At 40.9% G+C, this 144,179-nt stretch overlaps 5 protein-coding genes and 1 long non-coding RNA gene across 13 annotated transcripts; 4 read left to right on the top strand and 2 right to left on the bottom strand.

Moving 5' to 3' along the window:
* The first annotated feature begins 3,284 nt into the window (after nucleotides 1-3,284).
* htra1b (HtrA serine peptidase 1b) lies at nucleotides 3,285-58,861 on the top strand. Its single transcript, XM_034227541.1, has 10 exons — nucleotides 3,285-3,863; nucleotides 9,024-9,123; nucleotides 11,007-11,121; nucleotides 11,240-11,329; nucleotides 33,354-33,548; nucleotides 33,883-33,915; nucleotides 34,552-34,666; nucleotides 35,666-35,723; nucleotides 40,303-40,398; nucleotides 58,145-58,861. The coding sequence occupies exons 1-10, from the start codon at nucleotides 3,404-3,406 to the stop codon at nucleotides 58,311-58,313; spliced, it is 1,431 nt and encodes a 476-aa protein (XP_034083432.1). The 5' UTR covers nucleotides 3,285-3,403; the 3' UTR covers nucleotides 58,314-58,861.
* Nucleotides 51,136-55,247, bottom strand: LOC117553548. Its single transcript, XR_004570157.1, has 3 exons — nucleotides 55,196-55,247; nucleotides 51,879-51,988; nucleotides 51,136-51,474 (listed from the first exon to the last, which is right to left on the bottom strand). It is a non-coding gene; the product is annotated as an uncharacterized LOC117553548 (long non-coding RNA).
* A 4,272-nt stretch (nucleotides 58,862-63,133) lies between the features above and the next one.
* Nucleotides 63,134-81,232, bottom strand: cunh10orf88 (chromosome unknown C10orf88 homolog). 2 transcript variants are annotated; one of them, XM_034227589.1, is made up of 9 exons: nucleotides 81,031-81,232; nucleotides 76,972-77,164; nucleotides 75,248-75,445; nucleotides 74,495-74,564; nucleotides 74,150-74,341; nucleotides 72,274-72,402; nucleotides 71,951-72,065; nucleotides 66,362-66,566; nucleotides 63,134-64,081 (listed from the first exon to the last, which is right to left on the bottom strand). In XM_034227589.1, the coding sequence occupies exons 2-9, from the start codon at nucleotides 77,118-77,120 to the stop codon at nucleotides 63,871-63,873; spliced, it is 1,269 nt and encodes a 422-aa protein (XP_034083480.1). In that variant the 5' UTR covers nucleotides 77,121-77,164; nucleotides 81,031-81,232; the 3' UTR covers nucleotides 63,134-63,870. The 2 variants fall into 2 exon arrangements, with proteins under 2 accessions (XP_034083480.1, XP_034083481.1); XM_034227590.1 differs by having other exon boundaries at nucleotides 75,248-75,434.
* A 30-nt stretch (nucleotides 81,233-81,262) lies between these two features.
* On the top strand, nucleotides 81,263-89,724 carry asb3 (ankyrin repeat and SOCS box containing 3). 6 transcript variants are annotated; one of them, XM_034227445.1, is made up of 10 exons: nucleotides 81,263-81,340; nucleotides 82,542-82,746; nucleotides 83,364-83,531; nucleotides 84,199-84,311; nucleotides 84,391-84,523; nucleotides 85,815-85,992; nucleotides 86,602-86,820; nucleotides 87,417-87,722; nucleotides 88,289-88,422; nucleotides 88,520-89,724. In XM_034227445.1, the coding sequence occupies exons 2-10, from the start codon at nucleotides 82,545-82,547 to the stop codon at nucleotides 88,753-88,755; spliced, it is 1,689 nt and encodes a 562-aa protein (XP_034083336.1). In that variant the 5' UTR covers nucleotides 81,263-81,340; nucleotides 82,542-82,544; the 3' UTR covers nucleotides 88,756-89,724. The 6 variants fall into 6 exon arrangements, with proteins under 6 accessions (XP_034083336.1, XP_034083335.1, XP_034083332.1 ...); XM_034227444.1 differs by having other exon boundaries at nucleotides 81,268-81,340; nucleotides 82,539-82,746; XM_034227441.1 differs by having other exon boundaries at nucleotides 81,274-81,302.
* Nucleotides 89,725-89,793: 69 nt separating this feature from the next.
* Nucleotides 89,794-132,184, top strand: abca5 (ATP-binding cassette, sub-family A (ABC1), member 5). Of its 2 annotated transcripts, none has more exons than XM_034227539.1 (38): nucleotides 89,794-89,924; nucleotides 97,031-97,200; nucleotides 98,551-98,737; nucleotides 98,901-99,074; nucleotides 99,524-99,621; nucleotides 100,140-100,366; nucleotides 100,475-100,616; nucleotides 101,465-101,653; nucleotides 102,138-102,285; nucleotides 102,441-102,618; nucleotides 102,990-103,048; nucleotides 103,571-103,857; nucleotides 104,371-104,490; nucleotides 105,087-105,225; nucleotides 105,649-105,739; nucleotides 105,950-106,089; nucleotides 108,962-109,081; nucleotides 109,157-109,358; nucleotides 110,116-110,282; nucleotides 110,559-110,686; nucleotides 110,849-110,986; nucleotides 111,136-111,249; nucleotides 112,519-112,689; nucleotides 114,969-115,082; nucleotides 115,377-115,514; nucleotides 115,924-115,992; nucleotides 116,083-116,159; nucleotides 116,302-116,425; nucleotides 117,618-117,735; nucleotides 117,858-117,949; nucleotides 118,305-118,480; nucleotides 119,090-119,165; nucleotides 119,326-119,420; nucleotides 120,208-120,327; nucleotides 120,409-120,561; nucleotides 121,751-121,830; nucleotides 121,974-122,029; nucleotides 129,627-132,184. In XM_034227539.1, exons 1-38 carry the CDS (start codon nucleotides 89,912-89,914, stop codon nucleotides 129,765-129,767), a joined length of 5,031 nt encoding a protein of 1,676 aa, XP_034083430.1. In that variant the 5' UTR covers nucleotides 89,794-89,911; the 3' UTR covers nucleotides 129,768-132,184. The 2 variants fall into 2 exon arrangements, with proteins under 2 accessions (XP_034083430.1, XP_034083431.1); XM_034227540.1 differs by having other exon boundaries at nucleotides 89,802-89,928.
* A 3,602-nt stretch (nucleotides 132,185-135,786) lies between these two features.
* Nucleotides 135,787-142,599, top strand: chmp6b (charged multivesicular body protein 6b). Its single transcript, XM_034227583.1, has 8 exons — nucleotides 135,787-136,036; nucleotides 137,204-137,313; nucleotides 138,610-138,697; nucleotides 138,779-138,865; nucleotides 138,986-139,051; nucleotides 140,164-140,244; nucleotides 140,326-140,398; nucleotides 141,591-142,599. The coding sequence occupies exons 1-8, from the start codon at nucleotides 135,974-135,976 to the stop codon at nucleotides 141,638-141,640; spliced, it is 618 nt and encodes a 205-aa protein (XP_034083474.1). The 5' UTR covers nucleotides 135,787-135,973; the 3' UTR covers nucleotides 141,641-142,599.
* The last annotated feature ends 1,580 nt before the right edge of the window (nucleotides 142,600-144,179 follow it).

The following is a 144,179-nucleotide window of genomic DNA, read 5'->3' as shown; positions in this document are numbered from 1 at the left end:
TTGTTTTTGCTATGTTTGTAAAATGTAATTTTCTTAAATGTTTTATGTGAGGGACTGCGGATGGAAATGAGCTTAAAGCTAAATCTGGCACTGTTACGCTTGACACATTTGAATGTTTTAAGTGTTCATTACTGTGCATTGTCCCTGCCAAATAAACGAATAAATAAATAAAATAAATATCGTTGGCCAACCGTCAGTGGAAACTTACCTAAAATATTTTATTGGCTTATTTTAACAGTGATCGTATGATTCCTTCCAATATTATTGCAGATCTGCTCCAAGCTAGCTAGCTAATGTAGCTAATTTAGTCCTTTAAAATATACTGACAAAACACTTAAAATCATCATCAAACAGACTAACTCTGCCAACTCTGGGAGGCTGTGGCGCAGTGGAATAGTGAGTTGGTGTTGGGATCAGGGGGTCACAGGTTCAAACCCCACTGCAGTCAGCATGTCGTTGTGTCCCTGAGACACTTCACCTCAAATTACTCCTGTGGAGATTGTCCAGCGATACTGTGGTATTGAGTGTGTAAGTCGCTTTGGATAAAAGCGTCTAACAAGTAACATGTCATGTAACAGTGACCATTAGAAAACTTTATAGGCCGTTGTGACGCGTTTGCACCTGTCAGCCACCGTACAATATCCTACTGACCAAACAAACAACATAGGCCTACTGATGATTTACATATTCTTAAACCAATACCCCAAGAACAACTCTCTGCTGTGAAGTGATTTTTGGTAGCAGCCACAGTTTGGATTGCAGGTCAAATTAAGCCAACAACACAAGGCCAGAGAACGTAGCTAAAGAACGGACACAGTTACTCTTCAGGATCTTTTTTTAAAATTATTTCTTCTTCAAAGTCATACAAATGTGTCTTTCTGACATAGAAATGTGCTGGAGCACCAGTCCAAGTGTGAAAAACAAGCTGAACGTTTCGATCACATTATCGAATTGTTTCTGTTTCTGGAAAAATCAATCCCTGAACCCCAGCACTCAGTGACTGGAAGTCAATGTGAATGTGCAGCAGTGCAGAGTATATGGTTACAGTTCGGCTGAAAGACAAAGACGGAGGACAGAGGGGACAGGACATTGTGGAATGTTTTAGTTTGATAGAACAGATAGATAGAAAGTGGAAGAGCAGAAACATGACCTAAGGAACGGATAACGAATAAAAATAATCTGATAAGTTTTAATTAAACTCTAAAGAGATAGCTGACTGACACGAGCAGCATAGTCGGCGCGTGAGGCTCAGGTTTGGGAAGGCTAAATAACTTTTTTTTTATCTGACGCTGCCCGCCTCCGGCGTCTATAGAAAAGAGATCAACTCAGTGAAAGCACCGCCTGCTGACCAATCAGAGCGCAGTGTGCGGAGTTTAAATCTATCAAGTCATATTACAGGATAAAGGAAATACAGTTTAAACTGCCGTATGCAGAGAAGACGCCGACGTGTCGCACTTATCATTCATATCACACTGACATCACATCATCAATCAGATCATCGATCTCACATCGATATCACAATATTTCCTTATCTGAGTCAGCTTCACGAGCCGTATCTGGCCGTGCAACACTTAGTTACATTGTCACATATACTGTATGCAGACGGATTATTTTAAGCAACACATTAAGTTGACGAAACACTCAACTCAAATGTAATTAAAGTCAGATCCCCTCGTGTTTTAGATGGGGCAGTATCATAAAACTGTTTTCAAACACTCGGTAGTTTATTTTTTAACGAGTTGTTCTGTATTCTCCTTGCAGGTGCAACTATGCAAACTAACCTTTTTACCTGTGCTGGACTATGGTGATTTGATCTATATGAATGCACCTGCCCATTGCCTGGAAAAGTTAGATGCCGCCTATCACAGTGCCCTGAGATTTGTTACTAACTATAAAGCACTTACTCATCACTGTACCCTGTATGCCAAGGCAGGTCTGCCTTCACTAACTGTACGGAGGCTCAGTCACTGGTACATGTTCATTTACAAAGCCATGTTGGGTAAACTACCTTTTTATATCTGCTCTCTGATCTCTCGACGAATTGAAAGTACATATTGCCTGAGATCTCATGATGTTGTTTTATTAAATGTGCCAAGTGCTAGGACTGTCTTAGGGAAGAAAGCTTTTAGTTGTGCAGCTCCACTAAATTGGAACAGTCTGCAAACATGTTTAAAACTGAGCACTTTGGTTCCCCTGCATCATTTTAAAACTCGGCTGGGTGACATGCTGTTTGATACTCATGGTACCTGTCTCTGTAAATAGAGTTTGTAAACTGTACCCTGTACATTATGTTGTTTGTCATCCTTATTGTTGTTCTGTTGTTTTTATGTTACATGTGTAACTAATGTCCTGCAGGTCACCCTTGAAAAAGAGATCTTTTGATCTCAAGGGGCCTTCACCTGGTTAAATAAAGGCTACAAACAAACAAACATGTGGCTCGTATCCTGGATTATATGTTTAAGTCATGGATGTTTAAAGTTCATATTTGTCTAATATTAGTTTACTTTTCATTAATGAAGTATGACGCTGCGCTGTCAGTAGGCTACACTTGTCCCTGTTTGTGATTGGTCAAATGTAGCTAACCCCGCCCCTTTCACGTGAACGCGCTCTCAGCTGGAGAGAGAAACCCTGGCTTGATTTACCGAGTTGATAACCAGCTTCGTGGACCGCTTAGCGAAATCTCGTTTGTTAGGGTTAGTTCAGATAACTCAAACATATCCAGGGTCTGTTGAACTGGCTTCGTAGTACAGGGCACAGGTGGCTGCATAGCAGCGCTAATGTCAAAGACACACACATTATACATTATATATTTATTTTACCAGGATGCAGTTACACAAATATTTGGGAAGGCTTAGCCTTCCCGAGCCTAAAGCACCCGCCGCCCCTGACGAGCAGTCTAACAAGAGGAAACACTACAGCTCTGTAAAAGTAAATCACATCTTGTTTCATATGTTTTTGTGATAAAGCATTTACAGTTTGTCTGAGGAACCATCATAAATGTTATGTATTCTTTTTTGTAACTTGAGCGAATGAAAAATTATTCTCACTGGAAATAATTGTATAATATTTCCCTCTGAAATTTGGGCAAATACAAGTATAAAGTAGCATATCATTGAACTACTCAAGTTAATTGCAAGTACTTGTAAAGTTACAATTGCACAATACTTGAGTAATGGCAGTTTCCTTGCATCATGTACAATTTGAGTCCCATAAACACATTTCCACCATCCCCTCCTCTGGCAGACGTCACACACGCCCACCAATCACCTCCTGTGTTTCTCCTGGAGCTTTCATAAACAGCACCGACACAGAAGTTTCACTCTGCATCAGTGCACCAACATTTCACCTTCATTCCAAGTCCAGTTACTTGTTTCTCTGTGAGTTTCTCCAGGACTGTCCCACCATGCGTCTCCAGTTCTTCCTCTGCGTAACAGCCCTGCTCGTCTGCCCGGGTCTCATCCTCGGGTCTCGGATAGCCAAACGCTTCGCCATCGGCTGCACGGAGAAGTGTGACAAGTCGAAGTGTGCGCCGATCCTCGCGGACTGTTTGGCCGGAGATGTGCTGGACCGCTGCGACTGCTGCCCGGTGTGTGTGTCCGGAGAGGGCGAGCAGTGCGGCGGCGCCGGAGACCGGGAGTGCGCCGAGGGGATGGAGTGTGTGGTGACCGAAGGCGTGGAGGTGTCCGCCACCGTCAGGCGCAGGGGCAAGCCCGGAGTGTGCGTGTGCACCGTGTCCGATCCGGTGTGCGGCAGTGACGGCGTCTCGTACCGGAACATCTGCGAGCTGAAGCGCGTCAGCAACCGGGCAATGAAGCTGCAGCAGCCGCCGGTCATCTTCATCCAGAGAGGAACCTGCGGGAAAGGTGATTGTGTGTGTGTGTGTGTGTGTGTGTGTGTGTGTGTGTGTGTGTGTGTGTGTGTGTGTGTGTGTGTGTGTGTGTGTGTGTGTGTGTGTGTGTGTGTGTGTGTGTGTGTGTGTGTGTGTGTGTGTGTGTGTGTGTGTGTGTGTGTGTGTGTGTGTGTGTGTGTGTGTGTGTGTGTGTGTGTGTGTGTGTGTGTGTGTGTGTGTAAATTTAACTTGATGACTTCAGCAGCAGACTCCACTTAATCTTTTAGTCAGTGTTCTCATACCTACAATCTTTATAGATTTTTGGACAAATTAAGGCAGTAAACTATGAATCTGTTTTGTGATTTGTTACCATGATAACATATGGAAATGGTAGCAAGCCAAGATTTACGTTTTGGCAATGAAAATCCTTAGTCTCATGCACCTCCAATGCAGCATAAATATAGACAAGACAATACAAACAGTGCAAGAGAATGTTTCAAGTCACCAATGGGAAGGTAAATACAGAGATAAGTAAACTAAATACATGTCAAATAGATCAAGATGAGTGAAATTCAATTCTGTACAGTAGATTAACAGCGTTTTGTAAAACCAACGAGAAGTAAATAAGTTTGCTTGAGCTACTGTGACTTTGCATTTTAGTATTCTATGACACGATTGTGGCCAGTGTTAAGTTACAATGTCGTATTATTTAACACTACTACCCATCTAAAACCTCTGTGACCTCTCTGACCTCTGTGTTCTGCAGTCCATGTGTGTCATGACAGCAGGATGTGCACTTTTTCCATAGAATGGGCTACAGCGGATGGTTTAAATCTGACACACAGCTTTAGCACATTTCTTTGCAACTTTTATACATTTGAAAAGTTCCATCTGTTCTTTAATTCATCTCCTTCCTCCCATTCTTTGAGTCACTTTTTATTTCTGTCATCTCCTCGAACACCTCTCCCTCCACTTTCTCTCCTCCCGTTCCCTCTTCTCTTCTTTCCTAATATTCTCTTCTCCCACTTCTGATCGGTTTAACAGGAGGGAAGGACTTCTCTTAGGATTTTAACTTTTTGAGCTGAGGACGGAAATCTGGATCTGGAGGGATACATTTTGTATTTGTTCTTGAATTGTTTCTGCTTCCTGTACAGACTTGCACACTCTTTGTTAGACTGACAGGCTTGGATACAGCTTCAACAAAACACGGTTGCCTGGTGACTCAACTCTTTCAGAAACTAGAGGAATTTGTTTCCGGCCGGTCAAGCCTGATATTTCATGTTTTAGGGCTGCATTCTGGAGCCATTTCTTTTCATTCAAACTAAAAACTGTTTGGCCATGTTGTAAGTGTAGAACTAGGAAAACAGTTTTTATCATACTACAAATCACATATAAGTTCCATCGCTGCTCATCATCGTAAACTATCTGTTTTTAGATTTTAGAGTGGCAGATGCAAACATTGATGCAAAAATACTGAATAAATAATCAGCTCATTTATTTTTTGTAAGAAGAATTCATACTATCTTTCTGTGTTTACAAATTGCATGAAGAGACAGTATGGCACTACATTTACCTGCTTCTGCTTTACTCTCTGACTCAGTGTAGAGTTGATCTTTGACCTCAGTAAATGTTCCGCTGTTACTGGCACTGTGTTTGAGGATTAAGTATTTCTCCATTCGTTTGATTGGCTCCATTCAGTTCTCTTCTTTTCCCTACACATAACATGACTCTGCACTATTATGTTAATTTGTTGGTTCATAATTGTATTTTGTGCCTCTACTGGGACATGTTTCCATGCTTTAATGTTCAAAAAGCTCCTCATACTGCCTGTGCTGCAGCACCTCTTTTCACCCTTTGTCTGAAACCAGAGCCCAGTCTGCTCTGATTGGTTAGCTGGCTGGCTCTGTTGTGATTTGTCAACTGCTAAGAGATGTCCCGCCCTTTAGCCTCACGTACAATGTGTCGGAGCGCCAGACAATAGGAGCACAGGTGTTACATAGTGATGTCATTATGTTACATAAGTCAACAAAGGAGTCCAATGGAGCCGTTTCAGGCTTGGGGGGAGTGGGGGAGAAACACAGGGATTTTAACCTTTGCAGACCATTTACATACACACAAACCTATATAACAAACGACAGTAAAGGGAAAACCCCAACAAGCATAATAGGGACTTTTTACACTCTGGGTAATACAATAGGCTAACAGCAATTCTTTTTTATAGATACAATGATGTTTTCACATTATGGCTTGAAAGAACACATTTTTATAATGCTATTTTTGCGCAATAACAGAATTTGATATACACTACATATTATTTTCATAAGTCAAAGAACAGGCTCTCATTGGTTTGTATCCCAGCCAGTGAACATGTTGACAGCTGACCGCCAGACATCTTTTTTTAGATTGAATGAAGAATAAGGATATAAAGTGGAAAGAGGTGATCGCTATGATAGGCGAGCTCAGTGGAAAGACTTTGATAAGATCACAGATCTGATGCCAGCTGATAATATGTTACTGAGCTCAAACACTGTGCAGTGCGTTCCTGCTGATCTGTGACTTCACTTGCACTTAGTTCTCTCTTGTTTTTTGCTGAATGTGTTAATGAATAATAATATTTGATTTGATTTGGTTTAAGTCAGTACAAATGTGTAAACTTCAATCAATGCATATCAGATTTAGACAATGATTACATATTTTCCCTCTGGCTTGTAGAGAATAAGTAAATACAGAGTTTAGATTTAAAATAATTGCGTGGGATCAGCCAGTTCATGTATGACAAACTTTTCCTGTTCCTGTTTCCTGGGTCTTGGCTTTGATGTGATTCAGATTGTAAAAACACTGATATGAAAGGTATTTGGGTGTAGCTGCATAAGAGGCACGAACAGTACACTGAAAAAACTGAACAGTTTACTTTAATTCAATGTCTTGTATGTATATTATATCAACAAATTAGGTTAGTTGAAAGCAATAATATTAAGTTGAACCTATTACTTCAACTGAATATTATTGCTTTCAACTAACCTAATACAGTTATGAGAGATCTGTTGACATAATACTCTAAATTAGAGTCAACGTTTGAGTTTTTACAGTGTAAGTTACTGATGGAAGAGGAATCAATTACTAACTTTACCTGTTAACCTAGACACAATGGGACCAGTTGCAGGACTCATGACATAACATTGAAATGCTTGTGTAGGGCTTAGTGATGAGCAATGGGACAATACACATCATTATTGTCAGTTATTCTTAATGAAAATGCTTCAAATTAGAGCCTTTCTGCGTTAACATTCTTGTATTGATAATCATATTTACAGAACCACTGTTGTATCATTCATGTTTGTCAATAAAGTTATAGATAGATAGATAGATAGATAGATAGATAGATAGATAGATAGATAGATAGATAGATAGATAGATAGATAGATAGATAGATAGATAGATAGATAGATAGATAGATAGATAGATAGATAGATAGATAGATAGATAGACAACATGCACACAGAAGCGGGAGAAGTATACACAGATCTTGTACTTGAGTAAAAGGAGAAGTACCAGAGTGTAGGAATATTCTGATGCAAGTAAAAGTCCTGCATTCAAAATGTTCCTCAAGTAAAAGTACAAAAGTATTATCATCAAAATATAGTGAAAGTAGCGAGAGTAAATGTAGTCGTTGTGCAGATTGGTCCATTTCAGAATAATATATATGATATGTTTTATAATGATTGATCATGAAAGTGTTCTCAAAGCTGGTGAAGGTGCAGCTAGTTTGAATGACTTTGTATACTGCAGGGTAGCTTGTGGATTTACTCCAGGTGGAACTAAAGTCTGATTTAACACTTGGTTAGATTTCACATCATTCATCCACATCTGTGAAGTAACTGAAGGTATTAAATAAATGTAGTGGAGTAAAAGTACATGATTTACCTCTGAATTGTAGAGTAGAAGTAAAAAGTAGAACAATTGAAATACTCAAGTAAAGTACAAGTATCTCAAAATTGTATTTAAGTACAGTACTCGAGTAAATTAACTTTTTTCTACCATTGTTGATGTGCTTTTATTTGCTGTAGTTAGTTAAGTGGCATCGTTTTTTCCTAATTGCTTACGATTGGTCCGAGTTTTCATTGTAAACACTTATTGAATGTGTGTAATAGTGTCTTAAAATCTGGTACCATGTGCTGCTTTGGCAAACAAACAGTATAAAGTCTCCTGAATGGTCCCAGCAGGTCTTTCCGATGAACAGTAGAATGACAAAGGAAAGACATTGCTGGAGTGAATTGGGGTTATCTTAGGGGACACATTGACTGTTAGGGTTTTCTCAGTAAACATCCTTACAGTATATCACCACCCGCACCCCTCCTGCTATCTCTCTGTTTCTGGTATCTGACGGCTCTGAGTCACTTCCTTTGTTTTATAAGTATCAGTGGGCGCAGCAGACAGGCTGCAGCTGCTCTCAGACCTGTAGTTCAAACACTGAGCTCCACATCTGGAGGTGGTTTCTCACCAAGCTGCACCAAAAACTTCAGATTAAACTAAGGAGTCTCATAGACACCAATGAATAACATTTAGCACAACTTTTAAAAAGAGATGTTTTATCTAGATTGGCAACAGAATTTGACGCTTACTGTGCAGCCTCTGAACATTATAAATGTAACCATGTGCTGATGAAGTGGAGAGCCAGGAATGGGAATGCTTTGTTTGGGTGTGTGTGTCACGCCCTGGCTCAAGCGCAGACAAAACAAGGAGACCACACGTGATTATTTTCCAATTCCAAAAAAAACAGTTAATCAGTAATGTGTGGGTGTGTGAAGACGAATCGGTATATCAAGCAAACAAACCAAGATCCAGTATTGTATGTGATCAAGGTTATTTACTGTGCTGGAAGAGGACTCTCTGCTCCATAGCTTCTCTTGGATAACTTTATATTTCATTGAATATTCCATTCCTTACACACTTAATTCATATATAATATCCTGCTTGATATTTAGTTTACTGTACATTTATATTTCAACATGTATATTTTCTACTTTTTTAATGCTATTTTATTTCTAGGTTTACATTTTGAATTGTTTATTTCTAATCTTTTCATTCTCTAATGTACAATGCCTTGTCTTTTTATACTGCTGCAACGCAAAACTTTCCCAAATTGGGATCAATAAAGTAAACCTATCTTATCTTATCTTTCCCTCCCCTACAGGTCAGCAGAATCCTGACAGTCTTCGTTTCAAGTATAACTTCATCGCTGACGTGGTGGAGAAGATCGCCCCCGCTGTCGTTCACATTGAACTGTACCGCAAGTAAGAAAAACCACCTGACCCAACTTCCTGACAATCCTAACATTGACCTCCCTTTCTACTGTTAAGGGTTCAAATAGAGCGAAAGACTCAAATTAAATATGGCCAATGATATAGTCTTTATTATTGTGTTACTTGCATCTAACATTACCTGGTGGTCAAATATTGCCATTAATACAAATGATGGTCTGCTGGCATTTCACATTCTTTTTGACTTTAGTGATTTATTCCCGTTTCTTCTTGCCACCATGAGGTTCTACTATTATCATTATTACGTTGGGACAGCAGTTTTAAATACAAAAGCAGTTTTAATTAATTAGTTCTTAGGTTTTTTTAAACCTAAGAACTTTTTAGGAGAGGCACAGTGTGCACACATTATATTACATTGCATTTAGCTTACGCTTTTATCCAAAGCGACTTACAATAAGTGCATTCGACCAACAAGATACAAACTTGAAGAAAACAGAATCATATAAGTACATCAGGTTTCATAGAGCAAAAACATTTCAAGTGCTACTCAACTGGCTTTAGATAAGCCAGCCCTTTATTAGTATATAAGTGCTTTGTTAGTAATTCTATCACTCGAAGTGGAGTCGAAAGAGATGAGTTTTCAGTCTGCGCCGGAAGGTGTGTAAGCTATCTGCTGTCCTGATGTCAATGGGGAGCTCATTCCACCATCTTGGAGCCAGGACAGCAAACCCACGTGTTTTTGCTGATGGGAACTTGGGTCCCCCTCGCAGTGAGGGTGCAGTGAGCTGTTTGGCTGATGCAGAGCGGAGTGCACGTGCTGGGGTGTACGGTTTAACCATGTCCTGGATGTAGGAAGGGCCAGATCCATTCGCAGCATGGTAAGCAAGTACCATTGTCTTGAAGTGGATTCTAGCAGGAAGCCAGTGAAGGGAGCGGCGTGGTGTGGGAACATTTAGGAACGTTGAAGACCAGATTCTGGATGAGCTGCAGAGGTCGGATGGCACATGCAGGTAGACCAGCCAGGAGGGAGTTGCAGTAGTCTAGGCGTGAGATGGCGAGAGCCTGGACCAGAACCTGCGTCTCTTTCTGTGTCAGCTGGGGACGTATCTTCCTGATGTTGTAAAGAGTGTATCTGCAGCAGCGGGTTGTAGCAGCGATGTTTGCAGTGAAGGACAGGTTGTTATCTAGGATCACACCCAGATTCCTTGCAGTCTGAGTCGGGGAAATAACTCAACACATGAAGGAACTGATACAGTTGAACATGTCATAATATGTAAAATGGTAATGTTGGGAAGTAGAATATCAATCAATGATGTTTGCTTGAAAAAACAACATTACAGTGTCATGTATCTGGGCGTGACATACAGCTCTGTAAAAAAATGAAGAAAGCAGTCAACATTTTTCTCAAATCTCAATCTCTACATGTATGGCAGCCATTTAATTCCAGTGTCTGAGAAATGTTGTTAGTAGTTTATAGAATAAAATAATAAAACATTTCATTTTACTCAAATACATGCCTGTAAATAGTAAAACCAGAGAGACTGATAATGCTGCAGTCTCTTCATTTTTTTCCAGAGCTTTATTTGACAAATTGTGAAATATTGGATGTCTTGTCTACAGATGTTTACAGATTCATATCCTCCTCCTTTATTGTAATAACTTTGTGGAGGACTTTCCATCCTGTTTTAACATTTGAACATGATTAACACTTCGGTTTATGACCGAAGTCTTGCAAAACTACAATTTTCATCCATTAAATGTGTCATCCCTGGGTTCCTCCGAACACACATGCAGTTTACTGAAGCAAGTGTAGAAGTTTAGTTCACATTTATCTATGTTATTGAGTTGGATTGATGACCTCACTTTGTTGTTTGTGCCTATAAGTCAGGAGAGTGATCGTACCTCTTTCTACTCAGGATGATGTTCTCTAAGCGGGAGGTGGCGGTCGCCAGCGGCTCCGGGTTTATAGTATCAGAAGACGGACTGATCGTCACCAACGCCCACGTGGTGGCCAACAAGCACAGAATCAAGGTATTTTTAGCAGCCGTACTGGACTTAAGACATTGCAAGAGAATCATACTCGTAGTGTTTTTGTGATGAATAGTGTTTTTATGTTTATTCATGTATTTATGGTTGTTTTTTCCTCCAGGTGGAGCTGAAGAGCGGAGCCAAGTACGACGCTAAGATCAAAGATGTGGACGAGAAGGCTGACATCGCTCTGATCCAGATTGATGTACCGGTGAGTAAAGAGAGATAGAGATAGATGGATGGAAAGACGACTGGGTGGTTCTATTTCGTATATGGCTTCGCCCTCTAAGGCTATCGCTATTGGTTAATCCCTCTGCGCACCTGTGCAGCACTGAAACACTGGTAGTCCACGCCCACCCGCAAGGTGGGCCCCACCCTCGGGCTCCCTTCCGGTATAAATAGGAAGGAGACCTGACAATCTGCTCCCTATTTTCTTCAGCACCCCGTTACTGAAGCACAAGAGACACTTCAATTGCAGAGTAAACATGAGTAACAATTGTGTGAGAGATTGTCCCTCATGTGGCTCTGGGTTCATGAGTTATGACCAGCACAGATAAAAGCAGTATGCGAATCCACGCGTACGCGGCTCTAAACCAGCAGGTAGCATGCACACACTGCGCCCGTCTCCCCTCGGGCGACAGGAAGCGGAGAGCGGACGCTCTTGCTGCTGCGGCCGAGGAGGACGATTGGCCCGTCCAGGCTTACGAGCCCGCGGACGGGGGCCGAGTGTCCCTGGGGCCGAGTGCCAGGCAGGAGTCCGACAACTGCTGCCCCGCCTCTCTCCACGGTTCACCGTTCGGTTCTCTCCTCCCTCCTCTCCCCCGGACGGGGGAGACAGAGTCGGAGCAGGGAGCAAGCTTGGCGGCCGAACATGCTTTCCCCCTCTCCGTCACCACAGCGCTACCGGCGATAGGTGGCATCCTAGGGGAACTGCCGGAGATCATATGCAAGGCGGCCGCCTGCAGAGATCTCCCCGTTCCCCTAGCTCAGGAGTGGTGTGCTCCGGACGACATGACCAGAGTTTTTTCGCGACGCTGCTCTCCAACTCGGTGGTGACACTGGTAGAGTGGTCCACCACCGAGGCAGAGGAAATCAGCAAGGCGGCCAGCATGGCGCTCACTCTGTGCGCGTCTGTCGCTGTCTCCCAGGCGAGGATTTCCGTGTGGGTGACACAGATCCAGCGCCACCTCTGGCTGCAGCAGGCGTCTGTTACGGAGACGGCCAAAAAAGTGCTACTGGACGCTCCAATCAGCCGGGACGGGCTGTTCGGACCCCAGTTCCACGCCAGGGTGGAGTCCATGAAGACGGCCGCGGAACAGGCGGCCATGTCAGCTGGCTCCAGCCTGCTGAGCGCCCACAGCGGCACCAACGCCCGCAGCAGCCGCCGCGTCCACGCCGGCCACAGGAGGCTGCAAGCGGAGAGACGCCCACAGCAACCGCCTCGGCGTCAGACTCGCCCTTCGGCGGCTGCAGGGGCTCTGTCCCACGTCTCCGCTCCCCCGTCACCCCAGAGACAGGGTCTCCCGGCGGCGAGTCAAAGGGGAGTGAGGCTCCCCACTACTGGTCTGCTCCACGAGAGCCTCCGAGGAAGCAGAGCCGGTAATTAAGCCGGTCAGCTGGTCACGTGATGATCCCCCTGGGTCTCTTCCAACAGGGGGACACTCCAGAGGTGGTTCATTCGCTGCTTTTAACCTATTGGTTTATAAACTGCAGAGTTCGCGGCATTCCTCTGTCCCAGATATGCCTCCACGGTCATAATAAACCCACGAGCACCGTTATAACCAGGGGTGCACATAACTTGTTTGCCCTGGTTCTCAAAGGAGCACCTGAAGATGTTGCTTGGTGCTCATCCTTAAAATGAAATAAACCGTAACTTTGGAGGGGGTCTTGACTTTATTTGCCAGACACACGGCACATAACACGCAGAGGTGAACACAGAACACACATGCAGTGGTGAACACAAGACAACATTAGCACGACCAATAATCCTACAAGCTGTCATCACTACCCTCCTGACTGTTCTCCTCACTGTCTTCCTCTCTGTCAGACATGGTAGCTGATGATGTAGGCCTACTACTTTCTCTCTGGTTGAGTCTGCAATTAGCTGCTTGCATCCACAAGTCAACAGCTGGGTTTGGGTCGAAAGTCTCTGTTGTCATCTTAGACAAGTGGATGTAATCAAATAAGTATGTGAACATAACCAATAACCTACCATAGCCAATAACAAATGAAACTTATTTTATTTTTGTTGTTCATTCATATCTTATTTTACCTTAACATTTATTTATTTATGGATCTTTTTTTTATCTCTCCAGTTTTAAAGGATATTTTTGGTTACTGTCCTATAGTATACATTGGAATGATTTCAAACCTGTGTATCCCAATAATTATAAAGGAGTGCCTTGGAAATGTGTGTTTACATAAATTGTGACCAAACCGTTTGAACTTAGACTAAAGTGAACTATCTAAACACTCACTGAACTGTAGTATCAGCCTCTCAGTCTGACTGGAGAGGACTCTCCCTCCACATCATTGTAGAAACATCTTCTTCTTATATCCGTTAGAGCAGCTAGCACCAGATTCTAATAACAACAGCCCTAACAATCCTCCCTCTCTCCCACGCTCACTCGCATTTTGGCTGTGAGCTGCGGGCGCCAGATAAGCCAACATCCCCCATTTTCATCACTTACAGCGCCCATCGTACAGGGCAAATGAAACGTGTAACCGGGGTGAAAAGGGTGTTACATTTACTTAATTATGAATGTTGTTACATCAAGGCCGAACATTAGGATGAGCGCCAACGGGTAAAACAATTTGTTTCCCTCCCAGAGCTGTCAGCGCAGCGCCTCCACAGATCTGGCGCCCTAGGCGAACATCTATAACGCCAGTGCTACGGGCCGGCCCTCAGTTAATATGCAACTCGCAAATATCTTTCTCTCTCTCTCTCTTCTCTCCTCTCTTCTATCTCCTTTCTCCTCTCGTCTCCCTTCTCTCTCTCCCTCTCTCTCAATGTTGGTGCGCAAATGCGCCTTTTTTCAAATGACCCGGTGCTCTTTTTTTGGCGGAGGTGCGCATATGCACCTGCGCACCAGTTATGTGCAGCCCTGGTTATAACGCCTCGTGTGGACAGCATACACACACCTCTCATCCTCTGGGCGTGTACGCGCCTCATGATGAGAGACGGAGTGAAATGCAGCGTGTGGAAACTCCCTCGCAGCCCTTTTGCCTCACGGGCAGCGGCGGCGATGGCGTGACTCGTCACCATGACGACCATTACGGAACATCACAGAGAAGCCTCTCCACCCAGCAGTTCCATGGGATACAAGAAACACTCCTGTCATCACAGGAACAGTGTCTTGCGCGGTTTTTACTCCCGCTATTTTCTAAATCTCGGAAAAGAACGGGGGAGTCGCCCCGTTGCTGTACAATCAAACATGTGTTGATTTGCACAGACAACAGGCCACGGCTATGGAAGCAGCCTACCTCAATCGCCAGGGAGGAGTACGATCTGCGCAGCTTCTGAACGCAGCCAGGCGGCTGCTGTTCTGGGCGCGCACACACGTTGCTCTCATCAGAGCAATGTATATTCCCGGCGAATTGAACAGAGGGGCTCGCAGCCGTTATGCGAGGAGTACGGAGACTCAGACCTGTGTCACGCGCACTGGCGCCTCAGTGGGATTTGGCTTTGGTGTTACGCGTACTAAGCAAAGCCCCATTTGAACCTTTAGACCAGGTTCCCCTTAAACTGTTGTCAGCCAAAGTAGTATTACTTTTGACTCTATCAGCGAAAAGGGTGAGTGATTTGTCTGCTCTCTCTGTGGCTCTGTCATGCCTCCGGATCCAAGGAGATGGCAGCTCAGCTGTTGTACGCCCTAACCCGGCTTTTATGCCAAAGGTCATATCAAGCTCTTTTAGGTCGAGAGTGATCACCCTGGCTGGCTTATTCCCCCCTCCTTACAGGTCAGAGGAAGAAGCCACGTCTCATCTCTTCTGTCCGGTGCGCGTGCTGTCCTGCTATGTGGCGCGCACGGCTGTCTTGTGCCATTCTCAGCGCCTGTTTGTGCACTATAGAGAGCGCTCGATCGGGCAACCTCTGTCTGCACAACGGCTGTCACACTGGCTGTGATCCCCCGGAGAACATCAATGTGCACTCCACCAGAGGAATGTCCTCCTCCACGGCTTTGCACGGAGGAATGTCGGTGGAAGACATTTGCACTGCTGCGTCTTGGTCTTCCCCCTGTTCATTTATTCAATTTTATTTGAGGGATGTCTCCCATTCCTCTCTGACACACCATGTACGGAGTGTCTCTCCTGCCTGTCTGCACGCAGAGAACTGCTGTTCCCCCTCTTTTTGTCACTGGGCAAAGTATGACCTTCGTCTCTACTTTCTTACAGCGGCAGGGTTGTATTGTTCCCAGCCTTCGTCCCCTCATGGAAAATATTCATGTTATGCTATATTCCAGGGACGGTGATGCGCCATTATGCATGGCGCAATAGGCATGGGTTATTATCATAGACAGTCTCAGTGCTTGAATTGGAATGAAAAAGGTGCCAGTACTCTAAAATCAGCAACTTTTTCAAGTCAATTTTATATATACAGCCCACAAACAAGAATTTGGCTACTATAATGCTGGTGGGTTTGTCTCTTTACTACTGTATATTTTAGAAAGGTTCACTGTACTTAACATTTTTTATGATAGGCAGCGGATATGGCTAAAGCTCAGTAAGGTCAATATTAACTGAAAATATAGCAATCAAAGTCTAGATCTTCTGCTGAAGACACATGAAGCAGAGACCTTTCAGGTGAGAGCCCCTCTGGTGGTGTTCAACATTAATGACAAGGAAACAAAGCTCTGGTCAGAAGCATTTTTTATAAAAAGCTTTAACAAAATTAAGTATTTCTGTACATTTTGAATGCAATCTAACTTTCCAACTCAGAAAACGAAAAACGAAAAAGTGCCAAAAGTCTTCTCACATGGCTGAGCTGCTTTGCAATATACTTCACCACTGAAGAATACAAATATGTATAAAGTAAACTATGATGCAATCTAACTTTCCAACTCAGAAAAATGATAAAGAGCATGAACAAAGAACATGTAAAAACAAATGCAAAATTTGCACAATCTAAAATGAGAAACTGTAACTGCAAGTAACAAAGTCTGAGCCATGGTAAAGAGTTACATTGAACACCAAGCTGATCAGATAACTCCCTGGTTGGTCTGAAGTCCTTCTATCTCCAGGATCTGTACAAATCGGCACATTATGCCAAAAGTCTTCTCACTGGGTGAGCTGCTTTGCAATATACTTCACATTGTTAGAAAAGGCTCCAGAAGGCCTTGGGGACATCAGTATCAGGGGCTGGAGCTAGACAGGCTCTTTCATCAGCACTTCTCCTTCCCTTTGCCAGCCAGGACCTCACATACTGTTCCGGATCGAACTGTCCTAGTGATGGTCCATTACATTTAATGAAAACCAGGCTGGACAGTCGGCTGACAGAGAGAGCATTCCTTTTTGCAGTAAGGATATGGTTCATGCAGCTGAATGCCCGCTCACACTCACTAGTGGAGACAGCGATGGTTCGGACTGCTTTCAGTAGAGGCTCCATGGCAGCAGGTGTACGGGATGCCCTGGTTTCCTTGTATTCGCGAAAGCCCTGAACAGTCTCTCTTCTGTCCACTTTCAGCACTTCGCACAAACGTAGCACCTCTACGTCCCCATACTGTACGTCTAACTCCTCTTCAGGCCAACTTCCAGGATGGATAACTTTCATGTCCTGGATTAGCTGATTGTCCCGGGCCTCCCGGCCATGTAATGGGATTTCTCTTGTGCTGACATGAGAGGAGGTTGTGGAAGTCATTCTGTGTCTCAGATTCTCTACCATACTGCGGAAAAACTGACCTGCATGAATCTGTACAAGCCTGCCATTCTCACGCAGGGCAACACCCTTGAAGGACTTCTCAGCTAGAGCTGTATGAACTGTAGTCATGTGTGGGCCAGGCATGGTGACCATGGATTCAAAAACTCGTATTTCTCGAGTTAAGAGCCTATCTGCTGTAGGCAGTGTCATCTCTCTTTTTTGGAGTTGCCGAGAGAGGTCGCTGAGCTCTGTGAGCGCATCGTACATCAGTCCCAGATTGCTGACAAACGTTGCAGATGTGAGCACATCATCCAGGCCCTTGTACTTTGCTCTGTCTCTGGAATCCCTGCTCGTGTCGTTTGCAGCATTTGTGAAGTGATCATGAAGCACTCGGTAGTTTTCCCAGACTGCTCTGACGCTCCTTTCACTTGAAGCCACCCAGCGGATGGACAAAACACTCCCTATCACCAGGAGACGCTGTCCGACTGCTTGCGCACACTGCGCTAACTGCCTCTGATTTTTGGGGGAGGCATGGAACAAGGAATAGAGTTTGTCAAAAAAGATCTGGAAATGATTGAGCCCTGAGACCTCCTTGACCACATCCCCAACTGCCAGCTCTAGACGATGATTGGAGCAGTGCCACACAAACAGGCTTGGGAATTTACTACACAACTGGGTAGCAACGCCTGTTCTCTTCCCTAGCATGACTGAAGCCCCATCACATGCAAAAGAAACGAAACACTGACCTAAAAAGTCCTCGTTAAAATCTCTTCCAAGACACTCCATTAACGCCTTTGTGATGTCATCAGCCGTTGTTCCATCCAACTCGATCAGCTCCCAAAAAAACGTTTCGGGCTCAGCATCAGCTAATGCTGAGCGTAGACACACAACAAGCACCGTTTTACCACTAATAGTGGTAGATTCATCGACCAAAACACAGAGTTTTCTTTGGTTTTCTGTAATGTCTTTTGCCATTTTTTTCTTCAGCTCATGAGCTATGTGGTCGATGATTTCGCCACAGGTTTTATTGGAGTGCAAAACCCTGCCCACGTTCAGCCCATTCAGTTTCTGTACATTCAAATCAATTGGCATGTCTGTGAATGGCCGGCTATGTTTGCCAATTTTATATGCCGTTCGAAAAACTCTGATAGTGGTGTCTAATTCAGATTTATGCATAGACTGCACTTGATGTTGAATAGTTTCACGTGAAGCAGATGTAAGGATGTCAGCAGCTTTTACATGGGCTTGTGATTCTTTATGTTCTTTGATTTTTTTTTATCAGGCTAGCTTGTTGTTTGCCCTTGTGAACACCGAAATGAGACACTGCACACTCACCCCATTCAGTTGACAGTTTCAGTCCTTGTCCAGTGTGTATTCCCAAAGATTTGACATCTCTGCATATCCGACATCCTAGCTTCTTATCTTTAAGAAGGAGCCATGCATTGGTCTTGCAAACATATTGCACCTGGTCCGTTGTCCAGCAGTCAGGTGCATGCTTTGCCCGGTGTTGGTGGTGGCAGTTGCGCCAGCAGCAGCTAACTTTAGAGGCTCTGGAGGAGGCGGCGGAGCTAGTGCTAATGCTAATGCACTAGAACTTGGAGCAGGAGGATCAACCAAAGAAAGCTCCCCATCAGACACAATTTCCAACACAGGCACAGCATTCTCTGTATTTGAAGTTTCTTCCGGCGACAACCGCTGTCTTTTTGCACTTTTATTAATCCAAGCTAACATTTTAGAAATGCTAATTTGTGACGTGACTTGCTTTCCTTCTCTCGGGGGCGTGCCTGCTCTGTTCTATCACTCTACATAGCCACCCACTGGGTGGGAGTTGCACTGCATAAACACAACACACGTGCATCTAGGTATGTAAATTGTAAAGCATTAAAACATGGTTTTACTAACAGTTTTCAGTATGTTGTTACTTCGGCATTATTATTATTATTTTGAAACGTGTATTACTATTAAATCACGGTCAAATAGGTTAATTTTGACAGTCGTTTCCACCACAGTATTTACATGGAGAAGATAAGCCCCGCCCCCTCTCCAACACGTTCTGTTTGAATGACAGGAGTAAACAGCTGACAGCCGCTGTGAAACTCCAGCGGTTAGAGCGATGAGAATGTCCGTTCGGCACCTCATGACGCATCTACTGAGTACCGGGCGGCTGTATATATATATATGGATGTATAATAAGAACGGCGGGAGAGTGTTGAGTACTGGCACGGTGCATGAGTACCGGAGTACCGCCAGCATGCCGGTACTGAGCAAGAAGTGCCGGTACTCCATGGGTCAGAACCAGAAGTGCCGGTACTGCGTACCGGTGAGTACCGGCCCAATTCCAGCCCTGCATAGACTGTATATATAAATGGACGTAGGGTCCGTGACGTCACCCATAGGATTCTGCAGAGTTGCCGTGAAGCCCTTAGTAGGCGGAGTCGGCCACTAACGGCTCGACGGTGTCGTCATAGTCTAACTCCCGCCTTCTCCAAATAAGGGCAAAGAGGCGGGACCTGCTGCCAACGAGCGTGACGTTCGAGTCCTAGCTCAGGCTAAGAAGCTAAGCTAACATGCTCTCAGTATCAATCGAATGTAAAACATGATTGATGAAAGTAGTAAATCGGTCAGATTTGACCCGAAGACAACAGGAGGGTTAATGCCATATTCACTTAGTAACGCATGAACAACTTTTACAAATATTTCTATATAGTCTGTGTTGGTAAATGTCATCTAGGTTGCACATTTCCTGCTGAAATACATGCATACCAAGTCACTGCGTGGCACTTTGGTTTTGATAAAACAGTGTAGTTCCACTATATAAACGTTACATTCATAATCAAACGAGACAATCTGCAAGATAATTAGCTATTTGGTATTATTCTTAATGCTTGTCATTCACACGTTAATAAAATAAAATAAGTACCGATACATAGCAGAATAATTGTGGTGGTGTTCAGCCTTGCTCAACATCATTTATTTAGCTAATACTACAGCGGGCTGCAGGCGAACCAAGTCCGCGTTACGATGCATTCCTTGATCTCCAGTTATAACGCCGGACTCCGCCGCTGGCCGAAGCTAACGGAGCCCCAGGGTGCTAGCTACGGCCGCCGGGACGCGCTAGCGAGCTAGCACCCTGCAGCCCCGTTAGCTTTGGCGGCGTGGACTCCGGCGGCCCACCCCTTTTAACATTTGCTCCCGTTTAGCATTATGGGCGTCATAGCCATATAGTATAAAAGTCTTACCCAAGGCTGAATCATAAACTAAACTGTATATATGTATAAAGGGTTACGTCCTTAGCTGGCTAATAAGCTACATAACAGGCTAAGCTAACAAGCACACAAACACCTGCTAACGGGGTTAACATGTATAATATTATCATTTTACTCACCGAAAAAAGCTGAAAGTAGACTTCTTGGAAGATCTGTTAGTACATTCAAGCGCACAGCACGACATTTTAATTATCTGGTATTTGTAACAATATTCCCTAACAGGCACGATCACCACGAACACAGCTAAAGGATCAAGTACAGTAACTACAACTAACTAACGTTGTAGCCTCTATGGTTGTAGCCTAGCAGATTGGACAAGTTGCTGTTAGCTGACAGTGAGGCACGTATCTGTCAATCAAAGCGACCACGCCCTAATGTATGCACAAACTTTAAGACCTAATATAAATATAAAGGGTCGCGTTAGAAAACAATTCACTCACAGATCCATAATCATGAAGGTGGAATCTAACTATATCGATAATAAAATGTATGGAGCCAGGGGTAGAAACATGTTTTTTTCTGCTGTAAAGTTGGGCATTTTAACATGGGGGTCTATGGAAATTGCTCCTTTCTGCAGCCATCGCCTATCGGCCAATATATGAACTGCAGTGTGTGGCACTTCCGTATTGGCTTCCCGGCTCTACCCCACAGTTTGCCGCTTGGTTATTATCTGAGCAGGTGTGTCTGTGCTTCTAGTACCTGGTGGACCCAGTGGGACGCAGACTACATCATGCTTCGCCCTTAACCCAATAGCGATAGCCTTAGAGGGCGAAGCCATATACGAAATAGAACTGAAGTTACCGACTGTAACTCCAGCTTCTATGAGTAAATGGCGTAGCCCTCTAAGTGCTAGGCCCCACTGGCTCCACGAATAGCTGAAGAAAAGTTGTTTTGTGTGGGAGCAGATTGTCAGGCCTCCTTCCTATTTATACCGGAAGGGAACCCGAGGGTGGGGCCCACCTTGCGGGTGGGCGTGGACTACAAGTGTTTCAGTGCTGCGCGGGTGCGCAGGGGGATTACCCAATAGCGATAGAGGGCTTCGCCAATACTCATAGAAGCTAGAGTTACAGTAGGTAACTTCAGTTTTTATCCCTGTTTTCCTTTTTCCCGCCCTTTCGGTTTGACCTCCAAATTGCGTTATTGTGAAATGTTGAAATCCGTATTGCGTTTCTCTTGTGTCTTCAAAGTCTGCACAAGTGTTTGAAGTTGTTAAGTGGAGCATGTTCAGAGGAAGAATCATGTGTTGTAAGACTTCTGGGAGTGATTACCATCGACCCAGAGCTGGTAGACTTCTCATTTATGTGTGGGATTATGTTATTTTTTGTACATTTGGGGCAATAAATATGCTTTTTCATGTGCAGTCCAAAAATCTAAACAAAAAACCAAACTTGAAGAAGTGATTCATCTTAAATGGATAACGGGTTGAAGTTAGTTGTGTAAGTACCCATACAAATGAACAGCTTGGATGTCCCCAGTTTGGGGGAACAGCAGCACAGAAGGGGTGAAAGAGGACAAAAAATACCCACCTGTCAACAACTATGGTGAGAAATGTTTGTTGGAACATTTTTATTAAATAAGATAAGATAAGACTTTATTCATCCTGAAGGAAATTGATGTGCCAGGGTTACAAAGATACAATAAACACAGCAGAATAATAATACAACTGTATACTAACAGTGCAGTAAAAAGAGTAAATTAAACCACTACAAGAAACATAGGTGGTCAAATAATTAATGTAAAAAACTGTACAGTGATGAGCAGTATTGTAATAGTGCAAAAAAGCGTAGTGGCTGATAGATGATAGATAGGTACTTTATTGATCCCAATTTGGGACATTTTTGTACGGTACGATACAGTATTGCAAGTTAATATTGCACATGATATAAGTAGAAAGTGTTTGTAATGATGACAATGCTATATTTACATTGGTTAAAAATAAGAAGAAAGACATTATGTGGCAGGACTGTAATGCTGAGTCTTCTACAAACGGCTGAGTACTAACAATGATCTTTTCTTACGTTCATTATGATATGTTAAAGTTCATAGTGATTTAGGAGTTATGCCTAAAGGGAGAGGCTCTTATTGTTGTAATTCTTTCAGTGTCGGGAAAGATTTAGCAACATTGCGCTCTGTGTTTTTGGTTGGACTATTTAAAAAAAATCCACATTACTCGCGCTTGCTTCTCCAATGTACCCCTTATTCAAGTATATGCTATATTCTTTAAGTATACGCTATATTTAAATATTCACTCTGCTTTACATTGCCATCAAAAAGCCGTATAATTTGCCCCTACATGTACTCCACTGTACTTTGGGTATGGAGGAGCTGTTTTAAGATCAGGCTGAAATCTAATAGAGTATAAATATACCGTACACTACAGATGGTATACATTTTATTTAGGTGGGTCTATGTTTTAGGTGGTTGTAAAAACCTATGTTTTGCTGCTGCTATTACTTAGCTACTGTACTTCTGACTTCGCTGAATTTGTATAAGTACCTCATACGAGACACTACCAGAACAATCCCTTTAATCAAAAGGAGTTATCAAGAAACGGCCTCAATTTCCTATTATATTTGATCTTTCTCTCTGTCTGGTTCTGTTTGATGATACATTCCTCTGGATCGTTTCTTGCTGTCTGTCCTCTAGTGAACCCCTCTCCTTTTATAACCTCCTCTCCAACAGACTATTGTTTTGTTATCCAAATAAAACTTAGGTCCTTTTTGGAAAATGTGCTATCCGTGAGCATTCCCTAATTAGAAAGCCTGTTTTTTATTTTAGCTCAGTGTGCTTTGGACGCCTCAGGAAAATGATACCATGACTCATGTAAATGGATATCTGTGGATTGGGTTAAGAAGCGTTTCATGTGGGCTCATTTGTGGACAGTTAGGAAGGGAGGTTTTGGACATTATTTATGCAATGGAAAAATGAAAAGGTCACTGTGTCTTTGTTTTTTCCAGACATTTGGTTGTCAGAACTGCCAAATCATGCACAAGGTCAGACATTTTCAGGGAAAGTTGGTCCAGATCCTGGGTAAAAGTCCAATTGTGGTGCCAAAATAGGTTTTTTATTTATTGCAGCACTTTGTCTTGTTCCAGGGATGACTGGACGTTTTATTTCCACGAAATATATGCAATGGAAAAATAAGAAATGTCTCACTTATAACGAGATGCTGGGCAGTGAGAACTGCAAAATCATGCACAAGGTCAGACACTTTCAGGGGAATGTGGTCCAGTTACAGGGTAAAAATAGAAAGTGTGATGTGAGATTCAAGAATTAGAATAAAGGGCTCGATAAATCCTCCCTCCATGTTGTATTTAAAGCTTCCCTTGTGTTAAGCTAGATAATTGAAGTTGTGGATCCATATAAGAGAAAACAGGCAATGGGATTAAGGGAATGAGATAAATGAAGTCCAGCTGTGCTTACGAAGGCAAACAGGATGCATTACGCAACCCTGACCTGGATTCAGATCCACAACATATACAAATATTTGAGAAAACTTAGTGTCTTTCAAAGTCATATAATGTAGCTATTAAATGGCCGTATTTGAAGATCCACAAATACCCTGCACAGGTTATTCAAAGTTATACTGTAATTGGATTGGACCTTAGAAGTTAAAGCTAATACAGATTCCATCCTCATCAATCACTAAAATGTAGGGTCAATTTAAAATAAGACTGACCCAGGTAGGTCTGATTTAAGAAACACTGAACTGTCTTTATACCTCCTCCTGTCTCTGGGGGGCTGGTTCAGACCTGCTAATGCAATCTATACTCACATCCTTCCTGCCATCTTGAAATGCCATCAGTAGTTCTGCTTCGACAGGGTAAAAGACACAGAATAGAAACATCACCATATACATGATAGCCAGACACTCTGAACGTCACATTTGCACATAAAATATTCCTCGGAGATGTCTTACTGTCAGGTAGAAAAGGTATTTGAATCTCTTCACAGTTTGACACTGAAAATCCTTACAAATGATTTGACAGAAGCTTTAACAACCACAAAAACAAAAATGTTATTGAGGATTCATGTTAAAGCCTCTACACACCGAGCCGATTATCGGCGACGATAGACGTCGGGCCGCCGATGAGCGTCGTGTCACCCTACTCAGATTGGTGTGTACTGCACCGTCGTGTTTTTTCGGCCGTGCCGACACCTTCCGCCGCCGCTTCGACTTGTTGAATCGGTAGGCTGTCGGCCAAATAAATCACTCTGATTGGCTGTTCAGCTTAGCGAATCAGTGCATGAGAAGCGAAACGGAAGTGAGGGACCCAAACAAACTATTAAGAAGGCAAATCTGAGATTTCATTTAACTCCAGCTCTCGACACAGGTTCGGGAAAGTCCCATGAGCTTCTCGCTGTCGAGTGAAAATGGAACGCGCACGCTATTGGTTGTTTGTTTATATCACGCAGTCTGTTCTTCTTCTCTCGGTGTATCACGCAGTCTGTCTTCCGGTTGTTGCCTCTATTGAATGACGAATATACACTACCGCCGCCTGCTGGTAAGGAGAGTTATTGCCACTCACGCATGCGCAGTTCGTACGTGCAACTTGGCCGTCGGCTGAAGTCTTTGCGGTGTATTCCAGTGCGACACATGGCCAAGACGCAGGAGACGTGAGGCGACGTTCCGTCGGGACGTGTTCTTTGGTGTTCTTTGGTGTTCTTTGGTGTTCTTTGGTTTGTAAGAGGCTTTAGATTCTTGCAGTAGAGTAGATAAAAGTTTCATAATTCTGTTGTCAAGTTGGTGAAGATGTTTCTTCATTTGCATGCGTTCTGGCACATTTGTGTTTGCTTGATATTGCAGCACGTGTCTTCTAATATAAATGTTTTGCGCCATTGTACGCGTTTGCACCTGTCGACCACCGTATAATTGCCTTCACTTTAATCACAATGTTCTGGTTGTTTCTTTATCATTCTCAGTTCTTCTCATTTTCATGTATGGCATGAAAAATAATTGAGAAATTGAGTTCCCCTTACTAATACAGTCTCCAATATTTTTTGACGGATTGTATTTATTTTGTCTTGAAAAAGTCTGCTGTTGTTATTAGCAATGTAAAACATGCTGAAAAGTTTAATTGAACTCAGATAGGTGTGTCTTGGTTATAACTTTAGATTTGATGTCTAATGGGTAGAATGAGCTTACACACACATGGGACCTGACGCTGCAGGATGTGAGTTCACAGTTCATGCCTGTCAGACGGAGACATCATGGTTTTCCTCTGCGTGTTTTGGCGGAGCAGCGGGGTGTAACTGGAGCTTCAGGGGCTGATATTCTGTAGAAAACCTCAAATTGCTCAGCATTTGTGGTTGTGGTTTACATGCACACTAAAACCATGAGAAAACTGTACTACAGAAATGACTTACAGCCCTCCACCCATATATTCATCTCAATACACACACTTTCAGCAGCTTATAATCCCTAACATGAACGTTTTTCTTAACTGTCTCAAGTTCAGGTTCTATCTCATCTATTTTAAGTTTCCTACCTGAAGTCTTGAAGCGACCAAACAAGAAAACAGGAAACTGCAGATTAAAGGAACATGTTGTTTTTTTTACAATATGGTCCCTTTTCCTATTGATGGGGATTATCATCATATAACATGTTATACCTGTTTAGCAGAAACAGATTTTCACAATCACGTACAAAATCTAAACCACTAATGAAAAGAATATATAAAAAAAATATTCAAAAGTGAAAAAATGTGCTTATGCAAAAAGTATGGTAAGGGTGAAAGGGCCGAATTAAACCAGGAAGCATGTTGGAATTGTTTTATAATTATTTATTTATAGATGTATATTTTAAGTTTTTCTTTGTTTCATATTCCAAATGATTTCGTTGAAATGTGAAAAATATGATTATGTGTGATAGTAATTTAAATCATGATAGAAAAAGAAAGTTTATTAATTCACAGAATTGTGATTTTGATGCCGGTGACAGTCCTAATCAGGAATAATGTTAATATAGGAATATATGAATGTACATAGTCAGAGAAGCACCCATCACTCTGTGTGTTCAGTACATACCACAGGTCAGTTTTAAACAGCTTTCAGATGTAATTATTGCAGTAAAGTGTTTGCAGAAGAAGCAGTCAGACAAGCAGATAAGCAGAAGTTTTGTTTACATTGTTGCACATATCTACTCATTTTGTATCTTGTCCCTGCAAGTTCTACTGTATGGACTTCTCTGTTTTAGATTTGGAATAATGATTGTAACCTAGGCATTAGCTTAACTGTCGTCTTAGGATGTTTTATAAACAGACTGTCAGCAGGTCAGCAACAAACGGGGGAATGCTTGTTGCAATGAAGATTGTGAAGATGTTTCACATGTTGAATCGTTTTTGAAGCTACAGCGTATTTTTCATAATGGAAATGTATTTGGCCTTTGAAGCGCGTTTACACTTGTCGGCCACCATAGAATGTCATGAATAAAGTTGAAATGTAAAAAAAGAAGTCCAAATGTTGGACATAAAGTCTGATGAGCCGTGTGTGTGTGTGTGTGTGTGTGTGTGTGTGTGTGTGTGTGTGTGTGTGTGTGTGTGTACAAACTGAGCTTTATTGACATGACATTCTATTTGGGGTCACTTGTTAGGGTGGAACAATTTACATAATTTATTATTGTTATTATTATTCACTGTTAGCCCAACTGAACAGAATTTATTTTTGTATTGGAGAGTGACAGTATTGAAAGGGGGAGAGAGAGGGGATGACACGCGTAAATGGTTCCAGGCTGGATTTAAATCTGGGTCCTCCACACAGGAACTGAACCCCAATGCATGGGCCGCCAGCTCTACCAAGTGAGCTATACGGCAGCCCAGAATGTCAGTCCTAGTGTTGGCCTGTACTGCTGCCACTGATGCAGGTGTCCTCTAAACATGTGCAGACAGGATCTCTTTCTGTTTTGAGTCTTGACTCATCCGGTGCGACCTCGCGGCGTTATTCCACATTAAAACTGTATTAATCACATTCCACGGGCAGCTTTAAACTCAGAATCAATCTTTCATATCTTTAACATTCAATTTATCCGGGTGCATCCCATTGCCTTATATCTTGCTTCCTTTCCCTCATTTGAAAGTAGGGCCTTTTCAAAATGAAAATCTTGTCCTTGTGACTTAGAATTGACACAAGTGAGGATGAATGGGACCCTTGTTAACAAAACTTCAACACCAATAGCATTTGTCTGCCCTTAATAAAGCCGACCTGCTCACCTCATTCCCTCATCAGACAGGAGCGACTAGTCACATAGTTCAGTGATGCCTTGTGGCGTTTTGTGTAAGCTATAAAGCTGCCTTTACTAGTACATGCCTGTTAGCCTTTCCATTTGGACAACCTACTTATATCATCCTGCTTGCTCTGCTGACTGCATTTGGCTCTTTCCCTTGTTGCCACTCTCACACAATATGATAAAATAGCCATATGAATTGTGACAAATCCCATTGAAACAAAATTCCCGTGGTCCACAATTCATGGTTAAATACACACATGGTCTGCACATACAAATAGGAGCTATATAAAAGTCTTGTTGATGTTTTAGCAGAAGAGGAAGATCCTTTCTAAAACGACCTTTGTTAATAAAACCAATACTGGTGGGCAATGTTGTGTGTGTGTGTGTGTGTGTGTGTGTGTGTGTGTGTGTGTGTGTGTGTGTGTTGTGTGTGTGTGTGTGTGTGTGTGTGTGTGTGTGTGTGTGTGTGTGTGTGTGTGTGTGTGTGTGTGTGTGTGTGTGTGTGTGTGTGTGTGTCAGGGTTTCCGCTAGGATTTTTTCTCGCCGGTCAAATGTCCGGGCAGAATCTATTTTACCGGACACATTTGAAAATTACCGGTCATATTTCAATAATAATAATAAGAGTTGTGTAGCAGAGTTTCCGTTAGCAGGAAATTACCGGACTATGAGCAGATATGCTTCAGTTTAAAACTCAGTTCACGGGGCTCATTTTTATATTGCTTCAGTTTATAATCGTAACAGATCGAAAAATTCAGATTCATTTTTCAATAAATTATTCCACAAACAACAAACATAATTATTACATTCAAACAAACTACTTGTAGTAGATGAAGTACATTATTCAAAAGTTTACATTAACTTTGAATAATAACACGGGAGAAACGGATCCTCTCTTTTCCTCTCTCCCTCCCTCTCTCTCTGACAGCCCGTCAGTTTCTCATGCAGCTCCTGCAGCTCGCTAAACAGAGGCGGGGCTTCAGGTGATCATGCAGAGCTGCGTGTCTCGGTCTGACTCAGCAGCTGATCTGATCTCTCTCGCGTGTCCGGTTACACTTCACTCGCGTTTATGTCCATATCGATCAGATCCAGCTCTGATCGGCCTTTATAGAGAGCACCGATCAAAACTATTAAGAGTGAATATCGGCCGATAATGACCGGCGGCCGATCTATCGGAGACTCCCTAATTATTACCAGACATTTTGACCGGCAGGTTTTGAATTTACCGGTTTTTAATAAATTTTACCAGCTAAAAACCGGTAATTACCGGCTAACGGAAACCCTGGTGTGTGTGTGTGTGTGTGTGTGTGTGTGTGTGTGTGTGTGTGTGTGTGTGTGTGTGTGTGTGTGTGTGTGTGTGTGTGTGTGTGTGTGTGTGATGTGGCTTAACTGTAACTGTAACATTCTTACTGTACTTGAGATGTAATGTACGACAGATGAAAGGACAGCGAGAGATAATGAGAAGGAGAGAGAGATGAGAGAAGAAGACAGAAACTACTGAATTGTTCCTTGTCGTGGTATTTTGTTTGTTGTTTTTTGTTGGCGTCTCTAAAATTACAACTGAACGGCATTTTAATCTCACCCTGGACAAAGCGCTGTCATCCTGAAGACCACAGAGGGAGAAACACGGTCATTTTACTTGTGGGCGAAGCGCAGTAGTCTTCAGATGATTTGAGATCTGGATGTGGTTCAGTGCAGGCAAACAGAGGAGCTTTATGTTAATCTGATGGAGTAAAGCGCTGGTTAGAGGAGCTGAATGACTCCATTCATAAGCACATTGTTTATGTCTTTATAGTTTTGATGATGATTTAAAAGAGAGTTAGTTTGTGTGCATGTATGTGACAGTGGTGTGGAGACTGACCTCATTAGAACAACTTAGATTGATACATTTAGTCTGGTGGAGAGGCGATATTGGCCAGATTTATAGGGGCCCCTTTATGCTAATTTTGAGGTTCATATTTGTATTCAGTGTCTCTACTGTGACATGTTTAGATGCCCAGTCTGCTCTGATTGGTTAGCTGTGACAGCTCTCTTGTGATTGGTCAACCAATTACTGTAGAGATGTCCCTAACCCATAGCATTTTCAGGAACAATGTGTTGGAGCACTAGCCAATAGAAATGTGACTGTTACATAGTGATGTCACTATGTTGCGGAAGTAAACTAAGGAGTCCAATCGAGGAGTTTCAGGCGTGGGGGTTGGGGGGGGGTGTTGAATTACTTTCACAAACCCAATATTACACACTGCGGGAAAGGGAAAAGGGCAAAAAGGATAATAGGGCCTCATTAAAAAACAATGTGACGGCAAAACAATGATTGGATACATTGAAAATAATGCAGGAACGTGTAACTCCATATTCCATTAGTCTTCTGTAAATATTATTTGACACAGTTGAGAAGCAGATTAATATAACATGTTGGCTTCTATTTCAGACTTAACTTTTCTTTCAATCATAACATTGATACATTTAATTTTTAAAGTGTGAAGCTTTTCTAGAGCCAAAGTACATCAAACGCATGACCACTCAGAACGCCACACACACACACACACACACACACACACACACACCACACACACACACACACACACACACACACACACACACACACACACACACACAGCACACACACACACACACACACACACACACACACACACACACCACACACACACACACACACACACACACACCAAGGTGCTGGTCATGGACAGATGTGTTGAGCATACCTTCTGGTTTTAGACACAAACTTTTATAACTGTAAATCAAACTCCAGCACAGAGAGTAAAAGCTCAGTCTGTGTAATCTGGAAAAGTCTTCATCACTCCACGACTGCCTTTTTTCAATCAGTGAAAAAAGCACATATTAAATACTAATGTCTCTTCAATGCCTATATTGAGATGTTGTGTAAACAATGTATTTGAAAATCAGTTTGACACTGTCTGCAAAAAGAGATGACTTTGGTGAGTAAAATCAAGATTAGTGAATGTTTGACTGAGTTTGCACCAAACTTCTAGGAACTTGTACCACTATTTAAGTATTACAAATGTCAAAAGTAAAAACACTATTAAATGTTATTTTGATAGTTCTGGCACATGCTTTGGAATTTGTGTGTGTGTGCTGAACTGTGACCGAGCAAACAGCAAATGTGTTTTCTGGCTTTTGAGAGAAAGAGAGACACAGAGTTAGTTGTAACACTAATCTTCCTACATTTAATAAACCAGATAATGACTTATTAAAGTCTGGCCTTTTCCCATTCAGTGGCAACATACAGTACAGTACACTGTTTGTGTGCAGTTAGCGGTCAGACACACTCAGTGAGCATATGTGAGCACTGGAAACTGCTGTAACAGGGATGGAAAAGTTGCAGAAATCTAAATCAGTTTTTTATGATGACAAATGGCTGTGATTCCGATGAGAGTATGTCTGTTCCCCTTCTGCCCACAAATTTGACCCACAGCGCCGATCACACTTGTGCACAATATTTATTAAAACCGTATTCAATATTTATAAAAACTTTACGTAACTTATATATGCAACTTAATGAATGCCTTAAGCCTTGGACCTTATTTTAAAAGATATACTTCATTTTCATGCAACCATATATCAAATATGCAACAACCTGCATATACTGCAACCTACTGTATTTATGTGAATAAACTGGAACCTTATCTGCACTTAATCTACTCGATCCGTGCACGTTCTGGTTGGATGGAAACTGCATTTCGTGGTGCTATGACAATACATTTAAATCTAATCTAACCTACAGCCATGGTGGAAGGCATAATGTTTTTTGGATTATCCATCCATCCGTCTACCCCATTCTTGTGAGCGTGGTTTTTCAAGAAATCAGCCATATAATTTCAGTAGGTGAATAAACAATAAATAATTATATGTGTAAGATTCTATTAAATTAGGCTTTTGTGAGAAGAAAAGGTGGCAATAGTAGTAGTTTTTATGGAATCAACCAGGTGGACCACACAGAGGCTTTGAATGAGGGGCAGGTTGGACCTTTGTTCTTACTGTAAGGGAAACTTCTGCAGCAATGGAGAGTCAGGACTCAGAGAGACACGAGGAGAGTTGGAGCTTTGATGTCAAACACTGATAGTTTATTGCAAGTATCGGCCGGAGAAATTCACATCACAAGTCACAGAGCAGCCAGAGGTTCTGACTGCACGGGTGGGTTGCCACATCAATTCTGACCAGCCTCTCTCTCAAATAGACCTTTTAACTAGTTTACAGAGAGTTAATCCACATATTGGGGGATGGTGCGTAAACACCTGGGAACACTGGAGATATCCCCAACATTCTGGAGATACTCAATCACTTGCCTGACTCTTAGGCTCTGTGACCGAGAGTTGACCGGTCATAAAACTATGAGTGCATTATGACTGCATTCCTTACGGGAGATAACAGACTCAGGGTTGGTGATAAACGTCAACAGGCAGGAAGGTTAAATATCTAAAAGTAAAGACAGAAATATTCTTTGACACTTACAGAATTAAAACCTGATGCTATAAACAAAATTAGATGAACTGTAAGGATGAAAACGAGTAATAGTTAGAAGTCTAACAAACACAGATCACTGACATGTTAGTCCTGGTCAAATCAGGGCTGAATGAGCCCCTTTTATTTACAGTGTGGAGTTTAGTAAAGGTTAGAGTTGTGAATGAAGAGAAGCCTCTTCCTGACTAGGAGCTGACTCAGCTCTCCACAGGAAGTCAGCGTCTGCCTCCAACAGCTGTGAGAGAATAAACTGCTGTTTACTTGCATGTGTGTGTGTGTGTGTGTCTTGCCAACTGGTGGTTCTTCCAACTTAAATGTCTTCCTTTGACTCTGTTTTCTCAACCAAATATTGGTGATTTGAAGAGATGTTTTCAAGCCTCTCTAAACCAAAAACAAAGATACCAAATGTAATGATTTAATCCAGTCCTTACACTTTTCTCCAAGGAGTGGATTAAAGGTCCCATGTCATGGCCATTTCTACTGATCATATTTCCATTGTTGAGGTCTACTAGAATAGATTTAAATTGTGCAATTTTCCAAACTCACATTGGTTTCTCATACAGCATCTCTGTAAAGTATGTGTATTCACCAGGTATTCACTCTCTGTCCTAAACGGCTTGTTGGAGCTCCTGCCCCCCCCCCCCCTCCCTGTGAGCACAGTGTGCTCTGATTGGTCGGGACATTGCGAGGCTCCTTGCGAGGCTCCTTGCTGCTCGCCGCTGCGAGGAGCGGACAGGTTTCCGGGTCGGCGATACAGCGAGAACAAGCGAAACTCATCCTGAGCACACAAACACTCACAGCCGAAGTAAAAACAATAAGTGTGGCTTGATATTGAGTAAGAAAAAGGTTTATAACGCTGTGAGAATGGGTCTGCGGAGAGCATTCCTCCGCGATCCCAACTCGTCTATTACCAGCGTTCAGGGAGCTCTATGCAAGTCAATGGGACTCCCTGTTAGTTAGCCAAGGGATCCTGGTGTGTGAGGTGCTCCGCGGATTGGTCCATTTGGGCCAATCCGGTCATTTGTTGTTGATGTGGGTGTTCACACGTCACAGAACCCAGGAAGCAAACAATGGAAAAAGAGAAATGTCGAGGCGTTCTGGGGGCAGCATAGACAGGTATTTTCTGTGTTAGAGTTTTACTCACTACAGGGTGTACTTTGAGGGTTTGTGACTCTGCAGACCGTTCACATGCAGAAAAACCTCCATAACACACAAGGGGACGAGTAATAACTGGAAAAGCATGACATGGGACCTTTCAAATTACACTTTTAGCCTGAGTCTGCTTCAACCAGCAGTGCAAGCAGATAAAAAAGTCAGTCAACAAAAAACTTTGGATTCTGTCTCTAACCAGTTTTCTCTCTGTTCCCTCCCCTCTCTGCTGGATCAGATGAAGCTGCCGGTGCTGCAGCTCGGCCGCTCGGCCAGTCTGCGTCCTGGAGAGTTTGTGGTTGCCATCGGCAGCCCGTTCTCCCTGCAGAACACCGTCACCACCGGCATCGTCAGCACCACCCAGAGGGGGGGCAAGGAGCTGGGCCTCCTCAACTCCGACATGGAATACATCCAGACCGACGCCATCATCAACGTGAGTGAAGAGAATGAGAGAGAAACATGAAACAACCCAAATGTTTATTTGTTTATTATAATTTATGACAACCCACAATTGAATTAGTATAAAAATATATTTGATCCAGTCCAAGTGTGTTTTATGTTGATTCCACTTGTGTCTGATTAGTCTAAATCCTCTGCATTCATCTTGTTATTGATAAACAATACAAATGTGCAATGTGTAATGAAATGTTTGCATTGATGCCTTTGAATGACAATCTATTCAAATATTTTATTCACATTTCTTTGATTTCAAAAACAATTTGGTTCGACCAATTTTACATTCTTTATGTGCTTTTTGTTTCTTGCAGTACGGCAACTCAGGAGGACCACTGGTCAATCTGGTGAGTAAAGGAGAAAGAATACACAGTAGAAGCTAGATTTCAAAATAAGACGTTACCTGTTCAAAATGTAGCATTTTATATGTATCCAGTGGTCTCACAAACAATTTGTCCTCATGCCCAAAGTAAATCACTTTAAACTGCATTAGTTCCCTTTTTCACATCTTAGCTTTCGGCAATTTATGAATATGACAATAGAATAGACAGAGTATTGATAATAAATCATGCATACCTTTAATTGGGCTTCATCTGTTGTTCAGCTGACACTGAATGTGTCATCATTTTCGCCACATGAGATTCATGTTAAATGAATTTGTTAGAGACAGAAATAAAGTTTCTGCTCACGGGGGCCACATCCACATGTTGTGAAACAGAGATATATGTAATGTCATATAAACAAACATAAAGGCTCATAAAATCCTTGTTAGGAAAGTAAACAGAGTTTAGGTAATGCCTGGCAAACAGCCACATTCCACAGCTGACTCTGATTATAAGTCTGTTTAAAACTGGTAATGTTACTAAACACAGAGCAATGTGGAGTGAGAAGTGCTGTTTAAAGAGAGGAAATTAGACTTTTCCTGCGGGGAGTCCAATCAATAATGGAGAAATAATGTGCCTAATTGTGTGTGTGTCCTGCAGGATGGAGAGGTGATTGGCGTCAACACTCTGAAGGTCACAGCAGGAATCTCCTTCGCCATCCCATCAGACAAGATCAGGCAGTTCCTGGCAGAGGCGCACGACAGACAGGCCAAAGGTTCGCTACTTGCTATCAATGTGAACCCGGAAATGTTGAGTACCCCAAAGTTTTATGTTAGAAATATATAGTACGGGTCACCAGCGCCAGAAACTGGCGGATGCTAACTTGCATACATGTATGTTGGACAAGGTATATTGAGGATATTACATTTTTAGAATCAAAATATGCCATTTTGAGTCCCCTCAAACTGTGCTGCTAGGGTACTCACACACACAAAGCCGTGGCAGCACATCACTCCCACCCTCATCCACCTACACTGGTTGCCAGTCAAGTCCCGCATATCCTACAAAGTCCTCCTCCTTACCTACAAGTCCCTCCATGCCCATGCCCCCCAGTACCTATCGGACATCCTTCACCCACATGCCCCACCCCGGAACCTGCGGTCCTCAGACTCTGGCCTGCTTACCACCCCCCGCACCAAACTGCGAACCTTCGGGGACAGAGCCTTCAGTGTGGCAGCCCCCACCCTCTGGAACGCTCTCCCTGCGGAGATTCGCAACATCCCCACACTCTACACCTTCAAAAGTTTGCCAAGGCTTTCGGCCCCTAATCGATCTGTTGTTTTGTCTGTCTGACTTTTTGTTTTGTTATGTTTGTTTTTGCCCTATTACTTGTAAAGCGACCTTGGGTCCCTTGAAAGGCGCTATATAAATCCAAGCTATTATTATTATTATTATTAAATGTAATCAAAACTATCCAACCAAGAGTACAAACATGGCCACTTTCTGGTTAAAACTGCATTTTTTCCCCCTGAAACTGTCAGAAAATGATTCAACATCCTAATGCCTTCCAAAATCACTCCAAAAGTTTCCAAATTGGCCAAGCCATTTGTTTTAATATTTTGTTTTACTTTACGCAACTTATGCTAATTGACTAATTGCTCAACATATGCAAGTTAGCATCTATTGATCTATATATAAATGAATAGGGTGAATGAAGAAGATAATAACTTCTACATTTTCTAAGTCAATCAGCACGTGTCTTTTATTTCTCCAGGTAAAACGTACCGGAAGAAGAGGTACATCGGTGTCAGGATGATGAGTCTCACCCCATCGTAAGTTCCTGCTGCTGATTACAACTGAATTTATTTTTACATTCACATTATATTATTTTGGTCAGGTTATAAGTTTGTTTTTGTAAACAAACCCTGACATTATCGATACAGTCCTCTTTTGTTTTATACATGTGATACAATTAATTGTTTTTTTTTCTTTCTGTGAGATTGATCTGTTCTGTTGCAGCAAAAATGCAACTAGAATGTGAGAATTGATGCAGTCTGATTAATCTTCAGAGAACCCTGAAACAGATCCTAGTACTGACTGTTCTACATAACATGGGCGGTGTTGTTGTTGTTGTGACCTCAGCTTTAAGTACCTGAGGCCAGAGGCCTGTACTACGAAGCTGGTTCAACATAACCTGGATATGTTTGAGTTAGCCGGTTGGCCTAATCCAAAACATACGCGCTCTCGCTAAACGGTAATACGACCCGGGTTATCAAGTTGATCGCTCAAGCCAGCCGTGTCCTATCTAGTTAGGTGCGCGTTCACATGAAAGGGGTGGTATTTGGAGCATACGACCAATCACAAACATGGAGAAGCGCACTGACAGCGCAGCATCATACTTCCTGAATGAAAAGTGAACTTTAATACTAGTCAAATATGAAGAAGTTAAACTTTAAACATCCATGACTTAAACACTTTATCCAGGATCAAAACCACATAGCTGCACCTGCAAGGTGAATACAGCTGGTAAAAGAAAAAGTGTTTGAATGCGTACATTAACAGGTTTATGATATCACTGCCCCGTCTAAAACACCATCTGACTTTCATTACATTTGTCTCGAGTGTTTCGTCAACTTAATGTGCTGCTTAAAATAATACTTCTGCATACAGTATGTGACACTGTGAGTGTTGCACGGCCAGATACAGCTCAAGAAGCTGACTCAGATAAGGAGATATATGATACATTATGATGTGATATGATGTGATATGAATGATAATGGGACACATCGACGTCTGCACTCAGTGTACTTAAGTTGTGGCAGATATTTAAGTAAGCTTTCGTAACGCTAATGTTATAATAGTCAGATTGCTCTGAAGATGGGAGGTGATATTCTATTCACGTTCACACAGTCGGTGATTTTTGCCGGCCGTCTTTCCTGCAACGGCAGTTTTTCTGTATTTCCTTTCTCCTGTAATATGACTTGATCGCTTTAAACTCCGCACACTGAGCTCTGATTGGTCAGCAGGCGCACGTGCTTTCACTGAGTTGATCTCTTAGCCTGCAACCTAACCTGCTCCGGAGCAGGTTAGCCGCACAGCATAAGTTACCATGGAGATCTAGCCCGCTAAAAAGAGAACCAGTGTCGTAGGACCGGAAAGCCGGAGTTTTCTCTGAAGTTAGCCGGCTAAGCGAAAATCCTGCTTCGTAGTTCAGGCCTCTGTACTACGAATCCAGTTCAACATACCCTGGATATGTTTGAGTTACCGTATATGACTTAACTAACCCAAAACAAACGCGATCTCGCTAAGCGGTCCTACGATGCTGGTTACCAACTCGGTAACTCAAGCCAGGGTTTCTCTGTCCGGCTGAGTGCGCGTTCACATGAAAGGGGCGGGGTTAGCAACATTTGACCAATCACAAACATGGACAAGCGTACTGACAGCGCAGCGTCATACTTCCTGAATGAAAAGTGAACTATAATATTAGACAAATATGAAGAAGTTAAACTTTAAACATCCATGACTTAAACACTTTATCCAGGATAAAAGCTTGAATGCGTACATTAACAGGTTTATGACTTTAATTACATTTGACTCAAGTGTTTCGTCAACTTAATGTGTTGTTTAAAATAATACTTCTGCATACAGTCTGTGACAATGTAAGTTACATGGCCAGATACGGCTCAAGAAGCTGACTCAGATAAGGTAATATGATACATTATGATGTGATATGAATGTTAATGGGATACACATCGACGTCTGCACTCACAGTGCCACGGACTGTACGTAATGTTACTCTGATCCGGTTACTTATGTTGTGGCAGATATTTAAGTAAGCTTTCTTAACGCTAATGTTATATTAGTCAGATTGCTCTGAAGACGGGAGGTGATATTCTATTAATTTTCACTTTATAATAATAATTATAGTTTGGATTTATATAGCGTCTTTCATGAGACCCAAGGTCGCTTTACAACGAAGAACAGGGCAGAACAAACATAACAAAACAAAAAGGCAGTCAGACAACCAGTCAGACAGACAAAACAACAAATAGATTAGGGGCCAAAGGCCTTAGGATGTTGCGGATCTCGGCAGGGAGAGCGTTCCAGAGGGTGGGGGCTGCCACACTGAAGGCTCTGTCCCCGAAAGTTCGCAGTTTGGTGCGGGGGGGTGGTAAGCAGGCCAGAGTCTGAAGACCGCAGGTTCCGGGGTGGGGCATGGAGGGACTTGTATGTAAGGAGGAGGATTTTGTATGATATGTGGGACTTGACCGGCAACCAGTGGAGGTGGATGAGGGTGGGAGTGATGTGCTGCCACGGCTTTGTATTTGTGAGTACCCTAGCAGCACCGTTTTGGACATACTGGAGCCTGTCCGGGGTTTTGTTGGGAACCCCAAACAGGACACCATTGCAGTAGTCCAAGCGGGAGGTGACAAACGCATGGACTAGGGTTTCGGCAACCAACTCCGAGAGTGACAGTTGGAGTCTTGCAATGTTCATTAGATGGAAAAAGGCCGATTTGGTCACAGACTTGACGTGGGAGTAGAGGGGAAGGGTGGAGTCGAGGATGACACCCAGGTTGCGGGCTTCAGGAGATGGGGAGATGGAGCAGCCGTCAACCTCGAGGATGAAGTCACCAACCTTCTGGAGCAGCGCCTTGGGTGCCACAACCATGAGCTCTGTTTTCCTGCTGTTTAGTTTGAGATAGTTGGAGGACATCCATGCTTTGATGTCATGCAGGCAGTTGATGAGAGACTGAGGGGGGAGCTGGGAGGATGGAGTGGTGCTGAGATACAGTTGGGTATCATCAGCGTAACAGTGGAAATTGAGTCCATGATGTCGGATGATCTGGCCGAGGGGGAGCATGTAAATGGTGAACAGGAGGGGGCCAAGCACAGAGCCCTGGGGTACACCGTGGTGGACTGGGGCCGGGGGTGAATTTGAGCCATTGATGGAGAAAAACTGTTTCCTGTTATGGAGGTAGAATACGAACCAAGACAGCGCTGTGCCAGTGACACCTAGGATGTCTGAGAGGCGGGTGAACAGTCAGTAGATTTTTGCCGGCCGTCTTTCCTGCAACGGCAGTTTTTCTGTATCCTCCTGTAAGATGACTTGATAGCTTTAAACTCTGCACACTGAGCTCTGATTGGTCAGCATGCGGTGCTTTCACTGAGTTGATCTCTTTTATCCTGGAACCTAAACTTCTCCGGAGCAGGTTTGCCATTCTGCATAAGTTACCATGGAGATCTACCCCGGTAAGAAGAGAACCAACGTCGTAGGACCGGAAACCCAGAGTTTACCCTGAAGTTACCTCGCTAAGCGAAAATCCGGCTTCATAGTACAGGCCTCTGCTGTCTAATGACATGATAAATAGGAATGCAATTCAACATGCCACCTACGCCTCTGGAGTTACAGTAGGAAACGCCTCAGAAGTCCAAAAACAAGCTTTACTTTATGACAGCATATACATTTCAAAGAGGGATAAAAGTATATTATAAAAGCAATGTATAAAAAGCAATATTTGTTACCATACTAATTAATTTCATAAAGCATTTTATAACTTTAAAGATTGATTTATTTTTATTTTTGTAGCCATCTCTTTCACTATTACTACATTTTTTTGCCAAATGTATCATTAAATCATAGGGCCGTTGCAAGCAATGACCATTTGAGGACATTGCCATGACATTACATGTTTCTGATCTTGATTTCTATTATTGCTAAAAAGATAATAATTGTAGTAGATTTCGCCTGATGAATTGTCATTTTTTAGATGTTGAAGAGTGCTTTCAACACCCAAGAAAGTTTTCTTATGATATTAAGTACACATAAGCAATGTACTTATACATACAACTGTTATAAGTTCATTTTAAAAGCTTTTTGGTTATTGCTTTTTAAATGTTTACTGTGACAGAGATTGTGTGTCTCTGGAAATGTGCGTTGTAAACTGAAATTAACTGACAGAATTGGCTGCCTGGGTAGTACAAAATAAATTCCAAAATCTGTAAACTGTTATATTACACAATTTGATTTTGTTGTCTGTTTTATAGTTTATATTATTATTCGGCCTGGTTCTTCAAGAATATTAAAATAGTGGTAGTCAGGGATTAAAAAAAATTGCCTGATGCTGTATAATTTGGGCTTTCTGTGTAGACATGGATCTAGTTAGCTAGTGGAATCTGTCAAACCTGAAGAACACGATAAAATATGTGTACCAGTTAACGGCAATATGCTTCATTAAAATCAGACCAGTTGTAGTTGCAGCTTTTAAAAGCTTGACATTTGCCAGAGTGTCATAATTAATCAGAGCGATGATTTATATGTTGGAATTTAAAATGAGTCACAGTGCATCATCCCTTCAGGTTTCATTAAGAGCTTGTGTTTCGGCTGTTTGTCTCTTCTCTCCTCCACCAGGCTGGCTAAGGAGCTGAAGGAGAGGCAGTCAGACTTCCCAGATGTCACCTCCGGGGCGTACGTCATCGAGGTCATCAGCCGGACTCCAGCCGAGACGTGAGTGCTTCGAACATTTCATTACCAAATTATCTGCTGTTCACTTCCCAATATGCAGAAGTAACTAAGTACATTTAGTAAGTTCTGTACTTAACCTCTTCTACACCGCACCCCCGATACCGGGGGGAAAAACGCGTCATCTGCAGGAAACAGCGTCTGAGGGCATCTTAATATTTAATAAACTATAAATGTTTTATATCCATGTAACGGGAAGAAACTCAGCTAACTGATCTTTTTTCATTTTTTTTTTCATAATCCACAAAACTAGCACTGAGCCTATGAATTAGCCACGAGCGAAAAATGCTAACGCCGTGTTGCACAGAAACTCACTCATAACACCATGATTACTTATCGTAGCTGCACGTCCAACCCATCGATCTGATCGTGAGATGACACAGAATCGATGGGTACATACATCAACTCGCGAAGATATTAACAAGAACAGACATCAAAACATGTGGCGCTAGGTAGCTAAAAACGACAACATGGCTCACCTTGGTCGTTGTCTGGTCAAAAGTGGTCTTCAATGGCATTAAAACGATAAAGACACTGCTGAAGTTAATCCATAGGTTAATCCAATGTGTCTGTGATGATTTGATTTCTGATAATCCAATAGCAATAAAAAAGCAATAAACCTGCTTTTCCGTTTCCAGATGTCAGAGCGAGAGATAGGTTCACTCTGATGCAAAGCCCCCACCTTCTTTTTTTTACCATGTGTGTGTATGGGTAAATTCCCCTTCGATTCTATTGGCTCTAACGGTCAAAAAGAGATGTCAATCACCAAAATCGACCAATGGGTTCCAGAGAAACGGTAAAAACGCCCATTTCCACCCAAATCACCTCAGAGGTGGAGTTTCTTTTGCTAAACCTCTCTAAAAAGGTCAAATGTCACTTGTTTTGCATCAATCTTGATACAAGGTACTTATTATATGTTGTACTTTGGATTCCTAAAGCTTTTAGTCTACCTTACCATCATCCAAGGGTAGTTTTCACTATAAGTAAAACATTATTTTTGGACGGACACTATCATTTACAGTTTTTTACTATGTTCAATCTGAATTTTCTTAAAAAAAACATCTATATTGATTCTGACTCTTCTACATCCAACTCACAGGTTTATCATTACTTTGAGAAAAAAGATTATTAATTTAACCCTTTTAGAAGGGAAGATATGGTCATTTGTTCTGGGAATGTCATTTTCGAGCCTGAGACCTGAAAAAACAGGCTCAGGGCTTAACAGGTTAAGTACAATTTTGAGGTACGTATTTCCATTTGATGCTTCTTTATACTTCTATTCCGATACATTTAAAAGGGAAAAAAGGAAAGTTTACTCAAGTACATTTACTAAACTGTTTTAGCTACTTCTAACCAGTGTTGTAGTCAATTTTCGAGTCAGAGTCACTCGAGTCCCCACTCTTCGATTCGAAGTCTAAGTCTGAGTTACCTAGGAAGAGTCCGATTAGAGCCCGAGTCCGAGTCATCATTGCCTGTGCTTGATGCGGAGTCCAAGTCCGAGTCACCTAGGAAGAATCAGAGTCCAGTCCGAGACCGAGTCATCATTACCTGTGCTGCTCAAGTCCGAGTCCAAGTGTCTCTGCACATCTTCAGACTGAGAAAAGCCTGGGCGCGGTACGGGAACTCGACTTACACACGCCCGGCAGAGTACATCCGGACTCGAGACAGAACTTGCTCTAGTCCGAGTCCAAGTCCGATCATCAATGTTCGAGTCAGAGTTCGGGTCCGATTTCGTGTCCAATTTTGAGTCAGAGTCGATCACTACACAAATTTGAGTCAAGTCACGAGTCCTGAAAATTGGCACTGGAGTCCCCAAAGTCTGCTTCTGAAACAATGCATTTTTCAAAAGTGAACTAGTGGACCAACTCTTTAAGTCACAAAATAATCAAACTATTTATATATTTTACAAAAAGTCCACTAGAACTGTTTGTCAGCAACAGTAAAATGCTAATTGATGCAGCAAAAGTGTTTCTTATAATTATATACACACATAAAGGCAATCCTTCTGTACTATGATTGTTTTTACTTTTTACACTTTAGGTACTGATAATACTTCAATACTTTTACTTAAGTAAGATTTTGAATGCAGGACTTTTAATTGTAATGAAGTATTTTGACAATAATGCATTGGTACTTTTACTCAAGGAAAGCATCTGAATACTTTGTCCACCCCTGCAAATATGTCACATCAACAAACTGTATTTCCAAAATCCAGTAGAAGACATCTAATTCTGCATTCATCATCTGGAGTGAGTTCAATTTATGCCAGTAAAAGCACCATTTTGGATTCACTCTCAGTTATGAAGCTTGCAACATGTAACAAATAGAAAGGAGGGTGCATGCTCACTTCTGCTGAATTTACAGTATTTTGTTCCTGGAAAGATGTTTGGTATCCACATGAAAAGCTTGTTGACAACAAACCGCAGAGTTCCACTTGAGAAAGCAGCTGGCGGAGTTTGTTTTCTCATTGTGTGGTTAGTTATGGCACGCCGACAGGAGTCAGGATAATCCGATCTTACTGAAAGGGCATTTATTAGATGTGAACTCTCTTCGTGTGGAGACTGCAGGATGTGGAAAGTTCACTCCTGGTTTCAAAGCTGCTGTTTTGCCGGGATGAAGGCTGGCAGTGGAAGAAGAGTTCTCCCACCCAGACTGTCCAACTCTCTCTGGCACAGAGGAGAAACAACCTTATAGTTCTTAGTCGTGCAAACTCTGATTCCTCTTTGGGTTCAACTCATTGAATTTCAATCATGAGAAACGTATTTAGCTTAAAGAAACATTTATTGACATGTGCACAAGGACATGGAAATGTGAATAGTCTTTGGCAAATATAATTTTAATTAATATTGCAGCCATACAAAACCGCATGTGTTTTCTAATTATCTTTTTGCTATTTTTGAAAACATTTTTTAATGGAGCCTGTTATGTATGTGTCACATCAGGTGTGACTGTGCCTTTAAGATGGCACCGGGAGTTTGGGGATGTGTGAACCGGACACAGTTAGTTGTCGTTCTGTTGTCATGGCAGCGTGTGGAATAACGTGTACAATAAACGGTCAACCTAAATGTTGTAGTCCATAGTCCAATATATACGACAGAGCCCATTGTATTGCTTTCCTTGAAGAAATGTACAAGCCCCTCACCTATGTCATTTTACAATCTGTTATTTTCAATACTTACCAGTTAAATCAGTACATGTTGAGTGTTTTTAAGTTCTCCAATATTTCCTTTTAATACCTTTAAATGCAGCATTATCCATTCTTGCATCTTAAGCCCCGGCCACACGAGGACGATAACGCAAACGGACCGCAATCGTTATCAAAAAAGTCTTCCGTCCACACGCAACAGGCACCAGAAACGTGTCCGTTCACACGAGACCGCTCGAAAGCGCTGTAGTACATATGCCAGGCCTGTAAGTGGCGCTGTAGTCCTGCCACAAAAGCAGCGAAGAAGACTTCCCGCGCATGGTTGCCCTTCTGTTTATTCTCCGCTGTGGACGCTCTGGCTCTTTTTCTCCCTCCTCGAGGCAAGCGTTTGCTCCTGTTGTAAATCTCTCAGGTAGTCCACCAGCAGATGAAAAACACCCACCTCTCCGCCTCTTCCAAGGGACGAGGGGACCATGCAGCAGAGTTTCAGTTAGATTTTTTTTCGGCGGTCAACATGTCCGTTAAAGTTTAAATCCTCCGGACAAAATTAGAAAAGTGCCGGTCAAAGGTCTTCTTTGTTATTTATTGAGCCCGTGTCATGGCCATTTCTGCTGATCATAATTCCATTGTTGAGGTATACTAAAATAGATTTATACTGTGCAATTTTCCAAACTCACATTGGTTTCTCATACAGCATCTCTGTATAGTATGTGTATTCACTCTTGTTACGCCCCTCTCTACGGGTAGAGAGAAACAACATACACCAGTGTGGAATTGGTAATTATTATATGTATTTATTATAATAATAGAGGTAACAAAATAATAAAGGCGTGCAGCCTGGCATAAACAAAGTGCCAAATACCGATTACTAACAATCAACAGAAAGAGGACTCCAAAAGGGAGTTTTACAAGTTATACACAGTATAGAATAATACACAAAAGGGAAACAAAAACCTCACTTCTAACGTGGTATACGTAACTGAAAAGGGCTGTACAAAAACACAACTGCTAGTAATCGACAGGCGCTAACCGCTAAGCTACCCTGGATCCTACTTAGACAATTACACGGCAATATCTTACTAAACACAGAAGCAATGGTTTTAACACGCTGCTAAACAGTAGAGGTTTAACACATAACACAAAAGGCACTAATCGTCAAACAAACGGGTAAATGCACCAAGAGGCTAGAGGCGTCTGTCCCACATCACAGAGCCTCCCGAATGATCTCAGTTCACGGCCTTTGCACTCCTCCCCCGGAAGATGTGCTGGATGTATGCAGGGATTGGAGGACGTTGATCCAATCACCTCTTCGGAAACGATGGCGGGACAGCCAATGACATCACAGGAACCGCACAGCTCATTTACATACACACACAAACAGAGTTTGTCACACACCAGGAAGCCAGCGGCTGTAACACCCCCTCCCTTAAGACAAAACCCCACAGGGTTTTTGTGAAACCATACCTTGTACCATAACACACAACAACCGTAGAACACAACAAACACAGAACACATCACTACAGTCTGGACAAGGCATCTGCGAACACGTGCTCTGAACCCTTTTTGTGTCGGATTTGCAAGTTGTAGTCTTGGACGATCAGAACCCACCGCATGAGACGCTGGTTGTGGTTGTACATGCGTGACAGAAAAACGATGGAGTTGTGATCGGTAAACACTGCAACTGGCAAAGAACTGGATCCGACACAAACTTCAAAGTGCTGGAGAGCTAACAAGAAAGCAAGGGTCTCCTTTTCAATAGTAGAGTACCGGACCTGGTGTTTGTTAAACTTACGGGAGAAATAGCAGACAGGATGATCAACTCCATCAGCATCCTCCTGCAGTAGAACAGCACCGGCCCCCACTGCACTGGCATCCATCTCGAGTGTAAAGGGCTTAGAAAGGTTGGGAGCGGCGAGCACAGGGGCGTGACTTAAGAGAGTTTTTACACACTCAAATGCATGTTGGCACTCAGAGGTCCAAACGTAGTCCACCTTGGGACTTATCAAATTAGTTAGTGGTTGGGCTACAGTGGAAAAATTGCGGCAAAAACTGAGATAATAGCCTGCCATACCGAGGAAACGGCGGAGGTCACTCCGGGTGACGGGCACAGCACATTCAGCCACCGCAGCAACCTTAGCTTCCACGGGTCGGACTTGGCCTTGCCCAACCTGCTTCCCTAAATAAGTGACAGTGACTTTACCAAACTCACATTTGGCCAGATTTAGGGTAAGTGACGCCTGTGCGAGGCGGGTGAATACTTGCCAAAGAATCTGCATGTGCATCTCTCAGGTGGGTGTGTACATGATGAGGTCATCCATCTACACGTTACAGTTACTTATACCTGACAAGACGGTATTCACCAACCTCTGGAAAGTGGCAGGAGCGTTACACATGCCAAAAGCCATGACTGTGTATTGTAGGAAACAAGCAGGCGTAGCGAAGGCGGAGATTTTTGAGGCACGGTCTGTTAAAGGTACCTGCCAGTAACCTTTAAGCAGATCCAGCTTGCTAACATATTTAGCGGAACCTAAGTTATCGATGTCATGTTTTATCACAGTGGTTTGTGTCGGGACAAGGCATGAGAAACAAGCCACTAACTGAGTTATGTCATGCTGTTGCCCCTCCTGCAGATTATTTAACGTCTTTATCATCTCAGAGTTACATAATCGGGCACCCGGCTGATGATGTGAACGCATCACCAAACCGTCGTCAGATGGACCGGAACTATCTGTAACTATCAACGCGGAAACAGCGACTCTTTCATTATCCAAGCCTGCAGGCTGGCTATCAGCGGCGGTGCGAGAATGGTAAAGCTTTAGCATATTGACATGACAGACACGCGTTTTACATGGGATAGGCAATAGTGCAAGGACCTTATCACCTATTTCGAAGTGCCTATGGACAGCGGCACGGTCATAATTACACTTCATAACGGCTTGAGAAGCGGAGAACGACTCTCTGGCGAGTGAGTTTGCCCGGTGCAAACGCTCACGAAACTGACTAACGTAATCTAATACGTTCTTATCTGGAGGAGAACTAACCGAGAGAAACTCATCGTGTAGGATTTTAAGTGGACCGCGGGGCGTGTGGCCGAAAACAAGCTCTGCGGGACTGAATCCTAACGATTCCTGAATAGCTTAACGGGCTGCGAACAAAACGAAGGGGATTCCCTCATCCCAGTTTTTGTTTGTTTCCATGCAATATTTTCGCAGCATACTTTTTAGTGTCTGATGCCACCGTTCTAACGCACCCTGTGACTCTGGGTGGTATGCACTGGATATAACGTGTTTCACCTGCAGTGTTTGAAGGACCTGTTTGAACAGCTTGGACTTAAAGTTTGTCTCTTGGTCGCTCTGGATTACACGCGGGATTCCAAACATGGAAAACAACTTTGTCAAAGCCTTGACTACGGCGGCGGAAGTAATGCTGCGTAGCGGAATAGCTTCAGGGAAATGAGTGGACGTACACATTATGGTGAGTAAATACTGTTGACCCTTTTTTGTACGTGGTAGAGGGCCAACACAATCTATTAACACCCTGTCAAATGACTCACCTATGGCAGGTATAGGATGTAACGGAGCCTGAGGAATGTTCTGATTAGGCTTACCGACAACCTGACACACATGACAGCAGTGGCAAAAGTTAGAGACATCCTTCTTTAAACCTGGCCAAAAGAAATGATTGTGGATGATCTGATATGTTTTAGTCACGCCCAAGTGTCCTGACCATTGGCTTTCATGGGCTACGGATAGTACATGTTGACGGTAGGGTGCTGGCACAACTACCTGATGCACTACACTCCAGTCGGCTTCAGCAGTAGCAGTGAGGGACCATTTACGCACAAATATCTCTTTATCCAGTACATAAGCTACCTTCTCACCCCTTGCTTTGTCATTACTCACCACCTGCTCGAAACACTTTACAAGCGTCAGATCCGCCCTCTGCGCAGCGAGTAAACGCTCTCAGGTTACCTATGGCGTTATATTTGTGCCTCTATCCTGAGCACGCAATGAATATGGGCTCAGAACAGTCTCATAATACACACATGCACACAGAAGGATTCACACTTGTATTTCCAGATCCACACTTGTGTTTTTCAAAGCACACACAAATGTGTTCCGTTTCATATACATGTAAATAAAATCCAATTACAGAAAAAAGTTTTACATATGTATTTTTGATCCTCACATATTAGTTTTCCATTTAAAACCTCTGAACCTGCAAACACAAACAGCTTTCTGTGCACGGATCGCTGTGCATTCGTGTGTGGGTTTTTTTAGACTCCCCTGACGGTCACCCGATTCGTACTTGTAATTTTTTCTATCTATAGCCAATCAGATGTCTCCTTCATTCTAAGCCAATCACATGAGCGCGCCCCCACGAGGGTATGATTTCTTGCGTTCATGACGTAGCGCTTCATATACGCATTTTGCGCTGTCCGGTCAGCTCGCTAAACAGAGGGCGGAGCATCAGGTGATTATGCAGAGCTGCGTGTCTCCATCAGACTCAGCAGCTGATCTGATCTCTCTCTCGCGTCCGGTTACACTTCACTCGCGTTTATGTCCATATCGATCAGATCCAGCTCTCCTGATCGGCCTTTATAGAGAGCACCGATCAAACTATTAAGAGCCGATAATGACCCGCGGGGCTCCCCCCGTTGACAGTTCACTGTCTAGCACTGGCTTCGTAGTGCACTGATCGATTAGGCTAAGCTAACCTGTAGCTGCTCCCTCCACACTCACAACAACTTCATACAGACATAAATAAAGCAGCTGTATTCGCCATACAGGAAACACACATTTAAAACGGTTTTGCCTGCCGTTTTTGTGTACACAAGCATTCATCAAGTTTGGAAAGTGGCGCTGTACCTTAATAATATAAAGGCTTGTATTTGCGTGCATTTCCTATTCGGAAAGTGGCGCTGTACTGAGAGTGGAGGTGTCCTGAGATTAGCGCCTGCAGGTAGGCTCCATGGACCTGTCAGCTCCGGACTGCGCAAAATGTGTACATGAAGCGCTACGTCATGAATGCAAGAAATCTATCCTCGTGGGGGCGCACTCATGTGATTGGCTTAGAATTGAGGAGACATCTGATTGGCTATAGATAGAAAAAATTAGTACGAATCGGCTGACCGTCAGGGGAGTCTCAAAAAACCCACACACGAATGCACAGCGATCCATGCACAGAAAGCGGTTTGTGTTTGCAGGTGCAGGGGATTTAAACGGAAAACAAATATGTGTGGATCAAAAATACATATGTAAGACTTTTTTCTGTATTTGGATTTTATTTACATGTATATGAAACGGAACACATTTGTGTGTGCATTGAAAAACACAAGTGTGGATCCGGAAATACAAGTGTGAATCCTTTTGCGGATCATGAAATACAAGTGTGAATCCTTCTGTGTGCATGTGTGTATTATGAGACTGTTCTGAGCCCATAAATGAAACATGTTGAGCATAGAAAATGCTATTGAGCGCGCACTTGAACATTTTTGAGCACAGAGAAATATATTTTCTCTCATAAAACTCCTGCTCCGCGCGCAAGCAGACCGCTGCACGCGCTCTCTCTTCCCCGCTCGCTCGACCTCTCCAGCCTGTGCGCGCTCAGCTTTGCCTGCGCTCGCTCAAGTTGTCACAGCGTTACAAATGTGCCACAAAACCAACCAATCGGAGAACTCGAGAAGGTCAATTCTGATTGGCTGGTCCAGCGCCATGTAGAGAGAAGAGTTGCGACAGCGGAAGTCCAAAATGCTTGATCATCACGTGGTTCAGAGAGACTCAGAAAGTTCCAGGAAGTTCGTGGCGGGCCATTTGAATCACGATTTGAATGCATTGATAACAGGATAGAAATGACATTTTTGGTAATTAGTGGTCAATAAAGGTTTTGATTTGCAATATGTATACAACATATCGATATGTGTATGTAGTTACATACATTTACATTACATGCATTTTTTTTAAGTAAAATTTACTAATATTTGAGGATTAAGATAAAATAAGAAGTACTTTATTAGGGAAATGTTTACGCTGCAGCAGCAAAAGACAAGGAGGCATTGTACATTAGACAGTTAAAAGACTAGAATTAAACAATCGAAAATGTAAACATCTTAAATAGAAATAACATAGCATTACAACGTAGAAAGTAGAAAATATACATAGTGTGAACAGCTATCTTACCTGTTAACATATACATGTTAGGCTAACGTTGCCTTGGTTAGAGCCTGTTGCTGTTGTTTATTGCTTTGAATTCTTTAAAACAAATAGTATCTTCTTAAACCTGTATGGTAGTCAGGAGCATCACATCCTAATGTTTATTGATATATTTAGAGGGAGGGAAGGAAGGTTTCAAAATTCTGATTACATTTCTACCATTTCTTTAATTCATGGTGGTTTCAGTAATCCCCTGGTCATTGAGGACACAAGTAATCTAAAGTACTAATGTAATCTTTATGACTTTCAGAAAGGACAGGAGACCCACAGGTGCCTATCAATGATTGTCAACTGACAGCACAATGAGTCAAAGCACTAGCAGCAGCAGCATGATGATGATGTTAAATGTGTTGTTTTAGGAACATCCATTGTAAATAAATGGAATTCAATACACATTGAATAGCATGTCATGCCGTTTGTCTGTGCCTTTTCCTCTGTGTTGTCCTGGCATATAGTCTCCCCCATGGTTTACTGTGCTGCCTGGGGATGCTCCAAGCGCTCAGAGAAAGGAGTACACATGTACAGTAAAGTTTCCCCACTGACACAGAGAGGAGGAAAGAATGGCTGGCTCAAGTCAGCAGGAGCAATTTAACCATCACAAAAGACAACAACAGCAACAACAACATATGTGAGGTAATCATATTTTTCACAAAATGAAGACTTAATGTCTGTTTAATCAAAATAAAGAACAGGGAGAGGCTTGCTAAACTCTGGGAGTTGAGACTCGGGTGCAGGGTGAGGGTCTCATTGCAGGTCTTCAGGCTCCATTGAATCCCCCTGGGGTTCTTGTGCTGAAAGAGGGAGACAGGAGAAAGGGTTAGATACATCTAGCAACCTATAGGATGGGAAATTGCTGACCTATTTTAAACTTACCTTGTGTTTTCACTCTCACTTAAGTCCCTCTTTGCCATCAATCCAAAACCAGCTGAGCTGCAACATAATACAGACAGGTAATAATCAACAGAATCACAAGGACATTATATGGCTCTGCTAAAAACACTCACCCAGAAGTTACGTTTTTGTTTACTGTTTGGAAGTCTCAAATATGCACTCTAAATCCATATCAATAGCGATGTATCACAAAAATAGCTCTCTTCCTTATTATTGTGTAACGTTCGTTAACTATATTATACTAGCTTGAACTCCAAAATGGATATCCTCATTTCACCACCTCCACCCACTACAATCACACGCCCTAATGTTATATTTAACTAATATGTAACTCCCTCCACCCCGGATAAAAGCACGTTAAGAAGCCCCTTTTCTCTAATTCCACAACGTTGGAAGAAATAACATTAAGAGAACGGATTAATAGGCTGTTCATGGTTAACGTGTGTTGCTAACTTTATCCGGTATCCTAGCCTCATCTGTCCGGTTGAAAATTAACGCAAGGTCTATGCCCATTGTAGAACAGGAAACAGAAGTTGGTCCAGGTTCTGGTCAACCCAAAATTGTGATAGAGAGAGAAACATGTTTTGTCATTCTGCCACCTCTAATGCTTACAGCAAGTAATCAATATCTCCGAAGGGTTCATGTATATGTAGGCTACGGTTTGTTAGCGGTTTGCTTAAACTACCCTTATAGCTATGTTGTCGGCTAGCAAACTCAGGCATTGCAAACAATAACGTGATATCAGAAAACTAGAAATGTATAACTCACCTGACACTGTGGCGTACTATTCTCTTCATTTGAGTCAGTCATGTCCTGTAAATGTCAACGATAGATGTGTAATAAGAACGTCAACAGCCTGATGGCAACCGAAAATCCCTCTCTCATCTCAGATAGAAGATATGATTGGAGACGACCAGCCAATCAGAATTGACCTTCTCGAGTTCTCCGATTGGTTGGTTTTGTGGCACATTTGTAACGCTGTGACAACTTGAGCGAGCGCAGGCAAAGCTGAGCGCGCACAGGCTGGAGAGGTCGAGCGAGCGGGGGATAGAGAGCGCGTGCAGCGGTCTGCTTGCGCACGGAGCAGGAGTTTTATGAGAGAAAATATATTTCTCTGTGCTCAAAAATGTTCAAGTGCGCGCTCAATAGTATTTTCTATGTTCAACATGTTTCATTGCGTGCTCAGGATAGAGGCACAAATATAATGCCATAGTTACCGGGAGTGTCGAACCGTCAACAGCTAGGCCGGCAGGTTGCGCTGGCTCAGCGGCCACGTCAGGGGCAGGGGAAACCACAATTTCTGGCTTTTCCTCCGGCATCTTTTCATCTGAAAGCAATGTCCCAAACATAGTATCAGTTAGCGACACATCAGAGTCACTCTTACGCACCTGCGCGCGGGTGACCGCACAAATAGGGAAAATGTGAGCATTTGTTACCTCAGGCAATACAGACTGAGAAGAATCCAATATTTCAAGTGCAGGAGTTACTTTACCTCCTGCAATGTCATTTCCCATTAGGAAAACTATACCCTGTATAGGTAATGCGATAATTCCCACAGCGACAGGGAAAAATCCAGTGATTAACTTTGATTGTACATGTACATTGTGTACGGGCCGGGGCACATCTCAATGCCACATAATATCGAGCCATACCCACATGCTGATTGTTCGGAAAATGGCAGGGCAGATGCAACAATCACTGACTGTGAGCCTCCAGTGTCTCGTAGAATGCGTACGGTTCTCTGATCGTCCGACTCACCTGTTAACGATATCAATCCATCGAACACAAAGTGCTTAAAACAGGGATCTATCTCCTCATCATTGTCAGATGCGGAGATACTGGGTGACTCTGTATTAATTAAGCCGATGCCTTTCGGCCGGGTCATGTTTTGTGGCTGCTCCTTACGTTTTAGAACTGCACAATTAGCAATGATGTGTCCAGGCTGGTGACAATAGTAACACTCTCTCTCCTCTTTGTTCATTGTATACACTTTCACTGGCTGACCAACAGGTGCACCTGGCATACGGCGAGATTTCTCAGCAACAGCCGGGGAAAACACCGACTTATGGGTTAACACGTATTCGTCAGCCAGTACAGCAGCAGCAGAGAGAATTTACTTTTTGTTCGTTTATGTATCCCACGATGCGATCAGGCAAACCCCTCTTAAATTCCTCCATAAGGATTAATTCTTTCAAAGCAGAATACTCCGCAGCTTTACATGAATCAATCCACTTGGTGAACAACATTCCCTTTTCCCTGGCAAACTCGACATGTGTCTGATTAGGACCCTTCCTGTGGTTTCTAAATTTCTGCCGATAAGCTTCAGGGACTAACTCGTACACCCTAAGTATGGCACCCTTCACCAAGTCGTAATTTAGACTGTCCTCCAACGTAAGAGCAGCAACCGCTTCCTGCACTCTCCCGTGAAGTTTACGCTGAACTAACAGAGCCCAGGCCTCAGCTAAGAGATAGCTAAGATCAGCGCCATATAGATAGAATCTATCTATATGTCGCTGGCTAAGATAAGATAACTTTAACAAGATGCCTGTGTGCTTAGTACCAGGTTGTTATCATACCAGCAATGGGTCTTGCTCGTTCTTTCGCTTCCCGTCTGATGAAAGGACCAGGAGTGGCTGGATCAAGTTAGCTACCTAGCTAGTAGCTAGCACGTTAGTTAGCATTACAGCCTTGTCATTTATTAGCCTTAATTATGAATTAATATTAAGTAACCCAAAATGTTAAACAGTAAGAGTAGTAGTCATATTTCGTGAACCCTTTGAAGAGTACTGTCACCGGTGTGATCATTCTATAATAACCAAATTTAAGCCCGGGGGAGAAATGCTAACGCTAACGCTAGCATCGGCGATCACCGATCTTTTCTACTTCACGCTATCTGTACAAATGGTTGACATTCAACATTAAAAAGACCAGGCAGTTCAGAGAGGATCAAAGAAAGGAAGGCAGGCAGCTTTGCATGACATTCTTCTGGACGTGTTTCATTGTGGTGATAGTGAGGGTAGTCAATCGTTTTGTTGACAAGACAGTAGTGACGGCCATCTTGGTGACGTGTGTTATGCGAGACCAGAGATGTAGTTCATTGAGCGTTTCACACAAACAAATGTGTTACTTCACAGTTTTAAGACACTTTTTTTTTTTTTTTTACTTGCAAAATTATCTTTTAAATTGACAAACATCATATGTGTAATTCGTGGCACAATCTTTCTCTCTCCATTGGCTTCAATACATACTTTTTCCGAAATAAGGAGGTCCACTGGAAGGGGAGGGACTTCACCACTATAGCACCAGGAAGCCAACGGCTGTAACAACTCTCTTTTCTAAACGGCTTGTTGGAGCTCCTGCCCCCCTCTCCCTGTGAGCCCAATGTGCTCTGATTGGTCAGCTCGGCCACTCTGTTCTGATTAGTCAGCCACCAGAGAGGCTCCGCCCATGTCTAACACAGTGCTTTTTGCGGCTCTGAGCGGAACATCAGTTTTACGATGGCGTCGGTACAGCCGTATATGTTATACGCTAACTAACAGAACTGTACCTACAACTGTTGTTATTTAGGTGCACTTGTGGAAACGGCGCCATGATGCCTACCGAAGTGGAAAACGTCTGTTGCAAAGAAATTAGAAAGGTAGCCTAGCTGACAGTTACAACATTATGTAGCCAGCTAGCTGAAAACACCAACAGTAGCACACATTATATGCCAAGATATACACCATACATACCCCACACCCTGCAGAACCTCCATAACATGTACAGATTCGATTATAGACCTTTGAGGCGTAGAACAGAAGAAGAGTAAGTTATTTTTACCTGTAATAAACTACTAGGGGTGTAACAGTATACGTAACCGTACCGAAATTATTCCGGACCTCACCTCCTCTAGGGGGGTCCGGGGGGATGATTGGTCTGGTGTCTTGCCTCTGTTGCATTCACTGAACACGGGAAATTACAGTCCTGTCGTCCTCTCTAGTGTCTTGATTAGGTTCACGTAAAGCACGGTTAATGTATTATATTATGGAGGTAGAATAGTCCAGGGCTACAGAAAAAAATTAATACTTTTTTTTTGTATCTTGTCACTGAGGGCCCTCTTTGCTCAAGGGCCCCTGGGCACTTGCCCAGGTTACCCATATGGTTAATCCGGCCTTGCACACAGGCCATGGTGGCCGTAGGACGTACAATTATGTTCTGCGCTTCACGGCCAGACCGAGGGGCAATGGCCGTCATGGCCGCCGGTGAAAATCCTACCCTGGTCGCGACTGACCGTACGGTAAATCACCCGGAGTATACTGTCTATGAGTATTTTGTGTGTGAATGCAGACATTCTCCTGCTATGAGATACATGTAAGGCCATCTGCTGACATTGGAGTTGATATATGGAAACGCTAGCAACTTAGTTAGCCCAGTTAGCACTGTGTCAATGGCTTAGCAGCCCGAAAAACGTTTACCCATTTAATCAGTCGTGGTAGATACCTTGTTTGTTTTAAACATCAAAAATACACAAACATTAACAACAATGCATACTTACAGGTTGTGTACCCTTCTTCTTCTACTACTACTACTACTTCTTCTTCTTCTTCTTCTTCTTCTTCTTCTTCTTCTTCTTCTTCATCTTCTATTTTCTTTAATGGCGAATCGCTTCCACTTGGAGCATATATCGCCACCTACTGTTGATTTATTAAACGTTTATATTAAAACCTTGTCCTCAGACCAGTGTTTTTGAGGAACTTGAAGATCAGCTTGTTTACTTAATTTCTTGATTTACTTTCGTATATTGACTTGAAATCCATGTCCTTGATGTTATGTTGTTCCAGTGCAGTTTTCAGAATGAGTCTTTGTCTGTTATAATCCGGGCAGCTAAAAAATACATGATGTAATACACGTTGTACATCTAGTGACGGATTTTGGAACATTGATTCGATTTTTCTCATGGCAGTTAGACTCGAGAGACAAACCAGTGGACTTTATTTTTATTTTTAATCTGTGTCTGTCCATTTGGTGTAGTATTTGATCTAATATTACATTCGGATTATATATTAGTCACTTTCTTATGAAATGTCAGGTTTTAGGCCTTGATTTGAACATTCAATCCTGAAAATAAAAAATCAACCAGATTAATGTTTCTTTAATCCTAACCTGACTAGAGGTAAGTACATCTGTATAGGAAGACGAGTTAAGGGATAGAGGAGGAAAGGTTATGGTATAATTACAGAGCCTGTCCATTTATAAATTGAGGAAATCAATGTTAGTCTGTTAACCAAAATGCAGCCATCTGATAATGTACTATCTGTTATTAAAGATCAGAGGAAAACAACAGAACGAGAGGGGTAAATCCGGAAATAAAAATAAAGAAGCAAAGAGATTGTAGAGCAGTGAGAAGGAAAAAAGCTTGGTGTGTCAAATCATTACATTGCCAGTATTTTTCGTTGTTGTGAAAAAAAATCGCCCCCTCGGATTTTTTAACAGCCCCCTCAGTCATTTAATCCTGGAGCCGGGCCTGGTCCAAACAAAGTAGGAACAGCATCGTCCTTCAGTGTCCTACGCTGTGCATATCCGGCATGAATCGCTGCAATATTTACGAAGCTTTGGTCCGTGAAATGCCGCGCACACAGTACAATACCGGCTCGGACATCTGAAGGAACGGTGTTGACAAGAAATGTCAACCACTGACTTCGTCGTGGTTCTGCCCTCGGTAAGGCATACATTGAAGATTTCCCCTCACAAGACAGGAAACAGACCCTCGTTGGCATGACTGGAGTGGATACAGTTTTGAACTGAACCTGAGCTTCCAACAGTATGTATGTTCGGCTGGCAGAGGGTGCGGCCATAGCTCTGGGCGTGGTTACTGGGTATCCCTACGTCACGATACCCAGGAAGAAAACATTGGAAAATGAGAAATCTCCAACAAGGCGTTTTGGGGAGGTCTTTTCTACTCCCTAATCCCTACAGGGTCTACTTTGAGGGTTTTTGACTCTGCAGACCGTTTCCATGCATAAAAACCTTCATAACACACAAGGGGACGGGTAATAACCAGAAAAGCATGACATGGGACCTTTAAAACAAATGAATAACGATATTATAATAATAATAAAAAACTGAGCCTCTTTTCCTTCCCCTCTTCTGACAGCCCAGCAGCTGATCTCTGAGCAGGAGGGGTGGGGAAAGGCGGGGCTATTGCTTCAATGTTATCAGGAAATGATCATATCGGCGTAAACACAGAGCCGTTTGCCCCCCCCAGAGCTTTTAGTTTGCAGATCTACCCGCCTTGGGACCCGTTATCATTATCGTTTTCTGCGTTTACATGTCGGCTTCATGTGGCCGAACCGTCTATCTGATAGTGAACTGTAGCAGATACGACCGTTATCGTCCTCGTGTGGCCGGGGCTTTATCCTTCACATGAGGGACAGAAAGAACGAAACAGATATATACCTGTAATCAGCTGATTAGATGCAGCTGAGGAGTGAATACATGTAAAGCTATTGTTCCTGACTAAAGATACTCTTTGAGTTTGATAGAAATATGAATCACTCAGAGAGCAAATGCCTCTGCCATGGCTGCACTATACTCTAAATCTGGTACTTTTATTAATGAAAGGAAATGATTCATCTGTGTCTGGAAAAGATCTATATCAAACACACAAAACCACATGTGTCCCTTGATCCTCAGTTGTGGTCCACACGTGGCAGGTTTGATTCATTTAAGCATTGGAAATAGTTCATAAGACGATTGCAAAAATGGCCAAACCAAAATGCAACATCTGTTCAGGTTAATCGAAGGAAGAAATTATTTTGATTCTGATTAATCAATAACCATATCAAGTCCTAATGCAGATATGTTGTGGTCACTATTACATTTATTGGCCCTTTATCCATTTAAAAAAAGTCGCTTTGATGTAGCCTACAGACAGTAGAGGACAAAAATAGCTGCATTAAAAAAACACGGAGAAAATGTACATATATTAATATTAAGTAAACATTTTAGAAAAAATCCCTACTATTATGTAATTAATATAATGTGTTAATGTTAAATTGTATGAAAGATCACAATACGTAATTACTTTTCTGTACACTAAATGCCATATTGTTGTGTTTTTCTCTTCATTTATGTCAATTATGAACAACAACATGAATTATTTAATTAATAGATTTGGGTGTTATTTTGTGAAAAAAACATGTATTTATTTATTGGAAAATAGTTAAAGGTTGCTTTAGATTGCAAGCCTGATATAATACAATGCATGCTTTAATGTTGTTATGACCAAGGTATATAATGTGTTTTTTTCTTTTTAAAGAAGTTGAGGTTGAACTAAAACAAAAACTCATCTATTAACCAAAATGATAAAAAATGAAGAATGTAAATGTCCCTCATGATGCACTAGGCTTAATGCAATGCTGTGGAAATCAACCACACACTACAAATACCTAATATGTATGTGTTTTTGACATTATTTAACCTTTGCTCTCCTTCTTTGTGACAGTGCTGGCCTGCAGGAGAAAGACGTCATCATCAGCATCAACGGCGAGCCAATCGCCTCGGCCAGTGATGTCAGCGCTGTCATAAAGCGGGACGAAACGCTGAAAATGGTGGTGAGGCGAGGCAACGAGGACGTGATCCTCAGCATTGTCCCCGAGGATATCGAGCCCTGACCCCTCAGCTGTATGAGTGCAATCAACCCAACCAATCCCGAGCTGGCTCCGTGTTTTTCAACCAATCATGAACACTTTGGAAAACCAAGCAACCAATAGGAGTGTGCATCTGGGGCCACACCTACTGCATTTAAAAACGTTTTATTATTAGCCCAATTGCTACTCTTCTTCTTCTGTTAAACTCGCACATACCTTCCAAGTTCCGACTTTATGACCCTGGAACTGATGCTTCGACCCTTACGAAATACTTCTTATATTAGTTTATTTTCTGATCCCCATTTACTTTCACAGACCTTTTATGTCCAACTAACCCACATAGCTGCAAAAGGGATACTGCAGGTTACCGTAGTTCTGATCCGTTGTGTATGTCCTTGATGGAATATTTTTTTAATAATATTTTTTGTCTGTTTGTGTTTGATGACAATTTTTCCAAAAAACGAAATAAATGTTAGTTTTAAAAGTGTTGTCAGTCGACTTGATCTCGAAAAGGTTCTTTATGGAATTAACGATGTCCACGAAAACTTGATAAATTGTAAAGTTAGCAACCATTGGAAGTTAGTGTCGAATTTTGTAAAACTGATATTTTTACTCAGATTTTGTTAAAAGCAAAAGGAGAGAGAATATGCGTCTTAAATTCATCAAGTGGCCCGAAACATGACATGAATACATGTTTAAATAGCCCTATTATGCATTTGGGGTTTTCCTTCTCCTGTAGTGTGATAAATAGCTTTCAGTGCATGTAAATGGTCTGCAGAGGCTAAAATCCCTGTGTTCCCTCCAGAGGGAGTTTCTCTCCCACACCCTGAAACACGCCTGAAACGCCTACATTGGTCTCCTTTGTTCTTCCATAACATAGTGACATCCCTGCAGGGTCGGCGTCATGGGGGGTCATTCGCGGGCCATGCCCCCCCAAATGAGTCACTGTGCCCCCCCAACGCAGGGTTGGCAAGCCTTGCCACTTTGCCATTTTTTTCTTTTTTTAATCATATAAGTGAAAACGTTTCCACTAAAGGTTTTTTTGTGTGAAATACATCAGAAATAAAGAATACAAATATAAAACACAGCCTGAGGTGTGCTCACTGCTGCTCTCTGATTGGTGTGTTGCTTGACCAATGACCCCCGACCTTTTTTTTGTTATCATTACGTGGCTGTGTGTTTAGATGAAAGCCCAGTGGCGATCTGTTCATCTGTTATACTGATTATACAGAGTAAAGCCATCGAAAATAATATGATATACAGTACAGTACAAGTACATGGGTCTCTGTGTTTCATTCAAGCTCGGCTCTGTGTGTGTGTGGCACGAGCGCATTTTGTGAGTTCGCGAGCGGTAACGTGGAATGTTGTTAGCATCTGGTTAGCTAGCTATGCTAACGGATATAAAGGGCTGTTTCTACACCAAGGTGGAGGAGAGTCCTCTCCTGTCAGACTGAGAGGATCTTATAACGTCAGCTCAGTGAGGTAAGGACTCTCTCAGTGTTTAGATAGTTCACTTTAGTGTAAGTTATCTCAGTGGGTCTCGAACGGTTTGGTCACCATTTATGTAAGTATTTTCGAGGAATACCTTTATATGATCATTATAGTTATTAAAGAGAGAATAAATGAAAAACGGGTATGAAATACTATAGGACAGTAACACAAGAATACGGTTTAAAAGGGGAATGATTAGTAAAATATCCATAAAGAAAAAGTAAATCTGTGTACAGTTCTGTTTCATATGGATGCTGAGTGTAGGCTATCCATAGATCTCTTCATTTTGCTCTCAAAGTGCACCAGATTGATGCATTTAACTACAATATTTTAAAAATAATCTTCCCGGGGCAGCATGCCCCCAGACCCTCCTAGAGGAGGTTAGGTCCACCCCCACCTAAAACATGTTCACATGGATAGGATACTAAATACATTTGCACACTTTTTATATGGTGGCCTATGTCCATATCAAATCAAATCAAGTTTTATTTATATAGCACATTTTTCAACGATTTTTGGTCGAGCCAAAGTGCTGTACATATAATAAAAAAATAACCTACAGTAAAGACACTTTACAGCAAATACAACAGCACAGTTTGTGCAGAATATCAGTATGAGAAAACGACACCCTCTGTCCTTATATGTTTCTGTTTTGGTGGTCGTGCCAGCCACAACCGTGCATGTCTGCACAAGTCATAGGTGCGCTATACAATAGCACTACACCCCTGCAATGTGTGTGAAAGACAATAGACTTTACAGCATGTTTTTTGAAATTGAAGTTGCGTTGGTGTTTGTGTGTTGGTTGTTGACGGCAGTGTGTGCCCCCCCTTGGTAAATGATTGCCCCCCCCATTCGATTTGTTCGAGAGCCGACCCTGCATCCCTGTATCATCCAGGCTTCTATTAGCTAGTTCTCCAACACATTGTACGTGATAGGCTAAGCGGTTGACCAATCACAAATCACTGTGCTGGCCAGCTAACCAATCAGAGCATTCTGGGCTCTGGTTTCAGACAGAGGGTGAAAAGAGGTGCTGCAGCACAGGCAGTATGAGAAAAATAAAGAGCTTTTTGTAAACATGTACATAAGTTACAATAAGTAGAGAACTTGAGTTAATACCTCGTTACTGTCCGCGACCGCCACTGAAAGGAGTAAAGCATTAATGAACTCTGACACGACCCCAGCTCTGTTCACAAGGAGACAGAGAAAACAAGTTGGGAAAGAACTGCATCATCTGTCAAACATCTCCTCCCTGTACGCCTTGATACATACTGAAATACTGAGTTCAACAAAGCATAATGTTGGCCCCAGTGTGTGTATGTAGGCCCAGTGGAGCGAGGGTGTTATGGTGAGGTCAGTAACATGTTCTCTGTGCACGATCATGGCAGTCAGCTAATGCCTTAGGTTTTCTAGCAGAGTTTATAAGCTAAATTGTCAGGCCTTCTTCTTCTTCTTCCATCTCTGTCCCCCCCCCCCCCTCCCCTCCCTCTGTGTGTTTGTGTGTCTGCTGGATTACAGGAGTGGGATCTGGTGTGCAGGTGCCAGGCTGCTGTCAATCTCAATCTGCTGGGCTTTAAATACTGGGCTCCAACTGTACCAAGCCGTCAGATCGTAGATTCTGCCACACAGCTAGCTGGGCACGGTCTTGCCTGTTGTTTGGTTCTCCAGTTGTTCATCCAAATGTCTCATTCCTGTTCCTGCACTCATCCTGCCTGACTCCTGCCTCTTTCCCCTCCTGGCAAACTCTCTCGATTTCTGCACACCTACTTCACCTACCTGGACCACACTCCGGACCATTACATTTGAAACATTAGATAGATGAAGCGCCTGTTTTCAAACACTTTGTTATAGTTGTAAAAGTTGTTTTACATTTGGTAATCATTGACATAATAAAATAGAATATAATTCAGAGAATATGTGCACAAATGATGACAACAAATCTTATTAGTTATAATAGGATATGTAATTTAAACATGACTCTTTTGACTCATGATGAATTACAATTGTTCAACAAGTGAAGTATAAAGTTTGTTTAACTATTACCTTTCTTTTAATGGAATGTATTAGAAAGACTTACTGAGGTGGGTTGAAAGTGTGTGACCATAAATATCAGTGACCTCTTTCATCACTGAATCCCTCCTGTATTGCAGATGAATGATATCCAGCAGAAGGAGACGATGATTGGGGAGTTTTTCTTTCATTTTGACCCAGTTGTCAAAATGAAATACAGCCTAGTTGATATGTGTCATGCTGATGGACCGAGCAGACTTTCTCCCAGAGCTCAACTCTGCTGACTCAGTGTCTGTCCTCCACATGTCTGACAAAACATCCTTTTATCATTTAATGTCCTCCAACCCTTTTCCTTTCTGTCGACTAATTTCTTTTTAGATTTCAGAACAATATTTCAGATGTGTTCTGTATGAAAGTAATTTTTGCAGTTTACCACAGAAGACTTCCATTGACCTTTATGGTTAAATTCGGACCAATATATGAGTCAGCGTTACTGGAAGGCCTGTCGGGAAACATTGGCTTTAACCTTCTGGAAACTGTTGAGCTACCTTTCCCTCTTATTACCACTGTCAACACAAAATATCAATTTTTTAGCATTGTCAACTCTTGTGTTGGCAAAAAAAGGTACTTTTTGAGTCATATATTTGGGCATAAGGAAACCAAACTGTATGCTAAAATGTTCTGCTTTTGTGTGCCCTAGATTTCCGTTTTTTGTGTTTTTCTTTTGTAGCATATATTCGGCATTCATTCAGTTCCTGATCTTATCACCTAGAGCTTTCTAATTGACATCTTCCAAAAAATGATCTTACTTAATTGTATTTTATCTCTCTATTCCCCTTTAAAACCCTCTGTGACCACCCTCCAAAAGAAGAACCTAAGATGTATTTGTGATAGTGTTACAGCAAACACTGTGCTGTAACGTGGACCAAAGTCACTCAAAATAAGTAACTAAACAAAAATTGTAACTAAGTCAAAGACAGAAATTATGTTACTAAGAGGTGCTTTGTTTTTTGTGCGCTATAACCTCATACTACACTAAGTGTTGAATTCTTGAACACTGTCTTTGTCCTGCATTAAAAGTGCCCCTTGTAAAATAACCCTCCCCAGCATAGCCCCCCCCAGTCAAATTGGTCTAGAACCGCCACTGATTGACAGTGATATCAATCCATCCATCCATCGTCTCCCGCTTATCCGTGGTCGGGTCGCGGGGGTAACAGTTCTAGCAGAGAGCCCCAAACTTTCTTTTCCCTGGCGACATCAACCAGCTCTGACTGGGGGATTCCATCCCAAGGCGCTCCCAGGCCAGCGAAGAGATATAAATGAACCCAGTAAATAATTAATGAATCTGTATAAATATATTTGTATTGCTACTTATGTCAGCACAGTAATTAAAACCTTTAACATCACAGCTCAAACAGTACTTTTAGTTTACATTGGCATCAACATGTTACAGACATTATCTCAGACATTGCAGTGTCATATTAAAACATGTTATATCAGTTCCACACACTCCTTTCACAGGAGTATATATTCTTTCTGAGATTTTTAGCAAGTGTCAAACCAAACAGTACTAAACCTGACATTTAAGGCCTGACCCAGTGGATCATGGCTGTTACAGTACTGTTGTGAAGAGGATAACGGTTTTATAGTCGATGATCGTGTAGATCACGAAACCTGGGAGGACAAATCGGAGTGTTTACATGCATATCTTTGAATAAATAAATGTTCTGCTGTTTTGATGGCCTTCTTTTGGTGATGTACTGCAATCTTTCCCATAGTGCATTGCAGCAGTAGGACATGATTTCTGCAGTTACAGATTTTTGTTTCTCTTTCGACGGTCCGACATCCAGGTCATTCACCTTGGCTTTCCACGAGTGTCACATTCTGTTTTTAGTTTCCCAGAGATGAAAGATAAACAAACCGTTACTGAGGCTGCGTGTTTGACAGCTGGACACACCATCTTAAATTTGAGCAGATTATTGTGTTATTTGATTTCTCATTTCAGCCCTTTTTTAAAACTGTTGTGTCTGTTAGTGTCCGCTTCCAGGTTAGAAGTCTTATTAGTCTTTTAGAAGTCTGGGGGTCATTGCGAGGCCGGTGTCGGGGCGGTCTGCTCCGATGGTCCTGTGGACCCCCCCTCTGAGCTGCCTGCTGAGCTGCCTGCTCCCTGGCCGAGGGCCAGCAGCAGGACCTTCTCCAGCTTCTGCTCCAGAGCGTCCAGGCGCCGGTCCACATGCTCCGTCAGCCTCCTCTCCATGTCCTCCAGACGGCGCTCCATGGCTGAGTCCAACTCCCTTCAGAGTGGAGGGACAGAGAGGGAACACTAGGTTAAAGAGGCCCTTTTATGCTTTTTGGCAGAGGTGGGAGTAAGTCCTACATGTGCAAGTCATGAGCAAGTCTCAAGTCTTAACCTACAAGTCTCAAGCAAGTCCCAAGTCACTGTGGTGAGAGTCAAGCAAGTCAAGTCAAGTCATTGCTCAGGTCAAGCAAGTCACAAGTCAAGTCCTACGAAATGCTGATGAATAACCCCAGTTTCCGCATTTAAATCAGTTAAAATATTGTGGTTATGAAAAGTTTAGTTTTATTTTCAACATAAACAGCAATGGAGAGTGGGGCACTGAAATGATAACCCTATAAGTTCTAAAAGGGCTCTAAAGTGATAACAGGCTCCCCTTCAGCAGGGTCCCAGCATTTCTCCTGTCTAAGGTGCTCCCATATGACACTGTCTCATTGTTTTCCTAACTGTGTCTGTGCACAAAGAAATATTGCATCAAAGCCAATACAATGGAATAGTGTATGTACCAGGGTGCATGATATGTGTGTGTGTGTGTGTGTGTGTGTGTGTGTGTGTGTGTGTGTGTGTGTGTGTGTGAGTGTGTGTGTGTGTGTGTGTGTGTGTGTGTGTGCAGACAGTGCGACATTAAGATTAAAAGAATGTCTTTCATTTGGGAACACCCACATATGGAGTTGGCCAGATGTGTGTAAATGACTGTTCATGGTAATTTGAAAACAAATGCCGTTGTCGGACGAATGAAATGAAATGAAACGGCTGTCTCCTGTGTGCTCCACAGCCTACTTGGTGCTCCGGTAACTTTCAACGAGATACAGTATCTTTTTTTTTTTTTCATTGCCCTTTAGGGGCTCCGTACAATACGAAAACAAATGCAAATATTTAATTTTAAAAAGTAAAGTCCTTTCGAGTCATCTGTCTCAAGTCAAGTCTCAAGTCATGAATACCAAGTCAAAGTCAAGTCAAGTCTTTTATCAAGGTTAGTCAAGCAAGTCTCAAGTCCAAAAATATGCGACTCGAATCTGACTCGAGTCAAGTCATGTAGGAACATGAAAATAAGTATGATAGGGCCCCTTTAAAGCAGAGTAACACAACTGTAGTCTAAAAACCATTGGGAGGCGTCACAGTACCTACATCAATGGTTTTGGGTTCTTCTAAGCAACATCAATCACATTTTCTACAATACAATTTAAACATGTTTCTTTTGTTGTTATTATCGTTACAACAACTGAAGGAAACAATTCACAAAAAGCATTTTGGTAATCACAAGCCTGACAAGAAGCTAAAATATAGGAGGTAAAAGGAAAAACAATATCAGAAACAGTCATTTAACATTTCATAAGAGCTAACTGTTATCATATTAGAACAATAATCGTTTCTAGTTTAAACTATTAAACTACCAAATTATTTTTGCCTGCGGTAACTACACTGATGTTTATTGAAACGTACCTCCGAGCTGCTGTCCTCTTCTCGATGTGGGGTCACAGTCAGCTGACGTTCTGAACCCACGTGCTGCTCTGCTCAGACAAACGCTGCTGATAAATGAACTCTATTGTCTCTGTGTCAGCCTCCTCTCTGCACTGACAACAACTCACCCTCTCTTCCTCAACAATGTGAACAAGATGGCTTCAAAAATGTACACACTGATCAAAAATGAAAACTGTTTCTTCTTTCTAGTCACCGATATGCAGTCACATGAAAGTCTAAAGTCCCTGGGTCCACGTCTGTGGAATCAGCTTCCAGAGAAAATACGGACCTCTGCATCACTCTCAGTTTTTAAGAAAAGCCTCAAGACCCACCTGTTCCGCACCACATCTTACTGACTGTCCTTTCTTTTTTATTTGTTTTAACCTTTTAACCTTTTTTATATTACCATATTTGACTCAACATGCTCCTTAGATAACTTTGTATTTTATCGTATTTTCTCCTCATAGCATTGTGAAGCACCTTGAGATGACATTGTTTTTAAAGTGTGCTATATAAATGAAATATATTATTATTATTATTAAAGTAGTTATTTATTTTATGAAAAGCATAAGGCCTATACTCTTGGTGTTCATCAGAAGAGTTTGTTGCACGTACGTCCATCAATCACATTTTCTCAGACACCTGCCAGATGCGACACTTGGTGCCTTTAGAAACCATAGGCATTCTCATTTTGTGCTGCAAGTATTGTATGCGTTCAGATGATATGCATATATTAAAGCATTAACAGTGACTTCATTGACTATTTAGACCAGAATATTCTTGTAATGGTCTGACAGGATAAACCCACTGAACTCACCATGAGCTATTTCTCATCATCTTCTCCTTCTCTGCCAGCGCTGCAGCGTCATCCAGCCTCAGCTTGGTCACCTGACCACACAGACCCTGGAGCAATGGCCGAAGCTCGGGGCCGGGGCCCTCACCGCGCTCCTGCCCTTTCATCAAGTGAGACATTATCTCCGCCAGCTGGCTGTGGCTCATCGGGCCTCGGCCCCCGCTGCTCACTACAAATGGAAGAACACACACTGGTTAGCGGGTAAGAATTAAGAAATTCACGCTAAGGAAAAATGTGTTCCCCAATATATTTTCAAATCCATCCCTTGTTTGACCATGTATATAGGTCAGGATATAGAATCCACAAAATAGAATGTTAGCACAAATAAACAAGTTAATTGAGGTTAATATATCCGCTCCCTTAGATGAGTGATTATCTTCACATGACTGAATTGAAAAAAGTTGTAGAGCTTGCTAACATTCTGTTATGTTTATATGTATTCATGTGGAACCTACTTGCAGCAGGTCACCCTTGAAAAAGAGATCAATGATCTCAATGGGATTCACCTGCATAAATAAAGGTTTGAAATGAAATGAACATGGTACAGAACCATATCTAAAACACAGGAATAATCATTTAAGAAAGAACAAAATCACACATTGTTGCTTTATTATATTTCATATATGAAAGGAGTACCTTAATAATCATTACTACCCTATAAGTTAGACATTCTGTTCAGATTTATTTCTCTGTCCCCTCTGCAAAGAAATTGATTGGCAGAAGAGCGTTCATGTTCAAAGCCCCAACAGACTGGAATACTTTACCTGCTGCCATTAGATCTCTTGCATCATTGGGTATGTTTAAACATGCATTACCATCTCACTTTCAACTGGTCTGCACTTGTTATTGATGAAACTGATATTGATGAAACTGATTTGCTTGACAGTCTCAAATTGTAATGATTGTATGCATTGCTTGAATTTCACTTATGTGGTTTGTCTTGTGTGTCATGTTTTGCATTTTGTCTTTTTGTTTATGTATGTCTGTAAGTTGTTGCTATTGTCGGGACCCCCTTGAAAACGAGATGGTGCATCTCAAGGGGTTTATCCCAATGAATAAAAATGTCTATATATTAAGAAGAGTTGGATTTTTTTGTATAAAAAGATGTGACCTGTTTGTGATGCATAACATTTTTTATAAACAAAATATTTGTTCATTTTATTTGAGTGTTTTTCAGTGCCTTTGTAAAAGTGTGTTCCTGTCCAGACCTTAACCGTACAGTAAAGTGGATAATGTCAGTCTATTGAGGCAGACGCAGATTTTGTATGCCTCAAAACTCTTTTCAGGCCTGTGCTGTGTTTGTACAGCATTTTCATTCAAATTCAGTTAATTATTGGTCTTTTTGATTCAAGCAAGACCGTTTGTAACTCAAACCAGAAACCATCAGGTTCTTGAGACTAAGAATTGCATTTCATGTCAGAAAACACACACACTACCCAGGGGGCAAAGTCATTTTACAGACATGGAATGTTGTAAAAGGTTGTCCACCAGAAATGATATCTAGGACCTTCAAGGATCACAACCTGGGTGGACAACCCGGTCAGCTACTGGAAAGCTACAGTGAGGGTCCAAACAATGCAACCCCTATATGAAAACAAGTCAAAGATTCTGTCTGAATCAGATGCCATCATTCTCTTTCTAATTGAATATCTCTGTGACAGTTCATGGTAAAGACAAACTGAGCCAACATATTGAAAGAGCAGAAAATAAGCTTTCAGGTGATGCCTTGGTTAAGCCTGTTCTCAATAAGGCCACTAGATGGCGGTGTGCCTTTTTTTGTCTCTCCAAAGCGAAATCCATTTCAAGCAATGCACTTGCTGTGTTCAAAATGGGTAAATATACTTAAAAGATTATTTCTATATAACATATTGAAGGGTTTACATTAATATACACAAGGTTCGCTGCCGATGCTAAGTTGAATTGATTCAATGTTTACAGATTTTTCAGTGTACGGGCTGGAAAGCTAAAGGCAGCGAAATTCAAAATGGCCGCCACTTTCTTTGTAAAACCCTTTAATTGAAGGTTTTCTGTGTTTTATAGGACAGGGAAAACTGAGTTAAACTTATCTGGAATTTGACATTAAGTTCAACTTAATATCAGATCAATACCCTTTTATTATTTGTTCAAATCAATGTCTTTGTTTTTGTGAAAAATATCCTATTTTGATCATGAAATAAACAAAATTCCTGGTGGCAAAACATTTATTTCACATACTCTCTTCTTAGTTATTAACTACAAATCAACAGATATGATCAGAAGTTGAACACAAAATAATCATTCACATGGCCCAGAACTAGAAAAATGTTAATTTTGTAAGAAGAAAAGGGAGAAAAGTAACCTACACTGAATATACAGTACAAATGTTTTCAACATGGTGGTATTCATGGTAGTGTCCCAGAAAGCTTTTTGCTTTCTATTCATTTTCTGAGTCACAGCTGCTGTCACTGCTCTCAAGTGTGGCAGTGTGTATCCTTCTGCATTTGGTTGCCAGTCCTTGGCAACGGCACCCTATGTAGCATGGAACTGCCTTATTCTGACAGCCACATGAGATTGTCTTGTTCATCGACACAGGCCAAGCTGGCTTTGTAGATGGTACCGGAACTATCCATTGTCCAGAGACCATCCAAATTCTGTGCATGGGGGGATTTATGGCTTGGCGATGTGTGCGTTCTATTCAGGTGCAGCAAAAATGCATTCTCTGTTGGGGGTAGTAGCTTTAGGAGCGTCAATTTGTTGTTCAGGAACTTGAATGCTCTCAGTTTACTCTCATTCTGCCATCTTCCTGGAAGAGGGATGGGGGAAGTCAACAATGCTGAGTTCTCCTGTTTTGTGTATGGAAGGTGTTTAGCTTTACAACACTTGTCTTCTTCTGGTCACTGGACAGTGACTCTGACAATGCCTTCAAACCAACTGCTTTCACACTCAGGTTGTCCTTGACTGTGGGATCTGCACACTCACCAGTAGATATATTGATCAGGGATGGTTGTCGTGGCAGGTGTGGCTGTCGTGAATGGGTTGGTCTCTACTGCTGCCATTACCTTGACTACCATCTCTGCATCCCTGTGGACACGACTCCAACCAGATTCATGGTGGGGGCTGGAGGAATGGAGGTGCAGCGTAGACTTGAGCTCTGCAGAGATAGCTGCATTGAGTGGTTTTGTGTAGACCCACTTCATCCTGGCAGCACGATTGAGTGTAATGCCATCCAGACCACTTGCCTCCTTGGCATCTGCATTATATGTCTGCTCCAGAAGCATATCAGGAGAGACACCATTGTGGTTGCCATCTGCTCTCCTTCCAACAAATGCACCTGCCATCAGTGCTTCATGTGCCTCAGGGGCTGTCTCTGGCAGTTTCTTCATCTCAGACAAATACAGACGCAAAGACTGCTGCCCATATTTGTAGTGTCCTGCTGCAGTGAGGTAAGGTAGCATCCATGCTGATTCACAGAGATCTCCTGCCCAGTAAGATTCCCGCTGGTAGTAGATGATAAACTGCAGAGATTCCTGGAAAAGTAACATCTGTTCTTGTAGGATTTATATCTGTGGACGTGACATCTGGATGATCACCAACTTCTCAGTAGCAGTGGTGTCTTTCTCAAACAACATCTTCACAACATGTTCCACTTGTGACTGCCAGTGTTGGGTTTCTCTGTCTGCTGCACATCCCTCAAATGCTTGCCAGTACAAGCGCCACATGGCCTCACTGAGGATCCTGAGAGCTTGCATGGTTTGGTAGTGGTCAGCCTTCTCACCAAACATCTTCTTGGCAGTCCCTTCCTGAAACAGACCAGCTGCAACAAGAATATCCTCTGCACCTGCATCCCTGATGATCTTGCAAACAGCCTTCATGTAGTTAAGAGCTTGGTGAAATCCCCCCAGCAGCAGGACTACATTGCAGAACTCATCTCTGTGCTTGTCTCTGATGGCAACTGTTCATATGTAGCCTGATCTCCAATGATAATGGTATACTTGTCTCCCAGTGCATGCAATGTCTTGATCAGCCGTTTCATTTCTTCTTTCAGGACAGCAGGATCAGTTAGAGATGCTTGGATGAGAGGAAGATAGCCAATGATACTGGCCGGTCTGTGTGGGTGGAGGTCTGCACAGAAGGCAGAAAAGCCAGGCAGTCCTGCTTCTGCATCTGGAGGAGCATCCAGCAATTCTGAAGTTGTAACCATTCTTGCCAGATGCCACATAAGTAACAGGTCTTCAGCTGTGCCATCTGAGGAAGTATGAAGACTCTCTAGCTTCTCAATATGCTGAAGTGACCTGGACCTCTGCCTGTCTTTAGCTGAGACGTGACACATGGGAGCAGGTAGGTCAGTAATATCTGAGAGAGTCTTCTTTCTATCCGAGGTAGAAGTGGGGAGTCTGGCACCCTCCTGGACCCGCACAATCTTTTGGTTTTCAATTATGATTGCAGTGGTGGCATTAAAACTCCCACCCTCCAGTGTCTTCTTCTTCCAGTCCAGATTGTCCATGGCAAACACATGGGGGATCTCTGTGTTTTTCATCATGGTCTCTGGGATGTAAACACCATCAGGTTCAACCTGCTGCATGACCTTCTAACTGTGTGCTGTTAGCTGACGCTGCATACGTTCATAACTGATCCCAAGCCCCAATCTGTTGTTCATCATAATGAGTGATTTACTACGTGTCTGGTTGAATAAGTGGTAGGTAGTGACTATGCCCAAAGGTGTTGATACGCCAGATGCTAATGTGACGCTAATGTAGCGTGCTGATTTGGACGCTTGGTGTTGGAATTGTTTTCCATTAGGTAAAATGGTTATTATCCTCTGTTAGCTGAGTTTCTTCCCGTTAAGTGGGTATGCCACATTAATAGGTTGTTAAATATTAACAAGCCCTGGGATGGTGTTTCTTACAAGATGCTGCGTCTGCCCGAGGTACCAGGGGCAATCGGGCTCAAGAGGTTTTAAAGTGTGCATGTCAAGGTGGCATGGTATTGATCCATACAGCACTGCACACACAAAAAGATCACATACATGAAACACTTAATCAAATGATAATAAATATATATATATATTGATTAAATGAATAATACTGTAAAACTGATTTCAAATTTTTAAAGAATTTTAGCTTACAGTAACAGTGCATTGCTTGAAATGGATTTCGCTTTGGAGAGACAAAAAAGCCACAGCGCCATCTAGTGGCCTTATTGAGAACAGGCTTAACCAAGGCATCACCTGAAAGCTTATTTTCTGCTCTTTCAATACTGTAGGTTGGCTGAGTTTGTCTTTACCATGAACTGTCACAGAGATATTCATTCAAAAAGAGAATGATGGCATCTGATCCAGACAGAATTGTTCACTTTTGTTCATATAGGGGTTGCATTGTTTGGATCCTCACTGTAGCTTTCCAGTAGCTAGTTGACCGGGTTGTCCACCCAGGTTGTGATCCTTGAAGGTCCTAGATATCATTTCTGGTCGACAACCTTTTACAACATTCCATGTCTGATTTCCTAAAAAATTGGGGTTTGCCCCCTGGGTACACCACTAATTAGTTAGACCTGAAAGAAACAATGTCCCCTTACTTATATTCTGGGTGATGACCTGCAGGTCTGGGGAGAGGGTGGAGGATCCGTCTGACATGGCTCCGTTCTGAGCCGGTGGAGCTTCACCTGCAGGCCCGATGGAGCCGACTGGAGGCTAGTGACACAGAAACAAGACTCTGAAACCATCTGACATACAGTGTCTGCAAATAGCGTCAAGAAGTGAGTGGTCATGCTAAAAAAAAGGATTTGTGTTAACAGGACATACAAAATGTATATTATGGAGCGATATGTTGGTGTTGAGCTATAATACAAATAATAAAGAGTGGGTTGAGGGCAAACAGCTGCCCAGATAATACTGATACCCTGGAGTCCTCAGGGTGGGGCTGGTTTATAGGCGGTGTTGGGGGGATGTTGGCTCTCTGAGACAGGGCAGAGAAAAGTCCACCGCCCATCAGGAGAGGCAGGAAGCCGCCCAGAGAGCTGGTCTGGTTCTAGAGAGAGGAACACAAACCTGGTGATTGACTTCATCATTATAGTATGGTACACACAAAACAAGCATCAGTACAAGCTAGAGTTTTTTATTTACCGATTGTAGGTTTTTCAAAGGAAGCTTTAAATGTCTGTTGTCATTTTGCATGACTTTGTCACCCTTTATAAAAAAGAAAAATCCTAAATTGAAATAAAGCATTTAATCAGAATATAAGTTATTTTTATTAAATCGAACTGTAACTACATACTAAGCCCCCCAGCGCTCCTAAAGATATCTGCAAGATTCCAGCACGCCTGAACAATTTGCTTTACAGCTTCACAATGTTTTGGAGTTATAGACATTTTTGGATCACACATGTATGAAACCATCCAATACAGACACCACTGGTATATCATTATAAAAAAGTGAAATACTCATAATAGCTGTACAGCCTAATCTTTATCTGCAACTGTGCAGAAATACCCTGTTTAAACACAATGAATAGACATTCAAAACATGTGTGCATAATACTCTCCAGAATGTGTATATCAATGTTACAGATAAAGCTTAAAATCTTAGATTGATTTGGTAAGGTCAGCACAGACCTTGGCCCTTTCTCATTTCTCTAACTCCCCTCCTCGACTCCCCTCCTCGACTCCTATCCTCGAGACTTAGTCCCGCCCACAGGAGATGCGAGCGGAGGAGCCGAGGAGGGGAACCGAGGAGAGAGGAGGGGAAGCAGCAGGCGGTTAGAGAAATGAGAACTCCTCTCCTCTGAGCGGTCATATTAAAGAGACGTCCATTAATGATGACAGGAGGCACAGCAGCCCTCTGTCTGATGGACAGATGTGTTCATGACCACTTATATATTTACTTTGAATATATTTATATAAATATATACCATTTCAGAATGAAACAGAGCACTCTCATAATAACGTAACACTATCAGAGACTGGATATATCCCCCCCCTCCTCTCTGGTCGCTACAATGAGGGAAATAAATTACGGGCCAAAAGTTTTATTTACAAATATTAAAAGTAAGCAGAGGACACCAAACCAACTGAGACCCGTCTGTCCGCTGCATCTACGCACTGTACAACACACACACCTACACACTGTACCACACACACCTAGCTCCTAAAGCATATTATCAGGCTACAGCCGTTGTGTATTTTATTATGTGAAGCACTAAATGGTCTTAGAAAAAGATCGACTCTTTGTTTGTAGATATCTACTAAACTAAAGCAAATAAAGAGAGTAGGCCTGTTATACTGAGTGATATATATTATACACACTGCTCTGCTTTCTGCATGGACCTCACAGCTGTTCTCTCTGTAAACATCGTGTTGCGATGAGAGCAGTTAATAAAATAATATCCAGGGGATGCATGCAGAGCTGTCATTGGCTGAGATAAGTCCGGCCGTGCGTCACAACTCTTTGAAACATCTCTGTTCCCGGAAATGCATCCACGAAGGAGCCGTGGAGGACCCATCAGTGTATCCTCGGTTATAGCTCCTCCAGAGAGCCTCCTCGATCCTCGACGCTCGATCCTCGGTCCTCGAAGTGCATTTAGAGAAATGAGATGTCCTTCAACATGGCGCACTGAAATTCATTTCCGGGTCACTACCGGAGGACCGAGGAGTCGAGGAGGGGGATTTGATTAAATGAGAAAGGGTCCTTGCCTTTAGCTCAGTGTTGTTGTAATTCCCCCTCCTTGCCTGAAGAGGTCGTTGGAGGTATTAGGTAACTCACTGCTTCTTTACACTCACCTTCTGCTGGAAGTGCACCATCTCCATGAGGTTCTGTGCTCCTGGAGAGAGGCTCGTTCCCATCTCCTCCACCAGACACTGCACCTGCTGCATGTCGATGCCGGGGCCCTGGGACGCGCAGGGCTCCAGGGTCTGAAGGGCCACGATGACCCGACACACCAGAACACTGCTTCTACCGCCCAGGGAGAGCAGCTGGGACACAAACCAGAGGAGGACACAACCAGATGATTACATTTATTTAAATCTATGTGCATGAAAAAAAGAGGCACCTTATAGATGTTTTAACAGTTTCTACTAAGCAAGAGTCTCTAAAAGGCATAAAACATCTCTCAAATCATGGCTCACCTTCACTTCACAGGATGAGGACGGATGCTCGAGGATCAGCTGTTTCTTGTAGAAAGGCCCTCTGTCTGAACTGTGGGCAAAAGACGGAGCAGATCTTTAAAATCCTATCAGACATTCATTTAACTCAGACTTTATTAGCACCTAAACATAAATCAGTCCATGGAAAGCATAAAATAGAGAGAGGAGATGATGTGAAAATACAGGTCACTGATTAAAAGTACATAGATGTTTCCCGACAGCATCCCTAGTATCTTGATTCATCTAAATGCTGTTATGTATGGGCTTCATATGCATTTTTGTCATTTAAAAAAAATATATTTTCCAAAAAGCTGTCTGATCAGCTCCAACCTAAAGGCACACTTAGTAGGATTGTTGGCTGCAGTTTGTAAACACAACATTCAGAGTCTAGCCCTCCTCCCCAGCTAAACAAGGCTTATGTTGTTGGCCAGCAAGTGAAAGCCAAGCCTAGATTCACCTTTGTTATTTCAACAGGCTTTGTCTACTTTGCGCTCCACCTTGACATCTTTGCATTTTTTCCTGTGCTGTGCCATTTTCTGAACTTCCTCTCTGATGAGTGCATACGATCTGTCAAATGTGGTGGAGGTTGAAGCATGGAAATATCCCTAAAACAACTCAATTAGAAAATGCATGCAGTGAACTTCCGGGTTCTGGGGGTCACATGTGAAGATTGATATGGATTACTTTGTATAAGGTTAAAACCCACAGCCCAAGTGATGATAACAGTGTGTATACCTGTCTGGCTGGATGCTGTCCTCCCGCTCCCCGCGTACTGTACCGCAGTATTCTCCCGTCTGGTCGTATACCTCCATGGTTCGAGCCTCGCTGATAACCAGTACGCGGCTGATGGCAGTGGGGGAGCAGGGGCTGCCGTTGAGCATCAGGACACAAGGAGACCCTTCCTCTGTCTGCTCCAACAACACTGGGGGCCCCCTGTGAGAGGAGGATACTTGTTAAAGTTCTCCTATTATGCTATTTGTAGGCATATGTTATGGGTCTCGTGTCTATGATGTGTTTTGCTCAAAATACCAAACAGATCACCCATTCTAGCCATGCCTCATACCCCTCTATTTCAGTCCTGTTAGAGAAGTGCTGATTCTGGGTCCTTAGCTTTACCGAGATACTCAGCTAAATGCTGCCGTGATTAAACGCTAGGGATGCTCCGATCGATCGGTCACCGATCGAGATCGGCCGATACTCACTCTCTACCGATCGATCGGTGCTCTCTAAACATGCCGATCGCGAGAGCCGATCGCATGACGTAAAATACATGACACTTTTCTCTGTGTGCGGCAAAACAAGCTCGCCAACATGGCTTCACCGGTCTGGCATTATTTTAAGGTGTCCGAAAAAGACAGTAAAATAGCGGTATGCAACGTGTGAAGCAGAAATCCTGCAGCTCCGCCCGCCGGACCGGTAAGCGGGACGAAACACACAAGAGTTAGACCTAACACACTTAGCTATTTTATCTACCTCTAAATATATTTATTCTTCACTGTCGGGTCACTCATTACTAGATCAGTGAGCTGCATGAGATACTGACAGGCTGTCAGGAGAGAGAGAGGGGGAGAGAGAGAGGGAGAGAGGAAAAGAGAGCGCTTCCGCTCATTTCTCCCGTGTTATTATCCAAAGTGAATGTAAACTTGAATAATGTACATCATTTGAATGTAATAATTAAGTTGATTGTTGTTTGTGGAAGCTCCAGTGAATGAGCCCCATTAACTAAGTTTAAACATCACTTTAAATGGAAGATTTAAAGTGATGTTTAAATCTTCCATTTAGGCCCCGCCCACTCGATCAGATCGGCGATCGGTATCGGCCGATACTGATTCCGGCGATCGGCCCCGAAATTGGCAATCGGAGCATCCCTAATAAACGCCATATCATGTTCAAAACCACATCAAGGATTGTTTCTGAAACAGTATGGAGCTCAAATGCTTTTTCTCTTGCAGGTTTCCCACAAGGTGAGTTCCTTTTATTATTTCCGGCTTTTTTACACATACTCTCTCCGGTAAATGTTAGCTCTAAGTGTTAGTGATGCTTGCTAATTTAAACAAAGACCATATTACGTCAAAAACACGTTGCGCATTGTTTCTGATAGCAACGTTTCTGATAGGGCCGTGGGCGTAAAGCCAGCCCACATTTCCAATATTACGTCATATCGACAGCAAATCTGGATCAGCTCCGTTGTTCCCCCGTTTTTAGAGATTTGGGTACGGAGGAAAAGAGAGAGGGTTTTGTTTTCTGACACTTTGTGAGTTCCCTGACACACCGGGGACACATTCATGTATAAAAGACATATAAAAGTGCATTTTGCATGATAGGAGGTGCTGATAATTATGCACTTGTTACTCATCTATGCCCTTTTTATCAGAAAAAACAGTAGAGAGATTTGTTTTTCCATGTTACACACACATTTCCACATATAATTAAATTCATAGACTGTAGAAGCTTCTTACCAGTTTGTCTTGTCACCCTCTGACTGGCTGAGCTCCTCTTCATGATCGTCGTTGTTACTCAGGTGAACAGGAAGCAGGATATCAGCCAAGTGATGTCCCTGAGCATGACAGACCCAGGCAGCTCCGCTCTTCACAGAAATGTCCACCATGATACTGCCGAGGCCTCAGGGACTGTTACCTTTTAGGAGATAGGCTGGGACACAAAGTAGGAAGTTAAGAGACAGGTTAGGGGATGAGTTTGGGGGAAAAGTAGCTTGTTAGGAGTCCTAGGAGGTCCGTCCTCTTAAATTCTCCTTATATTTGTATATATATATGTTTTTTGTATGCCACTAAACTGTGGAACTTACTGATTCTGAAAATCAGAAGGACAGGCTCTCTCTTCTTAGACTATAACATGTTTAGCACATGATTGTGATACACACTTTTCCACTTACACTGAAAAACTAAACAAAACCCTATTCATGTGCAATCACAAATATGAAAACATATTATAAAAGACACACATTTTTCTTTAGAACAGTATCAAAAATAAGTAAGCTAAATTGAGTAATGTTAAAGCATTTGTTTTAAAGCTTTAATCTTTGTTTTCCTTAAATCCCTAACATTATAACAGTATCATAAGTACAGTTTTCCTATGTATGTTGCTCTCCCCTGATATGTATGTAAAGGATAAAGCTATACTCTGTCTAGCATCTTGTTTATAATAAATGACCATACAGTCTATGATTCATACATGATATTGAGGTGTTATTATGTTATGTGATGTCTTGTCTTTATTAGGATCCCCAATTAGCACTAGCATGAGCATTGGCTATTCTTCCTGGGGTCCTCACACACTCAAAACATACATAAACATACATACAACAAAATTAAAACAAAACAAAACAGCTCATAATTTTATGCAATTTACAGCGAAATGAAGTGAAAACTAAAATGGCCATCCAATTATCGCCATCCTAAGGCCAAACAAAAGTAAATACAAATAAATGTACATAATAATATATGCATACATAGCCACAGGCGTAGTTCAAATTTACTTTGTAATACTTAAATAATTTTTTAGCAACCTTTTGAAATGTACTTGAGAATTTTCCTGAATGATGTGAACCGGTAAAGAGTTCCAGCTGATCATGGCTCTGTACTGTTTTCTATCCCATATTTGATTTAGATTTGGGTAATACAAACCTTCCTTCTATTGTATGTCGTGTGATAGTTATGTTGAGCATATTGCGCTATAAACCTTTGTGATAATATATCTGGTGAGTTAGTCACTGTAATATTTCTGCCAACATGTAATAAAATATAAGTTGACCTCTGTCTGACAGTTAACCATTTCAGTGTCTCCAGCATTTCAGTGACTCTGGTTCTGTAGGAGCTCTGCAGTGCACATCGTGCTGCCTTATTTTGTGCTACTTGTAGTTTGTTTAAATATTTTTCAGCAGCACTAGACCATATAACCAAACAATAATCAAGCTACGACAGAACCAAAGCATCCAAAACTTGTCTACTGATATCCATAGGCAAATATTTTACAATTCTTTTTACAAGTGACACACCCCTTCCCATTTTACATACAACATTATCAATTTGTTTAGACCAAGATAATTTATGATCCAGGGTTATACCTAGCCATGTTGTCTCCTTGACCTGTTCAATTTCAATATGGTTTAAATGTAGTTACAATTTTGGTTCACCTTTTAACTGATGATTTGATCCTATTAATAAACGATTTTGTTTTTCCCGCATTTAGTACCAACTTATTATTTATGACCCACTCTGATATCAGTAGTAGATCTTTATTCATAACATGTGTCAACTCTCTTGTAGTTGATGCTGCATAATATATTGTTGAGTCATCTGCATACATTACAATTTTAGCTTTTTCTAACACTAATGGTAGGTCATTTGTAAAAATAGAAAATAAAAGTGGTCCCAAACAACTACCCTGAGGTACTCCACAAGTGACTGTTTTCATCTTTGAGAGACTTCCATTAAAAAAAACAGTTTGACTTCGATTTGTCAGGTAACTTTCTAACCACTTCAGCGTTTCAAAATGAAAACCATATTGTTCCAGCTTGTGTAACAACAAAGAATGGTCAATGACATCAAAAGCAGAACTAAAATCGAGTAGTACTGCACCCACTAACTTCCTATTATCTAGTTCGCCCTTCCAGTCTGTCATTTGTGTTAAAGCGGTGCATGTGGAATGGCCAGGTCTGTAAGCATGTTGATACACAGTATTAAGTTTGTTACCTTCAAAGTATTTTTGTATTTGATTGAAAATGATTCTCTCCATTATCTTTGCTAATGCTGGTAATAAACTTATTGGACGGCTATTTGTACCAGAAAATGGTCCAGCTGGATTTTTTGCAAGTGGAATAATTTTTGCTATTTTCCATGCCTGTGGGCAAATACATTTATCAATACTCAAATGTATAATATGACAGATAGGCTCTGCAACAAAATTAGCTACATATCTAAGAAATGTACCAACTAAATGATCCACTCCTGGTGGTTTATCATTACATTTACCTAGTAGACATTCAACATCTGTAATTGTCACTTTTTCTATTTTAAATGTACACTTCTTATTTTTCATAATTAAATCCTTTATTAGAAATGTGGAGTTACTATTTATAGTTTGAATTATATTTCTCCTCAAATGTTTTACTTTATCAAGAAAATAATCATTCAGATGATTAGCAATTTGTACTGGTTTTGTCAAAAATGTCCCATCCACCTCAAGATATGTTGAGGTGGATTTCGGCTTACGGCCCATCATGCCATTCACTAAACTCCACAGTTTTTTCTTGTCATCCTTTATCTCTTTAATTTTATTTCCATAATACAACTGTTTTTTCTTTTAATTTAATGCTGTAACATAATTCCTTAACCTTCTATACATTTGCCCATCTGACTCATAACTTGATGAGAGATCTACATGTTTTGCATCATCTCTTTGTTTCATTAGATCCCTTAATTCCTCATCTAACCAGGGTGCTCTAAAGTTCCTTACAGTCTGTTTTCTAAGTGGAGCATGTTTATCAATCACCTGCATAAATAACAAATTAAAGACATCAAGAGCATCATCTGGATCGACTTTCTCAAAAACATGTTTCCAACATATCTTTTGAACATCCTGTATAAATGACTCTTCACTCAAATATTTCATTGATCTCCTCACAATTACTTTTGGTCCAGCTTTTGGCACCTTTGTCCTTCTCACGATAATTATTAAATTATGATCAGAACACCCTACTGGAATTGATATTGCCGGAGAACATACATGGCTAAAATTAGTAAATATATGATCAATCCAAGTTGCACTTTTTGACCCATCTTTCTTTATGCATATCCTGTAGGTTTAGTCACCATTTGTACCAAGTTACATGTATTAATTATTGTCTGCAACTTGTTTTTAAGGGCACAGTGCAACATATTCCAGTCAATATTTAAATCTCCGATAAAATAAATCTCTCTGTCAAGATCACAAACTTTGTCTAACATTTCACATAATTTGTCTAAATAAATGAAGTTTGCATTTGGAGGTCTGTAACAACATCCTACCAACAAAGGTTTCAAGTGAGGTAAATTAATTTGCAACCAAAGTACTTCAATATCAGCAGACATCAACTCATATCTCACTTTAGCTGGTATTTGCTTTTGAATGTATACTGCCACCCCACCTCCATATGCATTCCTGTCCTTTCTACATATTCTATATCCATCAATATCCACAGCAGCGTCATTAAATGTGTCATCTAAGTGAGTTTCAGATATCTCTAACAAATGAATACCACATGATAATATTTCCTCTATCTCAGACACTTTATTTCTTAGACTACATATATTTATGTGAGCTAATTTAAACCCTTTACTTGGTAACTTATTCAACATTAAGATGGCAATTTAAATGTTATCTCTTTTTCACTTCCTATCAAAATGAGAGCTGAACTAAAACATACATGTAACACAATTTACAAGGTGTAAATCAAGTATTTGCTACAACACAGTAACTGATCATAAACAGTATAGCTTGCCTATACCAAGCTACCTTACCTTTATTGCTGACTTTAAGCTCCAGCTGAAACCGTTGTTTAGCTTGTTTTCCTGAATTCTAGCCTCCACATTTCTTAAGAAGTATTACAAATAACTACGGTTGCAGTGGGTAGGGCAAAAGTGTTGATAAAGCAGCCAATTTCTGATTTCTAGCTAACACAGAATCCAAGGCATCGATGGATCGAACTACAGGCAGAAAGCGACTGGATGTTTTGACGTGACGTCATTAAACAGCGACTCGTGAGATGTCAAGCATCCCGGATACTATTTTGGTAAATAAGGACGTTTTTTCAGTACAACAAATGAGTTTGTGAGTTCTTTAAAATTGTATTTAGAGTTGTGTTTAAGCTTGTGTTTTTTGTATGTACATGCAGTGAATGGAGACCAGCAGGCTTTACTGTTATCAGTCTATAATTGTTATGTGTTAAAGCTTGCTAATTTAAACCCAGTTGTTATGGTCAGCGATGCTAGCTTGGAGGCTAAAGTGGTGTTTTGGTGTTTTAAAGCTCATTATAATGTATCCTCTATTGGTTATAGAACCCTATGCTAACTGGTAAACATGTCATTTTGTGGTATCAGAAGTATACAGATTACTGAATAAAAAGTACCAGACTAATCCTAACCAACTACAAGAAACGTTACCATGCAATACCATCATTTAAGTAGAAAAATGTAAGTTTTATCAGCAACATTTACTTAAAGTACTTAATGTTAAAGCAGTCATTGTGCAGTAACATGTTCCCTGGCAGTGTTCTTCACTTGTATATGATGTATTGGATACATTACTGCTGTGGATATTTAGGGACCGGGTTGTGCTTATTTTAACTCCTTTAAATACTATTGTATATTTGAATCTACAGCAATGCATCATATTTTATAAGATCGCCATATTTGTTCCACAAATCTATAAAAAGTCAACTTTTAATGAGCTCAGAAAAACCTCAGCTTTGAGCTTCGTGATGATCTGTTTTATAAGCTGACCCAAAGGCTTACTTAGCTTAAAAGTATTATCATTTCTCAAGAAAATGTCACGCTTCATTTTATCGCAAACATTTCAAATCAACTTGCTGCATTTTTTCCACTGGATAGAAGTGGAAGAATAACTGCTATCAGGAAATTCACTAAAGATGATCGACAAATGTTATGCATTAACAAGTACAAATCTTACCCCTGAGAACTAGTGGAGTGTAAGTAAAGAGTTGCAAAAGATGGAAAGACTGAAGTAAAGTACAAGTACCTTACATTTGTACTTAACTACTGTACTTTAGGGCTGCTCAATTAATCGTATTTTAATCGCAATTACGATTTTGGCCTGCAACGATTATGAAAACAACATAATCGAAATAAAACGATTTTTTTTTTGGTTTTTCAGTTGAATTATACTTAAAGTTCAGGGTAATCAACTGTTAAAAACATACTGTTCAATTTTCTTTTCTCCAATAAATGCTGCAACAAAAATAATTGTAGACAAACTATGGCATGATTAAAAGACCTATCTCTTTTTGAAGCAGGGGATGGACTTCACAGAGGGTTATGGAGACACAGTGTCCAGAGTTGCTGCTGCAGCTCGCTCAGGGTGTAGGAAGCGGGTGAGGAGGCTGATAAAGAGAGGTTTCAGTGTGGACTGCAGAGACAACCGCGGCTGGAATGCTCTACACGAGGCGGCAGCTGCTGGCAGCAAGGAGTGTGTGCAGGACATTCTGTCTGCTGGGGGCGGTAAGAAGGGTTATTGTTCAATTCAGGGTTATAGTTATCACATTTTAGAACTGGAAGCAGAGAGTGTTTTTGGGGCCAGAAAGGACTTTATCTGAGATCATAGAGTTGAATGGGGGAGACAGAGGGGTGGACATTGCGAACCAGCTTTCTAGGCAGCGGTTTATGCATATGGGACCAGCAGAGAATTTATTTTAATTGATTAATGACTCAAACTTAATACGTGTTCTTCTAATGAAATAATCAGTCAATGGACAAATCAATTTGGCATGAAAATTGGACCCAAAGCTATACCATTTAAAATGATAAATGAAAAAGAATGCCCACACCTGAGATAATGTGGATGGATACTTAAATGTCACTTAAATGTATACAGTACAGTGCATGATATAGAGGAGGGAAATTGTTTTTCCATGGTACCAGTTACAATACTAAAGATATAAATAATACAAAATAATATTTGAATAAAAAGACAGCAAGAAATAGGAACAGGTTCACAACAAATGTTCATTAATATAAATGTAGTGCAATAAGTTTAATAAATGAACTCAATAGCTAAACTTGAATTTTAGCAACACATAATGTAATTGTAATGTTTTCCTTCTCTCTGTGATTTGCAGGCTCGTCTGGTGGTGCCAGTGACTACGTGAACTCTTTGACCCATGAGGGTGAGTCTGCTTGTTACCTGGCAGCACAGCGTGGACACCTGGCAGCGGTCCAACTCCTCCTGAAGGCACACTCCAACATCAACCAGCTAACAAACAACCTGTCCTGTCCTTTGTATGCAGGTACTTGGACACTGAGCACATTTAAACCTTTATACATATCTGTATTTATGTACATGAACCTGTTCAGATTTGAACTCATCAAATCATTTTTGTTATCTCTATTCATACTATTACTACATGTTTATTCTTATTTTATTTGATTTTGTATTCTCATTATCATTCTGTTGCTGCTACAACAAGAATCTTATATACATTTCCTTTTCGTGTTACATTTGATATGATTAAATTACATTTTAAGCATCAGTTTTCACGTACTACTTTAAAGCAGATGTGTGTCTCTGTAGTTGGCGTAAAGAAGTGGAATTCTTTGCCGAATGATTTAAAGGGCTGTAAGAACATTTTTGTGTTTGAGAAAATGTATAAAGAAAACGTAATTAGACAGTATGAAGTTGACTTTTGATTGTGTTCTGGTTTTATGCTTCAGTATTTGTAAGCAACTGTGACTGAAAGAATATTGCTTTTATTTTACTTTTTTTGAAGAAGGGCAGGTAAAAATAGTTTTTCCTCTCCCTGCTCCTTTCCACCATGCGCTATAGAAAGAAAAAAAACTAGTATAAGTGTACATGTTTTTTAAAGTGTAGATGTTTTGTTTTAAAATAACTGCCATGTGTGGAATAAACAAATAAATCAATTCTATCTGCAAACTTAACGATCTGTTTTCCACCAGCTGTAGACGGCGGGCACACGGCGGTTGTAGAGCTGCTGGTCAGCAGAGGTGCAGAGGTCAACAGAACACACACCTCGTCCTGCTGGACCTGCCTGCATCAGGCTGTTTATAAGGTAATACTGGAAGTCACAGACACACACACAACTCTCTGAGGCCAATCCTTTCATAGAAACTTGTTTCCCTTCTCCTAAGGGTCACAGTGATATTGTGCGCGTTCTGGCCAATAGGAGCAACCTGGAGGCACCAGATGACCACAAGATCTCCCCGCTCTTTGTGGCGGCACAGTATGGACAGCAGGAATGTCTGGAAATTCTTGTAAATGCTGGTAAATAGCTGTTTTCTGTCTTTGTGCATGTACTTTTTTTTCGTAGCTCCAAGTAGACCTTTAGTTGTTGTAATTTAATTTAAGTCAGAGAAAGGGCTGTAACTTCTGCTTTTTGCCAATTTGGTTTTCTTTTTTAAAATGTATTTATTCGTTGATTGGCCTATTATCTTTTGATTATGATCAAAATGTCTATCGGCGCCCAAAGCCCAAGACGACTTCTCAACATGTCATGTTTTTTTCAATTCACTGTCACAGAGGACAATATTGACATTCGAGAAGTTCAAATGATTGTTTTTAAAAGAATACTAGAATAATAGAATGGTCAATTCACTGAATTTATGAAGCTCTTTTATAGTCAGCTTCACCCATTCACACACTCGCACTATGCAATGGCGAGCAATTCAAGGTTTCATTATTTTGTCCAAGGACACTTTGACTTGTTGACAGCATGGGCCGTGGTAACCTTCCACTTGATGGATGACAGCTCTATCTCCGTCACTCCACCTCCAGAGCCACAGCCGCCCATAGTCTATTGTCAGAGACCTGACCAATTCCAACAATCGACCTCTTTACAATACATTACAATACAGGTGCTTTATTGGCATGACCACATCTTAAACATAGTATTGCCAACAAGGCGTTACAACAAATACAAAAAACACTTAACATACATGTCGTGGCTTCCTTCCTTGTTTATCTATCAAGCCACTAGACGCCTTAAACAGAAATGTTTCACTCGTTTCCTTTCCTTTATATTACTTACAGTTGAAGAGTTGCTTGGCCTCTGATGGTTTGGATGATGTTATGCGATGTGTTGCTCAAAATAAAACAACAAACTTTTACACATGCAACAAAGAAAAGAGGCCTTTACAATATTCAAAACAAATAGGCACAACTCAAATAAAATAACAAACAACTTAGGTATTCTTTCTTTCTTGATAAGGCTTATATAACTTAATAACTTAAAGGGTAATTGGACGGTTAAAAACTGTTCCTCGACGGCGTCTTTCTAGCAGGTTGCCCATCACTGTCACTTTAGCACAGGCACCCTGGGAATTGTAGTCTTTTATAGTGTGTTGACTACAGACGTCACAATTAGGTGGCCTTTCTTATAAAAACAAAATACTGGCTCTAACAATACATTTGGTACAACAGCAAAACACTAAACATACTGTACATGCCAACATGATCTCTTCTGGAGTCCCAGCTACTCTAACTAACTAACTACTCTAACCCTAACCCCGTAAGTAATATTCATAATCAATTGTGTTTGATTTGGTTCTCACTTTAGGTGCCAATGTGAACACCCAGGCAGCTGATCTGGCCACGCCGCTGCTGATCGCCTCTCAGGAGGGCCACCAGGGGTGTGTGGATCTCCTGTTGGACCACGGGGCCGATCCCAACATATCCTGCAGTCGTTTATGGCCCCAGCTTCCCATTCATGCCGCTGTTGAGTTTGGACACATCGGGTACTGACGCCTAACTAGACATATGGTTGGCCATTGGCTCCTTACCTTCTTAGAGTGTGACTTTGTATACAGAAGCTATATCTAGTTGTGATGGCTAAAAAAAATTGCATTAAGAGAGAAATGCCCTGTTGGTGCTTTATAATATGGACTTTTTAATGGTTGAGAAGCCAGATTATTGATCACTTTGTACTCCAAGCTATCATCAATATGATAAACAATGCTGTCACAGGTCAGGAGATTATAATTCTGGAGGAGGTTGAATCAATTATCAAAAGTTATCAGAGAAACAAACTGAATAAATGTTTGCTGTAGCTAACACTGAGATGCAGATATTTTACGTGAAATTGTTTTATTCAGTGTTCTGGAAACTCCTAGGACCCAATACCATTTTACAACGCCACCAATACTCTGTTTTTTTGGTCATTGTTTTTGATGGAAAGACCCCTATATATAAAATATATTATTTTTATAATATTTATTGAGTGTTTAACAAATCACTTCTCAGCACTAATTATAATTTAAAAACACATGTTACCCTTCTTCCGTGTTGCTGAATGCAAATGTACCCATCCTGTTTTTCCTTAACCCTCTCCAATGTTGTCCATCCAGTGTCCTCAAGAGGCTGATAGCTGCCACAGATCGTGTGTGTGACCAAGGGGAAGGCATGGTGAGTCCACTGTATGTGGCCCTGCAGTACGATCAGAGCGACAGTGTGGAGATGCTCCTGAGGGAAGGTTACAGCCCAGATGCCCAGGACTGCACTGACATCCTGGACATCCGTTCCCCACTCTTCATGACCTTGTGTCGCACATCCAACGAGCCAAAGAGGTTTGTTAAAAAGCACATCTGACTTCCTCACGCACTCCAGTAACAAAATAAAATACATAATTTGCAGAGGTGGGAGAAGTACCCAGATCTTGTACTTGAGTACAAGTATAAGTACCAGAGTGTAGGAATACTCTGTTACAAGTCCTGCATTCAAAATTTCACTCAAGTAAAAGTACAGAAGTAATACTATCAAAATATACTTCAAGTACCAGAAATGACTGCAGATACCCATTTCAGAATAATATCTATGATATGTTTTCTAATGATTGATCATGAAAGTGTTCTCAAAGCTGGTAAAGGTGCAGCTAGTTTGAATGACTTTGTATACTGCAGGGTAGCTGGTGGATTTACTCCAGGTGGAACTAAAGTCTGATTTAACACTTGATTAGATTTCACATTATAAATCTAAATCTGTAAAGTAACTAAAGGTACAAAATACATGTAAGTACACGATTAACCTCTGAATTGTAGTGGAGTAGAAGTACAAAGTCACATTAAATTGAAATACTCAAGTAAAGTATAAGTATCTCAAAATTGTACTTAAGTACAGTACTTGATTAAATGTACTTTGTTACTCCCCACCTGGTTTTGATTAGAATCTCTTTTAGTGAATTGCTGATAGCTGCAGGAGCAAGATGGAGTGAGAAGGACTGGATTTATGCCTTGGCCACGGACAAAACAGACCTGCTGCAACTGATACTGAAGCACAGATGGATCCCTCGGCAGGATACTGCGACCAGGAAGTGCTCTGCACCGCATCATCCTGGGAAAACTGTGTTAAAGCTGCCGGAAGTGAGGGACCTGCTCTGTGTGGCTCTAAACCAAGTACACTTTGCCGCCTGCTGGCTTCCTCTGCTACTGAAGGCAGGACTGGAACCTTCCTTGCTGCTTCAGCCCCACATGTAAGACTCTTCTCTCACAAGGGCTCTGCAATATATGATTTTATAGTCATTGCAATGTCCGCACAAGGATTTTTTATTTGTCCGTTACACGGGAGTATCAAAGCAAATCTGCACTTTTGGGGCCTTTTGTGTTCAGTTGGAAATAAATAAGATAAGATATACTTTATTGATCCCAAATTAGGAGATGTTTTCGTTACAGCAACATGTTCAAACAAGGCATTTTACATCTTTTGAAAAATAAAAAGAGTAGAAAATAAACAAATATAAACATCTAAATAAAGAAAAAAAACGGAACAAAAAAGTAAAATATATTCAAGTTGACTGTGAAGGATACAAATATCTGAACACAAATAAACACTATGAAAGGCAACATTGCAGCTAACACAATTAATAAATAGGGTATTATTTTTGGAAATAATGTCCTTTAATTGTATTCATTAAACAAGCATTTTGTTGTTTTTTTAGTAGAAGAATGAAATCATAAATTGTGCAGGTCTACTTTTTACTTTTTCATTCCATAGTAAAGTATCAGATGGTTGATCAATTTATTTTGTTTTGCTTTCTAGGTTGGAGCAGGCAGACAGTGAGGTGCTGAATTACCTGCTAGAGTTTGTGAACTGGTCGACTCTATCTCCCCCTTTGAAACATATTCTGGATCGAAGACGAGCAGAGAAGACCTGGGAACCATGTCCTCATCTTGGTAGAACAAATACACTTCAGATTTGCTTTGACTAAACTGTAGTCAACTTCAGGTTATCACAATTTCCCTTTTTTCTTTTCTCCTCCCTTCCTTCCAGACTCCATCCCCTGCCTCTCCCACATGTGTCGGCTGCAGGTCAGGGTGGTGCTGGGGTCAGATTCACTGATGGGAACGGATGTAGTAGAACGGCTCCCTGTGCCCTCCCTGCTTAATGGCTTCCTCCAATTCAGAGACATCTCGGAACCTTTTTACACACACTCGCCACAATCATCTCCTCTTTCAGAACGCATACATGAGTATGAGAGTACACACCAACACCGACATGTTCTGTAACCCCATCCTGACTCCCCCTTTATAATGATTCAAGGTTGCTGAAACCATCTTTTTTATACCGATTGACAGTTTCATTTAAGCTTGTTACAGCTCATCGTGGCGAACATATGATGTAATGTAAAATTCAAATTATATATACTGACCTTTGCTTTATGGCTGAATCAAATTGATACATTTCAGTCTTTTTGTGCATCATTGTATACATATCTCATGACAAATTCACCATGCATCTTAGGAGAGGTTAAAGGTCAAACACTATAAAAAAGAAGTTATGTAGGTTTTATATGTTTGTCTACAAAGTGAGGCAATGAGTTTTCAAAAGACCGGCACTTGTTTCTGCCAATTTCATGAATGTATATGTATATTCTGTATGTATTTTGTTCATTATAATGTAACACTTTGTCAAAATAATTACTTATTATCTCTTGAGAATGACTTACAGTAGTACAGGGATACTTAACATATGGCCAGCGGACCACATTTGGGCCAGTAAGGTTTCTGGCGGCCGCAATCATTTTCAAATGAACAAATAAAATAAATCTATTCACAATCGGAATTAATACTTGTAATCTTAATGTACATAAGGCATAGGTTTGCATTAACAAAGCACCAGAGTGACTAAGTGAGCTTCTTTATTATATTCAAAGTTCAAGGGTACTTTTTTGGCCCCTGGCCTGTTGTTATTTTGGACAAGTGACCCAAGGGTAGAGCAAGTTGGCTATCCATGACCTAGTACATCAAAAGATAATGACTTAGTGTGTTAAAAGAATGAATGAGTGCCTCAAAATAATGACTAATCTAACTCATTATATTCAGATTCTAAATCAGTATATATATGCTTGCTTCCATATGTTTATGCGGGCCAGTAGCATTTGTGGTTTATGGTATAAAACCACAAAGTATATTAAGTATTAAGTATTTTTGCTATTGTTCTGTTTTTGATATGAAAATAAAAGCCATTTGTTTTAATTCTGATTGGCGCAAACCTTTGTCATTAGCACCTAGACAGATCTGATTGGTCAGCGTCACTGTTCTGTATTTTGACAGTAGGAAGTAGCTAGGTAAAAAAACAGCTCATTCAGGGGGTCTTCTTGACATAAAACATTATCTGTAATGTAAGGCCGTTAAACCGCACGTCGAGGAAAGATATGCCTTAATGTATTTTATACGTGAGTATGTGAAATGTTTTCTTTTTATCAGTGCTTATATATGTTTCCTCGTTATCGGCTGTGTTGCTGTAGCTTGCTAGCTTGATTATTTTGCTTCACCGCATTCAGCGCGAGCTCAGATGATGCAGAACAAACGTGTCATTTCTAGCTGTTCATTTTGCTCACAGAATCGCATACACGTTTTCTAATTTCCATTCATCATTGGAACAAAGGGGTGAATACGGTGCTCCCCTAATGCTGACATTTCAGCCTTCCCAAAATACCCCACAGCAGGGTAGCGTTGGTTCAGAGGCTAACGTCAGCTAACTAAATGCTCATCTGACAGTACGCTAGGTGTCATTCTCCCGTACGCTTTGCAAAAAAAAGCCACTTTACAGAGTGATATTGCAGTTATCATTGTCCACACGTCTACCCCTGGTCCCTGCCAGTGGTCGTCATCACCCCAGTGTTAGCTGCTATAAAGCAGCTGTGTATGGCTCACTGAGATGAAGGAAAAGACTGCGGTCAAGCCAGCCGTCTTTCACTTTTGCGTGGTCAAACCAGCCGCCCCTGTATTTCGAGTGCGCGATTAGTTACAGGTTTACGGTAATGCAATAAAACAACCCTGGGAAGCTGGACGTTTCGTATGTGCAGTATTATATATTCGACCACTTTAAAGCTACAGAAAATCCCACCGAGGAACACTTCCGGTGAGGATTTCAAAGTAAAGGATGGCATGTGGTTCATTTCTATTATTTGCGATTGAGGAACAGGGTAATTTATGAGAATAATGTTAGGACTTATTGCTTCATAAACTTGTTGCACAAATACTATGAACTACTTTGACTGTGTACTTTTTGAGAATGGCAAAATTCCCTCCAGAGAACAAGAAGGAGCATTTTCGTCAACTTTAATGTGGTCTAAAAAACATTTCTTCCATAAGTAGTTTATGAAACTGCCATGTTTGTACTTAATACTTCTACTACTTGCACAAATAATATGAACTACTTTTACTGTGCACTTTTTGAGTAATTTGAGTTTCAAAGTCCTCTCCAGATAACAAGAATGAGCATTTGTGTCAACTTTAATGTGGTCTAAAAACATTTCTTCCATAAGTAGTTTATGAAACTGCCATGTTTGTACTTAGTACTTCTTAGACTACTTGCACAAATAATATGAACTACTTTTACTGTGTACTTTTTCAATAATCCAATGGCAAAGTCACTCCTAGAGAATGTAATATTTCCACCACCATGTTTGACTGCTGGTTTGATTCACTTTTATCATTCTTTCCTTTTCATCTCCTTACCAACCCTGCATTCTCAATTACGTTTAGCTAGAAACTTATTTTCTCCCACGTTACGTTCGTTTTTGAACGTATCTCAAATACGTTTATTTCTACATATCTTCTAGAAACATATTTTCTCCCACGTTACGTTTGTTATGAACGTATCTTAAATACGTTTATTTTCTACATATCTTTGCCATTTATTGTCTTGCTTATAATAATGATAATAGTCATTTATAAATATCAGTTTAGAGCACACATTTGAAATCAGTAGGCGAGGCTGTAATTTCGCCAGCTGTTACTCTCATGAGCGAGGCAGAAAATAATAGTTTTAACATGCCAAAAAGCTGCTGTGTCGTTTATTGCACCTCAAACATTAAAACAAATCCAGAGTTACGTGGTTCTGTACTTCCTCTAAGAAGAAAGGACAGTAACAGAAGATCTCTGTGATGCCAGATGTGGTGTTGTTAATGCGATATGATATCCGGGAAAAAAATCAGTTTAGGATGGCCGAAGACACTACACTACCCATAATCCCCAGCTATCGTTTGGGACTACAGTCCCGTTGACAAACCCCGTGATTAATCTTCAAGCTCTGGGATTGGATGTTGGAGTGGCAGTGCGCCAAGGTTACGCCGAGCGTCCAGTGGCGTTTCTATATGTACAAAAGTGGTGGGGCACAAAAAACTCAGATGTCTATATATAATCTTCTGCAGTGAGGTTCATGGCTGGTGAGGCACTGGCACTGACCCTTCAGGTTTACAAATATTATATTTTGACCTAAATCAAAATATAATATTATTTTCAAAAGCTTTTTTGGTCTGATGCTTCAATTAATTTTAAACAGACAGTTCAACAGAAGGATACCCAACAAATTTAATTTTATCATTTAAATATTGAATTGTTCTCTCTCTCTCTTAGTAAGATCCCATTTTCAATAAAATTGCGGTCTTACCTTGACTTGAAGATGAAGTCCATTTGCCTATCCTTCTGGACAAAAATCTCTATTACTTTTTTGTAAAAGTCCTCCTTATCTTCTTGTAGTTTCAAAAGTCTATCATAAATCTAAATGATGGATTTATGATTCGAAAATTATAAAAGTAGGGTAGACATGTGGATATTATCCGGCCGTACATTTATCTAACAGCTACGTTTCCCACAGATCTTATTTTGAGCTATTTTCTAAAATCCTATGGAGAAATCGAATTGCTTTTTTGTGGAGGGAAGCCATGCGCAGCTTACTTCCTGGTTTTAGGACGCGTCTGTCATCTCCTCTTCACACACCACACTTTTCGCGGCACACGTACTTACAGCCAATCAGCTCTGAATGATGTGAGATGACGTATGGTGGGGATGGCAGCTCTATGCCCCTATGGTCATTATTTTTTGCCACACACATTAAATAGGAAAATACTCTGAGCATGCGCAGTGTAGTTTTTACAGTCACCATTCACTTAGACAGTGAGAGGGAGGGGCAGGATCGGGTTTTGTCCCACATGGCTCTAAACAGCTCAATAGGCACACACTGTAGACACTAATTAGAAGAACACAGACTAAAACAGCAATGTACAGACGAATCAGATGATCAACCATGATCTTAAAATATATTTTATATATTTTTTTAATTTATTTTTTGCATTTTGTTGTAATCATTATTTTAATACTTTCTGCTGACACTAGGTGGGGCTGTGACTCGAACGCCCCCCGAGAACTACACATGCTGGCTATTGTGTTTCGCAACATGTTCTCTATGGCACGTCTCTACTGGGAATTGTAGTTTTAAAAGATGTTTTCGTTTTTCCCAAAATTAGAAGTTGACGGTATTAAACTGTAGGCCTACAGCCCTGGAGGTTTAGGCGATAGGAAACAAATTGGTGTGTACACATTTAAAACATGTAATTACTAAATGGGGGAAAATCGCTTGTATCCATAATGGGCAGCATTAATATATACCCACATGACAGCTCATTGTTACTTTGTAATTCTCCACTACAAATCAGAGGTTAACCTGGTATTTTTACTCCACTACATTTATTTTAGTTACTTTGCAGATTCTGATTAATGATGTGAAATATAAACAACCCTTAAATCAGACTTTAGTTACACCTGAGTAAAATTCAGGGAAAGGTGATTGTCAAGTGCCAACAATCAGGAGAGATATTTGATAGTTGGTGCTTGAGAAGACTAAACATTTATTTAATTAGTTTGCCTGTTTTGCACATCCTCATATTAATATCTTTGTACATCCTGCACTAAACTGTTTTATTGTATCACTTACAGTATTTTCTTGATTTTTTATATTCTATATTTCTATCATTGACCTTCTACTTTCCCCCTATGAAAGTATGTACTCTTAATATTTTTTTCATCAAATAACATTATTCAACAAAAATAACATTATTCAACAAAAATAATTCAATAACGTGCTTTAACCACTAGGCGGTGCACACAAGGTACACACAGCATACTAATAATGACTTTGTATTATTAGTGTAGGACACTTATGTATGTATAACATCTGAAGATGTGTAGTTTTATTCATGTTTTTACATAATTGTACAGGATATTGCTATATTATTTCTCATGTTTTACTTCTACACATTAATATCTGATTTGTAAAACATCACAGACAGAAAGGCATATCCGTCATTTAATGGTAAGCTATTGAAATTGTGATTCCATGGATGTGTCTCCCATCACCCAAATCCCCTGACTATTCATCCAATCAGCGAGTTGAGGATCTTTCCTACGTCTGTTTCCGGTATTGTTCCTGTAATGAGAGTTCACATTTATGCTACATTGAAGGGTGGAATTGACTACACATCTTCAGAAACATAATTTGCTTCAGATATAACTCATAGCAAATAAAGTATACAAATATAAGTAATAAAAAGATAAAACACTGGCATGTAATTTACGTTAGAATAAATAGAATGTTTTTGAATAATAGATGAGAGTAAAATCTACGTCACTTTACAGCCCCGCCCACTTTTGGGGACACCAACGCTGTCATTTGAATGGCGATCAAGCATGAAGGCACAGAGATCTTCCTTTCTTCTTAGAGGAAGTACAGAAACACGTAACTCTGGATTTGTTTTAATGTTTGAGGTGCAATAAACGACACAGCAGCTTTTTGGCATGTTAAAACTATTATTTTCTGCCTCGCTCATGAGAGTAACAGCTGGCGAAATTACAGCCTCGCCTACTGATTTCAAATGTGTGCTCTAAAATGATATTTATAAATGACTATTATCATTATTATAAGCAAGACAATAAATGATAAAGATATGTAGAAAATAAACGTATTTGAGATACGTTCATATAGGCAAGGCAAGTTTATTTATATAGCACTTTTCAACACAAGGCAATTCAAAGTGCTTTACAAAAATGAAAGACATTAAGAAAATAGCATTTAAAATCAGTCATTAAAAAGAAAAGATAATAAAATAAACATTAAAAGAAAAAATACATGGATAAAAGTTACAGTGCAGTCTAAGATATGAATAGTTCAATTAAAAGCAGCGACAAAAAGAAAAGTCTTCAGCCTGGATTTAAAAGTAGTCAGAGTTGCAGCGGACCTGCAGGTTTCTGGGAGTTTGTTCCAGATATTTGGAGCATAATAACTGAACGCTGCTTCTCCATGTTTAGTTCTGACTCGGGACAGAAAGCTGAAGATATTCATAAGAAACGTAACGTGGGAGAAAATGTGTTTCTAGAAGATATGTAGAAAATAAACGTATTTGAGATACGTTCATAACGAACATAACGTGGGAGAAAATACGTTTCTAGCTAAACGTAATTGAGAATGCAGTTTAGTTCTGTGGGAACGTACTTTTTATGAGACAGGGTTGCTCCTTACACATACACTGTTAATGCCACAAATTAAGAGGTGGAATGTAACTAAGAAAGTTAACTGAAGTTCTGTAATTAAATAAAGTTTTGAGGTACTTGTACTTCACTGTAATTTTTTATGCTACTTTATTAATAAATAAATTCTACTCCACTATATGTTCCAGGCAAATATGGTACTTTTTACTCCACTAAATGTATTTGTTAACTTTAACTTCTATGTAGTTTGACGATTAATATTATTAATATACAATAAAAATAAATGAATAATATGATATATGGTTATAGATTAAGCGACCCAACAGTATATACTACTGTAATTATAATGATTCCCACCTTTACCCGCTGCAACATTAAAGATGAACACATTAAGGCATCAATAATTATAATCCAGTAATATATATTATTCTTAAATGGGGCATTCTGCACTACTGTTTGTCTAAGTACATTTTGATGGTCATGGTTATCTGCTGTTGTCCTCTTTCACACACCAACATCCTGTAAGTCACTATCAAAATATGGGAAGCAGGGAGAAGCAGCTCGTATGCAATACATAACTGACCAATTAAGAATACCAAAAGGTAACTACATTATAGTGATGCAACATGGGGTTTTCCCAGAACTATTCATCTTCTACCGATAACTACCTAAAAAACATTTTTATTTGAAAAACTGAAAATGTATTTAAAAGTTATTTTCAGATATTAAACTGGTGTTTGAGGCGAGTATGCTACTATCTAATTTTGCCACAATGATTCTCTATTGCACTTCATTACTTCATCATTTCCGATGACAAGATGTATCAGATTTGATGGTTACTCATTTCATTTTACAGATACAGTGTGACACCTGTGAAATATGGTTCCATGAGCAGTGCCTGGGGATGAATCAGGACCAACTCCAAGAAGCCAGGGCAAGCAATTGGAATAGCTTTCTCTGCAACTAGGGCAGAAGAACATGGCAGTTTCATAAACTACTTATGGAAGAAATGTTTTTTAGACCACATTAAAGTTGACGAAAATGCTCCTTCTTGTTCTCTGGAGGGAATTTTGCCATTCTCAAAAAGTACACAGTCAAAGTAGTTCATAGTATTTGTGCAACAAGTTTATGAAGCAATAAGTTCTAACATTATTCTCATAAATTACCCGTTCCTCAATCGCAAATAATAGAAATGAACCACATGCCATCCTTTACTTTGAAATCCTCACCGGAAGTGTTCCTCGGTGGGATTTTCTGTAGCTTTAAAGTGGTCGAATATATAATACTGCACATACGAAACGTCCAGCTTCCCAGGGTTGTTTTATTGCATTACCGTAAACCTGTAACTAATCGCGCACTCGAAATACAGCGGCGGCTGGTTTGACCACGCAAAAGTGAAAGACGGCTGGCTTGACCGCAGTAGGAAAAGCAACATAGTTCATTTTAAAGCTCATTCTTTCAGATCATCTATGTTTTGTATGCATGCAAATGAAGGACCTACATTAATTTGCAGAAGTAAAGGCATAATGCACACATTAGTGCTCTAAAGGATGTATTGAATGTGTGTTTATCTTTGTGTCTTCCTTGCATCTCATCATATCATAGTTATTAATGAATTGTGTGTAATGTATAAGTGCCACCATAAAGGTACAGTATGTTAAGGCCGCAACAATATTTGTTCATCAACAAATAATGTTTAGTCTATCAAATGTCATGAACATGTATTTTTCAGAGCCCTAAATGCATTTCACTGGAATTGTCCTTAATACAATTTCAAGTGACGCATAACATTGATGATTGATTGATAAAGGCTATTTAAATGGTTATCTGAATAAAAATAATAATGCAAGAAATGAAGCTTAGTATGCGTTGAAAGTAAGTCAAAGTGGCGTTACTGCTTTCATTATTGTTATGTGTTATAGCAATGAAGCTTGTTTTATAAATCCAGCTCAAGTGACAGAAAGGGTTTTTTATCATTTTATTTTGAATTTAAACATTTGTTTACTTGCAGCTGAGGCTAGCATTACGGAGACGACTTCTCGTCCATACGTCATCCAGATGAGGCATGCTGGAAGTATGCAGCCCGTATATAGAAGAGATGCTGGAGTCTGGCACCAAACAAGAAGTCTTCTCTACAAAAATCTGCTCATCAAATGGAGGACCAAGCAACAGAGTCTCCAGGTGCTTAGTTTTCATATGAATCGGTTCAGGGAGGAAGATAGTTCTGCTGTGTTGTTGTTGTGTTTGACATAAGTCTTCATATCCAATAATGTGTCATGCAGCCAAGTCAATATTTAGTTTGAGCCATGGCACAATAACATCATGTGTGAAATAATAGAACAAAAGCAACCAAGCTTATTCTGTCTGGAGAACAGCTTGTGCAGTAATAACAAGGAAAACCTAATGGAAGAAATGTAGAAGTGACAGATAGAGTTTAATATATTCACAATAACAATACCCCCCTTTAGTGTTAATATCTTACATGTACTGTATATGGCCAGGTTTTGAATTGAACAAAGTATTTGGTTACGTCAATTATACTTATTTTACCCCTCACAGTAATGTGGGGAAGAAAAACATGTTTAGGCCTGTATTGTAGCAATATCTTACATTCCACACACCTTTGTGTTATGGCTAGCACACTGTCAGTGTCCATAGGTCTGTATCTCTCTCTGGGGTTGTTCCAGGGAGCCCTTAGTTACAGTTGATAAGCCTTTGAATGTGATCATTGTGTCACACTTGTGGCTCCTCCAGTCAGTACAACCAAAATAAAACCACATCCAAACCAAGTCCTTTGGTTAAGATCTTCTTAAATTAAACACAATGTATATATTTAAATCAAATAAAATAGATGACCTGTCCCTTTTTTACCTTCCAATGTCTCGCTTGTTACAGCATGCATTTTTCAGTTGCCCTGATGCATTTTTAATGTCTGTGTATCACATTTTCTTTGGAAAGGTAGCACTCGGGGACCCCTAGGAGCTTCATTTACAGCAGTTTGTAAAGTCCAGTTTTTTGCAGCTGCACTGCAATTAATAGAGCTTGTTTACTTAAAAGACCATTTGAGGGTAAAAAGTGTTATTATGCACACATAAAATCCAATGTGAACCAAATCTCCTTATTGATGCCTTCCCAGTGGACATTTGTTAACCCTAAGCCCTATAATATGTCTCTGGGTAAAGCTCTATAAAGGCCTGACAAGCTATGCAATCAGCTCTTGACGTGCCAGTGGCTCTCAATTCATTTTTTTCATTTACTGTGTTTCTCAAGGTGGAACGATAGCATGTATTTTATGGATGGAAGAGAAACAATTTCTAATGTTATTTATCAAGAAGTTGTATATCCCCATTGAAGCAATATTAAAAGTGCAACACTATTGCATAGATGGGAGGTATTTTGACACCCAATGTGTTCTATTTACTTGTTGATACATGTTCTAACCGTCACCAATGTTCAAAAGCTAGACCATATCCAAATCCAGACTTCCGGGTTTTCTAATCAGCTGCTCCTTTTATGTATCTTTCTCTGCAGGAACTGATCCTACCTCTGCTTCTGTTGGGTCTTCTGATACTCATCAGCACCCTGAATCCTCACGTTTATTATGGAGGCATCAGCACCATGGACCTGGAGCGCGAAGACCACTTCTTCAAGGGCTTGGGCTACACACCAATTACTAACATCACCAACCACATCATGGAAGAGGTGGCCCAGGAGATGCGTAAGAACCAGCTCATCCTTTAAAAAAGAAATACAGCCTTGTGATGTTCTTGACAACTGTACATCTGTATCAAATGGAATAGGGACTGGAGATGAAAACTAGAAAGTGTTGAGGCAAATCTACTTGTTGTATGACACTTTCATCCTCCTTCTTGTGTCTTCAGACATGCAGGATCATCTGGAGATGTTTGCCAGTGAGGAGGACCTGGAGAACGCCAGCCTTTATGAGCCTTCCAGCTACGTCGGTGTGGTGTTCCTGGACAGCTCCGCCACATCTTACAGGCTACGCTTTCCGTACAACCACCTGCCCTTTCCCAGCGATTACACAGAATCTATTGGTATAGTCTAATTGAGCATTCTTTATTTTGCCTCCTGTATTTATATATATATATATACAATCTTTTCATCGTTTTCAGACCCCCTCTTCAGTTATTGTGACTACTAAAAGTTTAAAATGACATAGACCTCATATATAATACACTCTGCCGACAACAAGAATTGTTGTATAAAGACACCATGCTAAAGATTTGAATTTAAATTATATCTTAAAATAATCAGTTGTCAATCAGTTGATATCTAAGAAATGACATCCAAATCAGATGTAGGTAGGTGTACGTCAAACGATATGCCTATGATATGACACACCACACACTATAGAGAAACTATATTATATTAGCTTACTGTATATGTAATGTAAAGACCATCCAACAAATGATTTCCTTCCAGAGCTGAAATATAACGTCCATATGTGGCCTGACCTTATGTCTTTGTGCTTGTGTTCCTCTAGCAAACTGTTTTACCAGCTCAGTGAACTGCAGAGCGGCTAACTACTGGTACTCTGGCTTCATCCGCCTGCAGTCTCTGATCGATGCAGCCATCATCCAGGTGAGTCAGGCCAGAGAGGAGCACAGTGTTCTCCAGTGCACCCCCCCTAAAGAGGGAAGATATGGTGCGTGTGTTGCACAGGCTAACATGTAATGCAACAAAGAAAGTGTCTACGGTTCCAGGTCGGTTTGTGCAGTCATAAAGCTAATGCCACAGACAATTCAGAAGACATTTTGTGTTTTTAGAAAATACATGAAGGGTTTATTGTTATTCCAAGATGTCAAAGGTACAGTTGTTCAAGAAGGCTCTGTTATAGTGCTGAAACTATAAGTCAATTAAATACAATGGCATTGTTGGAAAAAATTGGGCATATTTATTTGAGAAAGTTATACATCTAAAAAGAGAAACTATAATATTCCTTTGAGGCTCATTAGTCATAAATTACCTAAACAATTATTTCAACATTATGTTTTTATTATTAATATAGAAAGAAATGTTGATGAATGAATCTGTAATGATTAGGATCATAACTTAATGTTTAATGGTGTGCTTGTGAATGGTCCATCTTTATTGTACAGATGCAGACCAAGCGTTCTGTTAGGAGTGAGATGGACCTGAGTGTAGTGATGATGGGTCAGCCAGGCTCTGTGGAGGTGCAGAAATTCCCCCACGCCCTCATCTCCATCTACCTGGTCCTGGCCTTTACGCCGTTCGTCACCTTCCTCATCGTCAACGTGGCAGCTGAGAAGGAACATCGCCTCAAAGACACCATGACCATGATGGGGCTCTACGACACCGCTTTCTGGTGAGGAGCAAGAGGCCCTCAGTCACTGCAGTTTCAAATCATTTGTAGAAGCTGCTTTCTTTGAGATTGTGTACGCCTGTATGCTTATGTGTTCATGTTGTCCAACAGGTTGTCATGGGGTCTCCTGTACGCTGCCCTGGTAACCACCATGTCCTTCCTAATGTCCATCATCGCTACGTACACGGCCCTGTTCCCTAACAGTGACTTCTTGGTTATATTCCTTCTCATCTTCCTCTACGGAATATCATCGGTGAGTAGAGCTTTCATAGAGGGAAACTAGTACAGATGTTAGACACATTAATATCCTCTTATTTACGTTGAGCCATGCAAATAGTTTTGGTTTCATTATTATGCCTTTCATTAGTTTTTCTTTTGTGTCAATACATTGATCATTAAAACATTCCATTGCCCAATTCCTTCACCAAATGACACAGCTTTGAATTCAGCATATTGTCATAGCTTTAGTTCACATACAAAATATATGTTTTCTAAAGAGATGGCTGCCCCTATATTTTTTGATATTGCCAAAAAGTTTGTAAAGGGAATGATAAGTAAATAATGCAGTCATCAAAAAAGTTGAATCAGTGTGAAAGACAATGTTTACATTTGGCATTTTTGCATGAGAGCTCAGTGTGCACATAAGTTTGCATTAACCTATTTTTCTACTAAAGTTGTCACCATGGAAACGTTTGACTGTGAGCATACAACTGTAAGGACTTTTCAAATGTAGGTAGAGCTACTGTAGGAGACCTCAGTGTGTTGGTTGGTTTGATTTATGCAAGATTTGTAACTCCAATGGTTTAATATCTACAGTAGGTTGAGATACGTTAGGTCTTAAGTGATTGCACTCCAACTAGAAAGATATTAGGGCAGCATTTCAAGCAAGACGTTTTGAAGTTGGTCATCTTGGAGAGTGACCAACTTGTTTTGATTTTGAAATTGGTGCACCGTCTCTAAGGCAATATCTTTTACATGAGTTTTTATTACAGCCCTGTTTGGTTTCATCTGTTGGTGGATGATGGGAGTCATGGAAGAAATGAATTATTTTCCTTCCTCCTATCTCCCTCTGCTTTCTTTGACTCTTTTCTTGTTTCACAGATCTTTTTCTCCTTCATGATGACCCCGCTATTTAAGAAGCCCAAGTTTGCCAGCACAGTGGGCTCCATGCTGACGGTGGTGTTCGGCTGCCTGTCCCTGTTCACCGTGCTGATGAAGGACTTCCCTCAGCCTCTGGTCTGGCTCCTCTGCCTGCTCTCCCCCAGCGCCTTCTCCATCGGGATTGCACAGGTAACAAACACTTACCCACAAGATGCTCCACTGGTCATCTTCCAGTATATGCCTTTTTATGAAATACCTGATTGGCCAAGACATTCCATCTATTTAATGCAAACAAATGTTGCACATTAAAAAAGAGTGGTAATGCAGCAAGGACAATTCAAAGTTTAGCAAAAATATTTGTTATGGTATAAGGATAAAATCATGTGGCAAAGTGCAAATTGTTATATATTTGGATATAAACTTGGCTAATTAATACTGGCTAGTTGCTATTATTCCCCTCCCATGATGCTTTGCCTTCACCAGGTTCCATACATTCAACATCCTATAACAATCAGTAACTAGCTATGAGACATTAGCAGCCCATCTATTGGCCACAGATGGTCATTTTGCTAATCCATATGTACATTTAATGTAAATAATCCACTAAGAACCATGCAATTATTAAGACCTTTAGTACATGATTTGTAAGTGTGTGTGTTTCTACATATGCCAGGTGGTTTACCTGGAGGCCCAGGGAGATGGTGCTGTGTTCTCCTCCCTGGCTAACGGCCCTCATCCTCTGTACGTGCCCCTGTTCATGCTCGTTGTGGACTGCATCCTCTACCTGCTGTTAGCTGTCTACCTGGACCAGGTTCTGCCTGGTGAGTCAATTCAGATAGTTAATCACTAATTAATTTACAACTAATTAAGCAAGACGAAACAGCCACATTTCTCTGTAGGATCAGTAGGTTTAATCATAAACTGTCATTGTTATATTACAATTACCTTGTGTAATGAAGTATTGTCTGAAATGCAGGGGACTTTGGAATGAAGCGGTCCCTGGTGTACTTCCTGAAGCCTTCCTATTGGTCGAAACGCAGAAAGCGTTACGTTGAAGTGAGCTCGGTATACGACGCAGAGGTGAAAGGCACTTCAGGTGGCGACGAGCATGTGGAACCCATTTCACCTGAGTTCAGAGGGAAAGAGGCTATCCGGTAACAATCTGCACTAGCAGTTAAATGTGTTGGAATTCCATCGCTAAGTTACTACAGTTTGATCAAATGCTTTGTATGGAGGATGCTTTGTCGCACCATCATTTTGCCCTTGGCAGGTCAATTAAAATGTTGATGCTGTTTTATCACAAACTATGAATCTTTGAGGAGGAGCCTTTTAATACTAAAGATGAATGGAGACTTTGAGAGTTTCATGCTCAGTTAAAAATGCTCTGGCTCTGTTCTTGGTTATTGTCAAACACCATTGTTCTGGCTGAGAAAGGCCGGTGGCAGCAGTCTGCTCTTCACTCTGCTTCTGTGTTTACACTTCTTGAAAAATGTTTTTCATTTCCTGTATGCTTCTTCTCTGGCAGCATCAATAACATCCATAAAGTGTACAAAGAGAAGGACAGCGTGGTGGAGGCTCTGAGAGGTGAGTCCCAAACACTTCCTTTTGAAGTTGAAAGGCTTTTCAATTAGCATGTGATTGTGATTAAAGATGCATTGCTAGCATTTTTCCTGGCAACATTGTAGTTTTAGTTTTTTCTTTAGTAGATTACATTTAATTACGTTCATAACAAAGTTTAAATGAAAAGATATTAAATAACTCACCTGCACCACAGACCTTTCGAACCCTCTCAAATAATTAGTACAGAAATCCAGGCACAAAATTGGTTGTTTGACCTGTGGTTTATCCGTAGTTGCATTTCTAACTGTATTGTTCCCAAGTTGTTACAGTATAAAATACATTACAAAATTACCTTTTTTATTTCCAGTTTTTTCATTATGATTGAAATATAAATATTTTGCCTGGAAGTTTATACATTTTTATTAAACAGAAAAAAGGTTTCCTTAGTTTCCCAACAACAATGCTGAACCAATGTATTGGTCTGCCCTACAATGCCTCTGTTGGTATCTTAATATGCATTTTTCTGGTTGATTTTCATGATGTCAGGTTTGACGTTTGACATCTATGAGGGCCAGATCACCGCTCTGCTGGGACACAGCGGGGCTGGAAAGTCCACTCTCATGAACATCCTGTGTGGCATCTGCACGCCCACCAGCGGCTCGGCCACCATCTATGGCTCCCCCGTAGCAGAGATCGCAGATGGCTCCGAAATGAAGCAGCTGGTGGGAATTTGCCCCCAGTTTAACATCATCTTTGATGTGCTCACTGTGGAGGAGCACCTCCGGATGTTTGCTGCCATCAAAGGGATCCTACCCTCGGACATCGACGCTGAGGTGATTATCTAAACACTGGTTTAAAAGCCTCTGTCTTATATTCGTCTTGAGTGGTCAATATAATCACCAAATCATTCTTGATTGATTTAGTGAATTGATTTAAAGGTGGGGTAGGTAAGTTTGAGAAACCGGCTCGAGATACACTTTTTGTTATATTCCATGGAATGTTCTTAACATCCCGATAGCAATGAATATCTGAAGTGCTTTGACTTCCATCTGTGGAAGCCGTAGTACTGTAAAAAGCACGACCAATCATTTTAATCGGCCCGGCTAAAATAACTGGATGGCCTACCTGCCTGTCAGCCTCCCATCGGGGCACAAACTTATCTCGTGCCCTCATTGGTCATGTGCGCGTTCGTGTGTGTTGGAGGAGGGGCTCTGAAAGGAAGTGGCAGATTTTCTCCGGTTGTGTATTTTCAAATTCTAGCGATCTCGAGCCGGTTTCTCAAACTTACCTACCCCACCTTTAAGGGAATCTTTTCCAATTTGGCTAATGACTCTTCTCTTTGATAGGTTACCAAAGTGCTGAAGGATCTAGACTTGGAAAAAATTGCGACTGCTCAGGCCAAAAATCTGAGTGGAGGCCAAAAGAGGAAACTCTCTGTGGGCATCGCCATTCTGGGAGATCCTAAGGTACCTGGAGCTTTAAATGGATACATTTTTTATTTTTTATTTATGGTTTACTTGTTTATTTATAGGGGCCCTATCATGCTCTTTTTCAGGTTTCATATTTGTATGTTGTGTCTCTACATGTCTCCATGCTTTAATGTTCAAAAAGCTCTTTATTGTTCTCATACTGCCTGTGCTGCAGCACCTCTTTTCACCCTCTGTCTGAAACCAGAGCCCAGTCTGCTCTGATTGGTTAGCTGGCCGGCTCTGTTGTGATTGGTCAACTTCTAAGAGATATCCTGCCCCTTAAACTATCAAGTATAATGTTTTGGAGCACTAGTAGCCAATAGAAGCACGACAGGATGCCCCCCCCCCCCCATTTTGATATCAGTTTGCAGTATATTCCATTTAAAACGTACTTGAAATCAGCGGTTTACATAAAGGATATCTAAAGTTGAAGTGTTTTTGAACCAACATGACAACAGAAAATGTCTCCATGTTTGAGTTTTACTGCACAATAGTTTTACGGTTTGAAGAAGAAGCTTACCTGGAATTCTCAGTCAGTGTTACTTCAGCTTGGGTGAACCCTGAGCAGTTTGCATGGTGTCTGCTCCTCTCAGATCTTGCTCTTGGACGAGCCCACGGCCGGCATGGACCCCTGCTCCAGACACCAGGTGTGGACGCTGCTGAAGAACCGCAGAGCCGGCAGAGTCACTGTCCTCAGCACACACTACATGGACGAGGCTGACATTCTGGCTGGTATGAACCCTCCCTGTCACATAACATGCACTCACCCACATGCACAAAAGCAGAAGGCAGATGACCTACTTGGAAACTAAAGGCAAAAATTCAGGCTTAACTTTTGAGATTTTAAGTTTAGAATGTTTGAGCATTGCAGCTGTTTAACATTGTTTGAGTGTAATGAACAAAATCTGATGGATTTACCCATCATATTTGTATTCGGCTCCTGGCAGTTTAAAAAAAGCATTGTTCATTTTTATGAAAGCGCCAACTTCCTCAAATGCTGTGTTTATAATGAAGCTGCTTTGGATTTCTGAGCACTTATAAATGCACTTGCAGACATGTAATGACTGTGTTTCTTCCCAACTATAATTCAAAAGTATCACATTTATCAATTTGCTGTTATTGTTATTCATCACGGATCGTATTTTCTTTCACCAGATCGCAAAGCTGTGATTTCTCAAGGACAGCTCAAATGTGTTGGCTCTTCTCTCTATCTCAAAGTCAAGTGTGGTGTTGGATATCATCTCAGGCAAGTATAAAAACACTACAATACTTCCCATCTTTGCATAATAATAACAAGTGGCCCTTTAGTAACCCTTTGAAAAATGGCCCGATGAATGAATTAAATGATGTTGAAATCTCAGGTCAATATATTTGTTATGTTGCAACAACTTATGGAATGGTGGCAATGCCTACATTTGTCTTATTATTTAACTAGTGTGTTTTTCCTCTTACGCAGAATGTCTATCAACGAGGGATGCGAAGCTGAAAAGATCACGTCATTGGTCAAGCAGCATGTTACCAAGGCGAAGTTATCTCGACAACATGACGCAGAGTTGACCTTCACTCTGCCTCTGGAGGGCATGGACATGTTTTCAGGTCAGTTCACATCTAGTTAAAGTGTCGATCCTTAAATATTAGTCCTTAGTCAGCAAATAGTAAAGGTATAAAACAATGACTTGGTTAACAAGTTGGAGGTATACAGCCTGTCACCTTTAACTCTTTATCTGACAGCTGACTGAGTCTTTCAATACTCGCTGCAATATTTCAAACTAATTCAAGGTCAAATAAATGACCAAAATTACAGTCTTTTTTTGTGGTTTTTATTAACTTGGTTTTATTTGATTTTCAGTTTCACTATACAAACATCACACTTTAGTCAACAGTTTTTAGATTTCATTTTAGAATCAGCTGTATCTACAAAGCCAATACATTGAAAGAAACATGAGATAAAACAATACAAATGGAACTAAATAAATAAGTGGAAAAATATTCTAAAACATTAGATATATGAAATAAAAGATAATGATAATCTAGATCACATATATTTGGCCAGTGCCACTAAATACACCTTGATCAGAAGGTTGAGACACTGGAATGGCCCAGGAGATGTGGGGGAACCAAAATCAACTCACTAGAAGAGCACAGTAATGGCGGGACTCCAACTTAAAAAAAAACGTCTGTCTGGATCCTCAGAGGATATGTTATTATCTATCAGATAGATTTCCCTTATCAGTCCATCAATTGTAGGTTGGGGAGTCAGGTTTTAACTACTTACAGTGGGGCAAAAAAGTATTTAGTCAGCCACCAATTGTGCAAGTTCTCCCACTTAAAAAGATGAGAGGCCTGTAATTTTCATCCTAGGTACACTTCAACTATGAGAGACAGAATGGGGGGAAAGAATCCAGGAAATCACATTGTAGGATGTTTAATGAATTAATTGGTAAATTCCTCGGTAACATAAGTATTTGGTCACCTACAAACAAACAAGATTTCTGGCTCTCACAGACCTGTAACTTCTTCTTTAAGAGCCTCCTCTGTCCTCCACTTGTTAACTGTATTAATGGCACCTGTTTGAACTCGTTATCAGTATAAAAGACACCTGTCCACAACCTCAAACAGTCACACTCCAAACTCCACTATGGCCAAGACCAAAGAGCTGTCAAAGGACACCAGAAACAAAATTGTAGACCTGCACCAGGCTGGGAAGACTGAATCTGCAATAGGTAAGCAGCTTGGTGTGAAGAAATCAACTGTGGGAGCAATTATTAGAAAAAGGAAGACATACAAGACCACTGATAATCTCCCTCGATCTGGGGCTCCACGCAAGATCTCACCCCGTGGGGTCAAAATGATCACAAGAACGGTGAGCAAAAATCCCAGAACCACACGGGGGGACCTAGTCAATGACCTGCAGAGAGCTGGGACCAAAGTAACAAAGGCTACCATCAGTAACACACTACGCCGCCAGGGACTAAAATCCTGCAGTGCCAGACGTGTCCCCCTGCTTAAGCCAGTACATGTCCAGGCCCGTCTGAAGTTTGCTAGAGAGCATTTAGATGATCCAGAAGAGGATTGGGAGAATGTCATATGGTCAGATGAAACCAAAATAGAACTTTTTGGTAAAAACTCAACTAGACGTGTTTGGAGGAGAAAGAATGCTGAGTTGCATCCAAAGAACACCATACCTACTGTGAAACATGGGGGTGGAAACATCATGCTTTGGGGCTGTTTTTCTGCAAAGGGACCAGGACGACTGATCCGTGTAAAGGAAAGAATGAATGGGGCCATGTATCGTGAGATTTTGAGTGACAACCTCCTTCCATCAGCAAGGGCATTGAAGATGAAACGTGGCTGGGTCTTTCAGCATGACAATGATCCCAAACACACCGCCCGGGCAACGAAGGAGTGGCTTCGTAAGAAGCATTTCAAGGTCCTGGAGTGGCCTAGCCAGTCTCCAGATCTCAACCCCATAGAAAATCTTTGGAGGGAGTTGAAAGTCTGTGTTGCCCAGCGACAGCCCCAACACATCACTGCTCTAGAGGAGATCTGCATGGAGGAATGGGCCAAAATACCAGCAACAGTGTGTGAAAACCTTGTGAAGACTTACAGAAAACGTTTGACCTCTGTCATTGCCAACAAAGGGTATATAACAAAGTATTGAGATGAACTTTTGTTATTGACCAAATACTTATTTTCCACCATCATTTGCAAATAAATTCTTTAAAAATCAGACAATGTGATTTTCTGGATTTTGTTTTCTCATTCTGTCTCTCATAGTTGAGGTATACCTAGGATGAAAATTACAGGCCCCTCTCATCTTTTTAAGTGGGAGAACTTGCACAATTGATGGCTGACTAAATACTTTTTTGCCCCTGTAATTGTGATACATTAAATTGCTCCTGTAAGCAATATTTGTCAAATATATTTTTAGCTATAACACTTAATAGTGCCACCTTTAGATCCTTTATGACATTTAGCTGGAACACTTCATTCTAGAACGTTCTTAGTTTAGGGGACATCTAAAACACATGGGGATGGTTGCACACTTGTCTTGTTTTATAGACCCATTTATAATAATTACAGTTTGTTCAGTGTCAATCTCACTGAAACACTTTGTTTGTCCTCCTGTGACTACTTCATTCAAAACGTCAACCTGTGTTTTGCCAGCTAGATGCTTTTGAATGTAAGGCTGCAGCAGCATGAAATGTTAGGTTTGCGAGAATCTCCACACACATTTTTTTATTCTAACTTTTGAATCAGTTGTTCACAAGCCTGCTCACAATTGTGTTTCCTTTTTCCGCACTAGATAGTGAATCAACAGACACTTAAAACAATTAAAATCCTCTTTCTTACTGTCTAAATGACGTCCCACCCAGGTAAATGTTGAAATAATGACTCATTTGTGACTAAGCTTTCAATGTAACAGCATTGGACCAGCACCCAGTACTAATTCATTTCTGTTTCTCAGGCTTGTTTTCGGAGATCGATTGCCAACCCAATCTGGGAATTATCAACTATGGGGTTTCTATGACAACCCTGGAGGATGTTTTTCTTCGTTTAGAGGCAGAGACCGAAGTAGACCAAGCTGGTGAGTGTGTCACCTAAGCAGATCTCAATAAATCCCGTAGGAGTGTTTTTCAGTTTGTTTGTTTCCTGTCTTCAGACTACAGTGTGTTTAATCGGGAGCAGACGGAGGAGGAAGGTGACAACGCCTCTGTGGACGATACGGACCAGCGGCTGCTGACCTTCTCTGACAACAAGTCTGACGTCGTGTCGGGTCACGCTCTGTGGCGGCAGCAGTTCAGCACCGTGGCCTGGCTGCACATGCTCAACATGCGTAGGGAGAGGAAAGCCTTCATTTACACGTGAGTGTTCAGAGACAAATCATGTTTGAAAACAAGTACCACTATTCTTAAGCGTCACTTATCAGTAACCGCTTCCAAAACGTATATCCAGCATTCAGCTATGCTAAAACAAGCCGTACCTAGTATTTTGCAGGCTTTATTAGAAGTTAGTCTAATTTGGAAGTCATCTGCAGATTAGTTCCATACCCAATATGTCATGATCCACTTAAGTTAGGCCTAATGCAAGATGAACACATTCCTGTTTTTTGTTTTGTTTGCCTCCATCTTAAGTGAAAGGGAGCCTGGGAGAAAATGAAGATCTGACTCCGTTTGATGCTAACTGCACTTTACTAGTTTAAACATGTTTAATTATCAATATATATCTAATTTATAAAAGGCACAAACTGCACTATTTGGACAACTTCTCAACAACACTCTCAATAAATAGAAATACACTTTGAGGAAATAAAAGGTAGATTCTATATCATTGTAAAACATAGATTTGCACTTTATCAAAGAGCAAATTGTGATAAAGGCAGTGATTTAATGTACATATTTAATGTACTATAACCTGTGTTTGATAATATTTATTTTTGCTAACTATTTTTCCCTACTAAACTTACCTTAAACTATATTTCTCTTATAGCAGACTTAGGTAACTGATCAAATATGTAATTTAAACACATGGTTAAAAGGTTTATATTATGCTCTACAATGTGCCCTTTTGTGTTTTTGAAACATTGTGGGTTCCACTGATTGGTCCTGTCTTTCCTTGCAGTCTGGCCCTGTTCCTGGTGTTTGTGGCTGCAGTGCTCGTCCTTTCTCTGGCCACAGGAAACATCCAGATTCACTCCTCAGAACGCCAGTTTCTACCCATTTACCTCCTCAACAAAAACGAGATGCCGCACAGATACTCTACCGGCCTCCTGGTTCAGAACTCCTCAGGTGAGTTCGGGAGATGTTCTAAAGGATAAGTATGTATTCACAGCCATTATGCAAAGAAAGATTTGCATACTGTAAATATTGTGACCGACTTCTAACTGCTGTACAACTGTTCAATTACACCTGAGAAGAGAGTCAATGGGAACTGTCCCATGGGTGTAATTCTAACGAGGATGACCCTTTCAGTATTCCTTTACTCTCTCTGCATTTGGAGCTCCTTACATCAGCTGTTTTCTAGCACATTGGTTTGAAGTGTTGTTTTTGTTGTTGTGCCAACAGGCTCTGATATTTCTGACTTCATCCACAACCTGGAGTCTCAGGACCTCAAAGTAGATCTGATGAAACACAGTGACTACATGGCTGCAGCCCCCCACAGCGCCGCCATCAACGTGACAGGATCCAGCAAGGTTATTATCGTACAGATTCAATTAAAACAAAAAATTAGCAGTTATGTTAGTAATGTTCCAGATGAAGGGCTCTTTGTTTAAGTGCTGCTAAGTACTCCAACTGAGAGCCTTATATTTAGATTGAGTGGACTGTGTTAACACTTTGTTTCTGTATGTCGACAGGGGTTCAGGTACAGTGTTGCGTTCAACAGCACCACCGTTCACTCCTTGCCAATGGCTGTCAATGTATTAAGCAACGCTCTTCTAAGAGGTCTGAATGGCACTGGACAGATAAGAACCTGGACCAAACCATTTGATTATGTGAGTATTTAAAGACATACTTCAGCCCCTAAATGATCCTTGTATATCAATGACTCAGCCCATGTTACTTTCATATGAGCAGATCATATATATCCTTTTACCCTGTGCCATTTGAAGATTCTAAATATTTTCATTGTGCCATCTCTCAGCAAATGCCCGATGCCACGTCCTATGCTCTGGTATACATAGAGGCCATCATTCTGGGGATGCTGGCTGCTGGGATGCCTGCGTATTTCGCCATGGACCACACTCGAGACAGAGAGGTAATCACTAACTCCCACTGATAATGATTCTAACGATATTTTTGATCTGTACAACAAGGGAATTATTTAGCAAAGATAAAAGTTTTAAGAAAGTTAAGGTTTTTTATTTCTTGATTTTGAATTGTAACCATAGCTTTGTACCTAAAAGAAAGATAGGAGTGATTTTACTGCAAAGGGGCTCATATAGGGAAATATTCTGCAGAGCTGCTGCAATTAAAGTGATTATTGACATTTAAAAAAATCACCAACTTTTAATAATATTTAGTCAGTTATTTTGTATGCATAATTGGCAGAAATGCTTGTTTTCTGTATTTTGTATGATATATTATTCACATCTTTAGGTTTTGGACTGACAAACTAAGACTTTAAAGACTTCACCTTGGACTTTTAGAATCTGGGAACAAAAAATGTCAGTACTTTCTGACATATTGAAAACCAAAGGATAAACTATGAATCCAGGAAATAATTAGAAGATTAAATTACAATGCAAATAATTGTTAGTTGTAACCCAACTACTGTGCACTCATAAACCTCTCCTTTGCTACATGTGAATTTTAAACAATGTTTTTGTGGCACTTCATTGGACAGTTTGAGAAATGGAAAGCAGCAGGTAACATGAAAGAAGGGGATCACATGTGACAAAGGTTCGGGTATGTCGTGGTTACGTGTTTTTTTGTGTTAGATGCAGTTGGCCTATCACAGGTCCCAAGTCCTGAAAGATACAGTTGCTCCATTAGTGCCCCTTACTCTCCTGTAGAGCAGAGACCACCATCGCAACAACCTTCCTTTACTCTTCTGCAGATGTTTAATACTGTTGGCTATAATCAGGGCTGGATCTTTCATCACATTTACATTTAAATACACAAAATGCGCAGCTTTCTTAGTTAAAGATAATGATTAGCCTTTTCCAAAAATGTTTTTATATAACAATACAATCTGCTTCAATATTGCACTATATTTGTTGCTATTTATAAAGCCTTTAAAAAACATGTATTTGCTTCTTGTCGCGCTGACAAGTTCCATTTATTTAAAAAGCGTTGATATATAAAAAAAAAATTTATTTAATTGGATCAATGGCTTTATTCAATAGCATTTCATTTGTATGTCTAATGGTGTCCTAAAACATGACAACAAACATTCACCCCAATAGAAGCTTTGAATGTAAACAAAAACTTGCTACAGCCCTAATTATAGTAAAATGATCAAATAGATCTCAGTCATATATAAGGCCGTATCTGTGTGAATATTTGGATGTTTTTTCTCCTTCAGATCAAGTGTCGCTCCACACTGCGTATCTCTGGCCTGGTCCCGTCAGCGTACTGGTGCGGCCAAGCAGCGGTGGACATCCCCTTCTACTACCTCATCCTCTCCTGCATGACCATGATCCTCTTCTCCTTCAACACCGGAAACCTGCTCACCTCCAGCAACCTCACCTCTGTGGTCTGTACTTTAAACATGATGCTTCACTTCACAGAAAACAAGCTTGTTAGGTGAACACCTTCTTGGACAACAATACCTTTAGGCTGGAGCCACACAAGGACGATAACGCAAACGGACCGCAATCGTTATCAAAAAAGTCTACGTCCACGTATATCCACGTGTCCGTTCACACGAGACCGCTCGAAACCGCTGGAGACGCTGTAGTACATATGCCGGGCCTGTAAGTGGCGCTGTACTCCTGCCACAAAAGCAGCGAAGAAGACTTCCCGCGCATGGTTGCCATGGTTGCCCTTCTGTTTATTCTCCGCTGTGGACGCTCTGGCTATTTTCCTGCCTCCCCGAGGCAAGCGTTTGCTCCTGTTGTAAATCTCTCCAGTAGTCCACCAGCAGATGAAAAACACCCACCTCTCCGCCTCTTCCAAGGGACGAGGGAACCGTTTGGCAGAGTTTCCGTTAACATTTTTTTTCCGCCGGTCAACATGTCCGTTAAAGTTTAAATCTTCTGGACAAAATTAGAAAAGTGCCGGTCAGAGGTCTTCTTTGTTATTTATTGAGCTTTAAAACAAATTGATTGATTGATTGATTGACTCTATATAATAATTAGGGCTGTCAAGTTAACGCGTTAATAACGCGTTAACGCAAAAAAAAAAAAAATGCCACTAATTATTTTAACGCGATTAACGCATGTGTATTTTTTTTCCTCGGCCGCCCCGTAGTTTCAGAGCGCATCGAGTTTAAAATACCATCTACAAGCTGATGCTGACAGCCCCGCTCCTGCCGCCCGCTTGTGGCAGACCACACTTCCACGCTCACCGGCAGGCACCGACTGGCTGTTGGGAGGACCGGGAGGGTGTGTGTATGTGTGGCCCGAGCGAGCGAGAGAGAGACCTTACGTGCATTGTTGTTGTTAGCATCTGGTGCTAGCTAGCTGCGCTAACGGATATAAGGAGCTGTTTAAATGAAAACAGAGGAGCGACATTTCGCCACAACTGCGCCGAGCACTTGACTTTATGCAGGAAGCCAGACAGTGGGACATTGTACGAGAAGTCAGCACACTCAGCACGGATAGTGCGCAACATGATTGCAGCGTCCAGGCAGCTCCGGTTCGAGCATATGCCTTGAGTTGCACATAGCTCCAACGATCCATCACACACACACACACACACACACACACACACACACACACACACACACACACACAACACACACACACACACACACACACACACACACACACACCCACACACACACAGTATTAGGTTCCAGGTTGAATTGAGGCGAATATTTGTAATGTTCAGAGGTTGTTGTGTTTAATATTCATGAGGATATTTGTCATTGTTCAAATGATAATAAACATTAGCATAAAGCATATTTGTCCACTCATATGTTGATAAAAGTATTAAAAACTTGAAACATATTCCTCTAAGGTACATTTAGAACAGATCAAAAATGTGCGATTAATCGCGATTAAATATTCTAATCGACTGACAGCCCTAATAATAATATAAGAATAAAAAACGGAGCCTCTCTTTTCCTCCCCCTCTTCTGACAGCCCAGCAGCTGATCTCTGAGCAGGAGGGGTGGGGAGAGGCGGGGCTATTGCTTCAACATTATCAGGAAATTATCATATAGGCGTAAACACAGAGCCGTTTGCCCCCCCCAGAGCGTTTAGTTTACAGATCTACTTACCGTTATCGTTTTCTGCGTTTCCATGTCGGCCTTGTGTGGCCAAACCATCTATCTGATAGAGAACTGTAGCAGATACGACCGTTATCGTCCTCGTGTGGCCGGGGCCTTAGTTTATGTGAAAAGGCGTGTCCTTTGGTTCCACATTGTTGGCAGATTTAACCATCAGATAACACATTACACACACAATGCTAGTATAATATTTAACTTTTCTTCTTCAACATTTCTGAAAAAACTATACCCGTTTTATACATTTGTTCAGTACTGTACTCTCATTATCCCAAATGTTTCCTACATTTTTCAAACCTAGAGAATTCTATACATGAAATCAAGGTTAAGGTCCATGGTCAATGAGCATGCATCAGCCTTCTAGTTATCGGCCAGATGCTGTTACAAATGGACTTGTATTACATTTGAAACCTGGTTGTATTGAACTAAACATTTTATCCTGATTATTGATTTTAGTCCTCAGACTTCAGGATCTTAAATGATCCGATAAACAAGCTGAGCATACGTCAGCAGTAGCATTTATAAATCAAATCTATAACCAATGATACAATAAATATTTTGTTATGATTTCTCTGTTCTCTTAGGTGCTGTGTACTGTTGGCTTTGGTCCAGCCATGATCCTCTTCTCCTATGTGTGTTCTTTTGGCTTCGCTCGAGTCCAGAGCAACAGAGATTTCTTCTCTGTAATCTCCATGATGGTGAGGCGGGACGCATTGTGGCTTCACATTGAATAAACTATTTGTAGGGTGGTTACAGCTCTATTTTCATTAAGAACTGTGATCACTAGTGCCTAAAGGAATGTTACAATAACTCAAATAAAAAGTGTATATATTGGCTGTAGTTCAGCAGCTCTAATGTCACACTGCACATGCTGTGAACGAGTTTTAGATTCATATTGGTTTTATTGTGTCTATCTTACCATTACCTTACTGTATGATGGTCATATTTTGGAGTCACGTGAAAGGTTACTAACTGAGTGACTTATGTTTCAGGTGTGTGTGGTGTCGGCCTCGCTGGTTCAGTTGTCATTTGTAAACGACAACCCTGAACTGACCAGAAACCTGCACAACGCCCTGTGTTTCTTCAACCCTCTGTACCCTCTCATGGGCTGCCTCAACTGCATCACCAAGGTACGGGCTCAACTCTGGGTTTCTCTGTTGCTCTTTGTTTAAAACCTGCATTAAAGGGATTGTTCTACTTGTTTAAAGGAGGTTGTTGGATTTAAACCCTTCCGTATATTTGGATGCACATACAGTATTGTACTACGTATTCTTCCTGCTCTCATCAACCCTCCCATTATAAAAGCAAAGGCAACTTTTTCCAATTGAAATAACAGTTCAATTAAAGCTATTTTTGTAGATTTTTGTTAACAAGACGCATTTACTCTCTATTGTATACATTTCACTTGTTTATATAAAATGATACAGCTTGCTTTTCTTGAACTTGTGAAGATGTGAAGATCAAGCTGTTAATTCCTTTTAGAGGCTCGCTGATGTATGATCAGGACCCCCTCTTACTGATCTTTGCTCTTGTTTCCAGTCGACATTCCTCCCCTCGCTGTATGAGGCGAACTTCTTGTGGAAAAACCTGCTCATTGCAGTTGTAGCTGTACGTATATACAAACACAAACATTTCTTTGCTCAGTAAACAGACACTATGTGTTCAGATATGATACTCTATGTCTGTGTCTGTGCTCAGCCCTATCTGCAGTGCATCCTGCTGCTCTTCCTGCTGCGTTGGCTGGAGATCCGTTACGGAGGGAGGACCATCAGCAGGTAGGGATCAGATTTGAAGTCATAATTAAGACATTTAGAGGGTTTTTTCCTGTATTTTACACAAACAGTGCACGCTTCTTAGTTTGACACCAGTGTGTGATACCCATGTCATGTTTTAATGATCATTATTTTTCATGTCCAGTATCTCATCCAAGTCAAAGCCCAGACTGGACAAAAACATAGAGGAAGGGCTGAACGAGGATGAGGATGTTCGGATGGAGAAGGCCAGAGTGAAGGAGGCCCTCACCTGCCAGTCATGTGAAGAGGTGAGCTTCAGGGAAATAGGGAGCGGTTTCCTTTCTGTCTCGACGGCACACTTTCTTTCAAATCTCTATCAGTCATATCACTCGGTCTGCCTATTTCCATCTACGCAACATCAACCGCCTCCGCCCGTCCCTAAGAGCACCGCCATTCTTGTTCACACCCTGGTCACTTCCTGCATTGACTACTGCAACTCCCTTCTCTTTGGTCTCCCTCTCAAATCCATCCACAGACTTCAACTGGTCCAGAACTCTGCCACCCGCATCATCACCAGAACTCCCTCCATTAACCACATCACTCCTGTTCTTCAGCAGCTTCACTGGCTCCCCGTATCGTTTTTAAGATTCTGCTCCTCGCCTTTAAGGCCATCCATACCCTCACTCCTCTGTACCTCTCCGACCTCCTGCACATCAACACACCCATCCGCACACTCAGATCTTCTGCTTCCCTCAGCCTCACTGCACCCCCCTTCCGTTTAACCACCATGGGGTCTAGAGCCTTCAGCCGCTCTGCACCCCGCCTCTGGAACTCCCTCCCACCTGACATCCGCAACACTGACTCTCTCCCCATTTTCAAATCACGCCTCAAAACATATATCTGCACACTCGCATATCCACCCTGATCCTTATCCATCACACATCCTCTGTTTAATTTATTTGATTGATTGATATACTGCATTGTCTTGTTTATGTCTCTTATGCTGGTGTTATGTATTGTGTATCTTGTTTTTTATGTGTTTGTACGGTGACCTAGAGAGCCTTGAAAGTACATAAAATAAATGCATTATCATTATTATGTAAATTGGCCCACATGTAGAGCAACCTTTTTTTTAACGAAGTTACAAATGGCTGCCGTCACATTTTATGATAACATCAACCGTAAAAACATGAATTTATGGTGCTTTTTATTTAATTAGATAAAGACATGCATTGAATTTGGTAAATGATTATGAAGTTACAATGCTTTACTATGCAGCCTATGGAAAATAATTCTACAATTAGTATAATACTGATTATATAAGTGTGGCCTAATCTTGAGCTGTGACATTAAACACAATGAATATCTATGCTCGGCATTCAAAGGTTGAGTTCCTTTGTAAACATTCTAACTGAGGAATCGTCCTGATCAGTGCACCCCCTAGCCATCGTGAGGTATTCGCTGAAGTTAATTCCTCTTCCCTGTGTCGTGTTCATTTAGAAACCAGCGGTGGTTGTGAGTAACCTGAGCAAGCAGTACAAAGGCAGGAGAGAAAGCTTTTCTCTGAACAAGGGGAGGAAAGAGGCAACGAAGAACATCTCTTTCTGCGTTCGCAAAGGTGTGTTTACTCTTTCTGTGAAGCCAGATAATGCTTTGATTGCATGGTGATCAAATGTTTGGATTGTTCCCATCCATGAAGAAACCGTGCAGCCATAGTCTTCATTTCTGCTGTTTTTACAGGGGAAGTTCTTGGACTGTTAGGCCCCAACGGATCAGGAAAAAGCACCATCATGCACATGCTGTCGGGGGACACTGACCCCACCTCAGGCCAGGTACAGATATGACTGAAGCTGCTCTCCTTGTCTCTATTAGCTCCAGATTCCTATATAAAGATTTAGTGTGGATTTTTGTAATTTGAAGTAATTTCACAAATGTTGACCCGGTTTATGATGTGCAACTTCAGATGACTCCAAACATCTTCCCTCATCATCGTCAAATACTTCCTTTTTTAATTTGAATCCTTAATCTGAAGTCTTTTTTCAGATATGCTGTTAAATGCAAAGCTTCCCCTTGCTGCGATAGTGTGATATTATGAGTGATTACATGTGTGGCCCTCTCATCTGGAAATAGCTTCAATTTAAAGACAAAATAAATGTTTGTATTTTCCTTTTCATGGCCTTTGTCCAGGTGCTGATGGGGGACTACAGCACAGAGTTCCGTCCGGTGGAGAATCCTCTGGAGCATGTGGGCTACTGTCCTCAGGTGAACCCTCTGTGGCCCAGGATCACACTGCAGGAACATCTGGAGATCTACGCTGCCATCAAGGGCCTGAAAGGACACGATGTTCCTGACATCATCAAACGGTAAGCCTCAGGTTACTTTGCTTCACACTTTTATCCTCCCCACTGCATCTGTTGCCTCCCTCTTCCAATATGCAATCACACTTTTTTCAATATGAATGTTTTTTGTAACTGTAATCTATTGGTATTCATTTTGCATTTCACCTTGAATGTAGTTTTTGAAGTTCAGTACATGTTCAATTTAGTCCTGAGCCAAATGTCTTTGTAAGTTTAACTTACAAAGACATAACTAAAGACGTAACTAACCTCATATTATTCCTGAGGGGCCGACAGCCAAGACTGGAGGAGGTTATTTTTCCGGGTCACGTTGTTGTGAATGTGAATACTCATGAACACCTTGAGAGAAATTCAAACAGCATTTGTCTATTATCTTTCTTTCTGTCAACTATATTTCATGTTAATTTAGTCAAAGGTGGTGCTGGCATTTTACAAAATGAACACTGGTCATGGTCACTCCACTCACAGTATTTGATTATTTATCCCTTGAATTGATCTGCGTATACTGATCAACCAGGAGTATCCCACCTTTAGAAAGTGTCCTAATGATGTATAGGATTTAGGGATGATTGGCGTGTAAAAGCTCACAAGTTGTTTTGTTGTTATTGATTTCAGTGTGGCGAACGCTCTGGAGCTCAAGGACCATTTGAATAAACAAACCAAGACCCTGTCAGCAGGACTCAAGAGGAAGGTCAGAACACGTCCAACATTTCTTTACAAAGCCACTGGAGTTAAAATTGTTGAGTTGTACACATTCAACCCGCTCAACTTCCTGCCAAAATGATGTGTTGTAGGGACCCATTTGCATCAACAACTTGTCCAAACTGACCACCCTGCTGTGTTGTTTCCAGCTGTGCTTTGCTCTGAGTATGATCGGGAATCCTCAGATCGTCTTACTGGATGAGCCGTCCTCAGGGATGGACCCCAAGTCCAAACAGCGCATGTGGTGAGGCTCTTCTGCATTACCATTCTCCTACTTTACCAGGTTTGAATGTTAACCTGTGTTACATTTGATGTCAAAGGAAAAGGTTTGATTCATTTTTTTCTTGTTTTATTTTTTCTTGCACAATGTTATGCCTGGAATCGTACATTTATAATAATTAAGACGCATTTTGTAGAAAACATCTCTTTGACATTTTCACATAGAAAATTCTGGCTTTTACAAAAATACATTACAATAAAATCCAATCCTTTATTGTTGTTTGAAGACTTCACATCTTTTTTTAATTGGCCTTTTTTTATACTCTAGAGATGTCGAAGGGGGAATCCTGGCTTAAAGATTTTATAAAGGCAATAAGAAACGAGAAAAAAACATAGTCACAGAAATAGAGGCTAAACTACTATAAAATAATACAGAAGGAATACTTTCTGAGATGGAAAATAATTTGAAAGAAGAAGTACGATAATTAGGTTTTGACATTTTTTTATATCCAGTAATTGCTCAATTCTAGTTATTTTACAAGACTGTTTTGTCTTGTAAAATAACTAGAATTGAGCAATTACTGGATATAAAAAAATGTAAAATAAAATACACTTAGCGTTTAAACTTGACACTCGTTCATTTTTTATGTTATTTCTGTCACAGTATTCGATGTAGTTTTCCTTTGTGATGACCTTGGTCACAGAGTAGGCTCGGCTCTGGAGCATGACTCATTGATTATTCTGCTGAAGGACACTTGGTAGTGGAGGTGTCTTCATTTGAAGCCTCTGACCTCGGTCTCTGCTTTGTGTAGGAGGGCCATTCGTGCTGCCTTCAAGAACCGTCAGCGGGGAGCCATCCTCACCACGCACTACATGGAGGAGGCGGAGGCCGTGTGTGACCGCGTCGCCATCATGGTGTCCGGACAGCTCAGGTTAGTGCGTTAGTCTGTGATGGGGCGTATGCTGAAGGAAAGGATCCCTGAATCACTGCTTTTGATTTTCTCTCTCATCAGATGCATCGGCTCTATCCAACATTTAAAAGGGAAATACGGTCGCGGCTACAGTCTGGAGGTGAAGCTCAGAGAGGAGCTGACGGGGCTGCAGCCGGTGGCGCTGCTGCACAAAGAGATTCTCCGAATATTCCCCCACGCTGCCCGGCAGGAGAGGTATATATAATACTGTCATATATTCATTGTCCAAAGTGTTTTAGCTTTTTAGGTTATTTTGTATATTTAAATGTGGTGTTAATACTTGTCTTTATTCTTTTTTTAATGCTAAAGAGTTTATTTTATAAAATTACTTTCTTTTTATTATATTTATTTTTTCTTACACCAAAGCAAATCATATTAAGTCTGATTCTGATAGCGGAATGTGTGTCTCGAAACATGCAAATAATCCGAACAAAACAGGAAGAAAGGGAGCATATTATGCAGACTATGAGACAATATAGAGTGAAAATGTAAACAAACTAAATGTGAAGGATAGGCAGAATAGTATGCACACTAAGAAGGAAAAAGTAGAGCACAAAAATGAGATGAGTCCCTTTTTTATAGTGAAGTATACATATTGTCGCGGTTTCCTTCCTTTGTTTTCTATCAAGCCACTTACAGTAGACGCATTAAACTGACAGCTCTAATGCTTTTCCTTCAGATTGGTTCTACTCACATTTGGGATGACTTGTTTGGCCTCTGGTGTATGTGTGTTTACTCCAAATAAAATAATTACCCTTTCACACATTCAACAAGGAAAACAGGCCTTTACAATAGTCAGAACAAATCAAACAAAAACTCAAATAAAATAATAAAAACGCAGGTGGTCTTTCTTTCTTTCTTTGTTGGCTTGTATAACTTTAACGGTTAAAATCTGCGCTTCGACTAACGTCATGACTACAGATCACAATGAAGTGGCCCTTTTTATAAAACAAAAGACTGGCTCTAACACATATTCTACCAATTTTACCAAAGCAACACTTTTTCTAATTCCTTGGTACTGTAGTGATTTGTGGGAAATATAGCCTCTACTTGGAACACATTTCATTTCATTTCAAACCTTTATTTAGACAGATAGGTCCCTTGAGATCACGGATCTCTTTTACAAGGGAGACCTGCATCAATTTAGTTCCACATGAAACATAAAAACAACATAAAAACAAACAATAGAGGACATCATATTTACCAACACTTACAAACACCCATAGTGTCAGAAAGCATCTCGTGCAGACGTGCCTTAAACACACATGCAAGCGCTGCTAAATACCGCTAAAACTACATTTGCCTTTAATCAAATAATGTTATGCTTCGTCATTATTTATTACAAGTGAACGCCTCACAATGTCGATACATTCTTTCTATGCAGCTTTGCTACTCTGATGGTTTACAAGATTCCCATGGAGGATGTCAAATCTCTGGCAAAGGCATTCTCTCAGTTAGAGAGTGGTGAGTCACACACACACACACACACACACACACACACACACACACACACACACACACACACACACACACACACACACACACTCACTCTGAATCTGCTGAGTCATTCAATGTCATTAATCTTCCTAATCTCCGTTTATCTTCAGCCAAGCAAAACTTCAACTTTGAAGACTACAACTTCTCCCAGTCCACCTTGGAGCAGGTACAGTGTGTTGTTGAGATATTAACTGCAGTTCATGGTCACATTTATCACAGAAGGAGAATATCTGCACTGGACTCTTATGATCGAGAGCAGTGCTTCTCAAAGTGTGGTCCGCGGACCACTGGTGGTCCGTGAGCGCCCCCTAGTGGTCCGTGAGTATATTGGTAACATTTCACAATTGAAATAAATAAATACATTTAAGTTTTCCGCACTCTCGCGGGAATATCTGCGCAATGGAGCGAGGTTAAGTTTCAGCGCAACACCTTCATCACACATGTTGCCACTTGTTTGTACCATTTTCAGGCGATTTGTAATCTGTTTTAGAAAAACGATGTGTTCTTTTATATTTGTGGAGTTAGGTGGTCCACGAGTGTTTTTTTATTGGTTAAGTGGTCCTTGGTATGAAAAAGTTTGAGAAACCCTGATCTAGAGCTGTCACATTGTATAGCATTTGGGAAATATGTAAAAACAACCATATGTAAAACCAACCCTGTCTCCTAAAAATTACATTCCCACAGAACTAAACTGCATTCTCAATTACGTTTAGCTAGAAACGTATTTTCTCCCACGTTACGTTTCTTATGAACGTATCTTAAATACGTTTATTTTTCTACATATCTTTGCCATTTATTGTCTTGCTTATAATAATGAAAATAGTCATTTATAAATATCATTTTAGAGCACACATTTGAAATCAGTAGGCGAGGCTGTAATTTCGCCAGCTGTTACTCTCATGAGCGAGGCAGAAAATAATAGTTTTAACATGCCAAAAAGCTGCTGTGTCGTTTATTGCACCTCAAACATTTAAACACATCCAGAGTTACGTGTTTCTGTACTTCCTCTAAGAAGAAAGGAAGATCTCTGTGCCTTCAGGCTTGATCGTCGTTCAAATGACAGCGTTGGTTTCCCCAAAAGTGGGCGGGGCTGTAAAGTGACGAAGATTTTACACTCATCTATTATTCAAAACCATTCTATTTATTCTAACGTAAATTAGTGTATATGTCGGACTTTTTTTGCCGTCTGAGAGGAAAATAAATGGGGCTTAAAGCCTCAAAATACTGAAATCTCTTTCTTTTCACACACTACGTCTCCTTGCAGTATCAATAATAATTCGGTTGACTTTTATATTTGATCCAATTGGTAGATAAGTTATATTTACACCATAACGGTGCACAGCTGGTAGAAAAGGACTTGTAGTTTTTAAAGATATTACTGATTTTCTTTGAATATAAGAATGTAAATACTGAGTTGAGAGAATAGTCAGGGGATTTGGGTGATGGGAGACACATCCATGGAATCACAATTTCAATAGCTTACCATTAAATGACGGATATGCCTTTCTGTCTGTGATGTTTTACAAATCAGATATTAATGTGTAGAAGTAAAACATGAGAAATAGTATAGCAATATCCTGTAAAATTATGTAAAAACATGAATAAAACTACACATCTTCAGATGTTATACATACATAAGTGTCCTACACTAATAATACAAAGTTATTATTAGTATGCTGTGTGTACCTTGTGTGCACCGCCTAGTGGTTAAAGCACGTTATTGAATTGAAAAATATATTAATATGAGGATGTGCACAACAGGCAAACTAATTAACCTTTATTAAGTTAATAAAGTTTAATTAGTTTGCCTGTTTTGCACATCCTCATATTAATATCTTTGTACATTCTGCACTAAACTGTTTTATTGTAGAGATCACTTACAGTATCTTCTTGATTTTTTATATTCTATATTTCTATCATTGACCTTCTACTTTCCCCCTATGAAAGTATGTACTCTTAATATTTTTTTCATCAAATAACTATATTCAACAAAAATAACATTATTCAACAAAAATAATTCAATAACGTGCTTTAACCACTAGGCGGTGCACACAAGGTACACACAGCATACTAATAATAACTTTGTATTATTAGTGTAGGACACTTATGTATGTATGACATCTGAAGATGTGTAGTTGTATTCATGTTTTTACATAATTTTACAGGATATTGCTATATTATTTCTCATGTTTTACTTCTCCACATTAATATCTGATTTGTAAAACATCACAGACAGAAAGGTATATCCGTCATTTAATGGTAAGCTATTGAAATTGTGATTCCATAGATGTGTCTCCCATCACCCAAATCCCCTGACTATTCTCTCAACTCAGTATTTACATTCTTATATTCAAAGAAAAGCAGTAATATCTTTAAAAACTACAAGTCCTTTTCTACCAGCTGTGCACCGTTATGGTGTAAATATAACTTATCTACCAATTGGATCAAATATAAAAGTCTGCCGAATTACTATTGACACTGCAAGGAGACGTATTGTGTGAAAAGAAAGAGATTTCAGTATTTTGAGGCTCTAAGCCCCATTTATTTTCCTCACAGACGGCAAAAAAAGTCCGACATATACACTTTAAAATAAAAACAAATACATAAAAAGATAAAACACTGGCATGTAATTTACGTTAGAATAAATAGAATGGTTGTGAATAATAGATGAGAGTAAAATCTACGTCACTTTACAGCCCGCCCACTTTTGGGGAAACCAACGCTGTCATTTGAATGGCGATCAAGCCTGAAGGCACAGAGATCTTCTGTTACTGTCCTTTCTTCTTAGAGGAAGTAGCCTACAGAAACACGTAACTCTGGATTTGATTTAATGTTTGAGGTGCAATAAACGACACAGCAGCTTTTTGGCATGTTAAAACTATTATTTTCTGCTTCGCTCAGGAGAGTAACAGCTGGCGAAATTACAGCCTCGCCTACTGATTTCAAATGTGTGCTCTAAAATGATATTTATAAATGACTATTATCATTATTATAAGCAAGACAATAAATGATAAAGATATGTAGAAAATAAACGTATTTAAGATACGTTCATAAGAAACGTAACGTGGGAGAAAATACGTTTCTAGCTAAACGTAATTGAGAATGCAGTTTAGTTCTGTGGGAACGTAATTTTTAGGAGACAGGGTTGGTAAAACATGTCTCATCATGGGATCTAAACAGTGCATACTTAACAACTGGACATGTCTTTTTCTTGGTCCTATTTCTTTATATTTGACCAATATGAAACCCTAATGATACAAGTACTTCACAGCGCATTCACAATGACCAAATAATTAAATGAATTGGTTTAACGGGGCCACGTTTACAAACTCTCCACTACTCTGATCCAAGTCTCTGTAATCTACTTGTATTATCACTATTACCCAAACACATGCATTTCACTAAAGTTTTACGATTGAAACTCTTCCACATAGACATTCTCACGCCTGCGCCATGGTGCTTTTCGAGCGTGCAAATCCTGATCAGTCTGAAATATTTAAAATAGAAAAGTTTAAGTTAAAATGCATGTTTGTTAAGCAGTGAGAATTGGACTGCCCCCATTTACTCCAATCACGTCATTCGCCGTGGAGGCCTACAAGAAAGACTTTTCCTGCGTGGTAATTGAATTACCGTATTGACCCGAATATAAGACGACCCTGATTATAAGATGGCCCCTCTTTTTCAAAATGCCTTTTTGAAGATCAAATCTGTTTTTTCTAAAGACTGTTTTTATAAAACTGGCGTTTTTTTTGGGCTTGCCATCTTTTAACGTCACACTCAGTAACACCATATGTCTTTGCTGCTCGACAGTTGTTTGATGACTCTGCTTGGTTGATCACCATTATCTTAGAATTGGCATCGTAAGGTCGCCTCTCTTGTTTATTAACTGGTCTTACTTTTGAGCCACTTTGTTCCAGTTGGTCGCTGTGTCTCTCCATCTCCATCTCTCCTGTTGCCGTGTACTTGTTACCGTACTTTAAGACGGTGTCTCGCTTGGGGGAACACTCGTTTGGGGCAATCTGTTCTTGTGACTGTGTAATTACATCGAAAAGTCTAGACCCCGAATATAGGACGACCCCTCTTTTTCCCTAGGAAAAGAAAAACGTCTTATATTCGGGTCAATACGGTACTAATGATGGGTTTAATATATTAAAGGTCACCTATTATGCAAAATCCACTTCTTCATGTCTCTTCTACATCAACATGTGTCCCCTCTGTGAAAAGAGACTCTGAAAGTTTCAGAAAAAAAGATTCTCTCTCTTTTTGATCCATTTCTATAAAAACCTGTCTGAAAATGAGCTGATCAGATTTTGACCACTTTATGATGTCATAACGATGTTTTGGTTTGTGGAACCATTAGCCAATCAGCAACCAAGGTAACCCCCCCCCCCCCCCACCACCTTATCACCTGAATCTCCTCCTAGAGCGCCAATGAGTTATTTTTAACCAAATGTCTCTCGGAGGGGCGTGGGGAGGGGCTCCTTATTTTCATCTAAAGTTACAGACAGAGAATCAGCACTTTGGAAACAGAGCTGAAACAGAGGGGATTATGGGTAATGCTGCAATGATCTGTTTGGTGTTTGGAGCCAAACACTTCAGAGCAGTGCTTGAATTGGAATGAAAAAGGTGCCAGTACTCTAAAATCAGCAACTTTTTCAAGTCAATTTTATATATACAGCCCACAAACAAGAATTTGGCTACTATAATGCTGGTGGGTTTGTCTCTTTACTACTGTATATTTTAGAAAGGTTCACTGTACTTAACATTTTTTATGATAGGCAGCGGATATGGCTAAAGCTCAGTAAGGTCAATATTAACTGAAAATATAGCAATCAAAGTCTAGATCTTCTGCTGAAGACACATGAAGCAGAGACCTTTCAGGTGAGAGCCCCTCTGGTGGTGTTCAACATTAATGACAAGGAAACAAAGCTCTGGTCAGAAGCATTTTTTATAAAAAGCTTTAACAAAATTAAGTATTTCTGTACATTTTGAATGCAATCTAACTTTCCAACTCAGAAAACGAAAAACGAAAAAGTGCCAAAAGTCTTCTCACATGGCTGAGCTGCTTTGCAATATACTTCACCACTGAAGAATACAAATATGTATAAAGTAAACTATGATGCAATCTAACTTTCCAACTCAGAAAAATGATAAAGAGCATGAACAAAGAACATGTAAAAACAAATGCAAAATTTGCACAATCTAAAATGAGAAACTGTAACTGCAAGTAACAAAGTCTGAGCCATGGTAAAGAGTTACATTGAACACCAAGCTGATCAGATAACTCCCTGGTTGGTCTGAAGTCCTTCTATCTCCAGGATCTGTACAAATCGGCACATTATGCCAAAAGTCTTCTCACTGGGTGAGCTGCTTTGCAATATACTTCACATTGTTAGAAAAGGCTCCAGAAGGCCTTGGGGACATCAGTATCAGGGGCTGGAGCTGGACAGGCTCTTTCATCAGCACTTCTCCTTCCCTTTGCCAGCCAGGACCTCACATACTGTTCCGGATTGAACTGTCCTAGTGATGGTCCATTACATTTAATGAAAACCAGGCTGGACAGTCGGCTGACAGAGAGAGCATTCCTTTTTGCAGTAAGGATATCGTTCATGCAGCTGAATGCCCGCTCACACTCACTAGTGGAGACAGCGATGGTTCGGACTGCTTTCAGTAGAGGCTCCATGGCAGCAGGTGTACGGGATGCCCTGGTTTCCTTGTATTCGCGAAAGCCCTGAACAGTCTCTCTTCTGTCCACTTTCAGCACTTCGCACAAACGTAGCACCTCTACGTCCCCATACTGTACGTCTAACTCCTCTTCAGGCCAACTTCCAGGATGGAAAACTTTCATGTCCTGGATTAGCTGATTGTCCCGGGCCTCCCGGCCATGTAATGGGATTTCTCTTGTGCTGACATGAGAGGAGGTTGTGGAAGTCATTCTGTGTCTCAGATTCTCTACCATACTGCGGAAAAACTGACCTAAAAAGTCCTCGTTAAAATCTCTTCCAAGACACTCCATTAACGCCTTTGTGATGTCATCAGCCGTTGTTCCATCCAACTCGATCAGCTCCCAAAAAAACGTTTCGGGCTCAGCATCAGCTAATGCTGAGCGTAGACACACAACAAGCACCGTTTTACCACTAATAGTGGTAGATTCATCGACCAAAACACAGAGTTTTCTTTGGTTTTCTGTAATGTCTTTTGCCATTTTTTTCTTCAGCTCATGAGCTATGTGGTCGATGATTTCGCCACAGGTTTTATTGGAGTGCAAAACCCTGCCCACGTTCAGCCCATTCAGTTTCTGTACATTCAAATCAATTGGCATGTCTGTGAATGGCCGGCTATGTTTGCCAATTTTATATGCCGTTCGAAAAACTCTGATAGTGGTGTCTAATTCAGATTTATGCATAGACTGCACTTGATGTTGAATAGTTTCACGTGAAGCAGATGTAAGGATGTCAGCAGCTTTTACATGGGCTTGTGATTCTTTATGTTCTTTGATTTTTTTTCTCAGGCTAGCTTGTTGTTTGCCCTTGTCAACACCGAAATGAGACACTGCACACTCACCCCATTCAGGTGACAGTTTCAGTCCTTGTCCAGTGTGTATTCCCAAAGATTTGACATCTCTGCATATCCGACATCCTAGCTTCTTATCTTTAAGAAGGAGCCATGCATTGGTCTTGCAAAAATATTGCACCTGGTCCGTTGTCCAGCAGTCAGGTGCATCGCTTTGCCCGGTGTTGGTGGTGGCAGTTGCGCCAGCAGCAGCTAACGTTAGAGGCTCTGGAGGAGGCGGCGGAGCTAGTGCTAATGCTAATGCACTAGAACTTGGAGCAGGAGGATCAACCAAAGAAAGCTCCCCATCAGACACAATTTCCAACACAGGCACAGCATTCTCTGTATTTGAAGTTTCTTCCGGCGAAAACCGCTGTCTTTTTGCACTTTTATTAATCCACGCTAACATTTTAGAAATGCTAATTTGTGACGTGACTTGCTTTCCTTCTCTCGGGGGCGTGCCTGCTCGGTTCTATCACTCTACATAGCCACCCACTGGGTGGGAGTTGCACTGCATAAACACAACACACGTGCATCTAGGTATGTAAATTGTAAAGCATTAAAACATGGTTTTACTAACAGTTTTCAGTATGTTGTTACTTCGGCATTATTATTATTATTATTATTTTGAAACGTGTATTACTATTAAATCACGGTCAAATAGGTTAATTTTGACATAGTCGTTTCCACCACAGTATTTACATGGAGAAGATAAGCCCCGCCCCCTCTCCAGCACGTTCTGTTTGAATGACAGGAGTAAACAGCTGACAGCCGCTGTGAAACTCCAGCGGTTAGAGCGATGAGAATGTCCGTTCGGCACCTCATGACGCATCTACTGAGTACCGGGCGGCTGTATATATATATATATGGATGTATAATAAGAACGGCGGGAGAGTGTTGAGTACTGGCACGGTGCATGAGTACCGGAGTACCGCCAGCATGCCGGTACTGAGCAAGAAGTGCCGGTACTCCATGGGTCAGAACCAGAAGTGCCGGTACTGCGTACCGGTGAGTACCGGCCCAATTCCAGCACTGCTTCAGAGACATGATTTGTATATATCTGAGACCTATAATATATTGATGAAAAACTGTAAAATAGGGGACCTTTTAATAAAAGTTGTTAGCAGCTCTTATCTATTCCACCTGTTATTATCTGTAAGTGTTCCACAGCATCTTAACCTTTGTCTCCTCCTCTCCTCCCCCTCTGCTAGGTGTTCATGGAGTTTGCCAAGGAGCAGGAGAGCGAGGAGGAGGAGGTGGGCTCCCTCAGCACCACGTTCCAGTGGCAGCGGCTCCGTCAGGACGGCTCTGTGCCCGCCACCCACCCCGACAGCATCGTGCACCAGCTGTGAGCCTGAGAGGAGCCGTACTCACCCGTCCCAACGTGCCGGGGCCTCTGCGCCTAAGGGCCCACACCAGCACCCGCCCGCTCCACGCACCTTCCACCCCCCACCCCAATGAACGGACAGATGTGTGGGGGCTTTCACACACACTGGCTCTTTCTGTGTGTGTCTGGGTTCAGGGCTGTTTTCTCGAGGCGTGCATGTGTGTGACCCTCGTCCACTGGTGCTCCGTGTTTCTGCGTCGCACTAACCCAGGGGCGTCTTCGACACGCTGATGCGACACCTCTTTCTAACGGTGTTTTTTATCTTCACAGGGGAAAAGAAAAAATATATAAATAATATTTATGCTTTGTAATCCGTCCTCCTCTGCGGGAAGCGGTACAGTAAGTGTGTTTGCTCGTCTCTTCAGGTGTTTTGGTGTGTTTGTGAATTTTTACATGTTTTGTAACAGAACTAGGGATCCGCCCACGACCGTACCAAAGCAGCACATCTCCGAACTACACACCTCCTCACACGGACAATTTATTTTTGTTGTCAAAAGCACGTGCATTAATAGTTTTTAGACCAAGTCCCCTGCTTAACTAACAGGTTTATTCATCCATTCAGTCCCAGAGTCTCTTCTTGTCATTTTACACCAGCATGCACATCTTACTAACATCCAGTAAGCTTTCTTCAGGGCCGAGTGTTTCAGCATGCACGCTCATGAGGAGGTTGATTATTTACAGACGGTGTTTGGATGAAGGGTTTCTGATGATTCTTTTGCCTTGTGGCCTTCCTCTCTGCAGGTTTAGCTTTGGTCTAGATCCCATAGCTTGGGAGTGTTAGAATATGCACACCAGTACATGTAGCACACTGCCCTCCTCAGACACTAGCCAGGGCCCATTACCTCACACGTTAGAGGCGGAGCCTGTGGTCGCCTTCACATTCAGACGGGGCTTTTTGGAGCCGTGTCCTCTGAGACTTTTGAAAACTGAATGTACGCTTGGCATCCGCTAAGAGGAGGGTTTGTAACCCATCACTCTGTTTCACTTTGGTGCCATTTTTCAATCACGCAGCTGTGTTTTGTTAGCTCTATCTAAGCCTCTTGGTGTGTGTATCGTGTCGTGTGTGTATACTTCGTGTGGCCGCGCCTGTATCTGCATAATCTACTGTTTGTACAAGCTGGTGCGTTGTTGGTGCGATACCCATCAGCAAACACATAAATAGTAATTTTTTTCATGACATTCAGGTGAGAGGAAGGCTGAAGGGAATTTGTAAAAATGTGATTTGTACGGCTCAGTTTTATTTTTTTAATGATCATATACAGACCTTGGAGGGTGATATCTGCCATTAGATATTTTACTTGAGGTGGACTCAGCAGCAACGACTGTGGCCGCAAACCTCTCTAATCTTCAGAGGAAGTGTAGCAGAGGTACACTGCCAGGTGCGTTAGATTTGTCCACCTCTGTCAGTCAGAACTTCATCTCATGGATTCAAGTTGGTCTTATAATGCAGCTGTGGAGCAGAAGCTGGAGGTACATTTAAAAAAAGAAAATGTTTTGATATGAAGATAAGATGCTTATTTATATGAAATATCATGAACTTCAATACCTTTTCTGACCAGAGCTTGCTGCAGCTTTTATTTATCCCATTACATTTGCCGTTGTAACCTGTTATTTCATGGGCTGAAGTACGAGAGGACTTGTGCATTTTCAGTTCATCTGAAGCATTTGTAAGTGTAGCCGATTGACTTCCCATCATGCACTACAGACACTAAAGATTTCAAATCACTGAGCTTGAGAAAGTGAGTGGGAGTAATGCCTGAGGTCTTTTTTTAAATGGGAAAACTTTATGTAAATGCTGTCCCTATTTTCTTGCAAACATGTAGCCTTGGTACTTTTTTTTAATGTGACAAATGAAAACACTGCCTCTGCATGACTTTATTTATGTGTTGCCGGTATGGATGTTTTTTTTTGGATGTCATATATACACTGTCTATATTTTACATTTGCTTTCCCAAGTGCAATGTAGGGTTAGGGTTTGGTTCACAAATGCAAACATTCTTTAACATTCATGTGACCTGTAGCCACCCAGACTAACATGCACTTATCTAACCCCCGCCTCCTTAAACAAAGCATCTAGTTGGAGTATTTAACGTGAAGAAGTTATTCTTTGCCTCTGTGGAAGTGGAGCATTTAGGCAACTGGCGATGAAGGTGGAGTGGGTTTCATTTTGTGGTACAATTGCACTGTTTCTGGGAAATGTTATAACTTTTCTTTATATTATGCAATCTTTGTAAGATTATCTGTGCACTGATTTAATTTTTTTTAAGACTGTGGTTTAGCTCTGTGCTGTGTTTCCTCCTGTGTCCCCCATGTCTGGATGGACACTCATGAAGTCTGTGGTCTCTACACGACCTTCTTAAGAATAAATGTTAATCCAAATTACTCTTTCGTCTTTTTTTCTATCGACAGACAAGAAAACCATCGGTGAGTTTATTATGTTGCACATCTAGCAATCTGTCTGCAATGATGGGCACATGTAATTTGATATAGACAATTAACAAGTAAACCCTTAAACAATGTTAAGCAGAACATGCCACTAAAGTTTAGGAGTGAAAACCATAGGTATTTACCTTGAGAAAAAGAAGAATACTAAAATATAACAAAACTAAAATACAAATCCTGCATTTTATATCTAACATACTGTATATAAAAGCCAAAAGAGCAACACAAATTCTTGCAGTTCATTCAAAATTGGTTAGAACGTCTGGAAGCTGCAACAAATATTGATGTCCATTTGCACATCTTCCATACTTGACTCTTTCTTGTGTGTTATATGATCTCATTTAGTTTTGTCTCAATCATTGGTAACATATTAACACCAGTCCAGCTTTGAGGAGAATCTGCCTGACCTGATCGGTGCAGAATCAATACTTAATGGGACTCAGGATTCTCCTAGTAGCCTCATGTACTTCCTTCAGGGCTGATGCCAGAAACAAGTCTCTGGACATTTTCTGTACTGCTTTGAGTGTTGTGTTCTTGTTAAAGAACATGAGACAAAGAGTTGCACACTGTCAATTTTAACAGAGGCAACTAGCCCAAGTAGTCGCGGCTGTGCCTGCCTTAGGTTGTCCCGAGGTTCTGCAGGGGGATCTTACCCGTCATAGGCCAACCCGTCTTCCATACTTGCCTGCTTTTATTTGAACATGTTACTTTAAACAGGGGGGTGTACTATGAAGCACACAACTGCTCCAGCTCAACCTGAGCCATAAAACCCCCCTGTGGCCCCCCTAAAAATGAAAAAAATAATAATAATAAGTTTATGATTAAACGATTTCTTGGCTGACGGAATAGGCAGAAGTAACGATATTTGTCATTCTAGTCGGACCCATTAGAGCAGGGGTCTCCAACACGTCGATCACGAGCTACCGGTATCTCGCAAGCCCTCAATAGCCCCCACTTTACAAATATTTTTTTTTTTACGCAAGCCGTCATCGCCACGGAGGAGCACACAGCCTCTGTGAGCGAGCGAGACAGAGAGGGAGAGCTAGAGAGAGCACACCTTTATCTATTTAATGTGTTGTAAAAAATAAAGAAATCATTCCAATGTGTACTATAGGACAGTACAAAAGAAATAACTGTTTGAAAGGGGAGTGTTTATTAAAAATATGCATAAATAAAAAGAAAGAATACTAACTATAGGTAACATAAGATAAGAATTTAGTTTTTAACAAGTTTAAATGATTTGTTATTGGTTGTGATCATATTCTAAAGATGTTTTGATTATTGAAAAGTATACAGCTCGCTTTCATGAGTGTTGAGAGCTGTATCCATACATTCATTTTGTGCTCAAAGTGCACCAGATCTTCCCGGGGCTGCATGCCCCCGGACCCCCCTAGAAGGTTAGGTCCACCCCCAAATAAAGCAGGTTAAAATAATCAAATTGCATACATTTTATTTTAGTAAACACTGAAAACGGGTCCCACAGACCCAAACAGCACACAAAGGTAAGCATATAATAATGTGTAATGAAACAAATACCAATAACTGTATTGCATTGTTTTCTTAGGTGTATGCGCAATTACTTCATACTGTCTTTGTCTTTTTCGCCCTGCATTTATTGTGCCCCCCTCAGAAAATAACTGCCCCCCCCCCCCCCAGTCAAATTGGTCTAGAACCGCCACTGCCTGCCTGCCCGACATTACTTTACGGCTGCGTCGCGTAAAAAATAGGATTCATCCTAATTTTAGAGGAGCCCTGCGCCGAGACGCTTCTGGGACGCTTCTGAGCCGTACGCGCCGCGTGTGGTGGAATAGCACCCATTGACTAGAGTGGCCGCGATCTTTGCGAACGCCGCAGCGCGGCCATAACGCGACGCAGACGGACCCGGTGGAAACTGGGGGGAATTTATTCCCCGGGTCCGTCTGCGGCGCGTAATTACGCCGTTACATTACGTTACGGCACATGGTTGTGTGCCCTGAAAATTGGTCATAATTTCCTCCTTCACCTCTCTCCACTGTCTTTGCTTCTCCTCCTGAATCTTCAACTTGTGTACCAAGCTACACTTCTCCAGAAAAGAGTATTACAAAAATAAACGATTCAAAGGATTATTTTTGACATTTTGAGAAATAGGCTTGTTCCCATCCTTCTAAAAAGTTAGATATTTAAAAAAAAAATACATCTACCCACATCACTAAATATCAATAGGCTAATTAATTCATGGTGTGTTACATTTGTCCTAATGTGTGGCTTTTTGTTGCTGAGCACCACATTGTTCTTGGTAAATGTAGTATAACTTTAAATTCTTAGTCCTCATAAAGTTTTCTGTGGTGCATTAAAAACATCTCAAATGCCGTCCATTTGGTGCACATCCAATTCAGGCAACAGATCGAGCAATATTTACCCCTTTAAATTGTTTAGTTCAAGAAAAAAACCCAGCAATTTCATCTCCTGTTAACTGCACACCTCACTGTTCTAATATTAGTAGAGTCACTGAAGAGAAAAGTAATTTACTTGAGTGAGAAGTGTGGGTATAGTAAATGTATTCTTTCCCCAACACAATAGAAAACAGAACAAGTTGAATAAAAAAGTGTTTTTCAGCTCTGCTGTGAAGTGTGTCCTCCCTTTCTGCTGCTCTCTGCTGGACTGAGGCCAGAACATTCTGCCACTCTAGATTCATCCCTGTGTTGCACTGCTCCCATAGAAACAGGGCTCTAGTTCCACTGTCCATTCCACTCTGCTTATTTAAACCCAAATAATAGGTTTTAGTCACTTATACCTTTACATAAAATGCCAGTCTTTATTTATGTAATGTTGTATTTAGTTCAGTTACTACCAGATCCTCTACTTGTGAACTGAGGTAACATTTACCATGAAGGCGTTTATGATCTTATAACTTTACTGCACTACATGTATTTAATAGCCTACCTTTAGTTACTTCACAGATCTGGATGAATTATGGTAAATATAATCAAGTGTTAAATCAGACTTTAGTTCCACCTGGAGTAAATTCACAAGCTACCCTGCAGTATACAAAGTCATTCAAACTAGCTGCACCTTTACCAAAGCTTTGATAACACTTTAATGACCAATCATTAATAAAACATAGACCTATAGTGTTATTCTGAAATGGACCAATCTGCATAATGACTACTTTTACTTTTGGTATATTTTGATGCTAGTACTTTGATTGAGTTACCTTTTGAATGCAGGACTTTTACTCTAACAGAGTATTCCTACACTCTGGTACTTTACTTTTACTCAAGTACAATATCTAAATACTTCTCCCCGCTCTACTTATATGAATGTTTTTGACGTTAGCTTGATCAATGTTGTACTGCAGCTCTCACTTGTGACCACTGGAGGGCGATAAACACTCATGTACATCTACTATGGTGTTTCTACACGTTGTTTGTACTTTATTTTAACATACATGCATTTATGTTGACGCTTACAGTGGTAACGAAGCATTTCTCATGATGAATACATAATTTGATGACTAATTTTTAGGGATTTCTGAGGTTTTCTAGAGTTTCTTCCTGTAGTTGTTGACCCTGCCCGGGTTCCGTCCTTCCTGATGTGGGTGTGGACAACAGAAGAACAGATGACTACACAAATAATGGAGGAGAAGCTACCCTAGCATGCCTCTTATAAGTTAGGAAAACAGGTTTTAAATTAGCTCACCTTCACATTTCTTTCCCTGGCTGCAAAGCGTAGCTGGGATGCTGTGTCAGAATGGGAAATCTTTTTGGAAAAAAGAAACAAACCCGAGTGACAGAACAAGACAAAGCGGTGTTGGTGAGTTTCTCAGCTAGCTTACATTAGCTAGCTGTCCAGCGTTAACTTTGATACTGTACGTTCAGTGCTGAAACAAGAGGGGGTCCGCCGCACTGCTTTATAAATAGTAGTCATTTAACAACCTTTATTATCAGTTATCGTACAAACACAGTTTTTACAACACAACTTCATCACTTTAGCACTATGCAAGTAACTATGTAATTCGGCTTGAATATCATTTAATTAACCCTTAGATTTAGGTGTGTTTATTACCTAAAACCCTTTTATTATTCTGCTTTCAGTTGTCACGTTTGAGAGCGGGAGCAAACAGTGTCACTCAATTTTACGAGTTGAGATATTAACCACTTAAACGAGAGTGGTGCTGAGCTATGAGAGCCGATGTTGTCCAAAGAGGCTAACGTAAATCAGGCCTAGCTAATGTAGTAAAATATCTTAAAACTGGTCTGTTACAGGTTGTGTATGTTTGACAGCTTCTGTACAGGTTGACAGAGCTGCAGGCCTGGACCTTATGACACGGACAGCTATATTACTCAGTACTCAGATCTTGTACTTGAGTAAAAGTAGAAGTACCAGAGTGTAGGAATAATCTGCAAGTAACAGTCCTGCAATCAAAATGCTACTCGAGTAAAAGTACAAAAGTATTTGCATCAAAATATACTTAAAGTACCAAAAGTAAAAGTAGTCGTTGTGCAGATTGGTCCGTTTCAGAGTAATATATACGATATGTTTTATAATGATTGATCATGAAAGTGTTCTCAAAGCTGGTAAAGGTGCAGCTAGTTTGAATGACTTTGTATACTGCAGGGTAGCTTGTGGATTTACTCCAGGTGGAACTAAAGTCTGATTCAACACTTGGTTATATTTCACATCATTCATCCACATCTGTGAAGTAACTAATGGTACAAAATACATGTAGTGAAGTATAAGTACATGATTTACCTCTGAGTTGTAGTGGGGTAGTAGTACAACATTAAAATACTCTAGTAAAGTACAAGTCCTTCAGAATTGTATTTAAGAACAGTACTTGAAATCTCCGTGGTTACTTGACACCACTGCACAGAGAGCAACAAAAAGCTGCTCTATGAATGAATTGGTTAAACTTTATAGTGTGTATATATAGAAGTATATTTGAGTGTAAATGTCATTGTGTTGTCTTGGTTCTCTCAGCAACTGAAGCAGCAGAGAGACAAGCTGCGGCAGTATCAGAAGAGGATCAACCTGCGGCTGGAGAAGGAGAGACTTCTGGCCAAGCAGCTGCTGAAGGATGGCAAACGAGAGTGAGTGTGAAAAGAGTTTACAGTGTTACAGTCAAACAAAGGGACACACCATTACAGGCAAGAGATGCTGTTGGTTAAGGTGTCTGACCTGTGGAGTCACTTGAATTGAAATGATGATTTGAAGATTCACATTAGGGACCATTGTTTTATGGAAACAATTGTTATTCATATTAAAACATTTTTAAGGATATTCAGGGTCCAAGATCCTTTAAATAACAATCTATGTACATATTAACCTATTGTCATTAATGCGTTTAATGGTAATAGATCAATAATGGGCAGAATTCTGTCAACATGAACAATAATGTTGTTCAGTTAAACACATTTAGCTTTTATTACTTGTTTTTTTTTATGAGAGCTTTTCTTCATTTGTACCTCAACCCTCCTGTTCGGGTCAGATCTGACCGATTTACTACTTTCATCAATCATAACTTTTTAGTTTTACATTCGATTGCATTAAGGCTTCATGAAATCCTTCACAGGAGACATTTGAACATATACAATTGCTGATCACCACTTTCATTGCATTTTGGATGATTTAGTCAACTTTGTAACAACATGGTGTTCCCCTTTACCGCCATAAAGGAAAGGACTTAGTAACCATCTGGATCAGATCTCTCACACACACACACACACACACATATACACACACACACACACACACACACACACACACACACACACACACACACACATACTCTAGATGTGTATCCCCCCCTTATGTGCCCATCCCCCACATGGATCACACCTGGCACACACAATACATGTTCAGTGTCTATTCTTTGTATATTTACTGCAGTGTTTCATGTATACCAGTAGTCTGATACAATGTTTACAGTTTGAAAGGGTGTTAAATGAAATTTGGTGATGACTAATGGTTTTTGTGTTAATGTAATAGCAGTTAAAACAGGACCGGTCAAATCTGACCGCGAACACCAAAGTAAGGGGGGAACACGAAGACAATAGGAGGGTTAAAGTAGGGCTCAATGATATGAAAAAAGTAATATATTTTTTTAAGAAATACATTCATATTTATAGATTTGTAAGGTTGTCCATTGACGCTGTTTCCACCAGGAGAATGTTGATTAATAATCATCAGTAATGTGGATGTATTGAATAAGCAGGTAATGACAAATAATAAAACATCTGGAAAAGTTCAGAAAGTTAGACCACTTGACTGGAATGCAGCCTTTAAAAGCAGGACAACACCATGATATTAGATAGTTGAATCTTGTTGCCATCTTACTCCAGGCTGCTTTGTGAATTCACATTGAATATACTTTCTCGTTCAAACAGTAAAGCGCTCCTCTTGCTGAAAAAGAAGCGCTACCAGGATCAGCTTCTAGACAAGACGGAGAACCAGATCGGAAACCTGGAGCGCCTGGTGAGGATTTGATTGACAGCCAGTGCTAACAGCAGTAGCTTCTTTGATACCAACAGGTCATCTTTTTTCCGCTCCTTTTAGGTTCAAGACATCGAGTTCGCCCAGGTCGAAACAAAGGTCATCCAGGGGCTGAAGATTGGAAATGAGTGTCTGAAGAAAATGCACGAGGTAGGTGGTGTGCGGAGTCCCAGGAGGGGCTGAACAATGTTTTCATCCCATGTTTGATACATCACCCCCCCCTCCCTGAGTCACCTTTTATTGAAGGGCTCTGGGTGTTCCCCTCCTCAGGTGATGTCCGTTGAAGAGGTCGAGCGGATTATGGATGAAACCCAAGACGCCATAGAGTACCAGAGGGTAAGTTCCTGTCACACATACATGACAATTATTTCTGCACCTATTTAAATATATAATATCTAACTATGTAAAATGTCGAAAAACCTACAACCATATTATATATGTTGTTGAATTATGTACTTGCATTCACCAAGTTCCAACTAAGTGAAAGAAATAGGTCATTGAAATCAAGATAACAGTTTAATAGATCATAAATTGACTTTTTATTTACAATACACTTTTAGATGTTGGTTGTTTATCACTTTATATTTTAAATAGATCAAGGATTTAAGTCTTGTGAAAAATGGGTTGTCAGAGGTACAAGCTGGTGAATATTAGCGGCAACTAAACTACATTGGAAAAACTTTGATTTGACAACGTGTAACGGCTTTATTCAGTGTTTTATCTCCAAGATTTGAGATTCTTTGGAGGACGATATCTCTGTGAATGATTTGGCTCCTGGTAAACCCTCCTGATTGATTTGGCTCCTGGTAAACCCCTCCTGAATGATTTGGCTCCTGGTAAACCCCTCCTGAATGATTTGGCTCCTGGTAAACCCCTCCTGAATGATTTGGCTCCTGGTAAACCCCTCCTGAATGATTTGGCTCCTGGTAAACCCCTCCTGAATGATTTGGCTCCTGGTAAACCCCTCCTGAATGATTTGGCTCCTGGTAAACCCCTCCTGAATGATTTGGCTCCTGGTAAACCCCTCCTGAATGATTTGGTAATCCTAACCGGTAGAAACTCTGCAATGACAGCATGGTGGTGAAAACAACAATTCCCATGATCCTATGCCTTTAAGGATGTCACCAAACTGGGTGGAGCGACTACAAAGAAAGTGGCTGGGAAGCTAAATTAGGCTTATCAAATGTTCCAAAGAAGAGTCTCTGCAGAATGATTTTGAATAGAGAATATAATAATGCATTTACTAAAGGCCTAAGATACTCCTAAGCAGGGGGACTAAATGCAAAGAGACCAGTGATAAACACAGGATAAATAAGCATTTTGTTCCCATAATGACATATTGTCTATTTAAATACTTAGAAAGATGTTCTGCCAGCAGATATTTCTAAAGTCCGATGTACAGTATCAAAGTGTTAGAGGTTTTCTGAGAGTGTGTGGTCTCTCTGCAGCAAATAGACGACATGCTGGCGGGCTCCTTCACTCAGGAGGATGAAGACGCTGTGCTGGCTGAGCTGGAGGCCATCACTCAGGTACACTGATCACCATTACTCAGATATGTGTATTTGAATTAGAAATGAGAGAAGTGTTTGATCATGCGTTTTGTCCCTCAGGGAGACGTGGAGCTGCCTGAGGTTCCTGAAGACGAGCTTCCAGAAGTCCCCGAGGCCACAGAGGAGAAACCAGGTCTGCTGTCGTCTTTGTTTTTCATTCTTTTCTGACCTTTTGCTGTGGCGTTTTGTAATCCTGTTTCTGTTGTACTGACATCCCAGCCGTGTGACCCTAACATGTTGCTCCCCTTACTGTGTACCAGGCTGAACCCATTGCTTTCTCTCTTCTTCCTGATTACATCAAACCTTGGCTCAATGGCAGATCATTGAAAACATAACCAAACATCATAGTGATCCACCCACACTCCCTAAGGGACATTTTAGTTTCTGGATTTGGCTAATGTCAAACTCAATTGAACCGACAGCTGTCAGGCAACATTAGCTGCTTCACATGTCTGTGACCAACTTCTCTCAACACCGACTGAAAAAGGGTTTCTCAGAATCACTTCCCTCAGAGGGGAAATGTGCATTTGTTACAGAAAGAAGAGCTTAAGATGAACCAAGAAGCATGCATTAAAACAATGTTAAAGATACCATTTTTTTAAATTATTACACATTTGACAAAATACACATCCTGTAACAATGAATAAACATCCTTTATTGTTTACCCGCCTTAAATTAATGCCAAATCTGAATTCCAGTGTTTTCCTAAAGTCAATCATTTTGTGATGGACTGCCGTTTAATGCAGAGTAGCACCACTGTCAGATTTGGTGTTTTTGAAAGGAGATCTGTGAAACAATATTCTGCTACTGCCTTTCCTTTGAGTTGTACACCCTACTACTAAACAGGATTACACCATGGCTAAGGATCTGATCTTGTATTTGCATTGGTACCAACCATGTTTAAACCATATAGCTGTTAGCGCTGCCTCAGTTTGCCCTCCTGTGACGTCCATTTTCAACAGCTGCCTTTGAGAGTCCTGTTTTAGGTTGTGAATCAGGTTTTTCACCAGGTAGGTTGACACGTACGAGGAATTTGACTTGGTGTCAAGGTGCATACATAAAAGTAAAACAACAATTTCAAACACAGATAGAGAACTATTTTAAGAAAACTATAATAACATTTAAAAAATCTAGTAAAATCTAGCAGTATTTACATAGAAATGGAATGGAATAAAATATGTGCAGTAATAACATTTACAGATATTGTGTAAATGAGAATGGATAGCAAAGAAAGTCAGAGTGATGCAGCCCTACCTTCTCAGCAGGGTTGTTAATAAACCAATTCACTGCTTTTTTTGTAACTCTGTGAATCTCCTTTGTTCCAGAGCGGGATGGTCCCAGGAAGAATCCGGAGAGAGAGATGCTCGCTGCGTAGGAGCTCCTCCACAACACTCCTCACACACACACACACACATCAGCTGCAGAGGCCTGTGATGAAGTGATCAGCCTCTCTCAGAGACTGCTCCTCCTCCACATCGTCACCCGGTCTCCGTTTGTCCTCGCTGCCCCGCGTCCACACAGGCAGCCGGGACCGCATCACTGGAGGAAAGCTGATTTGAATCCTAAAGACCTGTGAGATCAGATAACTGTGCCTAACCCTTTGTTATATCGCCACTAAATCATTTGAAATACATCGACTTCCCTTAATGCATGTCATTGTGAATCATTACATCATCTCTTAGTATATAAAGGGTATTTACAGAAAGACTTTTGAGATAAATGCGTCTTTGAGATTCCTGCATCTTTACAGTAAAATGAAGGTGAGTGGAATATCGTTTGATCTCAAGGAATTGTAAAAATGACTTTAAGAAACAAATCAGCAGAAACATTTTTCCAAAACCAGAATGTCCAGATGACACGGGATGTTTCACATCAGAGCGTGCTGTGAACTGATTTCAGTGGGACTACTTTCTGTCAAAAAACACTCTGTAAAATCAAACGCAAATTAAACTTTTTTTGTCTTTTATATCATACATATCTGCTCATTTTAAGAAAAATGTGGAAACCAAAAGGAAGCATTGTATATTCAATTGTTTTGGTTTCATGATGACACTCCCTTTCTCTGCATACATGTATCTGAATACTTTTAGTTCTCAGTCTACATAGATGGAGAACTTTACCCAGAGACATGATTGTTCTTGCTTTTATTGATAAAAATACTTAATAAAAAAAAAAAGTTCATTCTTTTGTAAGTGCAAAAAGACAATGTGATATCTGTTGGATGGAAGAAAAACAGAAGGACTGAATGCAATACAAAACAACTGTTCTTGTAATTGTATAAAACTGACCTTTTGACGAAGGATTAATACAAAAGCCCTGCTCTGTAGTCTTTGGCATCTCGTCTGTCTCACAGTTATTTGACCCACCCTGCAACATCTTCTAATATTCCTAACATTTGCATGTAAACTCACAAAAATACTGACCCCGTTACCAGCCGCTTCACTGATCTAATTCTCTGCTCCCCTTGTGGATTAGCTCCGTGTCATTGGAGAGAGGGCTAAGCATATCGTCTGAGGGTTTACCTGAAGCCCAGACAACAGTTGGTAATCTCTTCAATCCACACCCTGGGTCTCCACACACTGAGTATTATAATAGCAGGGGCCTTTCATTATTTCACTGTGCCCAAATGTATAGAAAGATTTTAAACTGCAGCTAGAAAGATGGCCGACAGAGCTAAATTTGTATCATTGTAGATCCATTTGACTAATCTGTAAATCATTTAATCTCACTAACAGATAACACTGCCGGCTGTCTTTCCTCTGCAGCATCACACAGGTCGTCTCAAAATACTTTGTAATGTCTCTATCTATACTTTCTTTTTACAATAAAACTCACTTTTATTATTGACATTCTCTGTGCTGCCAGGTCAGATGTTCCACGTCTGACCACAAGGTGGCGACAAATAGTTTCTCTCCCATCTGTTGAGAGCAGGTGAATTATTGACGGAAAATGTATTGGAGCATTCCTTTCCATGATGCCAATGTCTATAATGCGTTCTTATGATACTTGTAATATGTTATTATATGCTTATAGAGCTTTTTGGCTATAGCTGCAAGCCCTCTTATTACATGTATAGTGTGTTTTTTTTAACAATATTCATAAAGCATTTGAATTATGACTTCTTAAATGCTGGCAACTCACAACCTTTTGTGTTGCCATAATCATAGTGTTTTAACATTCCTATGGGTTTAATGCATTATTATCACTGTTATAATGTATTATACGTTGGTTATTGTTCAAGTGAAGTGAAAAATAATGTTCCAAATTATGCAACAAAAACACGATTATTTTAACCTTACTTAATGACTATGGAGGACGGAACATGACTTAAGTATAAATAAATAAATGTATGACGAAATACAGGAATAAATACGTAAATAAATAAATAAATACAGGAATAAATATATGACGAAATAAATACAGAAATAAATAAATGTTGAAATGAATACACAAATAAATAAATAAAAGAATAAATGCATAAATAAATGCATAAATAAATATGGAAATAAATACATCAATGTATAAATAAATAAATAAAAGTCGAAAATAAAACAGAACACACGTTATTATATATCTTTCATTTATTTCTACATTTACGCGACATACATTTATTTATTTATTTATTTATGTATTTATGTGTCCGTATGCTAATGAGGTGGGCGGTCCTAACCTCAGTCTGAAGCAGGATTGGTTACAGGAGTGTGTGATCATTTCTGGCAGAGGGCTCTACTACTAACGCCTGGATAACCGCGCTGATTCGAATGCAGGAGCTTTACTGTTTAGCCCTTATCTTTATACATCCATGGTTTATCCACAGTTGTAAGGTTTATTTATGGATATTGATTTAAGAGCCATTGGAGATCATTTACGATCATTAGCGGACCATTTAGAGAACGGAGAACCAAAAGACTATG

The sequence above is a fragment of the Gymnodraco acuticeps genome, unplaced genomic scaffold, assembly GCF_902827175.1.
Source record: "Gymnodraco acuticeps unplaced genomic scaffold, fGymAcu1.1, whole genome shotgun sequence".
Lineage (NCBI taxonomy): Eukaryota > Metazoa > Chordata > Actinopteri > Perciformes > Bathydraconidae > Gymnodraco > Gymnodraco acuticeps.
Note: the sequence above shows the minus strand (reverse complement) of the source record. Positions and strands in the feature narration are given on the sequence as shown.

Bases quoted from the DNA above. Each gene is read 5' to 3' on its own strand.
- htra1b (XM_034227541.1), top strand. From the start codon at position 3,404: ATGCGTCTCCAGTTCTTCCTCTGCGTAACAGCCCTGCTCGTCTGCCCG. The intron at 33,549-33,882 runs GTGAGTGAAGAG...TGTTTCTTGCAG, and splicing joins AGACCGACGCCATCATCAAC to TACGGCAACTCAGGAGGACC. The intron at 34,667-35,665 runs GTTCGCTACTTG...TTATTTCTCCAG, and splicing joins GCACGACAGACAGGCCAAAG to GTAAAACGTACCGGAAGAAG.
- asb3 (XM_034227440.1), top strand. From the start codon at position 81,276: ATGTCAAGCATCCCGGATACTATTTTG. The intron at 82,747-83,363 runs GTAAGAAGGGTT...TGTGATTTGCAG, and splicing joins CATTCTGTCTGCTGGGGGCG to GCTCGTCTGGTGGTGCCAGT. The intron at 88,423-88,519 runs GTAGAACAAATA...CCTTCCTTCCAG, and splicing joins GGAACCATGTCCTCATCTTG to ACTCCATCCCCTGCCTCTCC.
- chmp6b (XM_034227583.1), top strand. From the start codon at position 135,974: ATGGGAAATCTTTTTGGAAAAAAGAAACAAACCCGAGTGACAGAACAA. The intron at 137,314-138,609 runs GTGAGTGTGAAA...TCGTTCAAACAG, and splicing joins CTGAAGGATGGCAAACGAGA to TAAAGCGCTCCTCTTGCTGA. The intron at 140,399-141,590 runs GTCTGCTGTCGT...CCTTTGTTCCAG, and splicing joins GGCCACAGAGGAGAAACCAG to AGCGGGATGGTCCCAGGAAG.
- cunh10orf88 (XM_034227589.1), bottom strand. From the start codon at position 77,120: ATGGTGGACATTTCTGTGAAGAGCGGAGCTGCCTGGGTCTGTCATGCT. The intron at 72,403-74,149 runs GTGAGTGTAAAG...TCCTCTCTCTAG, and splicing joins TGGTGCACTTCCAGCAGAAG to AACCAGACCAGCTCTCTGGG. The intron at 72,066-72,273 runs GTATCAGTATTA...CTGTGTCACTAG, and splicing joins CCCACCCTGAGGACTCCAGG to CCTCCAGTCGGCTCCATCGG.
- abca5 (XM_034227539.1), top strand. The intron at 111,250-112,518 runs GTAATCACTAAC...TTTCTCCTTCAG, and splicing joins ACCACACTCGAGACAGAGAG to ATCAAGTGTCGCTCCACACT. The intron at 119,421-120,207 runs GTGAGGCTCTTC...TGCTTTGTGTAG, and splicing joins AAGTCCAAACAGCGCATGTG to GAGGGCCATTCGTGCTGCCT.